Here is a 144,179-nt window from a genome sequence, read left to right as displayed (position 1 = left end):
CTCCCTAATCCCTCCCCACCCAAAATTAGCATTGCTAATAATGAATGATTTTGATCTTTCATCTTTTCCATCCCTGGAATGTTATGTTATTGTATCCAAAAATAACTTTTGGAAATGGAATACAGATTCTCCCATGGTTATATACAGCACATATTTAAAGGCAGGTGGCAACCTAATAATAAAGATGATAAAGATGTTAGATATTTTGCTGTGGGTAAGATAAAAAGATGATGCCAATCTGGTATTGTTGATTAGCCTGTAATTGGTGGGTTGATATTTTACCACTGAAAGTAGAGCTGCTTTAACTAAAGAATCTTATTATGGCTAACCTTTTTTTTTTTTAAACATAAAACAAACCATTTTAATCAAAATTATTTTTTTGTCCAATTTTTAAAACTTTGTATTCCAAATTCTCTTCCTTCCTCCCTATCCTCCCCTTAAGAACTAAAGCCATTCAATATAAGTTATACATGTGTAGTCATGCAAAACATAGCAGACAAAACAACTTTAGAAAAAGGAACTAGCAACAACAACAAAATATACTTCCATCTGTATTCAGATAACATCAGTTCTTTCTCTGTAGATGGATTGCATTTTTCATAAGTCCTACAGAGTTGTCTTGGATCATTGCATTGCTGAAAATAACTGTCATTCTCAGCAGATCATCTTACAATATTGCTATTATTTTATATACAGTACATTTCACTTTGCCTCAGCTCATGGAAGTCATTACAGGTTTTTCTGATAGCATCCTCCTCATCTTTTTTAAAAAATGGTAACCTACATTTATATAATACTTTAAAGGGAGATTTCCTTACAAAACACCCATGAAGTTGATTATTGCAACAACAATAATACCTACTGTAGGGGCCAAATTTAATATGGGAAGAGTTAATTGGGTGGCTTGCTGTAATATTGGGGTTCAGAAAATAACAAGGGACCTCTAGGTTCAAAGTTTCCTTCCCTCCAAACTGCCTTTTTTAGTTATTTCTCCCAGGCCAATAAGAAAGGAGATTAACAGCCTCTTTTCCACAAAGAAATCAGGTTTTATTAATGGGAATAAAATACAAAACAAAGATGAAGTTAATAAAGCCAGGGACAAGGAAATAGGGGAAGAGAAAAATGGATAAGCTCCCTGGCTCTAGCAAAGACTGACTCAATGCCCAAACTTTCTTCCAGCTCAGCTAATTCAAAGAGCTGGCCTTGTTTCTATAGACCACCTGGGGTCTGTAGTTTCTATGGAAGTCAGTTGTACAGCCCCTCTCCAGTCCGCTCTCAGAAGCTCACCAACAGGAAAAAAGGTCCTCTCAGCAAGCATTCCCTTTTTCTACTTTTTCTCTCCCTCCCCCAAAAGGGAGGTTCTTCAATTTGCTTGCCCTATAGTTGTCCCCCTGTTGATGTCAGCAGTATACGACACTCAGGGCAGGCCAGGTATGGCCTATGTCTAATCATCCTAAGTAGGTACTTAGTATCTCTAACAATACTAAATCAATCAGGTGGGTCCCCTGGGCATCTGACAAATTCCATTATTTTATCACACTATTTTATACCTGACAAAGAATTTTCTTCACAATAACCCAGCAAAGTAACCATCATCATTATCATAATTATCATCTTCATCTTACATTGCTCTTGCCTCTGCTTCAATTTTTCCCCAGTTACTATTGCCAACTGTGTTTCCCTCCATCCTATTCACTCTTCATGATATTTATTCTATTTTCTATCTTCTTTTACCCTTTCCCTCCTCAAGTGTTTTGTTTCTGACTTGCCCTCCCCAAATTTGCCCTCCCTTCCTTCACCCCTACCTTGGTATCCCCCTCCCCTCCCACTACCCTGCAGGGCAGATATATTACTATACCCACTTGAGTCTGTATGTTATTCCCTCTTTGAGCCAATTCTGATGAGAGTAAGACTCATTCACTCCCCTTATCCTCCCCCATCTTCTCCTCTCCTCTATTATCTTTTTCTTGCTTCTTTTATGTGAGATACTTTACCCCATTCCACTTCTCCCTTTCTCTTTCTCCCAGTGTAATCCTCTCACACCTTAATTTTATTTTAAAGATGACATCTTGGGGCATCTAGGTGACACAGTGGACAAAACACCTTCCCTGGACCCAGGAGGATCTGAGCTCAAATCCAGCTTCATGCACAAGACACTCACCAGCTGCTTGACCCAGGGCATGCCACACACACACACACACACACACACACACACACACACACACACACACACACACAATGATAAACAAAAAATAAATGCTTTACAGATATCATCCTTTCTTAATTCCCACCTGTACTCTCTGTCTAAATTTATTCTTTTCAGCTGCCCTAATACTGAGAAAGTTCTTATGAGTTAGAAGTATCATCTTCCCATGTAGGGATGTAAACAATTTAACCTTTTAACCTCCATCATGATTTCTTTTTCTTCTTTATCTTTTTATGCTTTTCTAGGGTCTTATATTTGAAAGTCAAATTTTAATTCAGTTTAGGTCTTTTCATTATAAATGCCTGAAAGTCCTCATTTTCATTGAAGCCCCATTCCCCCCCTCCCAAAGATTATACTCAGTTTTACCAAGCAGGTGATTTTTGGTTGTGATCCCAATTCCTTTGTCCTCTGGAATATCATATTCCATGGCCTCTGATCCTTTAATGAAGAAGCTGCTAGACCTTGTGTTATCCTGATTGTGGCTTCACAGTACTTGAATTGTTTCTTTCTGGTTGCTTGTTATATTTTCTCTTTGACCTGGGATCTCTTGGATTTGGCTATAATATTCCTGGAAGTTTTCCTTTTGAGATCTCTTTCAGGAGGTGAGCAGAGGATTCTTTCCATTTCTATTTTACCTTCTCCTTCTAGAATATCAGGGCAATTTTTCCCTGACAATATCTTGGAAGATGATGTCATATATATATATATATATATATATATATATATATATATATATATATATATATATATACACACACATAATAACATTAATCCTATTTCTGCATTAGTCATGTTAGAAGAATCAGAGCAATGATGAAAAACCTCAAAATAGAAAAAACAGCAGCACCCAAAACAAAAGAAATAGTATGGTTCATTCAGCATCTATCCTCCACAGTTCTTTTTTTTTTTTCCTTGGATTTGGAGATCCTCTTCTATCATGAGTTCCCTGGAACTCTTCTGGACCATTGAATTGGTGAGAAGACTATAGTCCATCACAGTAGATCAACACTCAATGTTGATGATACCGTGAACAATGTTCTTCTGGTTCTGCTCATCTCACTCATCATCAGCCCACGCAAGACCCTCCAGGTTTCTCTGAACTCCTCCTGCTCATCATTTCTTACAGCACAATAGTATTCCATTGCATTCATATACCACAACTTGTCCAGCCATTCCCCAATTGATGGGCATCCTCTCATCTTCCAATTCCTTGCCATCACATAAAGAGTAGCTATAAATATTTTTGTACATGTGGGTCCCTTTCCCCTTTCCATGATTTCTTTGGGAAAAGGCCCAAAAGTGGTATTGCTGGGTCAAAGGGTATGCACAGCTTTATCACCCTTTGGGCATAATTCCAAATTGCTCTCCAGAATGGTTGGATCAGTTCACAGCTCCACCAACAATGCATTAGTGTTCCAATTTTTCCACAGCTTCTCCAACATTTATTATTTTCCTTTTTTGTCATTTTAGCCAATCTGATAGGTGTCAGGTGGTACCTCAGAGTTGTTTTAATTTGCATTTCTCTAATCAATAGTGATTTAGAGCATTTTTTCATATGGGAATAGATAGCTTTGGTTTCTTCATCAGATAACTGCCTATTCATATCCTTTGACCATTTCTCAATTGGGGAATGACTTGGATTCTTATAAATTTGATTTAGTTCCCTATATATTTTAGAGATGCGGCCTTTATCAGAAGTACTGGCCATAAATATTGTTTCCCAGCTTTCTGCCTCCCTTCTAATTTTGGATGCATTGCCTCTGTTTGTACAAAATTTTTTTCAATTTAATGTAATCAAAATAATCCATTTTGCATTTTATAATATACTCTATCTCTTGTTTGGTCATAAACTATTTTTCTTTCCAAAGATCTGATAGGTAGATTATTCCTTTCTCTCCTAACTTACCTATGGTATCACCTCTTATGTCTAAATCATGTATCCATTTTGACCTTATTTTAGTATAAGGTGTAAGATGTTGGTCTATGCCTAATTTATGCCATACTATCTTCCAGTTTTCCCAGCAGTTTTTGTCTAATACTGAGTTCCTATCCCAGAAGCTGGAGTCTTTGGGTTTATCAAACACTACATCACTAGTGTCATTTACTACTGCATTTCCTTTGCCTAGCCTATTCCATTGATCTACCACTCTTATTTCTTAGCCAGTACCAGATAGTTTTGGTGATTGCTGATTTATAGTAAAGCTCCAGGTTTGGTACCGCTAACCCACCTTCCTGTGAATTTTTTTTCATTATTTCCCTGGATATTCTTGATTTTTTGTTTTTCCAGATGAATTTTGTTATTATTTTTTCTAGCTCTATAAAATAATTTTTAGGTAGTCTTATTGGTATGGCACTGAATAAGTAAATTAATTTAGGCAGTATTGTCATTTTTATTATATTAGCTCTGCCTATCCATGAGCAATTGATATCTTTCCAATTATTTAGATCTGATTTAATTTGTGTGAAGAGTGTTTGGTAGTTGTGTTCATAGAGTTTCTGGGTTTGTCTTGGCAAGTAGACTCGCAAGTATTTTATATTATTTACCATTACTTTAAATGGAATTTCTCTTTCTATCTCTTGCTGCTGGACTTTGTTGGTCATATATAGAAATGCTGATGATTTATGTGGATTTATTTTATATCCTGCTACTTTGTTAAAGTTGTTAATTGTTTCAATTGTTTTTGAGTTGATTCTGTAGGATTCTTTAAGTATACCATCATATCATCTGCAAAGAGTGATACTTTTGTTTCCTCCTTACCTATTCTAATTCCTTTAATACATTTTTCTACTCTGATTGCTAAAGCTAACATTTCTAGTACAATATTAAATAATAGGGGTGATAATGGACATCCCTGTTTCACCCCTGATCTTATTGGGAAGGCCTCTAATTTATCTCCATTGTGTATAATACTTGCTGATGGCTTTAGGTAGATACTGTTTATTATTTTAAGGAAAGATCCACCTATTCCTAAACTCTCTAGTGTTTTTATTAGGAATGGGTGTTGTATTTTGTCAAAAGCTTTCTCTGCATCTATTGAGATAATCATATGATTTTGGTTGGTTTTCTTATTGATGTGGTTGATTATATTAATAGTTTTCCTAATGTTGAACCAGCCCTGCATTCCTGGTATAAATCCTACCTGGTCATAGTATATTATCCTGGTGATCACTTGCTGTAATCTCCTTGCTAATATCTTATTTAAGATTTTAGCATCAATATTCATTAGGGAAATTGGTCTATAATTGTCTTTCTCTGTTTTTGCTTTGCCTGGTTTTGGTATCACCACCATATTTGTGTCATAAAATGAATTTGGTAGAACTCCGTCTTCACCTATTTTTCCAAATAATTTGTATAATATTGGAATTAATTGTTCTTTAAATGTTTGGTAAAATTCACCTGTAAACCCATCTGGCCCTGGGGATTTTTTCTTAGGGAGTTCATTAATGGCTTGTTCAATTTTTTTTTTAAATATGGGTTTATTTAAGGATTTTATTTCCTCTTCGGTTAACCTGGGCAGTTTGTATTTTTGTAAATATTCATCCATTTCATTTAGATTGTCAAATTTATTCGTATACAGTTGGGCAAAATAATTCCTAATTATTGATTTAATTTCCATTCATTGGTGGTAACATCACCCTTTTCATTTTTGATACTGGTAATTTGGTTTTCTTCTTTCTTTTTATCAAATTAACCAATATTTTATCTATTTTCTTGGTTTTTTTCATAAAACCAGCTCTTAGTTTTATTGATTAATTCTATAATTTTTTTGCTTTCAGTCTTATTAATTTCTCCTTTAATTTTCAGGATCTCTAGTTCAGTATCTAATTGGGGATTTCTAATTTGTTCTTTTTCTAGCTTTTTAAGCTTCATGCACAATTCATTAATCTCCTCTTTCTCTTTTTTATTCATGTAAGCATTTAGAGCTATAAATTTTCCCCTAAGCACTGCTTTGGCTGCATCCCATAGATTTTGGTATGTTGTCTCATTATTGTCATTCTCTTGGATATAGTTATTGATTGTTTCTATGATTTGTTGTTTGGCCCATTCATTCTTTAGAATGATATTATTTAGTTTCCCATTGATTTTCATTCTACTTATACCTGGCTCTTTTTTACATGTAATTTTTATTGTATCATGATCTGAGAAGTATGCATTTATTATTTCTGCTTTTCTACATTTGACTATGATGTTTTTATGCCCTAATACATGGTCAATTTTTGAAAATGTGCCATGTACTGCTGAGAAAAAGGTATATTCCTTTCTATCCCCATTCAATTTTCTCCAGACTTCTATCATGTCTAACTTTTCTAGTAATCTATTCACCTCTTTTATTTCCTTCTTATTTATTTTTTGGCTAGATTTATCTAATTCTGAGAGGGGGAGATTCAGGTCCCCCACTAGTATAGTATTACTGTCTAATTCCTCTTGTAACTCATTTAACTTCTCCTCTAAGAATTTGGATGCTATACCACTTGGCGCATACATATTTAATATTGATATTATTTCGTTATCTATAGTACCTTTAAGCAAGATGTAATTTCCTTCCCTATCTCTTTTAATGAGATCTATTTTTGCCTGCACTTTGTCTGAGATAAGGATTGCTACCCCTCCTTTTTTTACTTTAGCTGAAGCATAATTTATTCTGCTCCAGCCTTTTACCTTTACTCTGTGTGTATCTCTCTGCTTCAAATGTGTTTCTTGTAAACAGCATATTGTAGGATTCTGGTTTTTAATCCACTCTGCAATTCACTTCCATTTTATAGCAGATTTCATCCCATTCACAGTCACAGTTTTTATTACTGACTGTCTATTCCCCTCCATTCTATTTACCCCCTTTGTACTTTCCCCCCTTCTTTCACCCTATTCCTCCTCACTGATGTTTTACTTCTTACCCCTGCCTCCCCCAATCTTCCCTCCCTTTTTATCACCCCCCTCTCTTTTCTTTACCCTTTTCTCCCTTGCTTTTGTCCTCCCTTCTATCAGTTCCCCCCTTTCCCTTCCCCTTTTGCTTCCCTAAACAATGAGCTAAGTTTCTTTATCCCAATGAACGTCTATGTTACTCCCTAATGAGAGTAGGGTTGAAACAATGTTCACCCCTCCTTTCTTTCCCTCTATTGTAATAGGTTTTTTTTTCACCTCTTCATATGATATAATTCACCCCATTCTACCTCCCCTTTCCTCTCCTCCCCATAGATTCCCTTTTTAACCGCTTACTTTTTTTTGTATCATCATATCAAAGACAATTTATATTTATACTCTCTGTGTAAACTCCTTCTTTCTGCCCAAGTACATTTACAATTCTTAAGAGTTATGAGTATTATCTTCCTGTGTAGAGATATAAACAGTTTAACCTAATTGGGTAACCTTTTTTTCCCCCTCTGTTTACCTTTTTAAACTTCTCTTGAGTCTTGTATGTTAAGATCGAATTTTCTATTCAGTTCTGGTCTTTTCACTGGGAAAGATTGAAAGTCCCCAATGTCATTAAATGTCCATCTTTTCCCCTGAAAGAGAACTCACATTTTTGCTGGTAATAGATTCTTGGCTGTAATCCAAGCTCCTTTGCCTTCCGGAATATCATATTCCAAGCCTTTTGTTCCTTTAATGTTGAAGCTGCCAGGTCCAGAGCAATCCTGACTGTGGCTCCATTGATATTTAAATTGCTTCTTTCTGACTGCTTAGTGTATTTTCTCCTTCACCTCATAATTCTGGAATTTGGCTACAATATTCCTTGGAGTTTTCCTTTTGGGGTCTCTTTTAGGAGGTGATGGGTGGATTCTTTCAATGATGATTTTATCCTCTGATTCTTTGATATCAGGGCAGTTCTCCTTAATAATTTCCTGGAATATGGTGTCTAGATTCCTTTTCTGGTCATGGCTTTCAGGCAGTCCAATGATTCTCAGATTGTCTCTCCCCGATCTGTTTTCCAGATCAGTTGTCTTTCCAATGAGGTATTTCACATTTTCTTCTATTTTTTCATTCTTTTGATTCTGCTTGACTGATTCCCGGTGTCTCATGGATTCCTTATCTTCCAACTGTCCCATTTTAATTTTTAAGGCATTGTTTTCTTCAGTGAGATTATGCACCTTTTTTTCCATTTGGCCAAGTGAATTTTTTAAGGCAGTGTTTTCTTCAGTGAGATTATGCACCTTTTTTTTTTTTTCCATTTGGCCAGATGAATTTTTTAAGGCATTGTTTTCTTCAATGAGATTATGCACCTTTTTTCCATTTGGCCAAATGAATTTTTTAAGGCATTCTTTTCTTCAGTGAAATTATGTGCTTCCTTTTCCAAGCTGCTGATTCTTTTTTCATAGTTTTCTTGTTTTGCTTTTATTTCTCTCCCCATTTTTTCTTCTACCTCTCTCAATTGATTTTTAAAATCCTTTTTGAGCTTGTCCAGGAAGGCTTTTTGTTCTTGAGACAAATTCACCTTCCCTTGTGAGGCTTCACATGTAGGCAATTTGAGGGTATTTTCCTCATCTGAGTTTGTGTTGGCTTCTTCCCTATTGATACAGAAGCTCTCAATGGAGAGGGCTTTTTTTTTGCTTCTTACTCATTATTGCAGCTTGTTTGTTTATTTTTTAAGTTGAGGTCTGCTCTGGGGGAACCAGGGTCCCTGTTTTGGGCTTCTTGTGCAGGGGCATAGGTGCTGTGTGACTGGCTTTTTACTCTGAGGCCTTTATAGTGTGTGCAGTTCGACCCCCTGCACTTCCTGCCTGGGTGCGCTCGGCCAGGTGCCTGATCCCACCTGTTCTGTTCGTGGCCCTACCGCCTGCCCTCCTAGCCAGTGCAGGTAGGTTTTTCCACTGTCCTTCTTGGCCACCAGATTTTTGAGGCAGGTTCCAGGGGCCTCAGTTGTTTGGCTGTGGCCCGCAGCTCCTGCTGTCTTGCCCCTACCCCCTCGGCGCTGGGCTGCTGCCCTGCACTGGGCCTCCCTTTTGCCCGAGTCAGACTGACCTTTTCCTGAAGTCTTCTAAATTATCTCTGGTTGGAAGACTGTGTCTCTCTGTCTCTTTGCAGGTTCTGTAGTTTCAGTATCTTGTCCAGAGACAGCTCAAGCAGCTTTCTTCTTCCTCTTTGCCATCTTGACTCTGCCCCCCCTACTCAGCCCTCTTACCACACCATGAGTTTAGTTCCAGAAGAAGCTACCACTGCAGCTGATTCAGAAGCTTAGAAGGTATCTTTCTCTGGAGTGGCTAGATCTGTGTTGGCATAACCATGAGGCTGGGATCCACTCCCACTCCTATATGACATACCATTCCTGGTGACTTTCTAAGCTGTTTTTATTGACTTTTGTTTTTTTGAAGGGCAATGAGGGTTCAGTGACTTGCCCAGGACCACACAGCTAGTGTCAAATGCCTGAAGCCTGGATTTGAACTCAGGTCTTCCTGAATCCAGGGCTGGTGCTTTATCCACTGTGCCACCTAGCTTCCCTCTAAGCTGTCTTTGGCTGGAAAATAATCTCTCCCCATCCTTTTGTGGGTTCTGCTGCTCCAGAAATTGTCTTATGGCATTATTTGGAGGTTTTCTTAAGCATGATTGTGTGGGGAGCTTGGAGAGGTTACTGCCTTTCCTCTCCCATCTTGGCTCTGCTTCCTCCCACCTTTTTTTTTTTTTTTGGTGAGGCAATTGGGGTTAAGTGACTTGCCCAGGGTCACACAGCTAGTAAGTGTCAAATGTCTGAGGCTGGATTTGAACTCAGGTTCTCCTGAATCCAGGGCCAGTGCTTTATCCAGTGTGCCACCTAGTTGCCCCCCCCCAACTTTTAAAAAAGTTTTAATCTACTTTTTTTTTTTTTTTGCGGGGCAATGGGGTTAAGTGACTTGCCCAGGGTCACACAGCTAGTAAGTGTCAAGTGTCTGAGGCCGGATTTGAACTCAGGAACTCCTGAATCCAGGGCCAGTGCTTTATCCACTGCGCCACCTAGCTGCCCCTAATCTACTTTTATAACACAATACTGAAACAGTATTTTCCACATTTGTCCTTTGGCCATAGAAGCATTTTACTCAAATTGTATTTGTTATCCACTGATTTTTCTTGAGAAAAGATATATCTGAAATGTTAGAAACAAAGAGGAAGAACTTCTAATACTTCTGTGTTCTCCCTTTTTGGAATATATAGGGTGTGAATTTGCATTCTAAAGAGTTATGGAAAAGTTTCCTCCTTCTGCTTCATTATCAGCTTTTTAAAAATCGTTTTATTAAAGAAATGTCTGTCATGAAAAAATTGCATATTTTACTCTAGCATTTATCCCTTGACCTTCCAGAGAAATCATAAAAGACAAATAACATTTTTAAATATTAAAAAAATAAGTTATGGTATTTTTTCAGGACTTTTTAATAGTTCCCTATTTCATTAAAGATCCATTTATCCCTTTCTAAGATGACAGTTAGTTTTGCTGGTCTAGGTAAGTCTGTATCTTTTGGGATATGTGTCTGGTAGAATAGCTATGGAGTCAGAAAGATTGGAGCTTAAATCTAGCCTCAAATACTAGCTAGCTCTGTGACCCTGGAAAGTCACTTAACCTCTAACTGCATCAGTTTCCACAATTGTAAATTAAGGATCAAGGGAACCTACTTCACAAAATCATTATGAGGGCCAAATGAGATATTTGTGAATTGTTTAGTACAATTCTTGGCACATAGTAGGCACTGAGCTAATTCCTGCTCATTTCCCCATCCTAACTCTTTTGCAATACCATATCCCAATTTATCTGTTCTTTTAGAGTGATAGCTGCTAAATCTTGTGTGATTTTGACATTTATTCTCGAGTAGTTGAGTTACTGTTGTTGTTGGTTTTTTCTTTTTTTGTTTTGTTCTTTACCTGGAAGATCTAAATTTATACTATGATGTTTCTTTTTCAGTTTTTGCACTGCTGTTATTACTATTATTGCACCAGCACCCTTCAGAATAGTTGTCTAGGGGATATGCATAGGAGAATCCTTTTTCCTTCCTTTGATCTTTATTTTCAATATAGCCCTGGCAGTGGTTTAGCTAGATTAGAAACCATACACTTTAGTAATTTAGTTTAGCAATTGGCAAATTAGTAATTGTGTTTAATCTCAAATACCTTTCCAGAATGCTCATACCTATCTATAGGTCCATCAAGATTGCATTAATGTACCAATGTTTATTGTGTTCATTTATTTTTGTTTTGTGAGGGAGACTCCCTGAATTGCTTTAATTTGCATTTCTCTATTTAGTATCCCTTTGGAACATTATTTTTTTCTTATGGCTCTAAATAGCCTGGATTTCTTCTTTTGAGTACTAATTTTTTTCATATCCTTGGATCATTTATCAAATTAAGAAATGGCTTTTTTTCTTATGAATCTGAATCAGTACCTTATACAGTCTTTTATATAAAAAAATATTTATAGTAACCCTTTTTGTAGTGACCCAAACCTGGAAACTAAAGGAATATGCATTAATCCAGGAATGGTTGAATAAACTGTGGTTTATGAATGTGATGGAGTTCTATTTTACTGTAAGAAACTAGGAAATAGATCAATTCAAGAAGACATGGAAAAACTGATCCAGAGTGGAAAAAGTATAGCCAATATGAATAAATATTTAAGTGCCTACTAACTGATATATACTGCAATATAAATATTATTAAACTGAACATTTTTGGTGACTTCTTTAATCTGATAAAAATGAAACAAACAGAACTCAGAGGACCATTTATGCAATAATGATAACACCATACCAAACAAAAACAACAACACAATTTTCAAGAAGTAAGAACTCTGATCAATAAAATCCCTGATCATGATTCCAGTGGACTAATGATAAAACATTTCATTCATTTAATGGATTAATTTGGTTTTTTTTTTCTTTTTTTCCCCCAACTGAGTGGAAGAGGAAAGAAGAAAAGATAGATTTCTGTTAATTTTTTTAATAGAGAGGTGTGTATAGAAGTTTGAAATGTTGAATGCACTTTCAGATGAGGTCACTATTATTAGTTTTACTTATTGGTTCTACTTTGCTATCAGAGCACTTTCATGACATGAGATAACTGTAAATATTTGCAATGTAAAAATAAAGCACATCAGTGAAGCTGGGAGAGAAAGACAGGCAAAAAGAGACAGAGAGACAGATAGAGAGAGACAAGGAGAGAAGATAAGCAACTTAGCTCTAACTCCAGAAATTGCTTCTTCATCCTGGCTATGAAATGGCATTTGTTCATTCATACACATATTTTAGGGCTCTTAAACTATTTTAGAATGTATACATCCTTGGAATAGTTCACATGGAAGACAATGTGTAGCAATGTATATGCTTCTCAAAGCACAAACCCAAAGGGAAATTAATACTAACATGCAAGTTTTGCTTACACTCTCCTCCCTATCCTTTTCCCTCTCTCCCAGCATCATTAGCATTAGAATAATTTATTTTCATTTACATTTTCAAATAGATTGAATGGACCATCCATATTTCATATGGAAACATAACTGTTGAAAATAAAAAAAAAACACCAATAAAGAGTCCAAAAGAGCCGAGGAATTTGGTCTTTCTGGCAAATGGAAAGATAGGACTGCTAAGGGCAACAAAAGTAGATAGATAAATAGACAGAGGGGCAACTAAGTGGTGCAGTGAATAGAGTACCAGCTCTGGATTCAGGAGGACCTGAGTTCAAATCCGGCCTCAGACACTTAGCACTTACTAGCTGTGTGACCCTGGGCAAGTCACTTAACCCCAATTGCCTCACACCAAAAAAACCAAATAAATAAAAAATAGATATCTATCTATCTATCTATCTATCTATCTATCTATCTATCTATCTATCTATGATTTGCAATTTTCTAGAGAACTAGGTGGAAAGATTGTAGAAATAATTACCGCACAAAACATTAATAAGCAATGAAAGTAAAAATGAGTTAAAAGAAAATTTATCATGAGGACATCTCAAAAGCACTAAAGGAAGAAACTGGTTGGACAACAAATGTATGGTAAATGAAAAATATTGTGATTTTGAAATGACAATGGTGGGACATTGATGATTTTGAGATGACACTGGTATGATATTGAAGTGACAATGGTATGATACTGGCTTGATATTTGTGTGATATTGGCAGGACAATGGCAGAATGTTGGCATTATATTAGTGTGACACTGATGTGATATGGCATGACAATTTCATGATAATAGTACAGTATTAGTATGACAGGACATGGTGTTGATGTGATATTAGTGTGTTTCTGTGATGTTGGCATGATATTTCTGTGATATCAACACATAATTTTCATAATATCAGCATGATATTTGCAAGGTGTTGGCATGGCAATGGTGTGCCATTTATGTGATATTTTGACAATGTTTGATATTGACATGATGTTGCATGCTGTTGGTATGACACTACCATGATGTTACTGGGCTATTGTATGATGGTGAGATGCTACTGGTATGTTATTTCTGTGATACTGTCATGATTGTAGCATGACAATGGTGAGTTATTTTGTGACAATGGAACGATATTAACAAGACACTGTAGTGGTATTAGTGTGATAATAGTGTGATATTAGTAAGTTATTTCCATGATATTAGTATGATATTTGCATTACAATATCATGCTATCTCTTTAACAATTTTCTTTTTTTTCTTTTTTGTTACCTAATAGCATTTTATTTTTTTAATTATATGATTGTTTTTAACATTCATTTTTGTAAAATTTTGAGTTCCATAATTTTCTCCCTCCTTCCCTTCCCTTTCCCCTCCCCAAGAGAGCAAGCAATTGGATATATGTCATATACATACAATCATGTCAAACATATTTTCACATTAGTTATGTTGTGAAAGAAGAATCAGAACAAAAGGGGAAAATCACAAGAAAGAAAAAAACAACAAAAATCCCCAACAAAAATGAAAATAGTATGTTTTGATCTTCATTCAGACTTTATATTTCTTTTTCTGGATGGGGAGAACATTTTCTTATTTGGAAATGTCTTAGATCATTGTATGGCTGTGAAGAGCTAAGTTTTCAGGCCTCCTCTGAACCTTATTGTTGATGAGGAGTGTGAATATTCCAGTGATCAGGCACAGAGGTAAGATCTGTAGTGTTCTGAGTGAGGAACAGAAAGATGATCACTGTTATTGGTTCGTGGTATATATGGAGGGATTTAAAATAGAAGAAGACTGGAGAGGTAGGAGGAAGCTAGGTTAGGAAGGACTTTGAATGCCAAACAATATTTTCCATTTGATCCTGGAGATAATATGGAGACACTGAAAAGGGTGTAGGTGGTATGGTCAGATCTGCACTTTAGGAAGATCAGTTTGATAGCTGAGTGGAAGATGGATGGGAGATAGGAGAGCCTTGAGGCAGGGTAACCAACCAGAAAACTACCACAATAATCCAGACATTAGATGATGAAAGCCTATACCTGTGCTGTGGCAATGCCAGAGGAGAGGAGGGAAAGTATACAAAAGATATTAAGAAAGTAGAATTGAAAGGACTTGGCAAAAATGGCTATGGAAGGGCATGACAGAAGTCTGGAGTGACAACTTGGTTGTAAGTCTAAGAGACTTGGAGGATGATAGTGCCCTTGATAATAATAGGGTAGTTAGGAAGAAAATATGATTTTAGGGGAAAGATCAATTCATTTTTGGACCTGTTGGGTTTAACATGTCTATAAAACTTCCAGTTTTAGAGGTCCAATAAGCAGCCAAAGATACCGGACTATAGGTTAGAAGAGAGATTAGTGCTGGATAATTAGATATTCATATCATCACCATGGAGCCAATAATTGAGTTCTCCAGAGTTGATAAGATCACCAAGTACAATAGTATAAAGGGAGAAAAGAAAGTGGCCCAGGACAGAGCACTGTGAGATATCTGTGGTTAGTAGGCATGACTTGGATGTACATCTAGGAAAGGAGACTGAGAAGGAATGCAGTTTTAAAACAAATAAACCTAAAGAGAATAGGTTATCAAGGAAAAGAGAGTGATTGACAGTATCAAAGACTACAGAGAGGCCAAAGAGGATGAGGATTGAAGAAAGGTCATTACATTCGGTGATTAAGAGATCTTTGGTAACTTTGAAAAGAGTGGTCCTGGAGCATTATTGAATGATGAGGTCAGAAGCCACACTATGATGAGTCAAGAACAGTCAGAGAGAAGTAAGTAGAGGCACCTAATGAAGATGGCCTTCTCCAAGAGTTTCATCACAAAAGAAAGGAAGTATAGGATGATAGTGAAGATAAATGAATCAATGAGGGATTTTTGAGGATGCTTTTTATGAGGTATTTTTTCCTAAGAAGCAGAGAAGAAATAGGTCAGGAGAGATTGGAGATTAGTGAGAGAGTACATATGGTAGCAGGGACTGTATGTTGGAGAAGATGGTGTGGAATTGGATCATCTGTGCATGTAGCAGATCTGCCTGGGAAAGGAGAAGAGGGGATGAAGGAGGACATGGATGAAAGCATCTGAGTGATGTCCATATAGCACAATGGGGCCCATTCCTGGTGGCTTGGGCTAAGAAAAAATGTTTCCTTAAAAACAAGATACTTGTTTTCAGTAACATAGCCAGTTCCTAACTTGAAGTTCAATATTGTTAGAATATTGCTTGCAGGGAAAATTCATGTTGGAAACATCAGTCTTTTTGTTAAAATCAGTATTGTTGGGGCAGCTAGGTGGCACAGTGGATAAAACACTGGCCCTGGATTCAGGAGGACCTGTGTTCAAATTTGGCCTCAGACAATCCACACTTACTAGCTGTGTGACCCTGGGCAAGTCACCTAACCCTCATTGTCCTGACAAAAAAGTCATTATTGTCAGCTTTAAACAATTTTGGTGTCCTTCCTGTTTTGAAAATATTAGAGCACCAATGAAGTATGGTGGAAGGCTGATGTGTGGATAGCATGCTTTCTCCTGCAGATCCAGGAAAATTGCATTTTGTTGTTCAGTTTCTAGAAGTGTACATTTTGAACACCTTTTCACCCTGGCTACACAGGCTGGCTTAAATCTTTGCTCAAAAGAAATGATTCCACATTGGAATACTGCCTGTCATCAGGTTTATTCTTTACCATTTTACAGTTATTCACACAGTTTCAAATTGCTCCAATGTGTCCTTACAAAATCCCTCTCAATTGCAGCTGACAGATTGTAATTGACGAAGCAGAGACAATAGTTTCCTGGAAAGAGGCTTGAACCAAAGGAGCTAGAAAACTTAAATTCTAGTCTGATCTTTGCCACTTACTGTGTGATTGTGAACAAACCACTTAAAATCAATTTCTCCATTTTATAGAGTCCTATGCATACTCTGAATAGACACTGGGCAAAATGTCTCCATCTCTCCTCCCCTACCTCCCCAAACCAAGGAAAATGGCCTGTTAATTTTGTGATTGCCAGTGGCTCATGATTTCTTTTCTATGTCTTCTATATGAACAGATAAGGCTTAGTTCTTCAACATGGAACTCAAACATGGATTATTGTAAATAGTCTATATTTAATAATGCCATGGTGCTATGACTGATGGAGGGGAAAAAATTACACTTTGAGTCAGAAGAACTTGGGTTTCAGTCGGGAGTCCAAGATTTATTAATGTGGTAAGTCACTTAATCTCTCCGAAAAACTGTTTATCTCTAAGTTGTGAGATTTAAAATTGGATACAAGAGCATTAAACTCCCCTTTAACCTTTCCCTTATATATCTCCCAGACCAGTAAGTGAAAGACTCCTCTGAGCTTTAGTTACAGCTTTTATTGTTTGGGAATTAATTAGCCGACAAAACAAGGTGATGTTGATTAGAGGGATAGGAAAGTAGAAATACAAATAAATAGTCTTAGATCTAAGCTTAGTCTATATTCTGTATAGAACTCACCGAATTCCCAAGGCCACCTCTGAGGCTGAGAACCGCGTCAAGTACATGCTGTTACGGAGGACCAGGCCGATCACCAAGGACCACGCTGTCGAACCTGAGCCAGAGTTGGTGTGTGCAGAGTAAGCCAGCAGGCGAGCAGAGAAAAAGACATCACTTCCGTTCTCTCTTTGCCTTTAAGCTCACACCCCGGAAGTGGAGTGCTTAGCAGATGCACGGGCAGTTCATCACGGTCTCCTCCCCAAAAGGGTGGTCCTTCAAAAAACTGGTGTCCTTCAGTTATCCTAACCAACTGTTAAAAACTTTCATTTTTTACCACAAAGTGAAATTGATCAAGATACTTGCATTACTCACCTCACAAAATCATCATGAGGAAAGTACTTTCATCATTGAAAAGCCCTATATAAATGTGAGTCATGATTAATTCTAAAAATACTTTCATATAAGGATATATTTTGCTTTCAAAATTATATCTGGTAGATCATATCTTGTTTATAAGATTCAGTAAAAATCAAACCTATAGCCGTCATCCTCAAACACTTTTTTACCAAAAAATAGGGAGGTTGAAGGACAGTAAGAAAAATTAGATGTAGTTAGGGTATTATTTGTCAGGGGAATAGGAATTAGATTGGTGATTTCATTGGCATAGTTAAGAGCATGGTGTGGCTCAAATGACAATGCATATATAGCACTTTATAGAATGCTAAAAGCACTATATAAATACCAGCTATTATTATTATGCCTAGCCTCCACTCAATGGGCCTACAGACTAGTGATGACTTCACTCTCTGAGCCTTCTACTGCATTCCTGCCAAGCTTAAGCAATGTTCATAAAGCAAAATAAGAGTCTGCTGATAAATGATTAATAAATGGACTTTTGAGAAAACAACATTTTATTATCTAGAGAAAAAACAAAACAATAATTCAAGCCCTGATTTATAGTGATTTTAATTTCTGAGATATAAATGCTCACATTGAAAATTTAACAGTAGACTCTAACAAGCTGGTAAGAGCTGGTTCCAACACACTCCTGTATAGAAAATTCCAAGATGAGGAAACTGTCTCTACTAAAAAGGTCAAAGCCTTCTCTAGAGCTATTAGACTTAAAGAATCACCTATAGCACTGAGAGCTTAAGTAAATTGCCAAAGGTTACATACCACTATTTGTCAGAGGTAGGGCATAGACCCATCTTTTTCTTTTTGAGAATGGCTCTCCATCTACAACATCATGCTATCTTTATTCCTTGGGTCAAATAAGTTGAATTTAATATACGGAGTGAAATTTTTAGATTCTCTGTGAAACATTGAGTTATCCATGCTTCCTTCTACTGTCCATCAGCTTCAGAAATAATCAAGACAGGGGGCAGCTAGGTGGCACAGTGGATAAAGCACTGGCCCTGGATTCAGGAAGACCTGAATTCAAATCTGGCCTCAGACACTTGACACTTACTAGCTGTGTGACCCTGGGCAAGTCACTTAACCTTCATTGTCCTGCAAAAAACAAACAAACAAAAAAAGAAATAATCAAGACAACTTCAGATCTATTCTGTTTTCATTTTCTAGATGTTCAGATATCAGCAATCTGCCAGGCATGTATCAAAGCCTTGATATGTAATCAGCATTGTGTTAAGTGCTATCGAGGACACAAAAAATAAAGAAGGCCTGGTCTGTGTATGCATTTGGCATTGAATCATTAAAAAATGTGCACAGCTTGATCATAAAGAGACTCTGTTAATCAGTGAGAGCCTCTTCCCCTGGATTGTTTCAGTTTTCCTTGGCTTTCTGCTTGGCTTCTATTTCTAACTCAGACTAACTTAATAGAACTGGCCTGAATCAAGTTCCTACTCTCACTATCTCCACTGATCCAGTGACCCTTCAACTGATTTCTCTAATTATTAGCCTATGTCCTTCTTATGCTTAGCAATGCTTGCTCTTATCCCTTCATCTGATTCTTGTTTTAGCCTCATCTTCTGCAAATTAACAACTTTTCTTGGCCTTCAAAATTTATTTGGTTTCCCTTTTCCCAGACCAAAAGTTATCTAGACATTAGAATCTCTCTCTCTGTCTCTCTTTCTCTCTCTCTCTCTCTGTCTCTCTCTCTCTCTCTCTCTCTCTCTCTCTCTCTCTCTCACACACACACACACACACACACACACACACACAATTTCCCCCTTTCATTTTTTTGGTGAGGCAATTGGGGTTAAGTGACTTGCCCAGGTTCACACAGCTAGTAAGTGTCAAATGTCTGCGGCCGGATTTGAACTCAGGTACTCCTGACTCCAGGGCCGGTGCTCTATCTACTGCGCCATTTAGTTGCCCCCCCCCCACTTTCATTTTTCCCATCCCCTCTGTCTCTCAGTTTCTATGTGTCTTTTACCTTTTACTTTCTCTCTTTTTCTTTCTTTCTCACCCCACCCATACACTTGAAACAACATAGGAAGGAGGAAAAAGCACATTTATTAAGGACTTATTAAGTGCCAGACACTGGGCTAAGCACTAAAGAAATATTATCTCATTTGACCCTCACAATGACCCTGAAAGGTATGTAAGAAAATAATAGGATGTGTGTGCCCAAAGGCCCCAGATTGATTTGGACTGATTAGATTGACTGAGAGTGATTGACTTTTCTGATTAACCCACTTAAAGTTAATTCAATTAAAGCCACACCTTGCTGACTCCCAAGAGGGAGTGTTCTCTGAGGGTGTGGACTATGACATCAACATGAGACCACCCTTAAGTCCAGTGAACCAATGGATTTGGGTGATGCTAACCAATCACCTTGAAGCAGTGTGTAAGGACTGCCTCTTCCTGGGGACACAGGAAGTGCTGCTTTACTCTCTCAGTTTGTTGCTCAGACAACCTCGTGGAGGAGGAACACTTGGGAGAAGAAGGAGGCCAGGCTGTACTCTTTTAGGGTAGATAGGCTTCCCTATCTTTCTGAACTCCATGTATTCTCTCTTTACTCTTTAATAAATGCTTAATGCCCAAAGACTGGTGCTAAAGCTTCTAATTTATAAGTAAACCCTAGCTAGCTTTCCCTACACTTGGGAAAGAAATAGACTTCCCCACATTTAGATTTACTTGTCACAGGAGGTGCTATTATCATTTTGCAGTTGAGTAAACTAACGTAGACATGTATTAAGTGTATTTCCCAGCATAACAAAGCTAGTGAGAGTCTGAGGCTGATTTGAACTCAAGTGTTCCTGAATTCAGGCTCAGCGCTCTGCCCATTGGTCCCTTTAACAGAATAGGACTATAGCAAATTCTATAAATGCCACATTTTGTGTCACAAAAAATCTTTTTTCATTTGCTTTGGGAGAAAGAGCAGAAAATACTTATTTGAAGTGAGGAAAAGGCAGACTGGTACAATTTCCTATGTTTATTTTTTTCTTACAGAAAACAAAGATTACTCAGATGACTGCTTACTAGTGGGTGAATAGAATGGTCATATTGTCAATCTATTAAAAATAACTGTAGTCAAGAAAACCACATTTTTTTAATTCATTAGGGGAATGAAAGTCTATAATAATGGTCTGAAATGAGCAATTGGATTTTCTATGGAAAGAAGTTGAAGCACACAGGGAAGAAGCTGTCAGATTGTCTCCCTGGCAGTGTACCCAATGTGGCTTTGCAAATTCCAACAGCTCTTGAATTGGTGGCTGACCCTACTCAGGATGATCCAATTATAGTAGCTCCTGGTTGGGGGGTAGGGAGAGGGATGAGGAGAAGTCTAGTTATGTAAAGAATGCCATTACAACCAAAGACTCTCAATTGAAACAAAAGCACAAAACTATTCTACTGTGTGTGCTGTCCTCATGGGAGAATTTTCCCCTTATTATGGAGTCTTTGAAGTAGGAATATTCTACTATAGGAGTATGGGGCACTACTTGGTCAACTAAGTGGAATTGTCCTCATTTTCTCTGTCACTTTCTGAATATATAAAACATTTCTTGACCTTTATTTCTCTCTCTCTCTCTCTTACAGGGCAATGAGAGTTAAGTGACTTGTCCAGGGTCACACAGCTAGTAAGTATCAAGTGTCTGAGGCTGGATTTGAACTCAGGTCCTTCTGAATCCAGGGTTGGTGCTTTATCCACTAGCTGCCCCCTGGTTCTCTCTTTTTTTAAAATCCATATCACTATCCTAACACAATCCCCCCCCATAAAAGTCCTTCCTTTTTAGTAAATATAGTCAAGCAAAACAAATTAGTGCTTTATTTGTCATGCCTGAAAATGTACCTACCATCCATTGCTTCTCTTCTTTACAGTAGAGAAGAAGATATGCTTCATTATCAGTAATCTAGAGATTTAACTGGTTATTTTGCCGCTGAGTTCTTAAGTCCCTTCAGTGTTGTTTCCCTTTACAATGTTGTTATTTAATTTGAATGTTCAAGCAGGATGTTATTGCTATTGATTGAGCTAACATCAAGGATTATTTATAGGATTACATATTAAGGCTTAGAAGAATCTTAGCAAACCATAAATTCAACCAGTTAATTTTTAAAATGAAGAAATTGAAGCCAAGAGTTTAAAAGATGTGCCCAAAGTCAAAGATGTGAGTGGAAGTTTTAGGATTTGAACACAGGTCCTCTGATTCCAAATCCTGAATCTTGTCCACCTTACTATGCCACCACTCTATTGGGAAAGGTGTTTTAGAATGGCTGGATATGTGGATTCTTTGATTTAATTCTTTTATTACATATTGTACTTCAGGGCAGGGACTAATTTTTCATTTATATTTTATTTTTTTCCTTCCTTCCTTCCTCCTTCTCTCCCTCCCCTACACACTCTCCTTCCCTCCCTCCCTCCTTCCCTGATTTCCCCCTCTCCCTTTCTCTGTGTGTCTCTGTCTCTCTCTTTCTGTCTCTGTCTGTCTGTCTCTCTCCTCTCTTCTTTATATCCTCAGTATCTAGGGGAATGTCTTGTGTAAAATTGATACCTGTTCATTGTGGTTTTTTTGTTGTTGAAGTGAATTGGACACTGTCAGTCTTGACATGTCACTTTCATAATGAGTCATAAAACTGGCATTTAAAGTTAATTTTAATCAAGTGATAAGGATCATGAAACTGTTGAGAACTAAATATATTAGAGAACTTACTTGTTGAAAGAAAGATATGTCAATGTTTCATAAAATTCTTTTGGGAAATTAAAGGTTGTCTTTTTATTTGAGCAAATCAAGGCTATATTGGTTGAGAATTCAAAATATTTTGGCAATTAGAAAACTTTATAAAACTTCAATCAGAAATGAGTTAGTTTTTTTTCAAATTATAAAAATCAGTAATATTTCTATCTCACTTAAAAATTAAATACATTATTTAAGAAAAAGATAAATGTACCTCATGAGGGTAGAATGTCAAAAATGACTGTTTCTAAGTAACTGTAGTCATTCATGAGCTCATTCATTCATTCTGCAGATATTTATTGATAGTTTGATATTCAAGTAACTATATTTAGCACTGTTGGCCATTTTTCTGTTTAGTTCTTTTTGTAATAATGTATGTATTGAAGACATTGACGTGTGGCTGGTCAAAATAATATACTATTTTATTCTATCACATATGGCTAAATGTACAGTGGTTATATATTTTATCTGTATGACTATAGATTTATTACATACTGACAGAAATACATCAAATATTAGCCCAAAGATAGTAAGCTATTCAGTCTTTTCATGAGGATAGCTGGTAAGCCCCAGTTTAGGAAATACTTGGGTTTCCTTTCCTTCAAATTCTCTTGAGCATTACTTGTTCATGGTTCAAAACTCTGAAGTACTAAAGACAAAATTTCAGGGAACGTTAAGTGTAAATCATTACTAGATTGGGGTATATGATGGAAATTGATCCTCCCTAAAAGCAGAATTATTTCTGGAAAGGGGAGCCCAGAAAGATTAGGGTGGGAAATGGAGGAGACGTTAGGAGTATAGTGAAGCTATACTCCCTTGAAGCTGGGAAAATCATGATAAGAATCCTTGGCAAGTTGAGTTATTTATATGATAAGTATCCTGGGGGCAGCTAGATGGCACAGTGGATAGAGCACTGGCCCTGGATTCAGGAGTACCTGAGTTCAAATCTGGCCTCAGACACTTAACAGTTACTAGCTGTGTGACCTTGGGCAAGTCACTTAACCCCAATTGCCTCACAAAAAAATAAAATAAAATAAGTATCCTAAAACAAGGTGGAATCTTGTAATTGCTCTGTCAGGAATATTCATTGTTTTTATTATTATAAATAAAATTAGGGATTTTGTACTATAGGAATCTCCAAAATTGTTTTGGGGCATGCAAAAAAATGCAAGGAAATTCAATGGGATTTCTCAGTGAGTCATCATTTCTAAATGTCCTAACATGCTTATAGCCCTGTCCAAAATACATATTATATGTCATTGACATGTCTTTGGCAAGGTATCACTTGTCATTTGTTAAATATATCACATTGACTATTATAAATTAGAAAATAAATTTTAGCAAAACAATCATGTTATTGGCCAAAATAGCCATTGAGATATTTATAGTTATTGAAGTTTTTTCTGATAAAACTATCATATTTCAACTTTCACAGTCAGTGAAGTATAGTTCCAGGAATACATGAATGTTTATTGGATTAGATTTGTGGCACTTCTAGTAGTTCCTTACTCTTATTCCCAGTAATCTCCTAAAAGTATGCATTTAGAAAAATACCATGGGATACCATTAGCATAGGGTACTTTCTATCAGTCTCCTATGGTGATAGTTTCTTTTTTGGAATAGATATTTAGGGAGAATTGTTTTTTATTAATTGATGTCTGAGAACCATTTCCTAGGCCTTATAAATTTTTTAAAGTCTAGTAGGTTTTACCAATATAAACTTTGAAGTACCATAATTTTTTTCTTTTTCTTTAAGTTTAGAAGTCTTTTCTTAGCAACATTGGCCTTAAATTTATAAGGTAGCTTTGCATAGGTAAGATGATATATAGTGTTCAGAAAAGGAAGCTGTGTGTGCTCAGAACTCTGCAAATAAAATGTCTATAATGTTTATATACAAAAGATTATGAGAACAAAACTTAGAGGAAGAAAGCACCTTAGAGGCCATTGAGTAGAACCCCTCCCCTCAGTTTATAGATGAGGAAATTGAAGCACAGTGAGCTTACATACAACTAGTTAGTGTGTGAAGCTAGCTTTGAAGTCCATAGTTTTGCATCTAAGACCTGTGCTACTTTCCCTGTTGCAGGCTGATTTTCTAGCAGTAGAAGGATACATTGTATTGCATCATTGGTGTATCTTTTGCTTATTTTTTTCTATTTAGAATATAGGCCTCCTTTTATTTAAATATACGAATGATATGAGAAAATATATTTTAAACTACCATAAAGTTTATTTAAAGGTTTTGCATAATACTTAGTGTAAATGGTAACTACTAATGATTCAAACAGGTAAAAAAAGCAAACAGATTGGTCTTAAGATATATACCAATATGTTTTACTGGATTAAGCTTGAGTGTTCACAGAAAAACAACTCTTAGGCTAGAGCATCTTTTCCTTCCTGGCCCACCCATGGATGGAGGATGATCCCATCAGATCTAATAGGACTTAGAATAGAAAGGAAGGGTTTTCTGCCAAAAAGGCTGAGGGTGGCCAATAGAAGTTAAAAATAAGGCTGATGCCCTCAACTAGACCAAAGGTTGGGGGGAGGGACAGGGGCTTTGAGCCCTGCTACTCATGAGTTTTTCCAGGATTATTTTTCTTTTCCACAGGTATTTTGTCTCATAAAATAAAATTATAAATGTGAAATCATTGACAGTGCCATTGATGACTAGTGGCATTGATTTTTCTCCTTTACAATTTAATTTTGAATATATCAAATTCATATAAAAAGTCAGTCAATAAATATTAAGTACCTACTATGTGCCAATTACGCTGCTAAAAGCTAGAGATATAATGAAAGGTTAAAAAAAAGTCCCTAATCTCAAGGACTTCACAGTATAATGAGGGAGACAAATTGCAGACAACTATGGACATGTAAACTATATGCATGATCAATTGGAATTAATCAATAGAGGGAAGGCAAGAAATTAAGAGGGTTCATGAAAGGCTTCTTGTAGAAGGTGAGACTATAGCTAGGATTTGAAGGAAATTAGGAAAACCATGAGAAGAAGCTGAAAAGGGAAAACATTCTAGACACGGGAGATAACCAGTGAAAATGCCCAGAGACAGGAAGTACAGTGTCTTGTTTGAGAGTCACAGAGGACATGGTAAAGGGAGGGATATTAGGTGTATGAAGACTTGGAAGGTGGTAGAGTGGGTAGGTTGTACAGAGAGTTGAACACCAAAGAGAAGATTTTATGTTGATCCTGAAGGTGCTGGGGAGCCACTGGTGTGTGTGTGTGTGTGTGTGTGTGTGTGTGTGGTGATATGGTCAGACTTGCTGACTATGAGGGTAGCATGGTCAGACTTCTATTAGGAAGATCAGTTTGATAAACACCTGAAGTGGGGAGATACTTGAAGCAGGGAAATAAAAGGGAACCAGAAGGCAATTATAGTAGTGAAGGAATGGGCTTTTAAGGGCCTGAGACAGGGTGGTAGCAGTGTCACTGAAAAGAAGGTGGTATATACAAGAAATGTTATGAAGATGAAATTTACAGTCCTTGGCAACAGATGGTATTCAATGGGTGATGTGAGCCTGGGTGACTCCCTAAGAAGATGGTGATGCCCTTGACAGTAACAGGGAGATTTGGAAGGAGGAGAAAGGTTTTGGTGGAAAGATAATGAGTTTTGTTTCACATATGTTGAATTTAGGATGTTTATAGGACAACAAGTTTGAAATGTCCAATAGGAGGTAAGACTGGAGTTAATCAGAGATGTTAGGACAAGATTAAAAGATATGAGAATCAATAGCCCAGAGATGATGATTGAGCTAATGAGAGTAAAATAGTATAGAGGGAGAGAAAAGAAGACCTAGGACAGAGCATTATAGACATTCATAGTTAATGGGCATGATGTGGATTGACATCCACCAAAAGAGAATGAAAAGGAATGGCCAGGCAGTTAGAAGACAGGTTTCAAAAAAAAAAAAAAAAAAGGAAAAGGAAAACAAAACGAGAGAAGAGAATATCAAGGAAAAGGTGCAGAGAGACAAAAAGGATGATTACTGGGGAAAGGTTATTAAATTTGTTGATTAAGAGATCATTTGGAGGGACAGAGCCAAGATGGTGGAAGAAAGGCAGTAAGTTTTTGGAGCTCCCCACAATCTGTCCACATACCTCCAAATATTGCCATAAGACAATTCCTGGAGCATCGAACCCACAAAAGAATAGAGTGAGACAATTTTCTAGCAAAAGACAGCTTAAAAGGGAGGCAAGGAAGGTCTGTTATACCAGGATGATAGGGGAGCACAGCTATTCCTTGCAGATTCAGCCCCTGTCAGGCTGTGCCTCCAGAGCCTCTGAATCATCAGAGTCAGTGGCTACTTCTGGAACTCAGCTCACAGACCAGTGAGGGAATCCAGTAGTTGGCCAGGGGATGGGGGGAGATAGCAGGGGTCTCTGCTAGAACTGAGGCAGAGCACTGTTGTGTTACCTGTGTTGGGAACCAGGAAGCAGACTGGAGTAGCAGCTGTCCAGTGGGGGAAGGGCACAGGCATGAAAAGCTTGCAACCACAGTGAATCAGATTTCTGCTTCTGGGTTAAAGAGCAAGCAGGCCTGTGGTTACAGGCCAGGCAAGCTGAGAATAAACATCTCCTTAAATCATACCACCTGGGAACCCTTGAAGCTTGGGAAAGTGTGTCCTGGAACCAGTGGCCCACTGTAAGAAGGAGGTAAAAGCCAAGAAATAGGCGAGGATAATAAACAGACTGAAAAGGATGCAGAACTTAGAAAGTTTCTTTGGTGACAAGGTAGATCAAAATATACCCTGGTACTAAAATTCTAGCTATACTGTCTAAAATATCTAATGAGTGGTTGCCAATAAATTATAAGCTTTAGCAAGAGTTTAGACATTTAAGAATTTATTAAGGAGAATAAGAATTTGGTGAAGAGAGAGAAAGAGGCCTAGTTGCCTACATCTATCTATCTCAGGGAGTCTGCATTTTTGCTCCACTCTCCACGAGAGTCCTGATGAAAGAGAGAGAACCACCCCTTCTTCATCCCATAAGCCTCCTATGAAAACTGGAAATGTCCTATCCCCACACATACAGCTCCAAGCTAATTGGCTGATAGCTTTGATAGGATCCATGAGCAAACGTCACTTCTTGATGCCAAGGAAAAGCCACATGATTTGCCTTTAGACACCTTCTCCTCATGGCAGAGCTTTCCTAGAATAAATCCAGCAGGTGGCATCACTCCAATTGTTAAAACTCTCAGAAGAAAACAAAGTCAAAGGTCCTACATCCAAAGCTTCCAAGAAAAATATTAATTAGTCTCAGGCCATGGAAACACTCAAAAAGGACTTTGAATATAAAGTAAGAGAGGTAGAGGCAAAAATGGAAAGAGAAATGAGAGTGATACAGGAGGGTCATGAAAAAAGTCAACAGCTTGAAAAGCAAATTGGTAAAATGGAAAAAGGAGGTACAAAAGCTCTCTGAAGAAAATCATTGCTTAAAGATTAGGATTAAACAAATAGAAGTTAATGACTTTATGAGAAATCAAGGCACAATAAATCAAATCCAAATAAAAAAAATAGAGGGCAATATGAAATATCTCCTTGGAAAAATAACTGACCTGGAAAATAGATCCAGGGGAGATAATTTGAAAATTATTGGATTACCTGAAAACCATGATCAAAAAAAGAGTTTTGACATCATCTAACAAGAGATTGCCAGGGACAATTGCCCTGATATTCTAGAAGCAGAAGGTAAAATAGAAATTGAAAGAATCCACTGATCACCTCCTGAAAGAGATCCCAAGATGAAAACTTCCTCAAATATTATAACCAAATTCCAGAGGTCCCAGGTCAAGGAGAAAATATTGCAAGCAGCTAGAAAGAAACAATTCAAGTACTGGTGGAGCCACAGTCAGGATAACACAAGATCTGTCAGCTTCTACATTAAAGCATCAGAGGGCATGGAATATGATATTCCAGAGGGCAAAGGAAATGTGATTACAACCAAGAATCACCTACTCAGCAAAACTGAGTATAATATTTCAGGGAAAAATGGGACTTCAATGAAAAAGAGAACTTTCAGGTATTCATGATAAAAAGACCCAAACTAACTAGAAAATATGACTTTCAAATGCAAGACCCTAGAGAAGCATTAAAAGATAAAAAGGAAAAATAAATCATGAGAGATGTTAAAAGGTTAAATTGTTTCCATTCCTACATGGGAAGATGATACTCATAAGAATTTTCTCAGTATTAGTGCAGCTGAAAGGAATATACTCAGACATTGGGCACAGGTGTGAATTGAATATGAAGGGATGATATCTGTGAAACATTAATTTTTTGTTTATCATTTTTTTTTGTGGGTCAGTCACGGTTGGGTGGCTTATTTCTGGGGCTGGATTTGGGCTCAGGGCCTTCTAGGTCCAGGGCTGATGCTTTCTCCACTGTGTCACCTAGCTACCCCATGATGTCATCTTTAAAATAAAATTAAGGTGTGAGAGGATTGCACTGGGAGAAATGGAAATAGAGAGGTGGAATGGGGTAAAGTATCTTACATAAAAGAAGCAAGAAAAAGCTTATGGAGTGGAAGGAAGATGGGGAAGGAGTGGGGGAGTGAGTAAGCCTTACTATCATCAGAATTGGCTCAAAAAGGGAATAACATACACACTCAAGTAAGTACAGTAATATATATTTCCCTTAGGGAAAGTGGGAGGGGAAGGAGATAAGGAGAGGAGAGATGAAGGAAGAAAGGACAGATTGTGGGAAGACACAGTGAGAAGCAAAACACTTTTGAGGAGGGATAGGGTGAAAGAAGATAGAAAATAGAGTAAATATGCAGGGGAGGGAATAGGATGGAGGGTAATACAGTTATCAATAGTAACTATTAAAGAAATGATGAGTAGGATTCTATCAAAAAGACATAAAAAAGCAATCCATCTACAAAGAAAGAACTGATGGTATCTGAATACAGATTGAAGTAATTTTTTTTTGTTCCTATTTTTTAAAAAAAGAGATCATTGGAAACTTTGGAGAGAGAATTTTCTGTTGAATGATGAGGTCAGAGGGAAGGAAGTAAGATCATTGTTGAGGGTCTTATTAAAGAATTTAGTCACAAAAGGATAAAGAGTATTACATGATAGTGGGGAGAGATGGCTCAAGGGAGAGAATTTTCAGTTTTGGAGAGACATGATTGTTTTTCTAAGCAATAGGAAAACAACTAGGCCAAGTTGAAGATTAGTAAGAGAGTAGACATCATAAAGTATATAATCTGCTAGTTAAAATGGTATCAAATTAGATCATGCAAGGATGTAGAGAAGTTTGACTTGGTAATAGGGGTAGGGATGGCTCTTCATATGAGAGAAGGGTGAAGGAGATGATGACATTTTTTTCAACTTCATTCAGTGGAAGATGTATAGGAATGAAGGAACTAGATGATGGTGTGGTCCACAGTTTGGGCATGGCTAGGCAAGATCTGTGATATAATGATGGGGTAAAGTTCTCAAAAAAAAAAGTGACAATGTAGAGTTAAACTAGTTCACCAAAGGGTCAAGGTGGGGAAAGGAGAACATCATAGCTAGTACAGGGGTTTGATGGACTGGAAAAGAGCTGAGACTTCAAGTGACTGGAGGTCATTTTGTCTATAAAGAAAAGGATTTGGCATTGTAATTCAACACACATTTATTAATTGCCTACTATATGCCAGTTATTGGACTAAGCATTGGAGATACAAAGGAAGGCAAAAGATGATTTGTGCTCTCAACTATGTACAAACATGATATATTTGTAGGATAAATTGGGGTGAGGCTCAGAGGGAAGGAACTAAGGTTTATGAGTACTTCATGTAGAAGGTAAAATTTTAGCTAAGACTTGAAGGAAGCCAGAAAATCCAGAAAATGAAGATCAAAAAGGAGAGTAATTCAAGTATCGGGAACAGTCAGGGAAAAGACTATTAGAAATAGATTTGCCAAGAATATCAAGGAGGCCAGTGTCATTGGATCACAGAGTATGTAGAAGGTAATAAGGTGTAAGAAAAATGGAAAGGTGGAAAGAGACCAGATTATATAAGTGTTTATGTTTGATTCTGGATCAAATCCAGGCTCACAAGTTAGCAGATATAAAATACATGGAGGCCATTTTGATCTGAGGAGTAAATTCTGTGTATAAGGACAAGGACATTATAAGACTTAAAAAAATCTTTAGAAAAGAGTTGGAGAAACATAGAATGACAACAGCATAAGACCAGGAAACACTATTCAGTAACTATTTTGTGAATTTCCAGATTCTAGTAATCACTCAAAACTTCCTGGTGATAAAATCCAAGCCATTACTTGGATACACTATATAGAGGAAGTGGAGGAGGAGGAGGAGGAAAAGGGAAAAGTGATAGGAAGGTAGATTTTGTTAAACTAGAAGGTTTGCTAGTAGAAAAACTGAAAGATAGACCCAAGTTGGAGAAAGATGCTTCATATGTCGGTCATGTCCAGGATGGACTTTCTATACCACAAAAAATATACACCCATATAAGGAACATGACATTATCCCTATTTTCCATGGGAAGTATCAGCACAGGTACTAATTGGAAATACAATAGAAATACTAAAATACTAGAAGACCTCTTAGCTAATCAAATACACAATGTAATGGAAATTATCTGGATGCCCACTTTTGAATTTATAATATCTCTGAGAACATAAAAACTGAAATAATATATTGAAAATGCCTATAAAGGCTGTCATAGCTCTGTGGGGCTGGTCTGTATGCTGAGAGGGCATTGACTAAATTCAGCACAAAGAATCACCCGAAAAATTAATGATGCAAGTAGATAACAGAACACCAGTAGCTGTCAGTCATTCTCATATCATTTCTGTTTACTTACTCTCAGGACTTCTGTGGCTCCCCTATAGCTACCTTCCCATCTTAGAGAAACCTCCGACCTGATATCTATCCTCCTAGTTGTTGTCTTCTTATCCTGAATCACTATTTTTGGGGGGCCCCAGTCAATTTCATTTCATTATCTGTTCAGTTTACTTTCTATAGGTACTCTTCCCTTCCCCTCTTTCCAGCTTCCCTTTACCTGTTGTCTTCCTCCATTATAAGTTCTCTTGTGTTTTTATCTGAAATACTTAGTAATCAGCAGCTAGGTGGCACAGTGGATAGAGTGCTGGACCTGAAATCAGGAAGATAAGTAAATATTCAGCTTCAGATTGTGACCCTGGTCAAGTCACATAACCTTTCTGCCCCAGTTTCCTCATCTGTAAAATAGGAATAATATAGTGCATATCTCCATGGTTGTTTTGAGGACAAAATTAAATAATATTTGTAAGGTACCTTTCAAACCTTAAAACTCCATACAAATACCAGATTATCATTTTAATTTTTATTATCATAATGCCTGGACACATAATAGTCACTTAAAATGTTCTATTTATAATCTATCCAAAAATTACAATCTAGTATTATTACTATAATTCAGACAGTTACATAATGGATGAAGGTATCAGTTATGTATATAATAGCATTATTATGAAATATATATATATATATGTATGTGTGTGTCTTATACAGACATGAAATATTTCATGTCCTAATCCTCTATCATTAATGAGTAGACACTATTAACTATTATGTAAAGATGCATATTAACAGTTGTGAAGATGCATTAATGATATAGAAGACACCATTGATAATCTTTTTTTTTTGGCAGGGCAAAGAGGGTTAAGTGACTTGCCCAGGGTCACACAGCTAGTAAGTGTCAAGTGTCTGAGGCCAGATTTGAACCCAGGTCCTTCTGAACCCAGGTCTGGTGCTTTATCCACTGCACCACCTAGCTTCCCCGATAATCATTTTTAAAAGTTCTTGATTAGTTAGCTGAAACCATAGAGGAAAAGAAAACAATAATACTTGGGAGATGAAATATAACAAATACTATTTGAATAACCATGTGATTTTAAAGGAGGAAGGGAGTTGGAGAGATGTGTAGAATGTAGATGGTACATGGAATACCTCCCTAAATAGATATATCCAATGAATTTCTTCATTCTCCAAAGGTTTTGAGAAGTCAGGATGCAGAATAAGGAGATTGGGCCAAAGGTGGAAAAAAATTACATTATAAAGGGGTTCCCTTAACCAAATTTTACCAATTTGTCAGTTTAGCCTCAAGTTCATAATAAGTTTAGCTTTATTGCTAGAATCTCAATAGTACTATGTTTCATATTCTCTGTGTCAATGTTTTATGAGGATTTTTCCATCTATTAATGACTGATGGTCCTACTGTCTTTGAAGTTCCACTCAACACTGTGATTATTGTTCAGCAAAAGTATTGTTGACTGCGCGATGTGGAACACTATACAGATTTGTTATCTTTTCCCCTCTCTGGGGGGAAAAGATAACTTATGTGTCCCTTAGTAAAAACAGGTATCTAAGTTAATTCTTAGCAAAGTACATTTGGTCCTCATTCATAATGTTTGGTTTGGAGCATATAAATTTACCATGGGAAAAACAAAACATTGGCACAGTGACTGAGACAGCAGTCAGAATAAAAGATTGCAATCTATTGTTCTTTCTATTCCAGTTACATAATGGAATGGGATATCAGATATACAGTGAGTTTATTATGAAATACATTGACCTTTTTCTTTGTTAGTTTGATTTACTTAAGTGTCTCAATATGTAAACAAGCAGCATTCATTTCTATCCAACCACATGAATCTGAATAAGAAGGCATAGACAACTGAAAGTAAGTTCTGTCTTATTTAAAATGTGTCACTAAGTCAAATTTCATCAGAAGATTTTTCTACCTGAAACCACAAATAGATCATTACAATTAGTAAATAGAAGCTATGACATTGGTTCTCTAGAAGAACAATCATTTTCAGTGCCATTCATGGCAATTTTCTGCTTTTAGTATGAAGTGGAGAGTGTGCAAAGGAGATAATGTCCTTCACAATGGGCAGTGTTATGTATGTTGAATGGTGACATCTATCTATGCTTCTATGCCTCTATGATGGGTCATTGGCTAACTGATTGTATGATTCTTCTTTTCATTTAAAGCAGCAAAGACTAAATTATCAACAATATTTCTAATTTTCTAAAGGAAAATCTGAAGGTTTTTTAAAAAGTAGACTGTTTTAATGTTTTTTCCCCATTTTAGTTGTAGTAAATAATTTCATGATACTATTTTTCAATTAAACTACCAAAGATTTAGCTTCCAAATGGTCAATTAAATAATTTCATGGTGCATTCTATTAAATTTGATAGCCACATTTTACTGAGAACTGACTGATCCCTAACTATTTCCAATTCCCAGGCCAATGACTCCCCCGGGGCTAACCAATTGTTGTCAATTCCAGACTCTTGATTGTCTTATGGATCTCCCCCAAACAGAATATCCCTTCCCCAAAATTTCCCAACATACTCCCTGGACTTTAAATTATTATATAAAAGGGTCCATTTACATTAAGTAGTCTCTATTTAGAGTTAAGTAGCTTCTGTACTTAACTCAAGGGCAGTCTCATAGTTCCCTTTGCTCTGTGCCATATAAACCCCATATAAACCCTGCTTTGTGATACTGATGCCTGGAGTTATAGGTCCTTTGCCCCATTAATGACCTTATACTCCTATATGCATTGTTTCATTAATTTTCAGGTTGACAAACTGAAAGAGATTAAGCTTCCAACTCTCTGAAAGAAAATGCTAAAGAAAAATTGTTTTTTGTATTCTGTCTTTATTCTAAGAATTTGTCTGTTTTGTTTGTCCCCAATAATAATTGTTTGTTATTGCTGCTTCTGATACAGTTTGACTGCCACTGTAAAACTTAAAGTAAGATGGTCAATATATTTATGTTTTCTGGGTTTTTTTACATGGAAAAACATTAATCTTTTTATTTGAGTGCTTAAAAGTGTATATAAAACCCATAATATTTTGGGTTACGTCTTTTCAAATTAAGCAATCTCAACCATAATTGTAGGATCATGGATTTTGATCTGCAAGAGACCTTAGAGAGAATCAGGTCAACCCCACCCCTCATGTTTACAAATGAGAGAATTTAATTCTCTCAATTCAAGCCCAGAAAAGGAATGAATTGAACATATGACTTCTGACTCCAAATCTAACCTATTTCCCATAATGGATTATTTGTATGGAACTTATGTATATTTTTCATTTGTGTGATATCTGGATTGCTTGGGAGGTATTATTTCCCTTCCTATTAGAGATTTTAAAAAAAAATAAGTTTAATGAATACTTGTCAAATGCATTATAGTGGAGGGTTTTTTTTTGTTTCTTTTTTGCCTAACTCACACCAAAAAAAGTATTCTGTTATCCTTTGAAATAACTTGGGGAAGTGTTGATCTGAAAATTTTGGAAGACTTCAAGTATTTCAAGTTTGATAGATATGCAATACTGTGTGGCATAGAACAGAATGAAAAAGAATGAGAGCAACATGTTTATGGAGGTGATCCTTATTTTCACTGACAATAAGCAAATAAATATATAGAATCCAGTGGATAAATAGGAAATAATTAACAGAGGGAAGGTGCTAGAATTAAGAAGGTTTTAGAAAGGATTCTTGTAGACTATGGAATAGAGAGGGGCAGTTAGGTGGTGCAGTGGATAAAGCACCAGCCCTGGATTCAGGAGGATCTGAGTTCAAAGCTGGCTTCAGACACTTGACACTGTAGGGGTCAAATTCCAATTGGGGAGTGTTAGCTAGTCAGTTTGCCACAATATTGGGGCAAGGAAGGAGACCAACATCCTCCCTCAAAAAGAGAACATGGTTTATTAACAAGAACAAACTTAAAAACACAAGCAAGATTAGTAGAATTAAGGGAAAGGAAAAAAAAAGAATGGGGGAAGGGAAACAATACAATGTGAATCTCACCACCACACAGGGCTCAGCAGAACACATGGTTGTGTCCTGCCTTTTTCTAGCTCCATGCCAGAATGGCAAAACTCCTTCCCAGCAGATCCCAGGCTGTCCACACACAGCCCCAAGCTAATTGGCTGGCAGTCCTCACTAACAGTCACATGACTGACCTCACTGGGCTTCCTTCCAGTCATTATAATTTTGCTAGGCCTATGTTAGCATTAGCGAGTGGTAAAGACGTGAGCTGCCAGTGCCATGAGAGAGAGAGAGAGACAGAGAGAGAGAGACAGAAAGAGACAGAGAGACAGAGAGAGAGAATAGAGAACATTCTAGGTCTTGAGGACAGGAAGAGAAAATGCTCTCAGTTGAGAGATAGTGTATCCTGTTTGTAGAATAGCAAGGAGACCAGTATCATTGGATCAATAAATACAGGTTGGGGAGTAAAGTAAGAAGATAAAAAATGTAGTAAGGGATTAGGTTATGAAGGGTTCTGAATGATAAACAGAGGATTTTGTATTTCATCCTGAAGGTGATAAGCCACTGGAATTTATTGATGAATGGGGTGACATAGATGACATTGTACTTCAGAAAATCATGTTGGTGGCTGAATAGAGAATGGATTGGAGTGGAGAGAGACTTGAGGCAGGCAGATCCATCAATAGCCTATTGCAATAGTCCATGCATGAGGTGATAAGGGCCTACCCTGGAGGTAGTGTCAGAGGGGACATAGCGTTTTATTTGAGAGAAGTTGCAAAGGTGAAACCAACAGACCTTGGCAACAGATTGGATATGGGGGGTGAAATATAGTTGGGAGTTAGGAGTTATACCAAAGTTCCAAGCCTGGGGACTGGGAAGATGGTATTTTTCTCTAGAATAACAAGGAAGGGAGGAGCAGGGCAGAGTTTAGGGGTAAAGATAATGTGTTTAGTTTGGGATAACTTTAGTTTAAGATGTCTACTGGATATCCAGTTCAAGGTGATTGAAAAGCAGTTGGAGATGTGGAATTGAAATTCAGCAGAGAGGGGGCGGCTAGGTGGCACAGTGGATAAAGCACCGGCCCTGGATTCAGGAGTACCTGAGTTCAAATCTGGCCTCAGACACTTGATACTTACTAGCTGTGTGACCCTGGGCAAGTCACTTAACACCCATTGCCCCACAAAAAAAAAAAAAGAGAAAAAAAAAGAAATTCGGCAGAGAAGTTAGGGCAAAATAGGTAGATTTGAGAATCCTTAGCAATAGTAATTAAATCCACGCACACTAATAAGATCTGGATGAGGATACAGCTTAGGAGAATGAAAAGGAACAGTCAGGAAGGAAGAGAACTGGGAGAGTGGTGTTCCAAAACTACTTGAGAAAACAGATTAGCAAGGAGGAGAGTAATCAAGAATGCCAAAAGCTATGGAAAGATAAAAGATAATGAGGGCTGGGAAGAGGCCATTGGATTTGCCAATCAAGAAATCATTGGTAACTTTGTAGAGAGGAGTTTTGGTGGAATGATAAGATGGAAGCCAGACTGTAAGTGGGTAAGAAGAGAGCTATTGGTTGGGTTGTGAACAGATTCAAGGATTCTAGAGAGTAATTTGGAACTATGTCTTAGTGGCTATCAAACTGTGTATACCCTTTGATCTATCAATAACACTACTAAGTCTGTATCCCAAAGAGATACCAAAAAAGGGGAAAGAACTGACATATAAAAAATATTTATATAAATTCTTTTTGTGGTGGAAAAGAATTGGAAACTGAGGGGATACTCATCAATTGGGGAATGGCTGAATAAGTTGTAGTATATTAATGTAATGGAATAATATTTTACTATAAGAAATGACGAACAGGTGGATTTCAGAAAAACTTGGAAAGACTTACATGAACTGACGCAAAGTGAAATGAGCAGAAATCGGAGAACATTGTACACACTAACAACAATATTGTGATTTGATCAACTATGATTGACTTAGCTCTTCTCAGCAATACAATGATCTAAGACAGTTTGAAAAGACTCATGATGAAAACTGTTATCCACATACAGAGAAAGAATGGATGGAGTCTGAATGCAGATCACAGCAAACTATTTTCATTTTCTTTATTTTTTCAGTGTTTTCCCCTTTTGTTCTGTTCTTTCACAGCATGAATGATATGAAAATACTTCTACATGATTGCACATATATAAAATTGCTTACCATCTTAGGGAGGGGGGAAGGAAAGGGAGGAAAAAAACTTGAAACAAAATTCTATAAAAAATGAATGTTAAAAATTATCATTACATGTAATTGGAAGAAATAAAATACTATTTCAAAATCTCAAAAATGAAAAGAGTGAGAGGCAAGAAAGTGGGGACACCTAATGTAAATGGCCTTTACTAGGAGTTTAGTCACAAAGGGAAGAAGAGATATAAGAAGATAGTGGAGATAGAAAGATCAAATGTATGATTTTTTTGAGAAAAGGGGAGACATGGGTATGTTTGTAGGCAGCAGAAAATGAATCAGATTGCAAATAAATAATAGCATGGGAATGACAGAAGGGATAATCTGTTGGTGGACACAGGAAGAAATGGGACCACTTAAGCAGGTAGAGGTATGAGCTTTGGTTAGCCTTGGTAAGAGGTAAGGCTACCTTGTCACATGAGAAAGGGGTGAAGGAGATAGTAAGAGAAGACATATGAGTAATATATGTTAAGGAATAGAGAAGAGGGAAATCATGGGAAATGACGTTGGCCAGATTCTCAGATGAGAGAATGGGGGAGAAGGGGAGCCTTGGCAGATTTGAGGAGGGAAGAAAATGCATGGACAAGTGGAAAGTGAGATACTGAGTACATAAGAGAAATTTATCAGTATAGCCAGCAGCAATGAGGGCTCAGTTGAGGTTGTACAAAATAAATTTGTTTTCTTTTGTTTTGTTTTTTGTGGTCAGGCAATTGGGGTTGTGACTTGCCCAGGGTCACACAGCTGGTTTTAAGTGTCTGAGGCTGGATTTGAACTCAGGTCATCCTGAATCTAGGGCTGGTGCTCTATCCACTGCACCACCTAGCTGCCCCTCAAAATAAATTTGTAATGGACCAAATCAAATGGTTGTATGATTTTCTCTAACATCTTTCAGCCTTGTGTGTGTAGGTACAAAGATAGAGAATGCTGGGAATGATCCAAGGCTGAGTCTTAGCAGGGTCAATCAGTGAAATGATAAGAAGGCTAGGGATACAAGAAGAGTCCATTGTAGAGTTGAATTGGTTCATCAAGGGGTCAAGTTGGGGAAAATTGAAGAGAATAGTTAGTGAAGGGAATCTGCCTTGGGAGAAAATTGAGTGGTCAAAGGATTCTAGTTGTTAAAGGCTAAAATTCTAGCTATACTGTCTAAAATATCTAATGAATGGTCACCAATAAATTATAAGCTTTAGCAAGAGTTAGATTTTTAAGCATTTATTAAGGAGAATAAGAATTTGGTAAAGAGAGAAGAAAAGGCCTAGATTCCTATCTATTAAAGGGAGAGCACATTTCTAGCTCCTCTCTCCACCAGAGTCCCCAGGAAAAGAGAGCGAGACAGAGCGCCAGTCTCTTCCTTCTTCCTCCCACTAGCCAACGTTACTCCCTGACACCAAAGAAAAGACTCCTGGTCTTACCTTCAAAGACCTTCACTTCATGGGCAGAACTCTTCTACAGTAAGTCTCCAGCAGGTGGCGTCATTCCAATCATTACATAGCTCACAGTGTGGAGGAAAGTTAGAATTTGGTAAGGAAAGGAAATGGGAGAGATGGAAAGTCAATAGATTATGTCCAGATAAAGAGAATTCAGAATTCTTATACATGGAGGTGTATGAGATTGAGGTAGGCTGGAGGAGTATGTCATGGGAAATAAGTAGTTTGAGGAACTTGGGGTTAGGATGTTTCAGTACAGTCATCTTGGTTTAAAAGTGAAAATGAAGTCTAAGGGAGAAAAATGATCAGATACATGATACATACTACAAAAAATAGCAGATGCAATAAAGGAAGAATAGTTTTAGTATATAGGATCATATCTTTATCAATAGATAGGGTCAACAATTCATAGAAATCATGTCCAATAAGAATAACAGTAATAAAAGTCATACCCGGAGATAGATACCTACAGAAAAATGAGCACAGTATAGTTAATGACCAAACTGAGCTAGTAATCTTAATGCAGAGAGGTAATTGTGACTTAATAGTTGTCTCTGGGGTTTAATGGGATATGACTTATCATTCTACTATGTTTATGGAAAAGAAGAGATAAAAGGGAAATTGGAGAGAACTTCCAATCAAGACTTCTTTTATGTGAAGAAATACAGAAATTAGGGAAGAAATAGTAAAAAGCATTAGGATAGAAATTAATGGAGACCCCTTCACCCAACCTTTTTCAAATATCACTTTTGCAATGGGCAATAAAGTTAAATAAATTTGGGCATAGTATTAAAGAAAAGAAATATTAAAGTGCCTTAGCTATTAGGTTTCTGGAAATTCCAGTCACATTTTTGGCTCCCCTCCCCCCCCAATCTTTCTCAGTTGTTCCTTTTCTTCTTCTCCCTCCTATAAAAATAAGTCATGTCCTAGTCTTCTAGACTAGACTCTAGCTTTATTATGACAATACAGTGAATAGTATCAGCCACTTGAGATTAGAATAAACTGAGGCTGAGAATGAATATTGGGACCAATCAACAACAATAATCTGCCCCCTTTTTTGAAAGGGAACAAGAAAGGCACAGTTAGGCAAGTAATTACTTTCTCTAGAAGCAAGAGATAATGTTACTGTTTGACCAAGAGAAGGAAGGACTATTTAATATTTATTTTGTTTATGTTAAAATAATGGAATTTGGTAGACACCCAGGGGTCCAACTTGATTGGTTTAGTAGTGTTTGAATTGAGTGTGAATGAGGAACTACTAAGTACCTACTTAAAGGTGATTCGATCTTGAATTTAAATTTAGCTAGCCCTGAGAAGGAGTGTTCTCAATGGCTATGTACTGCAACATCAACAGGAGACTGCTCTCAGCCAATCAACTTGAAGAACCTTCCATTTCTAGGAGGAGGACAGGAAGTAGGAAGCTGAGGCTGGTGGATGGGATCTTTCTCTTTTGGTTTGAAATATCAGCTTGGTGGCAGGACTTCAAGTGGGCTCTTAGGAAGGATAGGATTTCTGTTCTCAATCTTTCTTTCTCTTCAGTATCTTATATCTTTCAATAAACCCTTAAAAGCCTAAACTCTTGGTGAATTTATCAGTGATTTTAGCCAGTTTCTCCCCAAAACTGGGGGGGGGGACCGATTAGAACCTGCATTCAGATTTTTAAACAAAATATATTTCTATTTTTATTGTTATGAAAACAATATTTAGACTGGAAAAAATTGGGGGATGAAATCCAGAATATGTGAAGAGAAAGATAAAAAAGACATGGTAAACTTCTGTAAGTCAAGTGATTAGAATACAAACCCACCCTATGAGTTTGGTATATTCCAAGGATTTCTTGTCTCATCCAAAGCCTGAGATTCCCTCTGTCCTGTTTCAGTCTCTTTTATAATGCACTGTGGTAATATGACAAGGACCAGAAGACATCCCAATAATTTACCTCATATTGTAAACTATTGTGCTCATTTTGTCATATTTAAAGTGTCACAGCTCAGTTTAGATACATTAGGAGCCTCTATTTTTTCCTAATCATCTTCTAAAACAGAACGTTTCCTCCCATTAAATAGTCTGCATTGTGTTACTCTGCTTCTCCCTCTTGCTTTCACATTGAGTTTTCTTATCTTTATCTCCATTTGTTTCCTTATGATACTGCAAAGCTCAGCTCTCCTGGTTCCTTGAAAAAAAATCAAAGCAGCTCCTTTCTACTTTTTCTTTCACATAAAGAATTTGGGGACACTGACACTTATCTTATTATTCTGTGAGTTCCTTTCCTGGAGTTTTAGTGATGTAATTTGTAACAACAATAGTGAGAATGTAATGCATTTGCTTTGTTCTATACTTTTACTAGACATTTCAGTAAATGCATGGTTTGCATTATACTGTAAGTATAAACTCCATAGGGAGCAATTACACTCTCCTCACCCCAAATAGCTTATAAGACTACAAAGGTTTAATTTAAATAATCAATAGAAACACTGAGGTAAGAATTATATAGTGTGAGTAGAATGGTAGAATACAAATGTATCAATGATATAGAAAAGAGACATATTTTCCTGTTCCATTGCCTTAAAAGTGGTCACCTTGGGAGGCAAGACATATATTTCACCAATGTCTCTATTTCTTTTTTTTTTCTTTTTTTTTTTTTAGCAGAGCAATGGGGGTTAAGTGACTTGCCTAGAGTCACACAGCTGGTAAGTTTCAAGTGTCTGAGGCCGGATTTGAACTCAGGTACTCCTGAATCCAGGGCCGGTGCTTTAACCACTGCGCCACCTAGCTGCCCCCAATGTCTCTATTTCTTAAAGCACTTTTGGAATTTCTTTTCTCAATTTGCTTTAAGGCCCATTCTTTTGACTAATCTTAATCTTTATCATTAGCAATGGTAAATCTATCTGTGTGACCTGGATAGTCCACTTATATCCTCTCTGGGCTTGTTTCTTCCTTAATAAAATGAGGAAGTTGGATTGACTTATCAGTTCCCTACCAGCTCTAAATCTATGTTTTATTTGTTCTTCAGTGAATATTTAGATTTGGAGTTAAAACCTAGCTGTCTTACTAGCTAGCCCTGTTACCCTATGCAAGTTACTAAACCTCTCAGTATTTTGTTCCCATTGGTCTGATAAGAACAACTACCTTGTAGGAGTTTTGTAAGACTCAGGTGAAATTTTATATACTAATACATATTTGCATACATATGTGTATATATATATATATGCATATATATATAATACTTTTAAAATCTTAAATTTATATATATATGTTATTATAATCATTTAAGTATATCATTAAAACTCTGATTCTAGTAATCCTATTCATTCTGAGGAAATCTATGTGTTATTTTTATTCTTAAAACTTCATATTTCTTTTGTCACATATTCAAAATCACCAACAATACAAATATAATACCTTTTCCTAGCAGCCACTCATGAGCACAATAAAGAATGCTTAAAATAGAAAATTACCTTAGGCAAAATTTTGTCTTCACTGAAAATAATCCATTTTAGAGGAGGAGAAGTGGTCCTTATTTTTGCAATCACACACAACCGAACATGTATCAACACTTCCACACTGTGCTGTTATCACACATCTTTTCATAAGCACAGCATAAAAGGAAAGGTCAAACTTGGAAAATCAGTAATCATTCATGTGAAGGGGCTTATTCTTAACAGACTTTTGAGGCTAGTTTATACCATTTCCCACAATTCAGAAATTGACTATAACTATCAAACTTTACACATTAAAACTCAGCAGTCTATTTAATTCTATGAATGACTATTTAGATTTGCCCACTGAATTTCAAAGCTTATAGAATATGAGTTTCCTTTGAATAAATACTCAACAGACTCATGGAACCTGTTGAATTTTAATAACTATGTCTGTAAACAGTGAAGCTGTGTTTATAATTATACACATTCTACATTAATCCTCCTCCATGTCACCTTTTCCTCAATCTCATCTTTGCAGTGGGCAATAAAATTGAATTAATTTGGGTATAGTATTAAAGACAAGAAATACTAATATGCCTTAGCTAATAAGTTTCTGAAAATTCCAACCACATTTTCTGCTCCCTCCCTATCTGTCTCCATTGTTCCTACTTTTCTTCTCTCTCCTATAAAACTAAAGCAGGGTTCTAGACTGGATTTCCTAGTCTTTCTATGTCCTCTCACCTTTGACAGTTGCATCCATTCTCATGGCTTCATCTATATTCTCTATTGAGATTTCTAAATCTATACTACTAACACTGATATATTTTCCTTGAAGTTCCAGATCTACATTTCTGATTATCAGCTAGTCATCTATATCTACATATTGCAATCACCTGAAATGTAGAAATGTCCTGCTTTGAACTCATTATTTTATTCCTAAACATGAGAAATAAGGAGGATGAACATGTTAACACAATGCTCTTGTTGCCTAGTCTTGAACTTTTGGTGTAAGTTTTTACTTCCCATTTCCTTCACCAATTATGGTAAATTGCTAGAGATTTATTTGGTTTAAACTGGGATTATAACATACCCAGTGAAAACCAAGTGGATGAATAATGCCTTTTGTCCAGATTATGACATGTAGTTGGATGGTCAGCCATTTAGTTGTTCTTGCAGTACATGTACCTTGGAGCAATGTTCCAGATGAATAAAATGGGCTCAGTTAATTAAGAGGAGGATATCAGGGCATTACATCTGAGATATTGCACAGTACCATCAATGAAGCTGCTCTATCATAAAACTTTTATCCAAAGGGGAAAAAGATAGAGAAAGAAAAAAATGGAACTCAGGATTATAATGTATATGAGTTTGGCTGTTTTCTATTTAGATGGGATTATTTGGTTGTGAATGGAAACTGAAAGTCAGATTTACAAAAATGAAGACTTTTTTTTATTTCATTTAAGAAAAACAATCATGCTACCCAAGGTTTGTTAAAAATTTTGATTTGTGTTTAAAAGGTTCCATAGACACATAAAATCCTTGAATCTTAGAGGTCCTACAATTTCATGCATGAATCTCTTTTACCAGTTCTCTCCCTATTGGTTACCGACCCTGTCCATACTTTCTAGTTATAGGGAACTCATTACCTCTATAGGAAGCTGTTCAATTTTTTGACAATTAGGAAGTTTTTCTTTAAGAGTTTCAATCATGCAGTAGAAAGAAACCTTGTCAAAGGACCCAATTCCTTAATCTCTCCCACCTCCTAACAAAAGAATGAAACTATAAACCCCAATAAGCAAATGAATAAGTAATATAGGTAAGGGGAGAGAAAGCACACAAAAACCCCCCAAACAAGTAAAACAATGTCCTAGATAAATAAAAATCATGAACAAAAGTGAAAAAAAATCTTCAAAATGAAAAAAATACTATGAATTTAAAATATCTTGAAGCATAATCAATAAAATAGGACATGATTTAATCAATATGAACAGAATGTTCCAAATTAAACCTGGCTAAAATAACACAGGAAATATCAAATTAAATAAAAAACACCTTGAAGACAACAAAGGAGTTTCAATGTTAATACAGAAAGTTCTGACTTTTTTTAAAAAAGATCTATCATTAAAACAGAACAGGAAAACCTAGTTATAAAAATCAACAATATAAAAATATGCTAAACTTGAATATAAACATGGGATTGGTGAGAAAGTTCTTATGATAGAAAGTAATAGTCTGAAGTGACAATATTCTGAAAATCAGTATATCTCAATTAGAAAAAAAAGGCTTGCCTATTTCACAAAAATGATAAAACTAGAAGATCGCACTCAGAGAAATTAATCAAGTTGTATTCATGCCTTTTATTTTTTACATCACTGATATTTGCTAATATGCACTTTTAATAAACCCTTCCTTATAACAAAGAGATAAGCAAAACCAAAGGGAAAAAATTCCTCTAACAGCCTATTCCTTAATTCTTTCTACCATAGGAGGGTTGTATGTTTTATTATGTTTCAAGGTGGTCATTGAAATTAACCTGAGTTTGGCTGCAATGCAATATGTTTTTATCCGCATTGTTATAGTTTTGCATCCATTTTTCTCCTGATTCTGAATACTTCATTTTGTTTTAGTTCATGCAAGCTTTCCATTATTTATTGCAATATTACATATTTGCCATTTTTCTGGAATGCAATTCTACATAACTTATATGTCATAATTTTTTCAGACATTTCTCAAATTGTTACATCCACCTTGTTTCTAGTTTGGGGTAATATAAGGGTGTTACTAGGAATATTTTATAATATATGGAACAAATTCTCTTCTAAAAAAGAGAATGTGAAGAAAGAAGAACTCTAACCAGCATTTTCTAAGAAATCATGCAATACTATTTTTCATAGTAAGACTAACTGAAAATATGGGTTGCTATTAAATTCTCAGTATTGATATAATTCACAGGATACCTTCACAAAGAAATGTCAAATTCAATTCGCCTGAAAGCAATAATGACAATGCTAAAGTTTCACTGACCAAGAAAGGATTTTGTAAGCAACTAAGAAAAAAACAAAGTTATTATATATCAAGAGACCCCGATTTGATTCACACAGGATGATTTATGCAACATGAGGAAAGAGTCTGATGGAAAATGATTTGTCCAAATTCAAGAAAAGTTGAAATTTAACCCCAATTCCTTTACCCATCTCATTTCAGTGTTTGAGATGGATCTATGATTTAAGAATTTGCAGATATTCCCTTCTAAGATTCAGATCAAAATCCTTCCATGCTTTCCCATCCTGTAAGACCATCTTTTTGACCAACACAGAGGGTACACACAACATACTAGAGACCTTTTGAGCTGTTCCAACCTAATCAATTCTGATCAAACAGTATTTTATTAAATATTTACCATATACAAGGCAGTGTATGCGTAATTTGCAGAATGTGTGATACATTAATAACACCAAAGGAGATCAAGAAAAGGTTCCCATAGGAGATAGAACAAAACCTAACCATAATGATGGTTAAATATTCAAAGAAGGAGAAGTGAATATAGAGAATATTCAAAGTATGAGGGACAGGAGGTGGAGTTTGTGCAAAGATATTAAATTAGGTGATTGAGTGCCAAGTTCAAGGGACAAGAATTAGGCTGATTTGGTTATAATGTAGAATGCACAGAGGGGAATATAGTGCAATTAACCTGCAAAGGTGGAGACTTCAATACCTAGCTAATGAGTTTGTACTTTACCCTACAGATATTTGAAAGCCAGTGAAGATTCTTGAGCCAAGGAATTACATGGTTAGACTTCGGCTTTAGGAAGAAGATTTAAGTAACTCTGTGGAGGAAAGGTTAAAGATGGGAAATTTTGGAGACATGAATACCAATTATGAAGCTATTTCAATAGTCCAGGCAAAGACAATGAGGACCTAAACTATGGTGGTGGCTATGTAGATTGATAAAAGTGTAGATAGAGAAATATTGAATGAAAACTAATTGGATATAAGGATTAAGGAAGAAAGAAGAATCACAGATGTATCCTAGCTTATAACTCTTGTTGGTTAGACTAGTGAAACCCTCATTAGAAATGATGAAGTTTGGAGTCAAGATATATTTACATAGAAAATTGGAGATTTTTGCTTCTGATATATTGAACTTGAGATACCTAAAGGGACATCTAACTGGGAGATGTCTCACAGATACTTGGAAATGCAAAACTGTAGGTCAGAAAAAGGACAAGGGCTCAATGTATAAATGTGGGAATCATACGTGTAGTGTAATGATTGGAAAGATGCCACCTACTGGAGACTTACTATAGGAAAGCTCCACCATGAGGAGAATGCCTCAGAGGGCAAGGCCATGTGCCTTTTCCTTGGTGTCAGGAAGTAACGTTTGCACATGGGTACTGTCCACCAAAGCTACCAGCCAATCAACTTGAGGAGCCTCCCATTTTCTGGGAGGGGACAGGAAGGAGGAAGGAAGGCCTGCACAGAGAGGTCTCTCTCTTTTTGATTCCTGACTTTATGGTGGTGGTGGTGGCGGCAGAGGACTTCACAGTAAAATTGAGGAAAGATAGGATTGCCATGCTGTTGGAATTTTGTTCTCTATCTTTCTCTTTCTATCTTTCAATAAACCCTTAAAAACCTAAACTCATTTTATCAGTGATTTTAGTCAGTTTCCCCCAAAACTGGGGGAACAGATTAGAACCCACATTTAGAATCTTAAATTATAGAGTAGGATGATAACTGTATCAGGAAGAGCTGATTAAATCAGTAAGAAAAAGAATACATTAGAGAAAGAAGAAAAAACCTGGGACAGAGGCTTGAGGAGAAAGTTACTCTTAGTGGGCAGAACATGGATGATACTTCAGAAAGAGATAGATAAAGAATATTCAGTCAGTTGCACAAAGAACTAGGAGAGAGCAGTGTCACAGAAATAAAGGAAGAAATATCCAGCATGAGATTGTATGGTGATCAAACGAATCAAAAGTGGCAGAAAAGTCAAAATGATGCAATTTTCCTTTACACTGTGGGTCACCACAACTTTAATTCTCTAGAGACTAAGACATAAAATGATCTAAAGCAATATAGTGAAACTAAAATAAATGGTACTAAAAACATGTACTTCTCTTTTATGCAGAGAATTGTATAATTTTCCAAATGTAATCCACCCACCTTTTTTTCTTGATTCAATTCTGGACCCATCACATTGTTAATCTTACTGTCTGTACAAAATATATGTAAAGCTAATTTAGGTCTCTGAGTTGTCTTTCAAAACACAGATTGTAGACTTTTCCATTCTTTATCCATTTACTTTTTCCTATGTGAATAGTTATGCCAAATTCTCAGGATGTCTTGAAATAATCTGGGGCTTCACAAAGTAGGCAATTAGGTGGCTCAATAGATAAAGTATTGAGCATTGAGTTAGCAATACATAAGTTTGAATCTGACTCAGAAACTTACTAGCTTTGTGACACTGGGAAAGTCACTTAACTTCTGTTTGCCTTAGTCCACTGGAGAAAGAAATGGCAAATAACTGCTATCATTTCCAAGAAAACCCTATGGATAGTATGGTTCCTGGGGTCGTGAAGAAGTGGACATGACTGAATAACTGACCAACAACTCACAAAATTACCAGATCATTTATAAACTCAATTATCTGAATAATTTTTCCATCTATAACAGATGTTTATAACTGGAAATCAATTGAAGCATTTCAGAAATTTCATGAAGTTGTATGGAAAAATGTTACATATTTCTTTTCATGAACCTTTTACAGAAATCTAGTATTGCATTCAATTATGATTTTTAAAAAAACAAATATTATTCTAAGAAAGGGTCCATAGGTTTCAACTGATTGCCAAAGGGCTCCATAACACCAAAAATGTCAAAAACTAACCTATAGTAAACTCTGCTTTCATTTATAATCTATGACACACCTCCTCTGTAGCTGAGCATATATCTTCCCCTTTTATACTTTATTTTATATTAATAGAAAATTGTCAATTACATTTGTTATCTCTTTCAAGGAATTTATAATAATTTAATATTGTCATTCAAACCCCTTGACTTTAAGATGGCATTTTACTCTACTGAATTGAAGGCTTTTTAGGAGTTAAACAATAATGACAGAAGGATTTCCTATTCTCTTCCATTCCTTTCTCTACATATTTTCTTTTTCTTTTTTCTTTTTTTTTTTTTTTGGTGAGGCACTTGGGGTTAAGTGACTTGCCTAGGGTCACACAGCTAGTAATTATTAAGTGTCTGAGGCCAGATTTGAACTCAGGTCCTCCTGAATCCAGGGCCGGTGCTCTGTCCACTGCGCCACCTAGCTGCCCCTCTACATATTTTCTATAGGATATCATTGCGAATGACTATTTTTTTAGCAAAGATACACTCCAAGTGCATGTATAACATCCTCATAAGGATTTGAGGGAGATGGGAAAATAGGTGTATGGGTCAGTGATATCTTGATAGTTTCTCAATTGCTTTTTGTTATTAAAACACTCATAATTTTTCTCAAAGTCTTTACTATTGTCTTTTCTCTTAGATATCTTGAAAATCCTTCCCTTAATATAAGCAAAATGATACTGCCTCTAGCACGGACTTCCTCTGTGCATACTTGATTTGATCCAGCTGCTTAATTTTCTATTTGCTTTCTCTAGTGCCATTTGTACTTACTCATATTATACACAAAAGACTATTATGCTGAAGCCCCAATTTGTTGGTTACATTTGTTAATAAAGAAAAGAGATCTAGAAGGAGGTATTCCATTTTTGATTATTTATTGTCTGCCTAGTTTCATCCTTAAATGTCCTTGGATTGATCTGACTAAATGTCATGGCAAGCTTCTGGTTAATAGCTTTTCTTTCTATGGTCTCTGGCTATTTTTATGAGGTGATACTTACTTCTTATATTGTTCAACCATCCACTTATGTAATATTTTATAGATGAACTTGGATTCTAAACTGGTATTGCCCATGATTTTCATAGCTCTCCATTTAGCAGGAGATTACTTATTTACTGGTTTTCTAAGCTGTCTTGACTTCTTTGTGGCTATAGACTTCCATCAGTTAAAATTACATAGGAAATGTGATAGTTTGCATCAATATCTACTTTTTATCATTTCAACTTTTTCTTGGATGGTAATAGTTTGGATTCTTATTTTTTAATGTTTGCTATTGATGTTTTTTGTTTTGTATCTCATCTATTCTTCCCTTTCTCTACTCCCAAATAGCAATCTCATAGAAAATATTGTATACTTTGGAGAGGGAAAAAAAGTTAGCACAACTGATCAATACACTAAAAAAGTCTAACAACATGAAATGTGAAACACCTGTGGACCTTTCATCTCCATGAAGGTATGGGTTGGGTGGTGTCTTCTCATTTCTTTTCATTGTATCCCACTTGATAGTTATGATTTTATTACATTTACTTTTGATATTTTTGCATGTGTATCATTGTTATTTCCATTTGCATTATTGTAGTTACTGTGTACATTATTTTCTAGGTTCTGCTTTCTTCACTCTGTATCAATTCATATAGCTCTTTTCATGTTTCTATATATTCTTTTTTTTTTTTTTGCAGGCAATAGGGGGTTAAGTGACTTGCCCAGGGTCACACAGCTAGTAAGTGTCAAGTGTCTGAGGCCGGATTTGAACTCAGGTACTCCTGAATCCAGGGCCCGTGCTTTAACCACTGCGCCATCTAGCTGCCCTCTATATATTCTTCATAAAGGTCATTTCTTTTTTTTTCTTTTCTTTTTTTTTTTTTTGCGGGGCAATGGGGGTTAAGTGACTTGCCCAGGGTCACACAGCTAGTTAGTGTCAAGTGTCTGAGGCTGGATTTGAACTCAGGTACTCCTGAATCCAGGGCCAGTGCTGCTTTATCCACTGAGCCACCTGGCTGCCCCTACAGTCATTTCTTATAGCAAAGTACTGTTCCCTTATATTCATGTGCTATGGCTTGTTTGGCCATTTTCCAATTAATAGGTATTTACTTTATTTTCAGTTCTCAGATATCAAGAAAAAATACTGCTATAGATATGTTGGCACATCTGGGGACTTTTTTCTTATTAATGGCTTCCTTGAGGAAAAAAACTTAGTAAAAGAATCTCTGGTTCAACAGGTATGGACATTGGGTTACTTAATTGCATAATTCCAAATTCCTATACCATTTCAAAGCTCTACCAAAAGTGTATTAGTATGCTCATCTTTCTACAACCCCTCCAACATTGATTAATGTCATTTTTGAAAATTTTTAGATTGTGAGATGAAGCCTAAGGGTTGTTTTGATTTCTTTTGTTTTCTATGGTTTGGAGTATTTTTCATGTGGTTATTAAAACTTTTCATTTATTTGGGAACTTTGTTCATATCCTTTGACCATTTATCTATTGCTTAATGGCTCTTATAGCTATCTATCTATAAATATGCACATATAGACACATATACACATTAATTTATTTATCTGTTCATTTATTCACTCATTTATTTTTATTTACATATCCTGTATATATAACTCTTATCAGATAAATTTGTTACAAATTGGGATGTTAAAGAAGTAAACTCTTAACTTTTCATTTCATTTCTAAAAATGTTTCAGACTCTTCCTTATTTTTGAATATCCACTTTTTTTCCTGTCTGGATTATTGTTGCTGTTGTTTGTCCTTCCTTCTCAAAGAAGACCATGACATCAGAAGGTGATGTCATAACTTTCAGTGAATTGGATTTAAGTGAGGGAGGGCCATGCTCCTCCAGAGCCAACTGGGTCCAGTGGCAAGATATACATCAGGATGACTGGAGATGGCCCCAGATGTTTGACGGCAATTGGCTTAAGTGGCTTGCCGAGGGTCACACAACTAGTAAACATAAAGTGTCTGAAGCCAGATTGGAACTCATGTCCTCCTGACTCCTGGGTCAGTGCTCTATCCACTGTACCATTTAGCTGCCTTTTCTGTCTGGCTAAAATAAGATTTGTAAAATAGGTCATCTTGAGCTATACTCTAAACTCCATTACTCTTCAGAATAATTACTCCATTCCCTCCTCCTTTTCTAATAGGTACAGAATTGTTTTGTGTTATTGAAATTTCTTATCCTTGGTATTTGAAGGTTTTTCTCTCGATGCCTTAAAGAACTTGTTTCAAAATTGAATTGTTAAATATAACTATTATATGTTTTGAAGGTAGAAGCCTTGGTTTTTTTTCTGAAGGTTATCAATGGATTCTTTCAATTCAAATTTAATTTTCTATATTTAGAAGCTCTGGGAAGTTTTTTTTTTTTATTTCCTTGATTACAGTGTTAAGGGTTTTTGTCCTGTTATTTTCTTTTGGGAAATCCATGATCCTTTGTTTGTCTCTTTGCATTCTATCTTTGATTTAAGTGTGTTTTGCTTTCATAGTGAGCATCAGTTTCTGGGATATTGTTTTACCTTCTTTTGCATTCTGGGTGTCCTTGACCATGGAGACAGGTGAAGTTTTGTATTTTAATCATTTGTGAATAATTCCTGTTTTGGGATGGTTTGAGAAGTCATAGGCATCAGAGGAAATTATTAGTCAATCATTTTGTTCACTAATAACTTGTTTGACTAGGTCAGGTTGGAAATATTTTAATTAAATGACAATTTTTACTGTTTTATTTCTTTTAATTTGTTATTGATTTTTAGTCACTGGCCTAAAAAAGTTATTGATCTGTCTATAGATAATTGGTCCAGAAATTACTCTCATATCTGTAATCATTTGTTTCCTAACTAAGACAACCAATTTAAGTTTTATACCATTATTTGTTGCTCTCAAATTTGTTTTGCTTGGAGAAAGTATTCATCTCATCTAGGCCTGAGTCTCTGGTGTAGTCTGTAAGTTTTGGGACTTTTGGTTTTTTTGCCTGATTAACATTTTCCAACATCTTTTTTTGCCATCATCCCTCCCACAATTTTGCATTTGTATTTGACAGACAATAAAGGATATGTTGATTCACTTTGATCCATTTCATTCAGTTTTTAATGACATAACCTTCTCTTCTTCTGCAAGAGGTGTTGTTTCAAAAACAGTTATTATATTGAGGGTAGTCTTTGTCAAAAAGTTTATCATGAAATCTGAGGTCATCACTGCTTTTCCTATGATGAACCCAAATCAATCAACTCTTGTGTTTGTCTCTTCAGAGGAAACCTTTCAATAATTTTTCTATTAAATTGGACTTAATTTTATCTTCTGATATCATTTATAGTTGGAATGGTAAGACTGATATGATTCCATTCCTCCTATACTTTGTCAACATATTCTTTGGTCACTGATCAAGGTAATCATAATTTGAACACTAACAGTTGTTGCTTATGCATAGTATTTAAACACAGTTTTGACACGTTATTCTTTGCACCCCCTACATTCTTTTATTCTATCCTCCCAGCATCATTAAAGAAGTAGTAGGGAACTACACAAAACTGAAAGCTGTTTTATATCCTTATTTTTTTTTTATGCTGAGTGCCTCCATATGTTCATGGAATTTTCTTGTGCTATAAGTAGTTTTCTATGGATTTTGAATCCTTTCTTTACACAGTGGCTAGTAAGCATTAATATCAATCTTCCTTTCAGTGCATGATCTGCACTGTTACTCAGAATGCAATCTCAGCAAAAGCCACCAGACAGTGCTCTGAGCTTGGCCTATCATACCCAAGCCTTGGTCACACATGGAAATTTAATCTATTAGCCTAGATTTCTGCACATGTGCTAGAAAGCATTTCCTACTTCACAGTTACTGCTGGTGTTCTTGTTGGATAACTCTAAGGTTTTAAAATATAAAATCATGACCACAAAATAGTTCATATATTTAATACAAGTCATTAATTTTTCCATATCCCATTAGAACCCACTTGTATTCTAATTCTTAACCAGTAGGATAATATGTTCACATTAGAGATTAATTTTTTGCATAAACTTAGAAATGAAAAAATACAAAATTAAAAATCTTGGCTCCTCCATTAGAAAATCATCTTTTCCTCCACTCCCTGAGAGATTACTCAGCTGAGTTCCATTCCCAGTGTGCTCTAGTGTACTCTTAGGCAAACCTCATTTTCAAACCATGCTTTCAAAGATCTTTTTGCATCTGATTATGTCACAGTTCAACACATTGATGAAAATGTTAAACAATACAGGGACAAAGAATCCCGAGACACTCCACTGAAGAACATCTAAGGTGATGTTGATACAGTATTGATAATTTTTGGTTCTAGCAAAGCCAGTGGTGCCAAGGAATAGTCTTACTTGTATACATTTCACCTCCTGGTACTTTAATTATATAGACAATCAGAAGGTTCACTGTCAGGAGCTATTTCAGTCTTTACCCAGGGATGGCTTCTTGCTGTCCCCTTGGAGTTTCTCCTTAGTACTTTGCTTCAACATTCCTATTTTCTCCTTTGGCTAGGCTCTTAGAGTTCTTTCTGGTATCTCTGGAGGGTTTTACCCTCCAAACCCAGACACCCAAGACAAAGTAGGTGAGCTCCTTATTGAATGGGGAAAGTGAGAACTGATTGGACCACCATATGCTCCATCTCTTCAATCTCTATCTGGGGTGTTTCTTGAGGTGTCCAGACATACTTATTAAAAACAAAAACAAAGAAACAAAAATAAAGAGTGCCATTCCTTGCTTTTTAATCTCTCACTATAAAAATTCTCTCTCAGAAATTTCCTTAGGTTAACATTATGAGGAAGATCAATACCAGCTCCCTGTATTTCCTCTTCTTATCTAGCAAAATTTAGATGGAAAACTCCAGTAGAATGTGAAGAGAAAGACAAGTCTGTCTCATTTTGTTTCACAGATTGCAATATCCATAGAATTCATTACCAAGAGGTCAGGAGCTTCTATATACTTAGCTAGACTGGTTCTCAGGAGGCATAGGCTGGTGCTAGGACCATTTTCTTAGCCTTTTCAGCATGGTGGAACCTGCCAGAGATTTTGCTCCACTGGAATGCCTTCAAGAATCCAGGGTCATTTCATGTCACAATGAGAAATCAGCTAGACTTTCACAGAGGTCTATCCAGCTATACTAGGAACAACATTTGAAGCTTAAAAAAATATACTTTTATTCTCCAACATTTTTTAGTGATGCCATCATAAAAACAGAAAATGAAGCTTTGATATACAAATATGCCCAGATACTGATCTCTAGGCACTTACCAGTAGGGATATTTGATTTCCAAATTTGATATTTCAAATTTAAAACTCAAAATCACTAAAAGGGTATTTAAGTATAAATATTACACAGAGTTAACAAAACAATAATTGAGGTTGGGATAATATGCAATTATCCCAAGAACTAGAAGTTCACACTAGAAAAGGTCAATCATATCTAAAAAGAATGGTTAGTGAATGTCTCAAAAATGAAGGGGTGATCACAGAAAGCAAACAAGAACATCAATTAGAACAAGACATGCCATTTTTAACTTCCCCCTCTCCCTTTTTTGGAAAGAGTTACTATACTATTAGATCAAGGGGTTGCGTTTGACTTTATTTCTATCCCCAGTATTGAGGACATTGCCTGGATTATAATAAATTCTTGTTGACTGAATTACTATGCATAATATTTTTCTGGATGTTATCAAAGGATTTGACCAAGTTTATCCTTCTAGTCTTGTAGTAAGATAGAGAAAGATGGATTGGATAACTATCATTTAAGGAGTATTTAAAACTGGTTGAATAGTTAAACCAAAAGAATAATGAATGATTCAGAGTCAAAATAGAAGGTGCTTGATGTAATGTTCCTGGTATCTATGCTTAGCTCAGTGATGTTTAATATTTTTTATCAAACACTTAAATAGACATTGTTGGCATAGTTGTAAGAGTTTTAGATGAGAAAAAGACAGGAGAGATAGTTAACATACTGGGTGAGAGAGAGAGGATCAAAGAAAAGATATTGACATGTTAAAATGGTAAATAAAATAAAATAATTTTTTTTATTTGTGTGTGTGTTTGTGTGTGTGTGTGTGTGTGTGTGTATGTGTGAGGCAATTGGGGTTAAGTGACTTGTCCAGTGTCACACAGCTAGTAAGTGTTAAGTGTCTGAGGCCTGATTTGAACTCAGGTCCTCCTGACTCTAGGGCCATTGCTCTATCCACTGTGCCACCTAGCTGCCCCAAAATAAGAAAATTTAATGGAAGAAATGCAAAGTCTAAAATTTGGATTAAAAAATTAACATAAAATATGGGAGTAATATAACTAGACATGTGTTCACCTAAAAACAAATGGATCTTGGGGTTTTAATTGACGTTAATCTCAATATGAATAAGCAATTGGGTATATCATCCAAGAAAGCGAATGTAATTTTGCATTGTATTGAGAGAGACATAGAATAGATACTATGTACTGTCTGTATCAGGCCACATCTGGAGTCCTGTGTTTAGTTATTGGCATCACATTTTAACAATGAAATCAGACCAGTGAAGGTAAACAGGGTAGTTAAGTGTCTTGACTTCATGCCATGTGATGGTTGGTCAAAGGAATTTGGAATATTTTTAATGGAGAGGAAAAAGTTACAACAACTATCATAAGTATTTGAACAGCTATCATGTGAAAGAGAGATTAGGCTTAGCCTTTTTTCTCTGTCAAGACAAATGGTCTTGAAATGGGGAGGATAGCAAAAATGGTTAAAAATGATTAAAACTCAAGATAAACAAGAATATAGTTTAAAAAGGGAGAGGCAGTGTACAGTAGCACATAGAGAACAGGATTCAGAGTCAAGAAGATCCAGGTTCAAATTTACTTTGAAACTTAATGGGGGGGGCAGCTAGGTGGTGCAGTGGATACAGCACCAGCCCTGGAGTCAGGAGGACCTGAGTTCAAATCCAGCCTCAGACACTTAACACTTACTAGTTGTGTGACCTTGGGCAAGTCACTTAACCCCAATTGCCTCACCAAAAAAAGAAAGAAAGAAAGAAAGAAAGAAAGAAAGAAAGAAAGAAAGAAAGAAAGAAAGAAAGAAAGAAACTTAATGGGTATGTGACCCTGAGCACATCACAAACTCTCACTACCTACCTTTTCTCCCTTCTTTTTTTTTAATATTCTTTAGAATTTTATTTTCCAAATTACATGTAAAAACAAATGTTGACATCAATTTTTAAAAACTTTGTGTACCAACTTCTCTTCCTCCCTCCCTTCCCATCCCCAACTCCAAGAACTCAAGTAATTCAATATAAGTTATACATGAGTAGTCATGGAAAGTATCTCCACATTAACCAGGTTGTGAGAGAAAACAGACAAAAACAAAACTTCAGATTAAGGAACTATCAAAAAATATGCTTCAATCTGTTTTCAGATACCATCAGTTCTTTCTCTGTAGATGGACTGTAATTTTCATAAATTCTTCAGAGTTACATTGGATCATTGCATTGCTGAAAATAATCACATCCTTGCCAGGAGATCACCTTACACTGTTGTTGTTCTTTTGTATACGGTACATTTCACTCTGCTTCAGTTCATGTAGGTCTTTCCAGGTTTTTCTGATAGCATCCTGTTCATCATAACCTTTATATTGTACCTTAAACTTGACAAAGAATTTTCTTTGCAACAGCCCAGCAAAATACGTACCATATATTTTGCCATTATAATCAATAATCATGACTATTTCCCTCCATCCTATTCCCTTCCCATGATATGTACTCTATTTTCTATATTCTTTTACCCTATTCCTCATCAGAAGTGTTTTGCTTCTGACTGACCCCTCCCTCACTCTGCCCTTCCTTCTTTCACCCTTCCCTTATTATTCTCTTCCCTTCCTATTTTCCTGCAGGGTTGGACAGATTACTCCTCCATATTGGGTGTGTATGTTATTCCCTCCCTGAGACAACTCTGATGAGATTAAAGTCTTTGAGCTAATTCTGTGTTCTAAATTTCCTTCCTCCTTCTCTTCTCAAACTTCCCTATGAAATCAAGAAATTCAATATAAGTCATATACATGCAGTTATGTAGAACATCTTCACCTTCCTTGAAAGTGTTTTGATTTTTACTGTTCCCTCTCCCAATCTGCCCTTCCTTCCATCTCCTCTTCCCAGCCCCTTATCTCCTTCCCCTCCCACTTTCCCTCAGGGCAAAATATATTATTATACCCACTTGAGTATGTATATATTGGCTCTTTGAGCCAATTCTGATGACAGTAAAGTTCACTTACTCCCCAACTCATTCCCCCTTTTCCCCTCCCCTCCATAAACTTTTTCTTGTTTCTTTTATGTGAGCTACTTTTACCCAGTCTACCTCTCCCTTTCCCTTTCTTCTAATGCATTCATCTTACTCCTTAACTTTATTTTAAAGATGTCATCATGGGTCAGCTAAGTGACACAGTGAACAAAGCTCCAGCCCTGGATTGAGGAGGCCCTGAGCCCAAATCCAGCCTCAGACGTAAGCCACCACACCCTGCCTGCCCCACAAAAATGAGGATAAACAGAAAATAATGTTTTACAGTTATCATCCCTTCATATTCAGTTCAGACCTGTGTTCTCTGTCTAAGTGTATTCCTTTCAGCTTCCCTAATACTGAGAAATTTCTTATGAGTTAGAAGTATTATCTTCCCATGTAAAAATGTAAGCAGTTTAATCTTTTAATATCCCTCATGATTTATTTTAGCTGTCTACCTTTTTATGCTTCTCTAGGGTCTTGTATTTGAAAGTCAAATTTTCTATTCAGTTCAGGTCTTTTCATCACAAATGCCTGAAAGTCCTCTTTTTCATTGAAGTCCCATTTTTTCCCCTGAAAGATTATACTCAGTTTTGCTGGGTAGGTGATTTTTGGCTGTAGTCCCAGTTCCTTAGCCTTCTGGAATATCATATTCCATGCCCTCTGATGCTTTAATGTAGAAGCTGACAGATCTTGTGTTATCCTGACTGTAGCTCCACAGCATTTGAATTCCTTTTTTCTAGCTGCTTGCAATATTTTCTCCTTGACTTGTGAGCTTTGGAATTTTGTTATAATATTCCTGGAGATTTTCCTTTTGGGATCTCTTTCAGGAGGTGATGAGTGGATTCCTTCAATTTCTATATTACCTTCTGCTTCTAGAATATCAGGGCAATTTTCCCTGACAATTTCTTGGAAGATGATATCTAAGGTCTTATTTTGATCATGGTTTTCAGGTAGTCCAGTGATTTTCAAATGATCTCTCCTGGATCTATTTTCCAGGTCAGCTATTTTTTCAAGGAGATATTTCATATTGCCCTCTATATTTTTTATTCATCATTTTGATTTGCTTTACTGTGTCTTGGTTTCTCATAAAGTCACTAGCTTCCATTTGTTTAATCCTAATTCTTAGGCAATTATTTTATTCTGACAGCTTTTGTATCTCCTTTTCATGGGGTTGGATTCTCCTAACAGCCCAGCACAGCCCCCTCTAAGCTGTCTTTGGCTGGAAAATAATCTCAGGCCATCTTTTTGTGGGTTTTGCTGTTCCAGGGTTTGTTTTATGGCTGTTTTGGGGGGTAATTTTGTCAGGAGATCTGTGCATTTAATGTCTTTCCTGTGACATCTTGGCTCCCTCTGCCCTCCCTTCTCTCCCTTCTACTCCCGTGGTTTATTAATGAATATAACAATTGTAGAATATTTCTAGATTTTCTTCAGTAGGGGAAATTTCCTTATGGGAAGCCAGTAATGAATGAAATCATATATCTGGACCCAAAACACAACTGAACCATATAGTGGAGCACTAAGCTACCTAAATGCTATCTACTAGTGCAAGTCACCAGGCCTAGAGAAACTACTTCATAAGGTATAAAGGAACTGAGAAATAACTCAAAGATGTTATTATTATATGATCATGTAAAACGACAGAAATATTATTGTAAATGATTAGAGAAAAGAAAATATTTTGATTTTCAAAAAAAGCAAAAAGAATAATATCTATAATCAACAGATGATGTTCATTTTTTCACTGAAAATTCTGAAACATATTGAAGGGAAAAATTCTATCATTAAAAAGGGAAGTAGCATTCAAAATGAGTCAATATGGATTTATTAAGAACACATTGTTCTTGATTAACTATATTTTCAGTTTTTATAAAGATATTAGGCTGATAGATGAGAAAAATGCTATGGACAGAATATGAATAGGTTTCAGCAAAGCTTTTGACAAAGTCTCTGGTATTAGCTGCCTAGAAAAATATAATAATGTAAATAGTTAAGTGGCTTTGGAAGATGTTGCATGAAGCCTCCTTAAGTATAATAACTGATTCATACTTAATAATTTGGAATTGTATATGTAGTGAAGTGCTCTAGGGCACTTTGTTTTTGGTCATTAAAATACATTTTTAAAATTAATGATTTGAATGAAAACTAATGGCATTTTTACCAGCTTTCGGATGGCACAAAGCTAGGAGGATGACCAGGTGAAAGATGAAATTAGAATTTAAAATAACAAAAAAGATGATAACAATTGACTTAATATGATGAGATAAAAATTAAAATGATAAATGTAAAGTCAAACATTAGGGTTCAAAAAATTAACTTTACCAGAACAACGTAGCAGAGAAATAGATGGATAACAAGTCCCTTCAAAAGATCCATGGCTTTTAGTTAAATTCAAGTTCAACGAGTCTACAGAATGCCTTGTACATAGTAGTTGTCAAACAAAAGTTTATTAAGTTGAAGTAAGCACTGATTTTTTATACCCAAAAAAGTCAATATGATTTTAGGCCTACTAGAAAATATCCAATTTTCAACTTAAAAAACCCCAAAATGGTATTTCTATGTATACAGGACAACATAAAAGAGGATTTAGTATAAAATCATGCATTTCCATTTCACACTGTTTACTTTTAAATAAAAGCTATGTAATAAATACTACACATTGTTTTCAAAGCTACTCTGCTTTTCAATACTTCTGTTTTCTTTTGTAGTTTGTTGCATGTTCATATTTTCCTTCCCTCCCCACCTTGCCCTAGAGAAGACTACCAGTAGTCAAAAATATGTAAATATTATATATTTATATGTAACATATGTATACACAAAACCATATTACGCATACTTCTATTTAGCAGTTGTTTTTGTTTTTTTGTTTGGGTTTTTTTTACTCTGGATGTGGATAGCATCTTTCTTCATCAGCCTTTTTTTCTGGTATAAATCCCACTTGGTCACAATGTATGTAATCTCTGTAGTATATTATTATAGTCTCCCAGCTAGTATTTTATTTAGGATTTATGCATGCATATTTATTAATGAAAGTGATTTATAATTTTCTTTGGTTTTGCTATCCCTGGTTTATGTATAAGTACCATAGTTGTTTCACAAGAAGAGTTTGGTAAAATTCTTTCTTTGCCTTTAATCCCAAATAATTTATTTAATATTGGAATTAGCTGATCTTTAAAGGTTTGGTAGAATTCACTTATAAATCAATTTGGTCCTGATGCTTTTTTTTCAGGAAGTTCATTTAATGACTATTGAATTTCTTTTTCTAAAATAGGTTTATTTAGATATCCTATTTCCTGTTATTTTTCTTTTCTTTCTTTCTTTTTTTTTGTGAGGCAGTTGGGGTTAAGTGACTTGTCCAGCGTCACACAGTTGGTAAGTGTCAAGTGTCTGAGGCCAGATATGAACACAGGTCCTTCTGACTCCAGGGCCAGTGCTCTATCCACTCCACCACCTAGCTGCCCCCTCTTGCTTTTTAATCCATTCTGCTGTTTTTATTTTAGAGGCAAGTTTATCCCATTAACATTAAAAGTTATAATTACTGATTGCATATTTCCCAGAATCTTATTTTTCTTTTTTTGTCTTTCTCACTCATTCTTTTTACCCTATTCCTTCTTACAGTGTAATTTACCTCTAAATAGCTACCTCCCTAATCTGCACCCTTTTGAAGAATCCCTCCCTTTTGTTCTACCCCCACCTTCCTACTTCTTGAATTACCCACCTTTTAAAAGTCTCTCCCTTATCTTATTCCCTAGACTTCTTATTTATTCATAAATTTAGAAGACTTTTATACTCTTCTAGATATGTTATTCCATCTTTTAAAAAATTAATCAATTTTTTTTTTAGTTTTCAACAATTTCTTAGGAAATATTTTCAATTTCAAATTTTTCTCCCTTCCTCCCTTCCCTTCCCCCTCCCCTAGACAGCAGGTAATCTGAAATAGGTTATATACATACATACATATATATATATATATATATATATACACACATATATACATACATATATAATAACATTAAACATATTTCTGCATTAGTCATGTTATAAGAGAAGAATCAGAGTGAAAAGGAAAAACCTCAAAAAAGAAAAACAACAGCACCCAAAACAAAAGAAATAGTATGGTCCATTTAGCATCCATATTCCACAATTCCCTTTTTTCTGGACTTGGAGAGCCTTTTCCATCATGAGTCCTTTGGAACTTTCTTGTACCATTGGATTGGTGAGAAGAATCTAGTCTATCTCAGTTGATCAACACATAATGTTGATGATACTGTGCACAATGTTCTCCTGGTTCTGCTCATCTCACTCATCATGAGTTCATGCAAGTCCTTCCAGGTTTCTCTCAACTCCTCCTACTCATTGTTTCTTGCAGCACAATAGAATTCCATTACATTCATATACTACAACTTGTTCAGCCATTCCCCAATTGATATACATTCCTTCAATTTCCAATTCTTTGCCACCACAAAAAGAGCAGCTATAAATATTTTTGTACATGTTGGTCCTTTTACCTTTTTTATGATCTCTTTGGGAAAAAGACCCAAAAATGGTATTGCTAGGTCGAAGGGTATGCACAGCTTTATAGCACTTTGGGCATAATTACGAATTGTTCTCCAGAATGGTTGGATCAGTTCAAAGCTCCACCAATAATGCATTAGTGTTCCAATTCTCCCACAGCTTCTCCAGCATTTATTATTTTCCTTTTTTGTCATTTTAGCCAATCTGATAGGTGTCAGGTGGTACCTCAGAGTTGTTTTAATTTGCATCTCTAATCAATAGAACATTTTTTCATATGGGAATAGATAGCTTTGATTTCTTCATCAGAAAACTGCCTGTTCATATCATTTGATCATTTCTCAATTGGGGAATGACTTGGATTCTTATAAATTTGATTTAGTTCCGGTATATTTTAGAAATGAGGCATTTATTAGAAGTAATGGCCATAAAAATTGTTTCCCGGCTTTCTGCATCCCTTCTAATTTTGGATGCATTGCTTCTGTTTGTACAAAACCTTTTTAATTTAGTATAATCAAAATAATCCATTTTGCATTTCATAATATTCTCTGTCTCTTGTTTGGTCATAAACTGTTCTCCTTTCCAAAGATCTTAAAGGTAGACTATTCCTTCTTCTCCTAATTTACCTATGGTATTACCTCTTATGTCTAAATCATGTACCCATTTTGAACTTATTTTAGTATAACGTATAAGATGTTGGTCTATGCCTAATTTCTGCCATACTATCTTGTTATTCCATCTTTAACCCAGATCTGATGAGAATAAGATTCCAACACTACCAACCCTGCTTCCACTGTAACAATTCTTCTATTCCCCTATTTTTAGATGGTATACTTTCTCCATTTTACCTCTATTTACTCAATTTTATTTTTTAGTCTTCCCATCATATTTAACTCAACCCCAGTCCTTCAATCTACATATGCTCTTTCAAACTAACCAATTACTAACATTTTTAAGTGTATAGATACTGTTTACCCATATAAGAAGTAAACAGTTTGATCTTGCTGAGTCCTTTTTAATTGGTTGTTAATGTTTACCTTATATTTCTCATGGATCTTGTGTGTGAAATTTTCCATTGAGTTCTAGTTTTTTTGTCACAAATACCTGAAAGTCTTTCAGTTCATTGAATGTCCCTTTTATTTTTTTCTCCATTCAGTATTATACTCAGCTTTGTTGAGTAAGTTTTTCTTAGTTGTACGTCGAGCTCCTTTGCTCTTTGAAAGATAATGGTTGGGGCAGCTAGGTAGCACAGTGGATAGAGCACCAGCACTGGAGTCAGGAGTACCTGAGTTCAAATCCAGATGCAGACACTTGACACTTACTAGCTGTGTGACCTTGGGTAAGTCACTTAACCCCAACTGCCTCACCAAAAAAAAAAAAAGATAATGGTCCAAGTCGTTTGGTCTTTTAATATACAAGCTGCTACATCTTGTGTTATCTTGACCATAGCTCTACATTTTTTATTCATTCATCCATTTATTTTTTCACTCATTTACTTATTTATTTAATAATTCATCTATCTATCATCTGTCTATCTATCTTTTTATTCATTCATTCATTTGATTGTCTATTTGTTTTTGGTTGTTGTGTTTTCCCTTAACCTGAAAGGTTCAAAACTTGGCCATGATGTTCTTGTGAGTTTTCATCTTGGGATCACTTCCAGGTAGTGATCAATGGCTTTTTTTTTTGTATTTCAATTTTACCCTCTCATTCTAGGGCTTCAGGGAAATTTTCTTTAATTATTTCTTATGATATCATGTCTAGACTATTTTTAAAAATCATAAATTTCTGTTAGTCCAACAATTTGTATATTGGCTCTCCTTGATCTGTTCTCTAAATCAGTTTTTTTCTAATGAGATTTTTCATATTCTTCTCTATTTTTTTCATTCTCTTAATTGTGTTTTATTATTTATCATTTCTTGGTGTCTTATAATATCATTAGATTACCCTTAACCAATTCTAGTTTTTAAGGAGTTATTTTCTTCCTCAAATTTTGGCATCTCTTTTTTTTAAGTAAGGCAATTGGGGTTAAGTAACTTGCCCAGGGTCACACAGCTAGTAAGTATTAAGTGTCTGAGGCTGCATTTGAACTCAGGTACTCCTGACTCCAGGGCTGGTGCTCTATCCACTGCACCACCTAGCTGCCCTGAGATCTCTTTTATCAATTAGTTTACTTTCCACAATTTTCTTGATTTTTTTGGATGTCTTATTTCTTTTCTAATTTTTCTGCAATCTCTCATTTAATTTTTAAAGTCCTTTTTAAAGCTCTTCCAATAATAAGTAGTGCTGGCTTTGTAAACATCACTATTTTCTTCTGAGTATGAACCTGGGTCTTCTCTATTCTCATGATTGTTATGTATGGTTGGATTCTTTCTCTTTTGATGATGATGATGATCATAATTGTGATGATTTCACCAGTTTATTATCATAGTCAGAATCAAGTCTGGTGTTGATGGTGATGGTGTATATGTGTATGTTTATGGGGGTTGATGACTCAGATTTAAAATTTTGGTGTACTGTTGTATTCTTAGCACTGTCTGTAGGCCTGATTTCAGGGACTCTTCCCCAACCCTGACTTTCTGTGGTCCCTACCAAACTGCAAACTTCAGCTCTCCTCTCTGCCCTGGAACTGAAACCAAGAACTCTGCTCTTTTATAAGTACCCAAACTCTGTAGTTTCCCTACTCCTCTGCTATTGCATTCATTGGATCTGTGCTCACTCCTCCTCCAGATAGCCACAGCCACAGCCTGAGACAATTTCTGGTCAGCACAAATAGGCCTGCCATGAGAATGATGCAAGAAAAATCAAGAAAAAAGGTCCTGTTTGGTAAAGGAGGCATAAAAGATAGAGAAAATAACACCTTAAAAAACAGAATAGGTTAAGTGGTAAAAGTGGCATCAAAATCCATTGGAGAGGGCAGCTAGATGGCACAGTGGATAGAGCACTGGCCCTGGATTCAGGAGGACCTGAGTTCAAATTCGACCTCAGACACTTGACACTTACTAGCTGTGTGACCCTGGGCAAGTAATTTAACCCTCTTAGCCCTGCCAAAAAAAAAAATTCATCTGAGAGAAGAGTTCCTTAAAAAGTAGAATTGGCAGAAAAGAAAAAGGTACAAAAGCTCACTAAATAAAACAATTCCTTAAAAATTATAATTAAATAAGTGGAAGGTAATTACCCCATGAGACAGCAAGATACAATACAACAAAATCTAAAGAATGAAAAAATAGAAGAAAATATAAAATACCTCCTTGGAAATATAAGTTACCTGGAAAATAGTTTGAAGAGAGATAATTTAAGAATTATTGAAGTAACTGAAAGCTATGATTTTTTTATAAAAGAGGGTAGACCCCATATTTCAAAAGAAAAATATCAAGGAAAACTACCTCAATATCTTAGATCCAGAGGGTAAAATAAAAATAGAAAAATCCATAGATCATCTCCTGAAAAAGATACTAAAATGAAAACTCCCAGGAATATTATAGCTACATCCTGCAAATCCCCAAGTCAAGGAGAAAATATTGCAAGCACCCAGAAAGAAACATTTCACATATCATAGAGCTAGTCAGGAAAAGACAAACTTTAGTAGCTTCCACATTAAAGGATGGGAGGGCTGAGAATATGATATTCCAGAGGGCAAAGGAAAAAGAATTACAACCAAGAATCACCTATGAAACAAAACTGAGTATAATCCTTCAGGGGAAAAATGATATTTAATGAAATACAGGACTTTCAAGTATTCCTAATGAAAAGACCAGAGCTGAATAGAAAATTTCACTTCCAAATACCAGACTCAAAAGAGGCATAAAAAGGTAAATAAGAAAGAGAAATCATAAAGGATTCAAAAGGGTTAAACTGTTACATACCTTCATAGGAAGATGATACTTATAACTTACAAGAATTTTATTATTATTAGAGCAGTTAGAAGAAGTGTACATAGAAAAAGAGTACAGTTGTGAGTGGACTATGATGGGATGATATCTAAGAAAAAACCTAAGGGTGGCAAAAAAGGGAACACAGGGAAAAGGAGAAAGGGAGAGGTAGAATGTGGTAAATTATCTCACATACAAGAGGCATAAAAGCTCTCAAACAGTGGAAGGGAAGATGGGGAGGTGGAAGACAACACTTGAAACTTACTTTCAAAAGAATTGGCTCGAAGAAGGAATAGCGTACACACTGAGTTTGGTATAGAAATTTGTCACTCTACGGAGAAGGAGGAAGGGAAGAGATAAGGAAAGGTGGGGGCTAGTAGAGGGGAGGGTGGATTGGGGGAGATGATGGTCAGAATCAAAACACTTTTGTGAAGGGACAGGGTGAAAGGAGAGAGAGAAAAGAATAAAAAGGGTTATAAAACTATGCATATTCTTTGACACAGCGTTATCACTATTTGGTCTGTATCTCAAAGTGATCAAACAAAAGAAAAAAGGAAATGGACCTATATTTACAAAAAATATTTATAGCAGTTCTTTTTGTGGTGGCAAAGAGTTGGAAATTGAGGGGGTGCCCATCAATTGGAGAATGGCTGAACAAGTTATGGTAAATGATTGTGACGGAATAGCAATTTGCTATAAGAAAAAAAAACCCAGAAATACTTATATGAACTAATGCAAAGTGAAGTGAATGGAACAAAGAGAACAATGTACACAGTAACAGCAATATTGTAGTTTAATCAACTGCGAATGACTTAGCTATTCTTAGCAATAAAATGATCCAATACAGTTCCAAAGAATTCATGATGAAAAATGCTATCTACCTTCAGAGAAAGAATTGATGGAGTTTGAATGCAAATTGAAGCACACTTGTTACTTTTTACATTTTTCTTGGTTTTTTTTGGTCCCTGTCTTCTTTTATCACATGACTGTTGTGGAAATATGTTTTGCATGAATGCACATATATAATCTCTATAAAATTTCTTACCTTCTCAATGATAGAGAGAGGAAGGATTAAGGGAGATAATTTTGAATTCAAAGCTTAAAAGAAATCAAGTGGTAAAAATGTTTTTACATGTAATTAAAAATATAATAAAGAAACTTATTTAAAGAGCAAGAAAGAGTGGGAAATAGCATTTCCTTTTTTTTTTCCAGCAAAGCTTTAGAAAGGTCTTTTCAGTTTAGAGGATGGTATGGAATACTGAAGGAAAAAATTTTGGGATGACCATCATTGTCAGTGGATAGAGGAAAAATTAAGGATGATTAGAAGAAATAACTCACTTTACAGAAGGTCCAATTGAAATTAGACCACAGAAATTTGTAATGGATCCAATCAGCACTGTAGTATGACTTATTCCACCTTAGTTTAGTAGCATGTGAGTCAGAACAAAGGAGACAGATGGCAGAAGTGATCCAGAGTTGGCATTTGGTAAAGTCAAGGTAAGCACAGAACTAATGACAGAATTATTCAAGTATATAGGACAATGTGGAATTGAACTGATTCACCAAGGGGGAAAGAATGTGTAGCAGGAGCCAAAGTAAAGTAATGGTGACCTAGGAAATTACCAAGGGATAGAGGGATTAAAAGTCCTCCTCCACCACACACACAAACACACACACACACACACACACATACACATACACACCAATTATTACATACATATATTTCCATTATTTGTGAAAGCACCATGAATAAGAGCTCTCTTATCCCCACCTCCCAAGTAATACAAAAGAGTAAAGTAGGAGAGAATTTGTTTAATGAAGTGCAATGGATAGGATCCCACCTGGGAGAATATTGTAAAGAAGAAAAATAAAATCCAACCTCGGCCTTTTTGTGAAATAGCCTAGGAAGGTGGGAAGGTAGGACAGTTTATAAGTAAAATAGTAATTAAAATTTAGGACTTAAAACTTGTAGACAAAGATTCATCATGTAAAGTTATTGCTGTTTTCATCTTCAGGCAACATATGTGTCCGTGTTTGTGTGCATGTGCATCTCAACAAGTAGACAACGGCATTTATGGTGTGTATGGTACTGAGTTAGATGCCATATGAAGAATATTAAAAAGAACTAGCTACTGCTTTCTAGGAGAATGTGATGTTCTGTGATTACATGGACAAAAAGATCAAATAACAATTTACAAATTTACAAGTGACCTAACATAAATCCCATCCTGAAAAGGAACCTTCATTACCCTGGAGCCTCTCTGTCTGTTTTCATAGAATAACGGACAGAATCTCAGAAACCTTTTGCAGATGGAAAAGTTGAAGGATAAGGAGATTAAATAACTTTTCCATTCTTACATGGTTACTTAATAGCAGAATCAGGATGATAACTAAGTTTTAATAACTGGAAGTCATTACATACCAGGGTAAGGAATGTATGTCTTCTATTAGAGGTAATAGGGGGTTACTGAAGCTTTCTGAACTGAATAGTTACATAGCCTTTGGAAGATTATTTTGCAGCTTTTAGAAGGATAAATAAGAGAAGAATGGATCTACTCCTCTGGGTGACTGACACCATGAGAACTAATAATGAAAAGAAGGTAGATGGATTTGCCTATTATTATTTTTCCTTTCCTTTTGTTTTGTTGTCCTGCCAACGCTAATTATCTTTGAGATGGAAAGGGCCATTTAGATCCTTTAAGTTAAGAGAGAGTAACCACACCTAGCTGCCCTTTATGAGTTCTCATTATCCAATCCAGATGTGTTATACCTAGGATACTGATAGAAATGACAGATGTTATTGCTTTATCACTATGATTGAAGGGGTGTGGATATAGATGCGGTACCAAGGGACTAGAGAAGGGCAAATGTTTCAGTGTTCCAAAAGGGAAGAGAATAATGTCGATGAACTATAATATCCAGTGAACTTAACATCAATTCTAAACATGAATCTAGAGCATTATTAAAAGAAAGTTTAGCGAATATCTAGAAAAGGAGCTGGTGATCCCAAAGAACCAGAATGGCTTCATCAGGAAAAGTTGATCACATGCTAACCTTATTTCCATTGTTACAGTCACTGGACTGCAACTAAAGAATAATATGGTGCCTAGATGTTAGATGAAAAAAATTGACAAAATCTCTCATGCCATATGTGTGATCAGGCTGAACATGTATGAACTAGGTCAATGATATTTCCTATGTTCTTTGTATTTTTATTTATTTCATTGAACAATTCCAATTACATTTTAATTTGCCTCAGGTCTTACTGTGAGTTTTATGGGCTACAGGCTCTGTGTTTGAAATGACTGGACTAGGTAACAGTGAAATCATATTGATTCAAAACAGGTTGAATTGAACAGAAAGACACAAAATCCAGGGTAATATATCTAGCCAGTATAGGTTGGCATCAATTCATGTCAAATTGGCAGATGTGTAAAACATGACCAATGTTTTTAGTAATTGTATACTTGGAAGTATGGTTATAAAATAGCTCATACTTATATTTCCAGTTATTTTGTTGACTTAAAAACCCCTTTTAATTTTCACTAAAATATTATTAATGGGGATATTTTAGTGGAAACAATGCAGTTTAATATGCTTCATTTAAAAAAAAAGGTCTTGGGCTAATAAGATCGCTTTGGGATACAGCAATTCTAAGGTGTGGTTCTAAGTCAGCTGATTTTGATATTTCATTTTACTTACCTGCAATGAAAAGAATTTATAGATTGTAATCACCGGAACCCACAAAACATCAGATTTAAAGGTGAGAGGTGAACTGTAGATTATAAAGTATTATTTTTTATCTCATTTTTTTTCTCATTACAGTCAAGTTTTCTTCCCTTATCTCTGAAATAACTTACAACTCAAAAAAAATATCCATACATTTCTGGAATTTCCACCTCCTGTTGGAAGCCCTGACTTTTTAGCACTTTGTCTTTAGTTTCAAATGTCAAGAACTTTTCAAACATTAAAGCAAAATATCAATGCTAATCTCTTAATAAACAGTGAGGTGGAACAGAGGATACATTGTTTAATTTGGAATCAGGAAGATATGAATGCAAATGCTGCCTCAAACTTACTTAGCTTTATGAACTTAGACAATTCACTTTATCTCTCAGTTTCAGTTTCCTCATTTGTAAAAACACAAACACTAACACTTACTTTCAGGATTATTGTGGAAGTTAAATGTAATGTTTGTAAATCAATTTGTAAACCTTAAATTCCTATCTAAAGTTATCTGGGTAGTACAAAAAGCTTCCTTTTTATAGCCTGAATGTTAGCTGAATTCTAAACATTGTCAGTTCTTTGTGAGTTACCAATGAATTCTATTGTATTTACATTTCACTTCACCCACTATTCACAGTTGCTAAAGAGTGTTAAGTAACATGCTTCAGTCTAGTATACTACCTAAGCGAGGTTCCAGTTTTAATTTATTAAACATTAGTAAAGTCCAGTTTTCTTATTTTCTTATAGAGAAAAGGAATATAGATAGTTCCTCCCTGACTTATATGTCCCTAGGCTTTAGTGTACCCCATTTTGGAGAATTCTGCACTAGATGACAGTCATGATTCAAAACCTACTTGACAGGATAGATTTACCAATGGGAAAAATCTACTAAAATGAATCAAATTATTATTATTCAGTCATGTCCAACACTTTGTGACTCCATTTGGGGTTTTCTTGGCAAAGATACTGGAGTGACTTGCCATTTCTCCCCTCCCCCCAGTTTACAGATATGGAAACTGAGGCAAACAAGGTTAAGTGTATGATCTGGGATCATACATCTGGTAAGTGTCTGCCACTGGATTTGAATTCATGAAGATGATTCTTCCTTACTCCAAGTTTGTCATTTTATCCACTGTACCACTAGCTACCCAATATGAATCAAATAAGGATAAGTAAATGCAGTTTTAAATCAACTTCCCAAGTAAATGAAAGGAAGAAGTGGCTAGATTTGTCAGGAAAGGATGTAGGGTTTAGTAGATTATAAGACTGAGATGAGTCAACAATTTGAAATGGTACCTCCCTCCCCTCCAAAACAGATAACTAGATAGATAGATAGATAGATAGATAGATAGATAAAGTTTATCTCATCTCTTTGAGGCAGCATCCAAGGAGAGCAAAACTCTTCCTAAACTACTTGAGGGTAGAAACTGTTCACTAGGGGCAGCTCGGTGGTGCAGTGGATAGAGTACTGGCCCTGGAGTCAGGAGGACCTGAGTTCAAATCCAGCCTCAGACCCTTGACACTTACTAGCTGTGTGACCCTGGGCAAGTTACTTAACCCCAATTGCCTCATCAAAAAAAAAATAAAAAGAAACTGTTTCACTTTTGTTTTTATACTTTCAGCACAGATTGCCTGGAACACAACAGATATTTGAAAGATGCTTTTTCATACATGTACATATGCACTAAGCTAGATACTAGAGAAGTTAGCTACAACATAGGAAGCCAGATGACAGAAGAGATACTCAAGACAAGTCATCAAATGCCTAAAAAATCCATATACAAATAGCAAAAGTATAGGAAAGAAGCAAGGTGTACTAGAGATGCTCACACAAAAAAGCACATTTGACTTCATAGGCATCATTGAGACTTGGGATGGGACCTTCAATTAGAAGGTTTATTCAAAAGTTATAGGGAAGAAAAAGACAGGTGGGTGGTGGAATAGCATTGTACACTGAGATTTTATATATTCATATGAGTAGTGTCTTAGAAGTCACTGGGGGTAGGGTGGTGAGGGTGGAGAAGGAGGAAAGAATATTTAGAAGAGGAAAATGGTCAGTAATTTAAAATGTGGCAGGAGGTCAAGATAAAGAAGGCCTAAAAAGTTCCAACACATTTGGTAAAAAAAAATATGACTTTGAAATGAAAATTTCAACAGAATGTTTTTTTAGGAACTCAGATTTCAAGGAGTTGAGACCTGAGTGGATGCTGAGCAAATAATATTCATAATACTATAGGTACATCACAAAGCATAAATATTCCATTTCTTTCACATCAAAGAACGTTTATTTGCCTACCATTTGTAAAGTACTGTTAAGTTTTTGTGGATATAAAAAAAAGATTCCATTATAATTCTTATTTCAAAGAACCTATAAGCTAATGGGGGCAGGGAGAAAATGTCCATAAATAATTATGATACAAGGGAGAAAGGAGGACCAGGCATGGTACAAGAGGATATCTGAAGAGGCAGAGATCACTTTCTTTTTTGTTTTAAAGTATTTTGTTATTTTCCAGTTGCATGTAAGGATAGTTTTCAAAATTTGTTTTTATAGGATTTTTAGTTCCAAATCTTTCTCCCACCTTCCCTTACCTCCCTTCTCCCCAAGACAGAAAACAGTCTGATATAGGTTATATATGTACAATCACATTTAACATATTTCTGCATTAGTCATCTTGTGAAAGGAGAGCACAAGGGAAAAACCTCAAAAAAGAAGGGAAAAAACAGTCCAAAAGTAGAAACAGTATGGTTCAATCTGCATTCATAATCCACAATTTTTTGTTCTCTATGTTGAGAACATTTTCTATCATGAGTTCTTTGAAACTGTTTTGGATCGTTGCACTGATGAGAAGAGCCAAGTTTGTCACCATTATTCATCACACAATGTTGCTGTTGCTGTGTACAATGTTCTCCTGGTTCTGTTCCTCTCAGTCAGCATCAGTTCATGTAAGTCCTTCCAGGTTTCTCTGAACTCCTGCTCATCATTTCTTACAGCACAATAGTATTCCATTAAATTCATATACCACACCTTGTTTAGCCATTCCCTAAATGATGGACATTCCCTCAACTTCCAATTCTTTGCCTCCACAAAGAGAGCTGCTATACATATTTTTGTACATGTGGGCCCTTTCCCCTCTTCTATAATCTCTTTAGGATACAGACTTAGCAGTGGAACCACTGAGTCAAAGGCTATGAACAGTCCCATAGCCCTTTGGGCATTGTAACAATTGGAATAACGCCACCTGCTGGAGACTTACTGTAGAAGAGTTCTGCCCATGAAGCGAAGGTCTTTGAGGGCAAGACCAGAGTTTTTTCTTTGGCGTCAGGAAGTGACGGGGGCTAGTGGGAGGAGGAAGGAAGAGACTGGCGCTCACTCAGTCTCAGGCTCTGGCCTTTGGACTCTGGTGGAGAGCAGAGCTAGAAATGTGCTCTCCCTTTAATAGATAGGAATCTAGGCCTTTCTCTCTTTACCAAATTCTTATTCTCCTTAATAAATGCTTAAAAGTCTAACTCTTGCTAAAGCTTATAATTTATTGGCGACCACTCATTGGATATTTTAGACAGACTAGCTAGAATTTTAGCCCTTAACAGCATAGTTCCAAATTGCTCTCGAGAATGGTTAGATTAGTTCATAGCTCCAACAACAATGCATTAGTGTTCCAATTTTTTCACAGCTTCTCCAACATTTATTATTTTCCTTTTTAGTTATATTAGCCAATCTGATAGGTGTGATGTGGTACCTCAGAGTTGTTTTAATTTGCATTTCTCTGATCAATAGTGATTTAGAGCATTTTTTTCATATGGCAATAGATAGATTTGATTTCTTCATCAGAAAACCACCTGTTTGGGGGCAGCTAAGTGGCACAGTGGATAAAGCAGTGGCCCTGGATTCAGGAGGACCTGAGTTCCAGCCTCAGACACTTGACACTTACTAGCTGTGTGACCCTGGGAAAGTCACTTAACCTTCATTACCCTGCCAAAAACAAAAAACAAAAAAACAAAAAAAACCAAACCCAAAACAAACAAACAAACAAAAAAAAAGAAAACTGCCTGTTCATATCCTTTGACCATTTCTCAATTGGGGAATGACTGGAAGAGATCATTTTAATCTGGAATGAGGTTCATGGAGGAGGTACATCTGAATTCAAATAAGAGAGGGAGCAGTACTTTCTATCATAATGTGGCTACTAAAACATTTTTAAAAGTTGATAAACCATCTCCATTCCTCATCTCTTTATGAGATTTTGCCAACCAAGTCTGTTCATTATTTCAAAGTTTTCCCCACAGTATTAGACTGTGCCCTGGTAGTTTTTCTCTTTTTCTAATATTGTTTTGTTTTTCAAGGTACTTCACCAAATGCCTCAGTTCTAGCCTATTTCCTTGCTGGAGGGCTCTGATGCTTCAAACATTCTTTTCATCATATCAATGACCATTGTTTACTGATGTGGTAGCCACAAGTGATTACCCTTTCCCACTAGTTCAAGAGAAAAGTATGGATAGATGATATTATCTTCAAACTAAAAACAAAATGGAAAACAAGAAATAAGAAACTTTGGCATAAGAAGAGACCATGTATAAATCATTCCATTGAGTGGGGGAGGTCCTTTCTCTCAATCTGTGGGACTTGGCATTAACCATGCTATTTTTTCCCTCAAATTGAAGAATGGTTATAAAAAAAGATGAAGAAAACCAAGTTTCATTTTTCTCTACCACTAAGACTATGTTTAGAGGAATTAAATTAATTGAACAAGCTATAGCTGATTTATTTCTTTTTATGATCTTCAAAAGATACAGATAACTGTGTAATTGACTTTGGCAATGAAAATCAATGCATAGTTATGATGAGTTATGAAAAGTATGGTTGAAGTAGGCTTCAGTATAGTTTACCTGATGTCAATCATTTCTTTCTCTGAATCTGTATTTTTCCTGTTATTAAATAGTTATGGGAGTATTTAGAATACTTTATCTTTATGGTTCCCTCTAACTCTAACATCCAATGATATGATGGCTCATCATTATAGTATTTATATAGCCATCAATAATATGTTCTTTCTAAATGGCATTTAAATGATTATGTCAACCTGGACAGCTGAATATAACAGAAACCAGAATTCTGGGCACTCTGCCCCATCTGATATAAATCAGAATTTTTAGTAGTCTGCTAATAGTGTACACTGCAACTTTTCAACTCTTAATTTACTTCTGTCTTGATCCAGAAGCTGTTATCTTCAGGCCAATAAAAATTATAATTTGCATAATAATGGCTGTGAACAGATGTGGGCACCTCAACTGGAATACATTTTCACTTGTATTTTGATCAGGTACCATTATAGTTTTAGAAGAGGAAAGGGGTCTAGAGATGATTGATCTTAGTGCTATAGGAGAAGGAAGATCAGTTGCATTTTGTGCTAAAATAAGGCCTTCTGGGTCATCAAAGCCACAGGTTTCAGTCCTGGACCCGCTTCCCTTTTCCTGCTAGAATCCAAAGGTGTCAAATACATATCACTCAGAGTGCATTTGGAACCAGATTAAAATATAATTGGGAAATATTTTAACAAAATAAATGAAATATGATAGAACATAGAAAATGGCATGATGTCTGTTTTTCTAAGTCAATATGTGGCTCACAGGGATTCTCATGTATTTTTTAGTTGTCCTCTTTTCTATTGAAGTTTGACACTTTTGCTAAATTTTGCCTTACTTGATGTCATCAGCTACCATGTATTCAATTAGCTCTGTGTTGATGATCCTCAAATCTACTTATCCATTCTTATCCTCTCTGCTGAATTCTAGTCTCAGATCTCCAACAGCCTACTGGACTGCTTTAAACTAGATGTTGTGTAGACATCTTAAACTCAACACATCCAAAACTGAACTCATATGTTCCCTGAAACTATCCCCTCTTCCTAATGTATACTGTCAAGATTAACACTATCCTTTTTGTAAATTAGGCTTACAACCATACTCTCTCTATCACACCCTATAGCCAACATGTTGTCAAAGCCTCTTGATTTTACCTTTACAATGTTTCTTACATATGCTCCTTTTCCTCCTCTGGCATTGCCACCACTATGCTGCAGTTTGATACAAGTTTCTCCTCACACTAGTTTGACCATGCTACCCTCTCTCCCACTCCCCATTTGTTAAATTCCAAAGGCTCCCAATAATCTCTGAGATCAAATATAAAACCCTCTGTCATTTGAATCCTTCTATAACCTGTCTCTCTCCTCCCCCCCACACGCATTTTTAGTCTTCTTAAACTTTATATCTCAGCCCTACTGGAATTCCATCAGCAGCTTCCTTACTGTTCTTCCAACAAGTAACTACATCTTCTGATTCTAATAATTTTAAAATTATTTATTTATTTTAAATATTCTTTTTAAATTTTGAGTTCAATTTTTTTCCTCCCTCTTGATCCTCCCACACCGACTGAGAAGACAAGCAAAATGATATCGATTATACATATGAAATCATACAAAATGTATTTCCATATTAACCATATCACAAAAAGCAAGATAAACTGAAAATTATACTTCAATTTGCATTCATTCAGAGTTCACCAGTTCTCTTTCTCTAGGTAGATAGTATTTTTTCATTGTGACTCCTTTGGAAGTGTCTTGAATCATTGTATCAATCAAAGTTACTACATCTTTCGCAGTCAGTCATTACAAGATTACTGTTACTGTGCACAATGATCTCCTGGTTCTTCTTACTTCACTTTGCATCAGTTCATATGGCATTGACATTTTTTTTCTTTTTCTGAAACCACTGCCCTTATCATTACTCATAGCACAGAAGTATTTTATCACAATAATATACTACTTTTTCAGCCATTCCTCAATTGATGAGTATCCTTTCAATCCAATCCTTTGCCAGGACACACATACACACACACACACACACACACACACAAGCTGCTATAAACATATTTGTACATATAGATCATTTTTAGTGATATTATTTGGTCAAAGGGTATTCAAAGTTTGATATACTTTGGGCATAGTTCCAAATTGTTCTGCAGAATGAATTGACCAGTTCACAACTCCACCAACAATTTATTATTCTACTTATTTTCCTTCTTACCTTCCAACATTTATCATTTTTGAGAAATCACATATTACTTCAGAGTCATTTTAAATTGCACTTCTCTAATCAATAGTGGTTTAGAACATTTTTATGTGACTATAGATAGCTTTGAATTCTAAAAACTGCCTGTTTATATTCTTTGAACATTTATCAATGGGGGGGGGGCTTTATTTTATAAATTTGACTCATTTCCCTGTATATTTTTGGTTTTATTTTGTTTGTTTTTTGTTTTTGCGGGGCAATGGGGGTTGAGTGACTTGCCCAGGGTCACACAGCTAGTAAGTGTTAAGTGTCTGAGGCCGGATTTGAACTCAGGTACTCCTGAATCCAAGGCCAGTGCTTTATCCACTGTGCCACCTAGCCGCCCCCCTATATATTTGAGAAATGAAGTCTTTATCAGAGAAATTTGCTCTTATTTTTAAAATATATATGACTTCACTGTGTGTGGTACCTTTTTTTTTTTTTTTTAGCAAAATATAGTTTCCTTGCTTATCTCTTTTAATTTAGTATATTTTTGCTTTGGCTTTTGCTTTCTTTGAGATCATCATTACTACTCCTGCCTTTTTTGACCTTACTGGAAACATAATAGATCTTGCTCCAACCCTTTAATTATAACTGTGTTGTGTTTGTGTTTCAAGTGTATTTCTTGTAAATAGTTTATTGTTGGATTCTGGATTCCAATCCATTTTGCTATCTGCTTCTATTTTGAGGGTGATCTCTTCCCATTTATATTCAGTTATGATTGTTAACTTTGTATTTCCCTCTAACCTAGTTTATTCTGTTTATTCTTCTCTCTTTCTTTTTATCCTGTTCATCCTCGAAATTCTATTTTACTTCTGAATATTGCTTCCTTTAATCTGCCCTCCCTTTTATCATTCCCTCTCCCCCCATATCTCTGATCCGCTTCCCCTTCTATTTCCCTACTATTTGAGATAGATTTCTGTACCCAACTAAATGCATGTATCTACATACATATACATACATTCATACATACAAACATACATACATACATTCCAATTTTAAACCACAAAAGAGACAATTCCAAGCATAGCCCCCTACACCCCCCATTTCTTGATTTACTATAAAACTTCTTCCTTTTGAGATTCTTTTATGTGAGAGAATTGTCTGCATTTTACCTTCCCCCTTTTTCAAGTGCATCCCTTTCTCACCCCTTCATTTTTTTTAGAGATCATCTCAACATAATTGACTCACATCCATAATTTCTGTCTATGTAAACTACTTCTAACTGCTTGATAAATGATAAAGGTCTTAGGAGTTACAAGTATCATCTTACTATATAGGAATATAAACTGTTTAACTTTATTGAGTGTCTGATGATTATGTTTTCATGGTTACATTTCTATGTTTCTCTTGAGTCTTGTGTTTAAATGTCAAATGTTCAACTTTGGTCTTTTTTATCAGGAATGCTTGAAAGTCCTCTATTTCATTAAATATGGTTTCTTTTTCTGATGAAGGATTATATTGTTTTGCTGCATGGGTTATTTTTGGTTGTAGTCCTAGATCCTTTGCCTTCCAGAATATTGTGTTTATAAGCCCTCTTATCCTTTAATGTAGAAGCTGCTAAATCTTCTGTGATCCCAACTATGGTGGCACAGTATTTGAATTATTTCTTTCTGGGTGCTTACAATATCATCTCCTTCTCCTGGAAGCTCTGGTATTTAGTTATATATTCCTGAAAGTTTTCATTTTGTTATTTTAGCAGGTGATCAGTGGATCCTTTAAATTTCTGTTTTATCCTCTGGATCTAAGGTTATTGAGGCAGTTTTTTTTAATACTTTCTTAAAGATGATGTCTAGGCTCTCCTTTTAATCATAGATTTTAGGCAGTCCAATAATTATCTCTCTCTGATCTTTTTTCCAGGTCATTTATATTTTTCTGATGAATTTTTTACATTTTCTTTAATTTTTTCATTCTTTTGACTTTATTATTTATTATTCCTTGATGACTTGAAGAGCCATTAGTTTCCACTTTCCCAATTCTAATTTTTAAGGAATTTTTTCTTTAGTTAATTTTTGTGTCTCTTTTACTGTTTGGCCTATTCTGGTTTTAAGGTATCATTTTCTTTAGTATTTTTGTGCCTCTTTTATCAAGCTTTTAATTCTCTTTTCATTATTTTCTTGCATAGTTCTCATTCCTTTTCCCAATTTTTCCTCTACCACTCTTATCTATTTCTTTAAGGCTTCTAGAAATTCTTGTTGGGCTTGGGTTTAATTAGCATTTTTTCTTTGACAATTTGCTTGTACCTGTTTGCACATTATTGTCTTCTGAGTTTTTCTTGATCTTCCCTGTCACCGTAGTACCTTTTTATGCTCAAATTATTTTTGTTGTCATTGTTGTTGGCTTAGTTTTTCAGCCTATTTCTTGACTTTGAATATTATATTGAAGTTGAGCTTGGCTCACCTGGGTATGGGGAGACATTGTCCTAAGCTTTAGGCTTTTCTGTGATGTTGTTTTCAGGACTAATTCTGGGGATTTCTAAATTTTTTGTGTTGTCACAGTGATATGATCTGGAAAGAGGGGTAGTCATTGCTTTCCTAGTCTACAATCTGATCTTTACCTTTCTCCCCAGTAGCAATCAATCTCAGTGCTCCTTTGGACTTTGGAACTGAGACCAGGTTCCGTGCTCTTCTGCAACCACAAGTCCTAGTGCTCCTCTTTGCCTTGTGACTGAGACAGCTTCTACTCCCTTGTGACTGACCATACACCTTTCTGTCTGGCCTGGAACTGTAACCCATAACTGCATATGAAGAGTTGAGTAGCCAGTCTGTGCCATCTGCACTAATGCCAGCAAAGAGTTCCCAGTAATATGTTTCTGACCAGTTGTCCCACGCCCTTACCATCTCTTGGATGAAAGCTCCTAAAACTGCTGCTGCTGTCCTGGTTACCTCCAAGGCCTGCCACTGGTGCTGCTGTGCTCTGGGTTGACTTCCACCCTGGTATTATAGACCTCTCCTGACAACTTCCTAAGTTGCCTTAGGCTTGAAAAATGTCTCACTTCTGCCCCTCCAAAATTGATTTTGGAATTATTTTGAAGTTCTTTGGATGGAAATGTTGGGAGATTTCATCTGGATGACTGCCTCCAGTGCATCATTTTAGCTCTGCCTGCCTCTAAGAATTTTCACTGGCTATTTCCCCATAATTAAAATTCTTTCCCTCTTTATTTTTATCTCCTGGCATTCTTGACTTTACTTAAGTCCTATCTAAAATCCCACCTTCTACAAGAAGTCTTTCCTGCTCTCCCTTAAATCTAATGCCTTCCCTCTATTGATTCTTTCCAATTTATGCAGCATATATCTTGTTCATGTATAAATAACTTTTTGCATACTGTCTCCTTCAATAGACTCTGAGTTTTTTGAGAGCCTTTCTTCGTTTCTCCAGAGGTTAACACAATACCTACTATATAGCAGGCTCTTAATAAATGTTTATTGACTGATTGACAGGTCTAGATAACAAGTGGCATAATTAGCGTACAAAGTTACAATCTATAATATGGCTTATGGTAAGTATTTTAATAATCATAGTTAATTTAAATAAAATTAATATCATATCCAAATTTATACCTGCAGGTTATGAATATCTAGTACATAGTGATAATACTACTACTACTAAAAGCTAGCATCTGTATATCATTTCTAGGTTTGTAAAATTATTTATAAATATTTATAAATTTATAAATTATTTTATGCTCACAGCAACTCTTAGAAGAAAGTGCTAATTTCCTGACTTTTCAGATGAGAAACCTGAAGCAGTCAGAAATTGTGACTTGCCCAACATTATATAGAAAGAAAATGTCTGAAATTTGAACTCAGATCTTCCTTACTCCAGGTCCAGAATTCTATTGCTTTCACTTTCATTTTGAAGAAAACATTTGCCCTCTAAAACAGTTACTATATGAAGTTAATGATAGTTCCCTTAATTTTTTTTTGAAGAAACAACAGTCTGTGCTATAATTTGAAGTAGATCATACAGTGAATTTGGCATCCTTGTTATAGGATAAATGATGTCATGTATTTACTAGACTGAAGGTCTACAATAATCAGTTCAGAAGAATCTAGTCTTGAAGACAGTGCCAACCCTCAGGGTCTCATTTTCCTGAAAGGAAGGGAGGGGAGAAGAGAAAGGAAGTCAATAAGCATTTATTTATAGAGAGTCTACTTGGTATCAGGCAGTGTGCTAATTGCTTTACAATAATCATTTCATTTAATCCTCACAACTATGGGGGGTAATTTCTATTATTGTACTCATTTTACAGTTGAAGAAAGTGAGGGAAACAGAGGTCAAGTGGCTTTCCTAGGGTCACATGGCTAGTAAATGTCTGAAGCTACATTTGTACTCAGGAAGATGAGTCTATCTTATTCCAGGTCTGGTACTCTATCCTCTGCATCACCTAGCTGCCACTGCTCTATCTAGTTGCCTCAATTGATCCTCACAATAATCCTGCATAGTAGGTGCTGTTATCATTAGGACTTTTTCCTCATAAACTGGAGGAAGCAATAAGAGAAACAGACAGATAGACATAGACTGTGCTTTTAGGAATGCAATAAATAGGATAAAAGAATTTTTATTTTTTTCAAATGTGTGCCTCCCAAATTAAATTCTAATAAATAACTTAGGAAATTGTATGTAATAAAAGCATTCTTGTTTGAGGGGCAATCATACAATGAAAGCTATTTGCATATGTATTTTATATTGTAATTTTAGGTTTGTGGATTTGCTAGAGTTTACTATTAAGGATAGGCATTGGGACTATGATTTCATTGGAATAGAGAACTCTCTTGAAGAAACTCTCTACCAATTCAGGATGGTACCTTGTCTGCAATTTAGAGTCTTAAATGAATATAACACTGAAGTTCAGCTGACATACTTAGGGACATAGCCAGTATATTTCAGAGGTTCCAAAACCAGCCCTAGAGTCACCATGGTGTATCACCTTGCATAAGAAATATGCTATGGCATGCCTTACCACAAATAAGAGGATGGGTAGGTGGTGAAGCATTGGGCTTGGAATCTGGAATACTCATCTTCCTGAGTTCAAATATGACCTTGAAGATTTACTACGTGTTTGACCCTGGGCAAATCACTTAATCTTCTTTGCTGCAGTTCCTCATCTGTAGAGTAAGTTGGAAAAGGAAATGACAAAGCACTCCATTACCTTTACTGTAAAAACTCCAAAATAGCATCATGGAGAGTCATGGAGAACTGAATAAAAAACCTACAAACAATGCTCTATGAACAAGAACAAAAACAGACATTTGTAATGAGGCTTGGAGTTTATAAAGACTTCTACATGTTATCTCATTTGGCCCTTGCAATAATCCCATTATGCAGGTGTGGTTATTGTCATCTCTCTTTTACAGATGAGGAAATTTAGACTGAGAGAAGTTAAATTACTTGCCCAGTATCACTCCACTACTTAATGTGTGAAGCAAGATTTAAACTCAGGTCTTCCTGACTTCAGTGACAGTACTTTGCCTACCATGGTATCTCTCATTGTTGCTTATTCTGAGGAATATGATATAGTATGCGCTAGCTGAGAGAACCTCCATAATTAACTAGACTTGAATAAAAATGTTACAACTCCTCAGCTTTAATATGATTCTCTTATAGGCCTATTGATGTGTTTAAACTAACCCCTACCTATTATTTATAAAACTACTAGGAATAATAATGATAGATATTTTTTGACTTTTAACTGTGCTTTGGAGAGACTCAGTTTGTTTTACCAGGAGAGGTAGGAAGGTATAGTGAATTTGGATTTAAAGTTACAGCACCTAGATTGGAACAGGGCACTACCATCCTTCTAGCTACTCTGGCTCACAACCTAGGTGTCATCTTCAACTACTCATTCTCCTCCTCCCCTGTCATATCCAATCAGTTATCAAGTCCTGTTGATTCTACCTTTGAAACATCCCTCATGTATTCTCCTCTGACACTGCCACTACCCTAGTCCAGGCCCTAATCACCTCACACTTGGATTGCTGAAGCAGCTTGCTGGATGGTCTCCCTGCCTCAAGTGTCTCTCCATGTCACTTAGCTTTCAAATGAATCTCCCTAAAGTGCAGACTTAACCATGTAATCCTCAATTCAATAAAATCTATGGCTCGCTATTGCCTCCAGGATCAATTACAAAGTCATCTGTTTGGCTTTTAAAACCCTTCACAACCTGTCCCTATCTAATTTTCATTTCTTACGCTTCCTTTTCTCTGGTTTCCTACAGGTTCTTCAAGAGGCCTTTCCAATTTTCTTTAATTTCAGCTACTTCCCTCTAAAATTATCTCATTTATCCTATAATTGTTTGTGTTTTGTTTCACCCATTAGAATTTGAGCTCCTTGAGGGAAAGGACTATTTATTATTATTTGTCTTTATATCCCCAGTGGTTACCATAGTGACTGATACATAGAAGGAGCTCAATAAATACTTGTTGAATGACCGACTGAGAAAATAAACAAGAAAACAAAGAAAAAATAAACCTGCTACAAACAACAAATAATATATAAATAATTTTAAATGATGAATGCCAGCTAAGTGGTACAGTGAATAGAGTTCTAGATAAGGAATCAGGAAGAGTTATCTTCCTAAATTCAAATCTAACCTCAAACACTTACTAGCCTTGTGACCTTGGGCATGTCACTTAAACCTGTTTTTCTCAGTTTCTCATCTGTAAAATGAGCTAGAGAAGAAAATGACAAATCACTCCAGTATCTTTTCCAAGAAACCCCCAAAAGTGAAACACAAAGAGTTAGACATGATTGAAAAATGACTGAACAACAAAAACAAATGATTAATAATTAATTATAATTATAACTAATTATAGCTGACAGGTCAGCTAACTTTTTTTGTTACTTGACATTGTGAAAAGTGAATTACATACTTTAAATTTAACACAGTATTACCAAAATTGTCCATTGTTTAATCTGAATTATATTTCTACTTTATCTTGTCTTCATTTATATATCCCACATAACCCTTCTCTTTTATTTTTCTTGGGGAGAGGCAGATGGAACAATATCCAATTCCCCAACACATTAAATATAGTCTCAGAGATGTATAGGGATAATCATTATCATCACCATCATACCAGACATTTATAGTGTTTTAAGCTTTGCAAACTGCTTCACAAACTTTATTTTATTTGATACTCACAATAAGTCTATTAGGTGGGCATTGTTATTATTCTTATTATCCCCATTTTGCAAATGAGCAAACTGAGGAGGAAAGTAAGTGACTTGGTTACACTCCTAGGAAATGTCTGAGGTTGTATTTGAACTTGAGTCTTCCTGATTTCAGGAAGAGTCTATCCATGCATACATTCTCAAGTCTGAATGAATTTCTTTTTCAGAAATCCAACAAATGTTTACATAGTTTACCATAGTCATAATAATCAATCAGATTATCCTTTACCCTATTTTGATAAAACTAACTAGGAAATGCTAGATATGTTCTTTTTAGATGAAACTGATAGAGTGTAGATAATTTTGGCCACCTCCAAACAGTTATAAAAATTCTTAAAGTTTTAAAGTCAAAATGTCCTAAAATTGGGGGAATTAATTTCATATTTATAAGAAAATGTATCCTTATATCAACATTGTCAGTGTGATGCAAATGATGAGGATGTTTATCACCAAAGATTTCCAGTCTACGAGAGAGATGTCTTTCAATTGCTCTGTTTGTCCCATATAAACGTGATTTTTAGTAGTTTTCAGTTGTATCTAATTTTAAAAAGTGATGGAATTAAAAAAATTAGATGGGAAAGATGCATAGTTTTACCTTGATTTCCCCCCCCTACATATGAATTGTGAGAAATTGGTATAAATATTTCCCATTGGAAACAGAATCAAAATCTTAGCAGGCTGGGCCTGCTAACATTGGGCCAAAGCTAATGAGAACATATAATTGAGGTAAATGGAAAATGGGTTAAAAAAATCAGCTCCAAAAATGAAGAACGGGGAAGCATGGTTAAATAATGGTTCTACAGAAAAAAAGATTGGAGGGGGTGGTTAGTGGAATACAAGTATAGTATGAGCCAATATTCATATGATGGTCTAGAGCCAATACACTTATTACTAAATACTTCATTAAGTGAAATAGTGTCCAGGAATAGGGACGTGGTAGTCCTTCTGTACTCTTTCCAGGAGTAGACCACATCTGGAATATACTGTTTTGTTCTGCACATGACAGTTTAGAAATGATGTTGATGAGTTAAAGAATATCATATGCAACCGAATAAGATGGTAAATGGGTAAAGAAATTGGTGATATTTAGTTTGGAGAAGAAAAAACTTGGTGGTGGAGCAGAGACTCTTTGGCTTCAAGTATGTGAAAGTCCTGGAAGACTCTTGCTCTATTTGACCTCAGATGGAAGAAATGACAATCAGGTCCTGATGCAAATTTAGATTTGAACAATCAGACAAACTTAAATATTAGGCTTAACCAAAAGTACAGAATGCTGAATCAGAAATTAGTAGGTTGTCCCTCACTGAATCTCTTTTAGTAATGTCTAGCTAGCCACTTGTCAGGTATGTTATTGGAGAATACTTGTTCTTATATGGTTATGACTACATGGCCATTGAGCACCCTTCTAACACTGAGACTTTTTAATCCTAGTATAGAGGAGTAAATTGTTATTTGTGCTTATTCATCTGGAGAATTTTGTGAGCAAGATGCTAATACATTTGTCTTTTGGTTCAAGAATATTTTTTTCTTAATTTATAACAGGCACATTTTCATTGCTTGTTAGTTATATATAGAGAAAGAGGTTGTTGTACAAATGCTTCCTTTTCTATTCATTGCCACAAGCAAATGATAAATATAAGTGTTGAGCACAAAGCGGTATTAGCCCCTCATAAACTGGAAGGTTCTCTGCCATTTCATTGCATTCCTTAATCAGATTGATTTTATTATGCCAAGGGATACTGGTATTTATTTAGTCAGAACCATGTTAACATTTTGTCTCGGGATGTTCATCTACATACTGTTTTTCTCCTTGTTAACATTTCCTTTTGAAATAAAGGGCCCTAGGCAGAGGGTACAATAATGAGCTTGTCTATGTGAATGCTTCACTTCTTAGATATTATTAGCTGGAATATCAATGAATCATTGCTTTCAAGTATTTATTTTATTCTGCCTGATGTTTGCCATATGCTGAACATTATAAAGGATTTGGGTAGATATAGTTAAGATGCATTGTCACACTGATACATTTCTATATTTCATCTTCCTCTGTGTTTTAAACTTTTCATGTGGAATCGGATAAACTCCACAAGGATGCCAATTTGAGGCTCTAGCTTATTTAGAATCCCCTCCATGTATGTAATTTAAAAGTCCAATTGTCTTTGAGAGATTAGAATAGATAAGAATTTGTTTTTGGAGTTTTTTGGAGGTAAACAATTAAAGGACATAAGACATTTGAAGAAAGCTTGTTGACTAAATGGCTATATAAAAATGGAAAGACAAACTTCAAAGGAGTCATTTTTGTTCTTAAGATCTTTTAGTTCTACCACTTTTATCTAGAGAAAATGTAGCATTAGTTCTCTATGAACTTACTCAAAGACATAAAGTCTCGAAGGAGAAAACTTATTAGGCCACAGTATTGTAATACTTTTAGTATTCTAGACCATTTTGAAGGGATCAATACACGCCTTGCCTTACCATTTCAATATCTTATTAAGAACCATCTCAAGTTTTTGCCCCAAGGTTTGATGCTCCAAATTTATTCCTTTAAGTCACTGCCATCAAGACTAGGTGAGAATAAAAGGGCAGGTAATATATAGCAAATGACATTGGTATAAAACCTGATATAGATTTGTGAATGCAAAGGAACATAACATGGCTTTAATAGTTCACTGTAGAGTAGAATTTAGTACGTGGTGAAATTTGAACCTATGCCAAGGAAAGCTAGCTATTAAAGAGCTCAGAGCATCTTTTTATAAGGCACTTTCACCAGTAAGGCATTTCCCCAGAACAGACACTGAGAGAATATTAGGCAAGGCTCCATTATACACAAGTGTTATATATTTAGTACTAGTTAAAATGAGCCTTTTAATCTCTTTTTACACTGTAAAGACTTACTTTCTCAAGGGAAAATGTAACTCTTTTTAGGGTATTGAAGGATTATAGAATGTTCATACCAGGACCAGTTAAATTGGTGGATTAGAGAGAAGCAGTATAGTTTTGTTCTCCTGTACACCTACTCAACAAAGACAGAAAACACAGATGACCAACCACTGATTGGGAAACCCAAGGAAAATTCAAAGTGAGTTATTTTTCCAGTCTGAATAAGCATGGAAAAATAGAAAGTTCCATAGTTCTCTCTCTTTTTTTTTCTGCCAGGAAATGCTCCTAGTTTTATCAATTAATCAAATGGGAATTTTTTTTTTGTTTGTTTGCTTTCTATTTGTTAATCTCTTTGATTTTCAGGATTTTGATTTCAATGTTTACTTGTTGAATTTTTACTTGTTGATTTTCTATTTCCTTTTATTTCTGTGACCAATTTTGTTGACCTACTCCTTCTCTTTTTTGTTGATGAAAATGTTGAGGGATGAAGAATTTCCCCTAAATATATTTTGGGCTGCCTCCCAAATTTTTGGAATTTTTATTCATTGTTGTCATTATGTTTACTGAAATTGTTGATTGTTCCTATGATTTGTTCCTTTAAATGCTCATTCTTTAATTTACCTAGTCTTCAATTAATAGTTAATCTTTACTTCCAAGGCTTTTAATTGAATATACTTATATTGTATCATGATCTATAAAAGTGGGTTTAATATTTTTTCTCTTCCACATTTGTTTGCAAGATTTTTATGGCCTAATATGTGTTCAGGTTTTGGAAATGTGTCATGCATAGCTACAAAATATTTATTCTTTTTTCAGTTCCCATTCAGTATTTCTCAGAGGTCTATTATATCAGACTTTCCTCAAGTTCTTTTTAAGTCCTTCAATTCTTGCTTGTTAATTTTTTTCATTAGATTCATCTAGGTCGGAGAGAGGTCATTTAGGGTTCCAGTTATTATTATTTTACTGTCTATTTATTTATCTTTCTATTTATTTATTTGTTTGTTTATTTATTTATTTTCGTCGGGTCAATGAGGGTTAAGTGACTTACCCAGGGTCACACAGCTAGTAAGTGTCAAGTGTCTCAGGCCGGATTTGAACTCAGGTCCTCCTGAATCCAGGGCCAATGTTTTATCCACTGCACCATCTAGCTGTCCCCTTTATTGTCCATTTAGATTGCAATTTGTTTGACTTTTCCTTTAGGAAAACTATGCTATTTGGTAGGTATATAATTAGTATTGCTATTATTTCACTCTCTTTGGTACCTTTTACCAAAATGTATTTCCTTTTTGGGTCTCTTTTAATTAATCCTTTTTTCCCCATATTTTTGCTGTTGCTTTACTTGAGATCATGATTACTAAGTCTTCCATTTTTACCTCAGCTGAATAGATTCCCCTTTAGCTTCTTACTTTGAATCTGTATTTATCTTTTTTGTTTTAAGTGCATTTCTTTTGAACAACATATTGTTGGATTTTAGTTTTGATTCCGTTCTACTCTACTGTTTTGGGATGAGCTAAAAACCATTCACATTCACATGAATGGTATATTTCCTGCCATCCCGTTCTTTTATCCCAGTCCTTCTCTTTGTTCTCTGCCTACTATGTGAAAGTTTGTTTTGCCTATTATTATTCCTTACCTTAATCTACCATCCTATTTGGAGAAATGTGTTTTTGTGCTCAACTCTTTGTGTGTATGTGTGTGTGTGTGTGTGTGAGAGAGAGAGAGAGTGAGTGAGTAAATGTGTCTTGTGCATTTTTCCCTTCTCTGACTATTTAAGATGAAAATTATTTTTTTCAAATCCAAGTGTAGCCTACTACCCACCCTCTTCTTCTCCTTGTTATATAGATTTCTACTTGTATACCCCTGTTATGTGAACTAATTTTTCACATCTTTCTTCTCACTTCCACTAACTCCTTTTCCCAGTTTTTTTTGGGGGGGGGAGGGGCTGGTCAATGAGGGTTAAGTGACTTGTCCAGGGTCACAATGATAGTGTCAAGTGTCTGAGGCCTGATTTGAACTCAGGTTCTCCTGAATCCAGGTCTGGTGCTTTATCCACTGTGCCACCTAGCTGCCCCTTTTCCAGTTTTCTTTAAGGAAAGGGAAAGGGATGGAGCCAACAGAAATGGAATGGGAAAAGAATGAGCATTGATATAGCACCTACTGACAGACACTGTGCTAAGTACATTGCAAATATTTCATTTGATCCTCACAAATTTACAAAGTAGATACTGTTATTATTTCCCATTTTATAGTTCAGGAAACTGAGGGAAACCCAGGTTAAGTAACTTGGTGAGGATCACACCGTTAGTAAATGCTACAGGCTGAGTTTGAACTCTATTTCGTGTACCACTTAGCTGCTTCCAGCCAGGATTTGGAATTGTTCAGAGAAAGTGAGATTGTGAACCAGGTACAAAATTTCTCTAAAAAGAAGAGAGAATGATATGAGGAACATTACATAACTGACACTAGTATTTGAATAGGTTGAACAAGTTGAAATATTTGGATGGAGTGAACCTGAAAATAAAAGATGTTGTTGAGTGATGGTGGGAATGAGCTTCGAAGTGAAAATTAGGAGAAAGAGGCATTCTACTCTTCCTCTCTAACCAGTGTGTCAGTGGTCATGAGTGAAGATACTTCTAGAACTTGAGAGCATGCCTAGGGATGATATCTTCTGAGGCTAGTCAAGTTTCCATAATTTATGGAGAAAAAACTTGAGAATAATTTCTCTAATATGAAGGACAATTTGTTAATAGTCCAGAGATTTCAGAAATCACAATAGACAGGCAGGTTCAAAAGAGGGTTAAGACACATAAGAGTGATGATTCTGACATGTATTGGTATAGGGGATCTTTGGTCTAAAAAACCAAACTATGGATTACAATTGTAAATCAGAGTGATTCTGAATTAGCCATGGAGGATTGTTGCTGGATGCCCTTCAAAGTACCATTGCCATTGTTTATTTGGTTGTTGAGCCCAAAGCAGATTGTAGAAGGGGATAGAATGGAGTGGAAGGCTGTTTAATGGAAGAGCATATGTTGAGTCCTTGGTCCTACATAATAGTCAATATAGAAGTAGATGGAAAACAAATGCGTATTAAAGAAAAATTACATATTTACCCACTAAAGCACAAAAACACATGCACACAGACTCACATATAGGAGAGATTCATGGAGTTACATAGTTGTCTGGCTGTTTCTTTCAATGACAGTTGTAACCAATTAAAATTATATTAAAATATACTCTTGTGGGAGAAACTATTGTACTCTTTAATCCAGTAAATAAAATCCTGGCTAGAATAAGGCAAACTGTTACTCATTCAGGGCTTCTGGTGTCCAGTTATTCTTGATCAGACTATGGATATATCTTTATCTGTCTCTGGTCATTGTACCATAAATTTCAAGAATGTCCTAATTTTTAAAACTTTTTTGGCAATGTGTTCCAAGGGCAGGGTGGGAATAGATGCTCTGAAAAGATGAAATCAAGATCTCATGCAATGTGTCAGCCCAAACTTCTCCAATTCATTCTTATCATCAGTGATTATTTCTGTGATTTCCTGGATTCTGTAATGAGAGTCTTTGATTTAAAATTCCATGCCCTCCTGGAATAGATGAGAAGAGTTAAAGCTGTACAGAGAAGAGTTAAAATTTTTATGTACTCAGTACAGCTGGGGATTGTTAGCAGTAATCATGGGTCAGATTAAAAGACAGTGGGATTCTCTGGGTGGGGCAAATTTCCATGTTTTCCAGATGGTAACTACAGCCTAGCCTGTCATATTTAAAGCCTAATGATGACCATGATTAAAAAAAAAGGAACACTCACCAAAAACCATTGATCTCTGAGTATGTGAAAACATTTTCCCTTAAGTCCCTAAAATCACTCATCATTCCCCTATTCCTCTTAGGGATAATTTTTACTATTAAGCCTGAAGGATGCTGGGAAGAATATTGGATTTGGAGTTAAAAGATCTGAGTTTGAATCAAAGCTCTGCCACTTACCATCTCTGTGATGTTAGGGAATTTACCTAACTTCTCTGAGATGGACTTTACCCATATTTTTAATATGAGGGAGTTATAGCTCTGAAATCTGGTTATTATGAGGTCTTAGTTTAAAGAGGGAAAGCACAAGATGATAGTTTTTCTTCTAGTATTATTGGCTTGTCCAGATAACCAGTCTTCCAGTCCACTCCTGAATGAATTTCTGGCCAAGAAATATAATTTTCTCTTCACACTCACACTGGAAATTTTACTGTTCTGCTATGATCTCCTGCCCCAAATAAAATCCTGGTAAAGGTGTTAGGAAGCTAAGGGAAAGTAGAGCAAGCAGAACTATTGAATGGTACCTCTGGGTCTAGGACAGCATACTGGGTTCAAGAACTCTGTCTTTACATGATAGTAATGAAAAGATTTGACAGAAAATTGAAATAATCTCTCCCTAGCTGGTCCCATGACCCTATGAGCTCAGGTTGTAGTTGATGCCAAAAGTGTAATATCAGGGCCAAAATAATGTCAGGTCTTTTGCCAGGTCTGTGAGAAACCAGGGGCCCCAAACAAGGCTTAAAGAGCTGTTATAAATTGTCAAAAAAATTTATTGGTTGATAATCAAAATATAACAGAGACCAGAAGAGGTCTTTATAAAAGTAATATGTACAGCAAATTAGGGAGTATATATAATGCAGCTTCATCCCAGTGGATATAGGGTTGGGCCAAGATTCTGGAAGAGCTGAGTTCAAATCTGCCCTCAGATATTTATTATTTGTGTGACCCTGTGAATGCCACTTTCCCTCTTTGAGCCTCAGTATCCTCAGAATGGTGATAATAATAACACCTATCTCATTAGGATGTTGTGAGGATCAAATGAGATAATATGTGTGAAGTGCTTAGCACAGTATCAGACCATAGTACATGCTATGTAAATGCTTATTCCCTTCCCCCCGATGAGGAGAAAATATGCCTACATTTATGACATGACAATCTCTAAAAAATAGATTTCTATAATAATAATAGTTCACTTTTATATGATACTTTAAAGTTTGAAACCTGTGAAACATGTGCTGTTATTATTCTCATTTACATATGGGGAACCTGAAGCCCAAGGAGGGAAAATGAGTTATGTAAGGGCATACAGTTATGTATTGAAAGTGTAAAGACCCCAATTGCTAATCAAGTGTTGTTCACTACAGAACACTCTGCTCTTTCTTTTTCCTTTGTTCCTTCAAAACTGCTAACTGCTGTCCTAGGTGTTTTAAAACAGTTTCATCATTGAGTACTACAATTGAAAAATATGATAAGGGATTAAAAGACAAAAAGTTACCTTACATAAATTTTTTTCAGCAACTGCTAGTTTGAATATTTAATATCTGCTCTTTGTAGTGCTTCTTTCAGACCCTTTGGATGAACCCCAACTTCTACATCTTATTCCCTGATTCAACCCCACTAGAGGATATCCCAAAGCTCAGCTGGAGCCAATATATTCAGTTAGCAGAATTGTAAGTGCTTCAGTTATTTAAAACCCACTGTTTCAGTCCTTCACTTTGGATTTGGAAACCCCCTACTGAAATAGTCAACTCTGTTTTTTTCAGCCTTATGGGTAAGAACTTCTCTATCCACTTGACCTATCCCAGGATAGGAAGCCATGTTTACCCAATTCCCTGGAATATGAAAAAACACTTTCTTTCTTGTCTGTACCCGGAATTCCCCAAACTGTAATTTAGGTTCACTGACATGCATCAAAGTAGAATAATAAGATTATAGAATCAGAGCTTGAATGGAACAGGGAGTCAGGAAAATTTGGATTTAAATCCTGCCACGGATAATTAATAGTTGAATGACATTGGGAAATCACTTAAACTTTCTAGACCTCATTTTCCTCACCTGTAAAATGAGATGGCTAAGCTTAATGACTTCTGATGTTCCTTTTAATGCTAAATCTATGATTCTTATCCAAACATGTTCTAAATTATTGCTCTGTTCTCCCACATTCATGACAAGATGTTGTCCAGTCTATGAGAACACCTCCAATTATAATGAACATATAATCATTTGAAGCAACCTTTTCCATTTTTGGATGTCTCTAACTTAAACTTGGCAATATAATTCCCAGACTTGACTATAGTACTCTAAATGCAGTCTGCTCAGACATAATTACATGGTTGGATCACTTTCTGGTTTTGGACATTAATAGATCATACTTTTGTCCCTGCAGCAGTATATTGCATTAGTTTTAAAGAACTGTAACTAGCTGAGATAAGAATCAAACCCATATCTTTTCCCCTCATTTCCAGTGCTGTTTCACAATACAATCTCAGTGCATTATTCTAATAATTTGATGAGAAAAAAAACCATTTGATTAGTGAGCTATAGTGGTTGAAGTTTAAACAGAGTTGTTTAGGTAGGAACTTAGGGGAAACTATAATAGAAAACAGACCAGCATAGTTAGCATCAATCAAGGAACAGAGAAACTCTTTAGAAGAAAACACTAGCAGCTACAGAATAATTCCTGGTTATCAGTAGAGTTGGAAAAGCATTTTCAATGTGAACAAAATGAAAATGCCTGTCCTTCAATAATCATCAAGCTTTTATTTTATCTATTATGTTCTATGAACTTTTAGTGATAGAACAGCAAGACAGGACTTGCTCACAAGGAGCTTACATTATGCTGAGGTGGTATAATATTTTCATGTAAAGGCAGATACAGTATATATACACAAAATTTACAAAGTAATTTTAAGAGGGTACTAAGAACTGAGATAATTGAGGAAGTATTCTTAAGAAGGTAGATCTTGAGACTTGAAGAAAACTTGGGATTCTAAGAGGCAGAAGGAACATTCCAGGCTTGGGGAATAGTCTTGTAAAGATTTGGAGGTAGAACATATAATCCTTGAGAACAGCAAATAGGCCAATTTTATTTCTGTGGTTCTCAGCCATATCCAGTTTAATGATGCTATCCAGTTTAACAATGACCACTGAAGTGACATTATTGAACCCAAAGAATAAAGAGTTGGTAAAATTTGATGAATGGTCCTTGACTATTCAAAGTACTACTATCTTAGGTGCAATTATCCTAGATGTAATAGAGGCATTCATAAAAATAAGTTAGCAAAGTTCTTGCCCATAATGAAAAATATATCAATACTTAAGAGTTTTCAGGAGATTAAATAGAAGTAGAAGACCACGTGGATGGATGGACAATCTGCATGACAAGTAGAGGTTTTCAATTGTATATCTGAATTTGGAAGTGGTTGTAATTAAAAACTCTTCACACGGGGAAGAGAGATTGGCAGAAGCAACATAGTATGGTCTGAAGGTCCTTGGTCTTTTGTCATGCATACATATATCCCACCTGATAACCATTTATCAATACATAAGATTTTATTAAATCTAAATTCTAATGGATCATGTTCACATCCTTGGAGGGAATTATCAAACTGGTGACATAGGAGATCCATTTGAATAGTAAATTCTGATGAAAGGCAACATGGCATATAAGGATACTGTGCTAGCTTTGGAGTTAGGAAGTTTTGAAGCTTAAATTCCTGACACTTGACTAGCTCTGTGACTCTGGGCAAGTGAAATAATTTCTACATGCCTCAGATACTCACTAGGATTTATCTAATAATTCATAAACTATTCAATAAGGGAGTTACCCTAAGAAATCCTAGATCTTTTCTCTAAGTAATGATTGAAACAAAATCTTATGGAAACTATTAGCCATTTCTACTTCCTGATAAGTTTAATTCTACTTTCTATAGCATGCAATGATAGTATCAGTTTACAGTCTTGTTTCCAGGGATTAATCTAAAGTTATCAAATTCCATAAAGAGGTTATAAGAGTACTATTGTATGATAGGAAGCTTTGTAATGACTCCCAGTAAGGTCCTTCAAGAATATTGAATGTTACAGGGGGTAGCTAGGTAGTGCAGTGGATAAAACACCGGCCCTGCATTCAGGAGGACCTGAGGTCAAATCCGGCCTCAGACACTTGACACTTACTAGCTGTGTGACCCTGGGCAAGTCACTTAACCCTCATTGATCTGCACAAAAAATAAAATAAAATATCAAAAGTTACAATCTCTTTTGAGAAGATAAATGTATCCCATCCCCATCTTCAAATTCAGGGTCCCATAATACTAGGGAAAATTCTAAGTCATACTACAAAACAAACGTGACAGAGAGTACCAAGGGCATGGAGCTGATGAGGTATTCTTTGCCTTGTACTGGACCACCCAGTGCCCCAGCCACCTTAGGGTAGTTCTTAGAACAGCTGAAGTCCTTAGAGATCATTAAAAACTCCAAGGAGGGGCAGCTAGATGGCGCAGTGGATAGAGCACCGGCCCTGGATTCAGGAGGACCTGAGTTCAAATCCGGCCTCAGACACTTAACACTTACTAGCTGTGTGACCCTGGGCAAGTCGCTTAACCCCAATTGCCTCACTAAAAAAAAAAAACAAAAAACAAAAACAAAACAAAACAAAACAAAACTCCAAGGAAAGAATTATTTGTGTAGTCAAGACAAAACCACACACACACACACACACACATATACATATATATAATAAAAATGATCCTTTTAAACATTTGTTTAAAAAAAACTGAGTTTTAAGTTCTCTCTATCCCTCAAACACTTCCCTAAACAATTAAGAAGGCAAAGAATACAATATCCATTTTACATGTGGAGTTATGCAAAACATATTTCCAGGATCAGCTAGGTGGCACATTGGATAGAGCACCAGCCCTAGAGTCAGGAGGATCTGAGTTCAAATCTGACCTCAGACACTTGACACTTACTAGCTGTGTGGCCTTGGGCAAGTCACAACACCAATTGCCTCACTAAAAAAAAACCCCACAAAACACAAACCCCACCAAATTTACATACTACAATGTTAAAAAATCAAGATTAAAGAAAATGAAAAATACATGCTTAAATCTTTACTCAGAATTCATCAGTTCTCTCCCTGGAGGTTAATGCATTTTTCATATTGAATCCTTTGGAAATTTTGAGGATCATTGTATTGATCAGAGAAGCAAAGCTTTTCACATTATTGCTGTTAATATTATAATATTTTCCTGGTTCTGCTCACTTCACTTTTCATCAGTTCATATATGTATTCTCAGATTTTTCTGAATCCATCTCCCTCATTATATCTTATAGCACAATAGTATTCTATCACAATCATAAACCACAACTCATTCAGCCATTCCCCAACTGAGAGGCATCCCTCCAGTTTCCAATTCTTTACTACCATAAAAAGAGCTGCTATAAATATTTTTGTACATATAAGTCCTTTTCTCTTTTTCTTTGATCTCTTTGGAATACAGATCTAGTAATTTTATTATTGGGTCAAAGGGTGTAAACAGTTTTATAGCCCTTTGGGTATAGTTCTACATTCTTCACCAGAATGGTTAGACCAGTTCTCAACTCCAGCAGCAGTAGATACTTTACTGTATTTTTCCACATGCTCCTGAATTTGTAATTTTCTTCTTTCATATTAGCCAATCTGACAGATATAAACTGGTACCTCATAGTTATTTTAATTTGCATTTCTCTGTTTTTTATTTGCATTTCTCTATATTATATGAATATGGATAGCTTTGATTTCTTCTTCTGAAATCTGTTTATTCATATTCTTTGACCAATTGTAATTTGGAGAATGGCTCTTGATAAATTTGGCTTGGTTCCTTATATGTTTGAGATATGAGGCCTTTATCAGGGAAACTTTCTGTAAAAAAAAAAATCCCTCCCAGTTTCTTGCTTTTCTTCTAATTTTAGTGGCATTGATTGGGTTTATACAAAAACATTTTAATTTTATGTAATCAAAATTATACATTTTACTGCCAATGATCCTCTCCCCTGCTTGCTTGGTTTATAAAATCTTCCCTTATTCACAGATCTGACAGGTAGTTTTCCCCATGCTCCCATGATTTGCTTATTAACTTTCAAGTCTAAATCATCTACAGACATACCTTGGTTTTTTGTTTCTTTGTTTTTTGGCTGGGCAATGAGGGTTAAGTGACTTGCCCAGGGTAACACAACTAGTAAGTGTCAAGTGTCTGAAGCCGGATTTGAAAGCAGGCCTGTGCCACCTAGCTGCCCTAGACATAGCTTGTTTTATTGTGCTTTGCCTTACTGCGCTTGACAGATATTTCATTTTTTTTTTTACAAGTTGAAGGTTTGTGGCAACTAAGCAAGTCAATTGACACCATTTTTTCCAATAGCATGTGCTTACCTCATGTCTCTGTGTCACATTTTAATAATTCTTGCAATGTTACAAACTTTTTCACAATTATTATATCTTTTCTGGTGTCCTATTATAAGTAATCTTTGATGTTCTTATTGAAATAGTTTTGAAGTGCCACAAACTGTGCCCATATAAAATGGCAAAATTAATAAATGTGTATGTTCTGACTACTCCACCAACCAGCCATTCCTCGTCTCTCCTTTTCCTCAGGCTTCCCTATTCCCTGAGACACAAGAATGTTGAAATTAGGACAATTAATAACCCTAAAATGGCCTCTAAGTGTTGAAATAAAAGGAAGAGTCAATCAATGTGGAAAACTGCATTGTCTAATTTTAAGAAATTGCCAACCTTTTGCAACCACCATCCTGATCAGTCAGTAGTCATCAGCATCAAGGTAAGACCCTCCACCAGCAAAAAACTTACAACTCATTGAAGTTTCAGGTGATGATTAGCATTTTTTGCAATAAAATATTTTAAAATTAAGGTACATACTTCTTTTAGATATAATACTATTGTACACTAAATAGACTACATATTAGTATAACTTTTATATGCACTGGGAAACCAAAATATTCATATGGCTCACTTTACTGTAATATTTACTTTATTGCAATGGTCTGCAACCAAACCCATACTGTCCCTGAAGTATTCTCTACTCATTTTTGAGCTTTCTTGATATATGGTATGAGATATTGGTCTCTGCCCAGTTTCTTAGTTCTTCTAGTTTTCTCAGCAGTTTTTCCAAAATAGTGAGTTCTTTGCCTCAAAGCTTGGATGTTTGGATTTATCAAATACTGAATTACTATGATTAGTTACCTCTATATATTGTGTACCTAATCTGGTCCACTGATTAACCACTCTTTCTTATCTGGTATCAGACTGTTTTGATGATAATTGGTTTGTTATTTAATTTGAAATCTGGTGGTACTGAGATGTCTTCCTTCATATTTATTTTTTCATTGATTCTCTTGATTAATTGGACTTTTTGTTCTTTCAAATGAACTTTGTTGTTATTTTTCCAAGTGCAATATAATTTTTTGGTAGTTTTATTGCTTTGTCATAGAATAAGCAGATCAATTCAGGTAGGATGATCATTTTTATTATGTTGGATCAGCCTACCCATGAGCAATAAATATTTCTCCATTTAAAAAATATCTTTATTTGCATGAAAACAATTATAATAATTTTTATTTAATTCCTGGGTGTGTCTTGGAGGTATGTTTTACTGTTTGTAGTTATTTTAAATGGGATTTCTCTCTCTAGGTCTTGGGTGTTTTGTTGGAATATATGAAATGTTGAAGATTTATATGGGTTATTTTATATCCTTCAACTTTGCTAAGATGAATATTGTTTCAAATAGTTTTTTTAGTTGATTCTCTAGGCTTTTCTAAGTATGCCATCATATCATCAGCAAAGAGTGATAGTTTTGTTTATTCACTGCCTATTCTAATTCCTTAGATTTCATTTTCTTGTTTTATGGTTTTACTTAACATTTCTAGTACAAAATTGAATAATAATGGTGATAATGGATATCCTTGCTTCACCTCAGATCTTATTGAAAAGGATTCTACTTTATCTCCATTACAGTTAATGCTTGTTCTTGATTTGAAATAAATACTTAACAGGGATGTGCACATAGATGATGAGACTGATGCACGAATTGCCAAAGCTAGCTCAGTGTCTGGGAGGCTCCAAAGGAAAGTGTGAGAGAGAATAGGTATTAGACTGCCTACCAAACTGAAGTAATTTTCCTTACCTCATTGCTATATGTCTATGAAACCTGGACATATGATATCTTCCAAATGAATTATCTTAGGAAGATTCTGCCCCAAACAGGAACAGGCCCCTTCACAAAACACACAAGTAATTACATATAATTATACACAGAACACAAAGTTACATGCTGAAAACACATAGTTACAATTGCTTTCCTGAATAGCTAGTCTAGTTCATAATTCCAAACACAGGTCATAAATACACACATTTTCCACAGCCCAACCAAGATTGGCCATTTTCATATGTCAACTTTACCAATTTGATATGTGTGAGGTAGAACATCAGAGTTGGTTTTATTTAAATTATTCTAATTATATGTCAAGCTTGGATTTTATTCTTTGAAAACTGCTTGCATGTCTTTTGCTCATTTATGAATTTGGAAATGACTCTTATTCTTATGAATTTGAAGCAATTTCCTTATCTACTTTAGAAATGGATCCCTTTTAGAGAAACAGGTTTTTTCCCCATTTAATTTTAAACACATTGGTTTGATTTATATAAAATCTTTTTAATTTGGAAAATATTAATTATTTATTGAAACAAAATTCTCCATGATATATTCTATTATTTTCTTGACCCTTTCTTCAGTCAATATCTCTTTCCCTATTCATAGATCTAAAAGGCAGACTCCCCCCTACCCCCATTTAATTTATATTTACCTTTATGTAAACCATATCCATTTGGAGCTTATCTTGGTATATTGTGTAAGCTTGTTACATAGTACATTTTGGTTGTTGATACATAGTGTCTGTTAGATTTCTCTGTAGCTTTTGCAGCATTTTTGTCAAAAAATTAGTTCTTACCTCTGTGACTGGAGTCTTGGATTAATTATACAGTAGCATACTATATTCAGTTGCTTCTACATGTTGTGTTACTAAAATGTTCCATTGATTGATCATTATATTTCTAAACCAGAACCAAACTGTTTTGTTGATACCTGTTTTGTAATGTATTTTGATGTCTTGTAGAACCTAGCCATCTTCTCCACTCCCTCCCCCCCATTGCTTTCTTTGAGATTCTTAACCTTTTATTCTTATAAATGGACTTCCTATTTATTTCTCCTAGCTTTAGAAAGTATCCATTACTAGTTAGATTGGAATTGCAGAGAATAAGTAAATTGATTTAGGTAGCATGGTTATTTGCATTATTCTGATTTGATCTACCTATGATCAATTATTATTTCTCTAATTATTTAGATATGTCTTTTTTTTGTTCAAAGCTTATTTTGTACTAGTATCTATATAGTTTCTATAGTTTCTGTGTGTTTGTTAGCAGGTAGATGCTCAAATATTTTATATATTTTGTAGTTATTTTAAATAAAATATATATTTTTATCTTTTACTGCTTGGTTTGGTAGGTATAAATGTATGCTAATGATTTCCATGGTCATATCTTATATTCTGAAAATTTGTTGAAATTCTTAATTGCTTCAGTTTAAACTGTAAAAAAAGCTAGAGAAAACACCAGTACCAACCTTAATGGCTTATTGTAAAGATAAAAAGACATAATATTTATAAGGAGCTTCGCATAGTACCTGGCACATAGTGGGTTCTTAAGAAATAATCTTTCCCTTTACTTTCCCTTGTTTCAGTTAATTTTTATTTTAAGTTCTAGAGATTTTAAGAAAGAAAACATTGTATCTTCTACAAGAAGCAATGATTTTCTTTCCTGTTTTTCCATGGTAATTCCCTCAATTTCTTTCTCTTGTAATTTTGATAGTATGTGAAGCAGTGTGGAAGAAAGATATTATCAGAATTTTCTTATTCTGTTTTCACATAAATACCCATATTCACATGTATACACACATGCATATTTATATAAAAATATATATGAACATTTGTATACAGATATGCATATGTATATATGCGAATGAATGCATACAAATATCTGTGAGTATGTGATTGTGCCGTCTGCTGGTTTCAGCAGGAAGATATAATACACCAATATCCTATACAACAAGTGTAGGCTGTGGTATAATTGCCTCAATTCTTTACAACATCTCTGACTATACATAAAAATGAATTTTCAATACTTTTTATTTCTGCATTTTAATCCTATTCCTTTCTCTTTTAGAAATTTTTTAAAAAGTCAACTAATCAACCAATTAACAATATATTGAAAGTACTATGTTACATACTGGGGATAAAAAGAAAGTACAACAACCCCCTCCCTTCCATTATAAAAGGAGAAATTATATGTACATAGATAAATGTTTTTGGAATATGTATCTGTATATGAATGGAAGGTAATTTTGGGTAAAGGGGCACTAGTATTTCAGGTTATCAGGGAAAACTGCATATAGAATGTACTACTTGAGCTAATCCCTGAAAGAATAAAAGGTTTCCAAAACTGAGATCCTGTAGAAATGTCATCCATTTGAGGTGTAGCAGAAATAAGATCATTGTTGATTATAAAATGTTGAAAAAATAGAGTAACATATGACAGGGGTGAAAATTTATGAATTCATACAATATACTACAGAGTAAAAATTATATGGGGATGAATAATATAAATATTCAAAAATACTTTGATACTTTCATGTAACTGTGACCTCACTGATGGAGATACTACCTCCAATGATGCAAATTGCGACCTATGAATGCCTTTTCATATTATACAATTCTTGTTCTCACATTAGTCCTTCATAGTAGATCTACTCATGCTCAGATCTTCCTTTAGCTTTTTTTTTTTCCTTTGAGGGGCAATGAGGGTTAAGTGACTTGCCCAGGGTCACACAGCTGGTAAGTGTCAAGTGTCTGAGGCGGGATTTGAACTTAGGTGCTCCTGAATCCAGGGCTGGTGCTTTATCCACTGTGCCATCTAGCTGTCCCCTTCCTTTAGCTTTTAACATAGTATTCATGCCAAAAGAGCATGCAGGCTGTCTTTGAGATATATTTACTTGTTGTTACCTGATCATCTCACTTACTTTTCCAATTATTTTTTCCCATTATATGTTTCTCTGATGATACTCCTTCTATTCAAGTCTTCAATAGTAATATGTTGTATGCAGCTTACTCGTACCCACCAAGCACCTCTCTATTTTGAACAATCTATGCTAGGGAAGTCACTTAACTCTGTTTGCCTCAGTTTTCTCATGTGTAAGATGAGCTGAAGAAAGACATGGCAACCCACTTAGTATCTTTGCCAAAAAACAAAACAAAACAAAACCCCCAAAACCCTAAATGGGGTCATGAAAAGTCAGGCACTATTGAAATGACTGAACAACAACAAAAGCTTTGACTTGAACTTTCACTACTTTGGTCAACCATGACTCCTTTTCATCAGTGTGGGAACATCACAGGGCAATATGGTATAATGTAAAGAAGAGTAGATTTAAACTTAAAGAATGTGGCTTCAATTCCAAAATGAGACACTTTCTACTTGCATGACTTTGGGCAAGTCAATTAAATTTTTTGACCTAGGTTTTGCATGTGTAGAATGAGAGTTTGACTAGATTTTTCTATGGCCCTTTCCTAAATTTAAATCACTGATCCTCTGATCACTAGGAATATATTCAGAACAAATAGCAGAAAATAAATGAAAATGAAATCATATAATGAACATGGTCTGCAAACACATAAACCTAGAAGCTGTCACCATCAACTGAATTCTGCTTTCATTTGGGCCTTACACAGGACATTTTCCATGACAAACATTGATGTGCACACTTTTCCTTCTGTTTGCTTCTCTTGGTCTTAAACATTAGAGGTTAATCTCTGAAGTTGCATCATTGAAGGAATTTTACATGATAATAATAATGATAGTGGCAAGCATGTATATAGCCCCTTAAGGTTTGCAAAGCACTTTACAGATATTATCTCATTCAATCCTGACTACAACCCTGGGAGGTAAGGTGCTATTACTATCCACATTTTACTGCTGTGGAAACTGAGTGAGAGGTTAAGTGATTTGCTGAGAGTCACACAGCTAATAAGTGTCTCAGGTTGGATGTGAACTCTTATTCCTGACTCTTGGTCCATTTCTCTATCAACTGCCTTTTGTGCAACTTAGCTACTTGTTAACATATTCATAAAAGTCCTTGTTGGAAAATAACTTTTTAGCATGGTTTTTTTTTCTTCAGAATTTAATATCTTTTTCTAATTCACAGTCAACAAACTGCTAAAATTGAGTTAATTTCATTTTACAAACTTTTTTTGATGCTCAGCTTGGTCCAGTTTGTCTAATTCTTTTCATGATCTATAGGCATGAGACATTCTGAATAGTGTTAGGTCTTTGAGACTCTTGCTTTTAGATCCCAGGCCATATATCCCAACATATTTCCATCATCCTCTTGAGTGCTTAGCTTTTTATTGGAATCGGCAAGTATCAATGTTTCTGGCAATTTGTTCTGGAGGATTTTGTTAAGTTCTTTTAAGAAACTCCCTCCCTCTTCATCTTCTGTAATAGATGTTGGTAAATGGTTGCTATTATCTTAATTATGATGTCTTGGCTTATGCTCATTATCAGCTCCACAAAATGAAATGAGCAGGCGCCCATGAAATTATGTGTCTTCTTGCTTTTGGACATATGATTAAAAACAACTCCTTTCATTGCCTTTCCAGGAAGAATCCAGGAGACAGCCTTTCATTTAGTAACAACTTCCTTTTCTCTCCTGGTTTTTTGTTTTGTTTTCTTTTGTTTTATCACAAGAATATCATTATTGATGGGATTTAGTGCTTTGAAAAGTATGTCATTTCACTGTCACCAGATAAAGATTCTATATTTATAATAGTTCTAATTTAATGTCTATAGATTGTGTTCCTGGAACCCCTTTCCCCCTATTTGCCATTTCTCTACCAGTACTTTGCCACTCTCACCTACTGGTAATGCAGTTGTGTCTTTGGCTTTTTTATTCCTTGGATAATCGGCTTCTTCTGTTGCTGTGATTCTGCTCAAAGTTCTAGCACAGTAAAGTTCCCATGCCTTATGCTCTTCTGGCATAGGCTTTGAGAATTCAGGGTCAGTTCTGTACCACAATGAATTATAGGAGGGCTTTCTGATGGGCTGGAAATACATCTAAAAATGTCATGATATATACAATCTAGAAGATACTGACACAAATTTTTAAGAATGAGATTCATTTTCAAGTGGTCAAAAGTTAAAAAATAAGAATGCGAGAAGTAGAATTTTTTTTTTTTGGCTGGGCAATGAGTGACTTGCCTAGAATCACACAGCTATTATGTGTCAAGTGTCTTGAGGCTGAATTTGAACTCAAGTCCTCCTGAATCTTGGGCTGGTGCTTTTTCCACTGTGCCACCTAGCTGCCCTCTTGAACTTTTTAATAAAAAAACTTTGATAACTTTAACAATCAAATTTATTTCCTTTGCAATCTTTATGCAATTTATAAACATCATCTTATAGAGAACTGTAGGTCTCATTAGATTGCCATGGGGATCCATAATATGAAAAAGGTTAAGAATCTTTGACTTAAAAGCATTTTTAAAACTCCCTAATAACAAATCTAAATGACAAGATAGCAGCTTATAGATATTGAATTGTCAAAAATAGGTTAAAACCTACATATTTGGTATTGGCATTGATGTAGAGAATTAGTCATGTGGTCATAATGTTGGTATATCTTTTTGGAAAGCCATCATGTCATCATGTCATCAATCAGCCCAGAGGCACCTACTCAGTGGCAGCCATGAAGGTCCTGACCCCAGCTCCACCCAGAGCCAGGGCCAGGGAGAGCAGTACAATATGTCCTCTAGTTGGTACTGAGGCGCAGAATTAAACTGTAGTAACCTTTGTCAACTCTGCACTGTGTTAAGATGTTTGGTCATCTGCTACTAAACTTCCCACCCACTTTTACTCCTCCCTTTTTGCAAGTTCATTGTAAATTGCCTTGCGATGCTTTATAGTAAATTCTCTTTAGAGTATCTAAAAGTGTAGTTATCCAGGTTGAAGGGGTGGGGGTGCAATCCAGGAAACACCTGTGTTCTCCCTTAAGGGAATCTCTTGCATAAGAAACTCCCAGGAACCTCAGGAAACTCAAAAGGGCTTCACAGAACTGAGTCTAGGGCTGTTAGGAAGCAGAGATGAGTCACAGAATTCAGGAAGCATGCTGCACTCTCCAGCTCCATAACTACAGTTTTCAAAGCATTTCTTGAATCTTATTAATAGTGTTTTAAATTATGTATACAGTGTCCAAAATTGACCAATGAGAATCCTTCAAACATGGGATTCAAACTTCATTAAAAAAAACCAAACAAACAAGTCTGCTGCTATCTTACAATGATTAAGTTACATAGTTATTCAAGCTTTAAATATAGAGAATCAGAAAGTCAAACAAATAATTAAATAACTAAGTGGTTGCCTAGCTTTTTTCAAGGGATGTTTATTGCCTTTCATTCAAGTGGAAGAAAACTTTGTGTATAGTTTTAAGTTAGAGCAGAAAAGTGCTAAACAAGTCAGAACCATAAATAAATTCTGAGTGGGCCACTTTCTTGCCTGGAGGTCCAGAGCTAAATTCATCAGTCAGCTCAGATGGAAAAAAAAAATCTCACTGAATAGAGATCTTGGCTCTGGAGGTATGCATGGGCACTAATGGGAGAATATGTACACCATTATCTGAGAAAAAATACAGTCAAATACTGTCAGCCAACAGCTAAAAGAAAAATGTTTCGGCCAGACTACAAGAGACGTGTCATAGCAGAATGAGCTTCTGTTGCAAGTGTTGTTCAAGAATGTAGTAGATGGATATCGTGGGAATTGGGGAGACTGTATCCTAAATGGCGTACCAATTTGACTGGATGACCCCCAAGGGCTTTTCTGTTCTTGTATGGGAATGTGCTTCTGTCTTCTTTCTTTAAGGAAGTTCTTCAGCATTTTGTCATAACAGAAAAGTGTTGTAGCCTCAACTCAAGCTTTAAGCAAAGACACAGAAAAATGCTTCTTTATAATAAGCACATAATTTCATACTCTTTCCTAAGTACTCTTTTTCAATTATGTATGACCTTCTATGATTTATTTTATCTTAAACCCAGCTACATGCTATGTGTCATAAATGTTGAATTGAGTTTACTTTTGTGTTTGTCTGTAGGAAAATGTCTATTCAGATGTTCTGAGTCAGTCATTCAGTGAGTCAACAAAGAAAAAGGAAACTGAAAGGGGAGTGGGGTGTGAAACAAAAGTGCCTGGATATGTTAGAGAAAGTTCAAAGTACATCCAGGGACCTCTTCTTAAATGGAAGTTCTGGGAGAAGCCATCCAATCAGAAGGAGAAGTGGGAGGAATAACTTCATAAACTAACAGAAGAGTTAATTCTCTTAATCCAAGTATATTAAAGACCCTTCTCCCAAAATTGAGTGTTATAATACAAATAGATTGCTTCTATAATCACCAAGTCTCCTGAGTAGAGCTAATAGACCAAATGCAGCATTATGGTTAATTGTCATGGTACCCATGAGTATGACAGTAGTATAATTATCATATATGAATGTTAAGGTTTACCTATTTCATTTTAGATAATTTGGCATAAAAAGGTATGAATTCAGTAGCAAGACTTATTTCCATTAAAAATACAAAAATTATGGTATTGTAATGGAATAGTACTATACTATAAGAAATTACAAGAAGGATGATTTTAGAAAAGCATGGAAAGATTTATATGTAGTGATGTATAGTGAAATGAGCAGAACCAGATCATTGTGCACAGTGACAGCAATAGTGTTTCATGAAAAACTGTGAATGACTTAACTATTCTCAATAATACAAATGATCCAAGATGATGCCAAAGGACTAATGATAAAGCATACTATCCACCTCCAAAGAAAGAACTAATAAAGATTGAACACAGACTGAAGTATTCTATTTTTCACTTTCCTTCTTTCATTTTTTTCCTTTGAGTTTTCTTATACAAAATGACTAATATGGAAATGTTTTACATAATTACACATGTAAAACCTGTATGTACCTCAGGGAAGGGGGAGGAAGGGATGGAATTTGGAATTCAAAAATTCAAATAAATATGTTTATTAAAAAATTGTAGACAGGTAATTATAACTTGCATTTAAATCCAGCTAAATGTACTGGTAAAACTGAGCCTGTTGATAAATCTATGAACATTAAATATTATACTAGCAGTTTTCCTTATGTTATATTCTAAGTGCATGTAAAGTGAAATCTCATTGAGCACTAACTTAGTGCATATTCTCCACCTTCCACAATTCCCTTTTTGGATTCTGAAGGTGAGCAGATTCTCCCATAGCTTTTCAACAGGAGCCCAGATTTGAATGCAGAAAAACTGGGTCTACGTACATGCTCTGACCTTTATTATATATGTGATCCTAGACAAGTCATTTGACCTCAGTGAACCTCAGGTTCTTCATTTGGGAAATTTGGATAACTATATTGATATTACATACTTTATGGGGCCTGGGATAGTGAAGATAATGATTCATAAAACTTAATTGACTGAGCTGGTCTTAGGTTTTGGAAGATGGTAACCTTGGGAAAGTATTTTGGCCTCACAGTGCCCTGAGTAATTCTCAAATAGACTATTAGTTTAAAAAAAAATCATATATTAAGCACCTACTGTGTGTCAAGCATTGTGACAAAAAGTTAAATTAAAAAGGCATAATGTTTTTGAGGAGCTCATAGTCTGATCTCCGGAGGAGACCAAATGTAAACAGCCTTTACAAATGAGCTATACCCTTGATTAATAAGAAATTATCTGTAAGTTACATAGAAAATGTCACTGATAGAAGTTCCTCTCCATGATGGACAGTTAAGCTGTCATAGTGGAGAGAGTACTGGGTCTGGAGTCAGGAAGACAAGTTTAAATCAAGCCCCAGAGACTTACCACTGTGGTAAAAATTATTTGTGGTAAAGATTAATATTGCAGTTTTTAGCTGACTCATTTGGGAGAGGCCACACCTGGACCACTCTGAGGTTATGTATGCTACTGGGGTCAGAAGGAGAACTCTCCATGGGCAGGTTTTGAAGGACCTCCCCTTTTGGCAGAGGAAAGATTGAACACTCCCTGAAGGGAGGCAGAGGGTTCTTTCAGGATGCTAGTGGTCTGGCAGTCTCTTCTTCTTTTCCCCTTATGGTAGTGGCACATGTAAGCTCTTTCTCGGGCAACTGCTTTTCCAGGTGGCATGAGCAACTGTAGACTTCCAGGTGTTGGTGAGTTAATTAAGGAAAACCCTAAATTCCTTTGAACTAGCTTAATTGGAAATGGTCTGGGGAGTGCATACGTTAAGTTTAGAGTTAAGAGTATTTCTCTTTATTTGTATTTTCCTATTTCCTTATCTTTGGTTTTTATTATTTTCATCTTTGTTGTTTAATTAATTCCCAAGTAATAAAATCTGATCCTTTTGGGAACTAAAGCTTAGAGGCTCCTTCCTTATTGGCCTGTGAGAAATATCTAAAAAGGGCAGTTCAGAGGGGAGGGTGAACCTAAAAGGTTCCTCATATTTCCAGGACCTCAATATTAAGGTGAGTCACCCAAATAATGCTCCATATATCAAATTTTGGCCCTTACACCACTTATGTGACCCTTAGGAAGTCATTACCACTATTTATTTCAGCTTCCTCATCTGTAAAATGGGGATAACAATACCCTTATATTCCAGGGTTGTTGTGAGAATCAAATAATATAATAGTTGCAAAACATTTAACACAGTGCCAACTCATTGTAGGTATTATATATTCCCTTTTCTCCCAACAGGAAAAGAGAAAAAGAAAGAAGAAAAGAGCACAGAAACATGTTATTCTAATTGACTTCCTTAGAGAGCTAAGTAGTACAGTAGATAGAGGCCTGAGTTCAAATGTGACCTCAAATATGTACTAGCTATGTAACTTTGGGTGTCACTTAACCTCTCTCTCATCTGTAAAAATGGGAAAAATAATAACATCTACCTACTAGGATTGTTGTGAAGATTAAATGAGATAACGTGTATAGTGCTTTGTAAACCTTGAAACACTACATAAATGCCAGCTATTATATAAATGCTCTCGATTATTCTTGGGAGTTAGGAAAGGGAAAGTAGATGGCTAATTATATAATGTGATTTGAAGTGTGTCCAAAAAGACCCTGTTTTTCCATCCCCCCTCACCTGAAATTTTTGTCAGAGTAACTTCTTTGCATCCAATAAATTGAAAATCACTTTTTAAAAATGGCCCAAATATCCTTAGCTCTCTTCCATCATTCCATTAGCACAGATTCAACTCCAGTTTAACTACTTTGGAAATCACAGAGAGTTTATACTAAGTGAGTGAGATACAGGATAAGCCAATGTCAATGGGGCAAGAGGAGATGGAGCATGGATGCTTTGGCAAGGATAGAATCTGGATGTTGAGGACGACGCCTGAAGGAAGCTCTCAAAAGTGCAGAAAGCACCAAAAGTAGTCCTAGAACACAAATGGTTTTGAGATAGCCAGGAATTCTCAATCCACTATGGGATAATACTAACTTTATTTTTATGCTTGGCTCCAAAACCAGTTGTAGCCTGCCTCACTTCCCTTGTTTCCTATTCCTCCACCCATCCCCTTTGCATTTCCCATCGATGCTATGAAACTTCACTGACTAGTTAGAAAATAATTACAAAAAACACTCTGACCTTTTAGAGTTCTTTAAGATTCATAATATTCCATTTGTTAATTTCCTATTTTTTTTTACTATACCATTTAATGGTATTCCCAACTACTTCCACAACATGGAGATATTTGCATGTTTTCATTATTCCCTCAGTATTTATGCATTTCTATGTCTCAATATCTGTGTCTAGATTACTACTGACTTAGATTTTTAAGTAATGTGTATGGAAATATCTGGCCTTGGTAAGGAAATAATAAATACATTTAGATAAGGAAGAGAAAAAGAGGGATTTTTCCTAAAGGAAAATTTACCTGAAGTCCTTTTCCCCAAAGAGGTGAGCCTACTTCCATTTTACCGGATCCAACATTTCCTGTGTCTTGTTCATTCTTCATCTGGAAGGATAAAACATCTGTCTAATGGACACCAGGAACAGTTAGTGCATCTGAACAGGCCATTATTATTTAGATGTTCCCCAGTCTAAGACATTTTAAAAACAATCATGTAACAAAAACAAACCTACTGTGTCCATTGTGAAATAATATAACTGCATTTTTTAACATCACCATATAATATTACAGATGAACACATCTTCCCAGAGGGGAGTTTTTCCTTTGAACTTTTGTGTTGTAACATACAGTCCTCTCCAGAGACTACTAAAAACTATAATCACTGTGGTCTTTTATTCTAAGATTGCTTTTAAATGATAAAAAATGTTTTCAATATTTTAAATTACTGAATGATACATAATATCTTTTGTTATAATCGGGATGAAGACATTTAAATTTATAATCAGTCAATGCTACAAAACAAAAATCTTCAAGTCTTTTTTTTTAAACAAAGACATAAAGGCAAATTGTTGGTCTCACAGTTCCTGAACATTAATAGTTTTTCCCCTCTTTTCTTTATATATTTCCTACACACTTTATAACTGGACATTGGGGAAATGTAACCATTTCTATTAAAACTTTTACAAAACAGAGCACTACTTTCTTTTTAAGTATTGTTGAGTGCAAATTTTTTTAGCTCTAGCATCTTTTCTAAAATAGACACACTTGAACTTAATTTTGAAAGAAAGGGATTGATCTGAAAAGAGAAAAAAATTAAATTTTCTTTCATCCCAACATTTTTCTGATGACAGAGGTTCCTGATAATATTACTTTAAAAATCTTTTTCAAGTAAGAAAAAATCCAAAATTTGCACAAGTCATGATAAAACTAGACACACGGAAGCCTGACCTATGCAATCAAGATTTTTTTTAGAGTTTTGATCTGGCATGATCTCAAAATGATTTCTAAAAAATCATTTAAAGTGTGCATCTAAACAAGAACATCACCTTTTAGAGCAAACATAAACACTGTCCCCATTGAAAAGTTCTTTCTTTTGTGTTCTTTTATGGGGCAAAAGTTCACAAACAGCATAATTCTTCCATCTGTTTGCAAGCTGCTGAGGACCATTTCAATTCACAGCAATTCCATTTTCCCTTGGAAAAGTGAAAAAATTCTAGTAAGACTCAAAAAGATTTTCTTATGGTGCACTGAAAGGAAATTGGGTATGTAACAGAGAATTATATTACCCTGATCCAACCCTTAAGCAGATATTTCCCTTGAAATATTATGGCCACCAAAATAGGTGGTAAATTATGTGTGTGTATGTGTATATATATATATATATGTATGTGTGTGTGTGTGTGTGTGTGTGTATATAATATATGTGTGTGTGTCTCTCTATGTGTGTGCATATATATACATACATATATAATATATGTGTGTGTATATACATTACCTAAGCAAGTAGTTTGTTGACACTTTTTCTTATAGCATAGAAAATTTGACTAAAAATAGTTTTTAAAAACCCTTCACAAAGTAACATAACAGTCCTATCATGATGCATCATAAAAATTCAATTGCCATGCTGATGTATTTTTAGACAGATACTGCTTATTCTATATATTTTTCTTTTTTTTTCCACAGTGGAAATACTCTATTTTTTTTCAGGACTGACTTTATTCCATTGTTTATGAATGCCAGGATATGAATCACTAAAAATAGCTTTTCTCCAGTATAAAGTGTCAGAACAAAAATAGTCTGTTGTTGTAACATTCAGGAAAGTCTAGAGACCTTGTATGAATTCTCAAAAAAAAAAAAAATTAATGACCTTACAAAGTTGCAAAGCCTTCTATTCTGTATGTAATTTTTCTTTTATTTTGTATAATTATCTATCACAATACCTTGAGGACATTATAACATTTATTAATGGACAGTAGTGACATTATAGTTATATAATTTAAAATAATGCCTTTAGTATTGATGATAAAGCACACATAGAGCATTTCCTCTTGCACTTTTTCATGTTAAAATGTTTTGATTTGCACAATGAGTATGTACTGATTATGTCTCCCCCCTGAAATTCTTACCACCCGGAGTTCCAAAAGGCAGTGCAGAAACACATTCCCTGCCCCCCAAACCACTGTATAAGCTGTAAAATTTTATGTCACAACATACAGTGAGTTTTCTATAAAATGGAGTGATAATTTGATAGGCAGAAAATAAAGTGATGGAAAACCAAAATGGAATCATGGAAAGATAAACAAAATAGAATATTTGTAATTGCTTTGCTTTTAACTGGACTGTGTATAATTTTACATTATAAACAGACACCTTTTAATATTTTCTTCTGATCCATGACTCTTTAGAGGGACTCTCTGTGAACTCACATAACCTTCCCTCCACCCCCACAGAGTTATTCACTGTAAATCTTGTGGGAGACTGAACATGAACACAGAGGGGTGCTGTGACAATTGCTTTTAAAAAATGACTTCTCACCTTTTCATCCTTTATTGAAATTTATGTGTGAGTCTCTCTTAAATAGACACCATAATTTCATTGAGTTGAAATTACCAGTAGTGAAAAGTATGTAACTACCAGTCATTAACAAGATAATAGATTGTCTCCTTCAAACTATTCTTGAAAGCTTTTTTTTCCTCTACAAAGTTTACTTTGGTTCACTTAAAAGCTCCTTAAAGCCATTTTGGTTAAGATGTTGCATTAATATTAATACAATAATTCATATTATTGAATACCAACATTTTGGCAGAATAGGAGGAAGTTCTGTGGAACCTCCTAGATTTGTTGGAGGTTAAACTTTATAAAACACTCCTTGAAGGCTCATCCATTCATCCCCCATTAGCTTCTCTTTCCATCCCCTTCTCAAGGGAGTTTCCTTTCATTAATTCCAATCAGTGTACTGTGACATGCAAAAACAAAGAGCTATCGTTAGGGGTGGGCCAAACACTGTTATATATAAAAAGAACTGAAGGTTTCTCCTGCTCCCTTTTCTTTGCCAAGGGTGATGAATATTCATTAAGCTAGGGAAACAGCCAGCTGCAAATCTTTGCAAGGTGCCCTAGTTCCAAAGCCAAAGTTAAAAAATAAAATAAAGTAAACCTCTTTTATGGGTACATATCATGGAGGATAAAGAATATGTGCTATTGAAAATCTTAGGAAGAAGCTGTCTAGATGTTCATCATGGAACCTATAAAGGACATCAGAGATCTCTGGCTTTTTCATTTTACTGATGAGGAAACTGGAGCTCAGAGAGGAGAAGTCACTTTTCTAAGGTCACACAGTAGCAAAGCCGGAATTCAAACCCCTACAACTAATAAACTATAGTTCTTTTGCTTTTGTTTTTCTTAACTCAATCATCACACTTTCCAAAACTATAATATTGGATAGCAAATGTGCCTGAAAGATCTAAGTATAAATATCATAAGTAGGTGCTTATTATCACCCAAGAGTATTTATCGTTCATAAAAATTTAGGAGTTTGCTGTAGATTCTTTGGGTTTAAATTATGAGAATGCAAAGTTTATAAAGTTTAAGTTTTAAAATTATTTCAGTCAGTATGTTTGGGTGGTAGTAGCAAACAAGGGTATCTTATCTGTAAAGGGTGTGTAAAGTTTTTGGAGTGTTACTTTATATTAATTAAAATTAAAATTACCAAGTATTGTTTTTGTGTCTACTATGTGCAAGTCATTGTGCTTTGTAAATTTTCTTGGATATTAGCACATATTATCAAGCAATGTTTGGGTGAATTAGGTTAAAATGATTCATAACTCTTAAGCTTGTTTCCTTTGAAATGACAAACATGTAACCCAAGTTCCAAAGCCCCAAACTCTGGGCTTACAAGGACTGGGTCTGGTTTGGGAAGATAACACTCAAATTCATTAAATCTTTGGCTTGTCATGCTTCCGTTTAGTTTATTTTATGCAATGTCTGAATACAGCTCACGTCTAGGTCTGTGCCTCAAGGGTGTGCTAGAGCCAGCTCAAACCTATCTGAGAACCAATTGTTAAGTTTTCAGTGTTTGCATTTAAACCTTGAAATTCAGCAAATGCTACAACACAGGGCTTGATTTAGTACTTTGTTGAATGTCTAGACTTAAGAAATTGATGGAGAAAATGTTAATAATGCAGATTGAATCTAAAAATGTATCAGGTGTTCATATTTTTTCACATCAGGTTGTTATATATTTACTAGGACACCCCTGACACATATGTAGGTAAAAGAGGTCTCCCAGACCTTGTGCAAGCATGCAAGGGAACGATTGTACATCAGGTACAAGGCAATCTAGTTCATGATACTAAACAGACAACCACTTTCCCATTGGATCTATACTATCTGAATCAGAGTAACAGAGTGAAAAATTCCTTTCCCTTGCTCCCCTAAATTGTGTCTTTCTTCCCATCACTCATTCTGCTTCAGGGACGAGATTGACTCTCCCCACTGCTCAGAAGATTACCCTTCTTTCTCAGTAGAAGGCTGATGTTCCTAAACTGTCATCCTTCAGATTCAGTGATTTCCCTTTTTCATAGGTGCCACATGGCTGAAAGTATGTGTGACTTTCCCAGTGTCTCTCTAGGAAGTATTCATACTCTATCATTGTGCTAACTGCTGCCATCTCCTAGGCAGAGAAGCTGTCATCTCTGGGAGAATTGGACACATGGCTTCTTCATGAAAGCCACATTGGCCTTATCCCTTTAATGGTGCCACTCCAGGACTCTGGTCACATCCTATCTTTGCTGATAGGCACCAAGTAATGTGTCCACACTTTCTAAAGGAAGATAAAAATTAAAAACCTAAACAAAAGCTATCTTGTAGGTTCATTGAGTCTGTTTGGTAACTCATTTAATTGACACTGAGAGTTTAAAATGAATTAACAAATTCAGCAGCTTTTTAAAAAGCACAAGGCTAGGTGATATGGAAATGAAGATGAAAAAGAACATAATTCCTTACTTCAAGAAGTTTACAATCTAACAATAAATACTGATAAAAATGACAAAATGTGAACACATATAACAATGGGACAGAGTACACCATATCTCCATTTCCTTAAGGCTAGCTAAGTTACATATCAGGTCTCTTCATCAGGGTTTTCCTATATCCTTGATAGGTATAGGGGCAGGGGTAGGCTCTCTGTAAATGGCTCTGGTCCCAGTTGAATTTCTTCAGCCACGTGGTTGCCTGAATCCTAGTTTTATTTATCCACTGGTGGCCACATTAGTTTTTATAAGTGCATATTTATTTCAGAAGATATAATTACATATATTAACACTTACTTCCCCAGACATATAGGAGGTGTAATCCTCCTTGCTCCCTTTACCATTGTAAGGGGCTAAAATTCTGGCTATGATGTCTAAAATCTAATGAGTGGTTGCCTTAAATTAGAAAATGTACAGCACCAATCTTTGGACATTAAGTATTTATTTATTCATTGATTCCTGGATTCATTTATTTACTTATTTATCCATCCATCTATTTATCTATCTATCTATCTGATAAAGCTAAAATTCTAACTAGTCTGTCTAAAATATCTAAAGAGTGGTTGCCAATAAATTATAAGCTTTAGCAAGAGTTAGGCTTTTAAGCATTTATTAAGGAGAATAAAGATTTGGTAAAGAGACAGAGAACGGCCTAAATTCATCTATCTATTAAAGGGAGAGCACATTTCTAGCTCTGCTCTCCACCAGACCCCAGGAAAAGACCCTAGTCAGAGCACCAGGCTCTTCCTTCTTCCCCCCGCCAGCAAATGTCACTTTCTGACGCCAAAGAAAAGACCCATGGTCTTGTGCTCAGAGATGTTCGCCTCATGGTGCAGATTTTCTACAGTAAGTCTCCAGCAGGTGGCATCACTCCAATTGTTACATATCTATCTATCTATCTATCTATCTATCTATCTATCTATCTATCTATCTATCTATCTATCTATCTATCTATCTATTTGGTGAGGCAATTGGGGTTAAGTGACTTGCCCAGAGTCACACAGCTAGTAAGTGTTAAGTGTCTGAGGCCGAATTTGAACTCAGGTCCTCTTGAATCCAGGGCCAGTCCTCTATCCACTGTGCCACATAAGTGCCCCGGCATTAAGTATTTATTAAAGTATATTAGGGGTAAGTAAAGAGAAACATGTGGATCAAGTATGAAATTTGCTTGTTCTCCCTATACTGCCTGTCTCTTGCTCCCCAGCTGAAGTCTCCAACTAAAAAGCCCACTTGCTCCTCAGCTTCTCCCAGAAGCCTGCGGAGAAATCAGAAACAGGGCCATCCATACACACACAGCTTCAAACTAATTGGCTGGCATCTCTGATTGACAGGTCCCACAGGTGGTTCTATATATGTAACTTCCAGACTCTGGGCAACTTCTGGACGTTGGTTAACTTCCGGACGCTAAAGTCACATGGTTTCTAAATCACATGCTTTCTCCTCATGGTAGAGCTTCCCTGCAATATCTTTCCCAGCAGGGGGTGTCCTTCCAATTCTCACACCCTTTACATCTCTGGGGAGGGGAAGGGGACTAGATTTATTGCTTACCTCAGTTTCCATAGAACATAGTCCCAGTTCAAAGTTTAAAATTCCTTTGGGGCTTGGTTCATAAGAACTTATGTTCTTGGGCTTCTGGGCTTATTGGCTATACCTTTCCTACCTGGAATGCTGGCTCTGTGTCTTGAACTTCTGGACCCAGTGAAGATGCAAAACAATGCAGACTAGAAACAAACAGTCTTAGGGCCATTTTTCTGAATGGAAAATAAAAGAAAGGAAGGCAAGTCCAGCCCTTCTCTAGTTGAATTCATGTTGCCCATGGTGTTGATAAACTACAGATTTTCTCCTTTGAACACAGCATAAGAGAGTAACCAGAAAGAGTTCAGCAGAAAGGCAAGAAAAAGACAGCCATAAAAGAGTGAGCAATGTAGTTTTGCCAGTTTTAAAGATTCAGGTAGTCAATCAAAGGAGATGCTCTCCACTCCCATGGGAGGATGAAGAGGCCTTCATGTTAGGTAATCTAGATATGCCTCAAAGGCTCCTGAAGGGGACCTCCATGTTAGTCAAACTGGGCATGCCCAGAAATGCCCAGGTCACATAAATAATACATACTAGAATGGTAAATGTTTTAAAGATGTTTAATTAAATTGGTTAAGAGATTCAAGGGAGTAGTATGACATATGACTGGAGGGATCAATCAAAAGTACTTGGAAGAGCTAGGTCTCTTAGATTGAACTTGACAGATGGGGTCAATCACAATTTGCAAGATTATTTTCAAAGGCTAAGCTGTTATTATTATTATTAGTAGTATTAATTTATGCATGACATGTGCCAAAGCATGGAGCCAAGAGATAGCTGACCTAAATTGGAAATAAAAAACAATGTAATTTAGCTGAAATATGGTTTATGCAAAGTGGAAGTACAGTAGTTTTAGAGCCATATTGTTAAGACCCTTAAATCCCAATGTAGGTATTGGATGAGAAATTCAAAGACGCAAACTAAGGATTAATGCAAATAAAAATTTACTAACAAAGTTATCCCAAAGGAGAATAAATTCTTTTAGTAGGTAACAGGTTATCCCTTTGCTAGAGGTTTTCTAGCAAAATCTAGGTGACCATCTCATTAATTAACCAGCTTTTATTTTATTAACTAGCATTATTTTATCTTCCTTCCACCCACTCCCATTGGGAAAAAAAGAAAGCAAAACAAAACCCTTGTAACAAATATGCATAGTCAAACAAAATAGATATTGGTAATGTTCAAAATTAAGTATGTCTTGTTATGCATTTTGTATCCATCACCTCTCTTTGAAGAGGTTGGAGCCTGCTTCATCCTTAGCATTGTGAAATTATAGGTAATTGATCAGTGATTTGAAGTGGGTGATCACTTGTCAAGTATATTGTAAAAAGGTCTTTTGTTCATATCTAAGTTGCTAAAGGTGGTCTTTTGGGTCCCTTCTGATTCTGAGACTCTGAATAACTGGATAACTTAATAACTGCAGGTTTTTGAACAGGGGGTGAATTTATGTCACCATGTCCATTAGGAAGATTATTTCATTAGTTGTCTTGGGGGTGGATAGAGGAGAGACTAAAGAAACAGGGAGATAATATTCTACAGGAGAGGTAATTTAGACATAAATATGGGTTGCGTCAATGTAAGGGAGGGGATGGATACCAGAAATAGTTCTGAGATTGAATAGAGGGGATTTAGGGCAAAGACTATTTCATTTTTATTTTTGTATCCCCATTACCAAGTGTGGCGCCTTATAGATATTCTGTCAGTCAATAAACATGTACTAAGCTCCAATTATATGCCAGACACTATGTTAAGTGCTAGGAGTACATAGAAAGGTACATGATGGACTTCTGGTGCCAAGATGGGAGATTGAGGAAGGAACCCTTTGTAGTCCTCCCCAATGTCCCTCTAAACAACGAGAAAACTGCCTTGGAATTCATCCAGGAGCAGGGAAGTAGCTTAACAACCTGGTAGGAAAGGTTTATCTTGCCTGGGTGGGAGAGGAGTAAAGTCCAATTGCTTCAGCAGAAGCAGCAGCTAGGCTTACAGCATGGGATTGGAAGCAGAACTCTCAGCCTGGAGCAATCCACCAGTGAGGCCTTTCCCTCCTATAAACCAGTTGCCCCCTAGACAAGTAAGCAATCTGGGCAGTGCAGGAGTGCTCCACCCCAGAGACCCCAGCCCCAGCATAAGCCACCAGGGAGGCCTTGACCCCACTGCTAACCAGTAGTGAAGCTCTACCCCAAGGTGGGCCAACAGCAAGATCCCACCCCTGGGACCTATCAGCAGAGAGACTCTGTTTCAATAGTAAAGCAGGAGCAGGGGGCTCCAACTCTTAGGGCGATCTGCAACAAAATTACTTCCCCAGGGCTCGCTACAGAGACTGTTAACAGTAACCCAGCCACAAGGCCCCAGCAGATTTACAAGATTCTTCCTCCAGGGCCAGCCACCAAAAAGACTCTGTTACTATAGCAACCCAGCAGCAAGGTCCTATCCCTGAAAAAGGCCAGCAGCTGAACCCCACACCCAGGGGAGGCCAGCAGGGAGGATCAATTCCCTAATACAAGCCAGAAGGGAAGCTTACCCTGTGGAGAAAGCAAGCAGCTAAACCCTGCAGTCCACTGAAAGCCACCAGTAAGACCCAGAGCCCCTGTACAAAAATTTGTGCCAGTATAGGACTAGAGCACAACCCTCACATTAAAACATTAAACCACAAAAAAGGTATAAAAACGAGCAACCCCCCCCCAAAAAAAACCCCAACAACAACAATAAAAAGCTTGACTATAGAAAGTTACTATGGTGATAGGAAAGCTTCAAGGTAAAATGTAATTTGGTGCTAAAAGAGCTTTAAAGGAACTTTAAAGAGAAAATTAGAGAAGGAGAAGAAAAATTGGGACAAAAAAATGAGAATAATGCAAGAGAATCATGAAAAAAAAAAGTCAATAGAATGGGAAGAAATAAAAATGTAGAATTAACCAAATAAAAAAGGAAGTACAAAAGCTCACTGAAAAAAATGATTCCCTAAAAATTAGAATTGAACAAATGGAAACTAATGACTCTGAAACATCAAGATATGATAAAATCAAAAGAGGAAAAACAAAATAGAAATTTCTTATTGGAAAAACAACTGACCTTGAAAATAAATCTAGTAGAGGTAATATAAGAAATTTTGGAGTACCAGAAAGGCATGATCAAAAAAGAAAAGAAAAGAAAAGAAAAGAAAAGAAAAGAAAAGAAAAGAAAAGAAAAGAAAAGAAAAGAAAAGAAAAGAAAAGAAAAGAAAAGAAAAGAAAAAGCTTGGACAATATCTTTCAAGAAATTATTTTTAAAAACCTACCTTGTTATATTAGAACCAGAGGGCAAAATAGAAACTTAAAGAATCCATTGATCACTGCCTGAATGAGATCCCAAGATGAAAACTCCCAGGAACATCATAGACAAATTCCAGAGCTGACATATTAAGGAAAAATATTTCAAGCATCCAAAAGGAAAAAAAATAAATTGTTATGGAGCTACAGTGAAGATTACACAGGATTTAGCAGCTTCCACATTAAAGAACTGCAAGGCTTGGAATATGATATACTAGGAGGAAAAGGAGTTAGTTTACATCCAAGTACCAATTATCCAGAAAAATTAAATATAATCTTTCAGGGAAAATGGATATTTAATGAAATGAAGGACTTTCAAGTATTTCTGATTAAAAGGCCAGAGCTGAATAAAAAAATTTGACATCCAAATACAAGACTCAAGGGAGACATAAAAAAGAAATAAGAAAGAAAAAATGTAAAAAAAATCAATAAGGTTAAATTGTTTGTATTTCTATATAACAAGATTATATGTAAAAGTCTTAACAACTTTATTACTTATAAGAACAATTGGAAGGAGTATATATGGACAGAAGGTGTGGTTATAAGGTAACCTTGATGGGATACCTCAAAAAAACATAGTAAATGGGTGAAAAAGAAATTGTACTGGAAAACAGAGTGGGGGGGGGATTGAATGAGATAAATTGTCCCACATAAAAGAGGCATAAAAGAATTATTATAATGGAGGAGAAGATAGGGGTGGTGGCAGACAAAGTTTAAACCTTTCATCAAAATTGGCTCAAAGAAAGAATAACGTACAGAGGGAAGAGCCCAGCGCTGAATCCCCCCCCCCCCAGGGGCATGGGCCATGTGGCATACAGAAGCCCCACATGAATGTGGTAGTTCATCAGTTAAATCAGCCTTTATTGAAAATCAGTGGCACAGACAAAACTGATGCTAGAGAACTCCACATTTTCTACCATAAAGAACATTATGACAACATTAGAAAGATCAATGACAATTCAGAAACCCCTGCCACTTTGGCATGCAGAGAATTGGGAAACCAGTTAAAACAATGTGGCATACCCCAAACTCTAGCAGCTTAAATACCTTAAAATTTAACAAGCATTTCCTTCTACAGGCAAAAGCACTGAAGCACATGGCCTAGTTTTCTGGCCCACCTCAATTTCTCCCACCCTTTCCCTACCCTATACCTATTTTTTTCTAATCCTTTTTGTTTTGGTTTTTGTTTTGTTTTGACTTTTGAAAGGCACTGAAAAGACCTGGAATTCACCACACCTTTAAGTTCTTTAAGAGCACAAAAAGGGTGCTTAGCAAATCTTTTGCTTTTTATTTTTGGTTTTTGGTTTTGCTTTGCTTTTTGACTTTTGTTTCTTTTGCTTTTCTTTAAAACTAAACTAAGTGACTTTTCAAAGACATTTTAAGTATATGCTGTGGGTGAGGCCATCAGGCCTCAGAAGCTACCAGAATTCTTTTTTTTTTACTCTTTCTTTTTGAGAGAGGGTTATTGAACCCTATTGCTTGATACCTCACTGAAAACATTGAATATTGAATCTTGCTAATTGAAGTCTTATTTCTTTTTGATGAATTAATCACCACTTTAAGTATCTGCTACTATTATACTAGAGAATTCATGTATAAGATGATGTGGTCTACTTGCTAAAAGAAGATTATGTAATGTCTAAAAGAAGATTATGTTAACAATGTCTAATATAATCAGCTATTTATATTCGTTTATTATTTATATGTCATTATACTCTGGGTATGGTTTGGAATTATTGTATATATCACTAATATGTTCTCAGTTATGTCGCCCCTCTGGACAAAACTTTCCTCTCTTCCTTTTCTATATTGTTGTTCACATATTATTAGTTAGCAATAGTTATTATATTCTTTTTACTGTTCCATCAAGGAAATATTTTGTTTCTTGAGGAACAAAAGGGGGGAATGTGGTAAAAAGTTTTAACAGTCGGTTAGATAATGGAGAGATGCCAGTTTTTTTTAGGACCACCCTTTTGGGGAGGAGACCAACAGCATGAGCTACGCACACCAGTCTGCCTGCGATGCATGCCAGATTGCCTGCTGAGCACTCGACTTCTGGGTGCGAGCTTAAAAGGCAAGGAGAGAACGGAAGTGGGCCTTTTTCCTGCTCTGCTGGTCTCCTGGCTGAGCTGCACAGACTGACGAGGACTGAAGTTTGACTCGGCCTGGCTCTCGGTTAACAGCACGCGCTTGACTCGGTCTCTTGCCCCAAAGGTGGCCTTCCGCTTTTGGTGAGTTTTATACGGAATATAGACTAAGCCTAGATTTAAGACGATTTGTATTGTATTTCTACTTTCCTATCCTTCTAATTAACATCACCTTGTGACTACCATACAATAAAAGCTCTATCTAGAAAACCAGAAGCTTCTTCCATTTACTAGTCTGGGAGATAAATTAAGGGAAAGGTTAAGTAGGGTAGATTTATGATCTAATATCCAATTTTAATCTCACAGTACACACTCAGTTGGATATGGAAATCTATCTTACCTTATAAGGAAGTAAAAAAGGGAAAAGGATAATAGAAGGAGGAGAGGGGATTACTAAAAAGGAGGAATATTGGGGAAGGTGGTGATCAGAAGTAAAACACTTCTGAAGAGGGAAAGGGTAGGGATTAGTGAGGGGGGATAAACAAGTGAAAAATAGCATGGAGGTAAATTAAGAGTTAATTATCATAACTATAAATATGAATGGGATGAACTTACCCATTAAAGGGAAGCAGATAGCAGAACAACTGATTAAAAACCAGGATCCTACAATATGTTGTTTACAAGAAATAGATTTGAAGCAGAGAGATACATAAAGGATAAAGGTGGGGCAGCTGGGTGGTTCAGTGGATAAAGCACCGGCCCTGGATTCAGGAGGACCTGAGTTCAAATTCAGCCTCAGACACTTGACACTTACTAGCTGTGTGACCCTGGGCAAGTCATTTAACCCCCATTGCCCCACAAAAATAAATAAAAATAACCAAAAAAAAAAAAGGATAAAGGTAAGCAGCTAGAACAGAATCTATTATGCTTCAGCTGAAACAAAAGAAGATTTCACACAAAACAAAAGCAAAAATAGATCTAATTAAAAGAGATAAAAAGAAATGATTTCTTGCTGAAAGGTACCAGAGACAATGAGGTCATATAAATACTTAACATATATGCACCAAATGGCATAGCATCTAAATGTTTGAAGGAGAAATTGAATGGGTTATAAGAGGAAAGAGATAATAAAACTATACTAATTGGGGACCTTAACCTTCCCCTCTCAGAACCTGATAAATCTAACAGCAACAACAGCAACAAAAAAATAAACAAGAAAGAAGTTAAGGAAGTGAATAAAATTCTGGAAAAGTTAGATTTTATAGATCTCTGAAAAAAAATTGAATGGGAATAGAAAGGAATATACCTTCTCAGGAGTACATGGCACCTACCAAAAAACTGACAATGTATTAGGATATAAAAACCTCACAAGCAAATGCAGAAAAGCAGAAATAGTAAACCTCCTTTTCAGATCATAATGCAATCAACATTACATTCAATAATGGATAGTTGAAAAATAAAGTAACAATTAAGTGGACACCCTTTTGTCTTGAATGCCCTATGTGAGGGTAGTCTGGATAAGAGATGTCCAAGATAGTGATCAAAATCATGTCCCCTATCCTCTGATTAGAATAAACCCACCTCTCATTATATATTATATCCATTCTTCTCATTAATTCTTTGTTTGTTTGAGGGACAATGAGGGTTAATTGACTTACCCAGGGTCTCACAGATAGTAAGTGTCAAGTAGTGTCTGAGGTTGGATTTGAACTCAGGTCCTCCTGAATCCAGGGCCTGAACTTTATCCACTGCACTACCTAGCTGCCCTGCTTCTCATTAATTCTTTTTTTTTTTGGTGGGGCAATGAGGGTTAAGTGACTTGCCCAGGGTCACACAGCTATTCATTAATTTTTAATCAATTAGAGTTGATTGCCACCCTAAGGAACACTCACTCTTCCAAAGGCATATAAGCATTGAGTGGGTTGCATGAGGGGTCTTTGGCATTCCAGAGTGCCACTGACCACTTTAATTATCTGCTAGCATGATTAATAAAATACTAATATTAATTATCTGCTAGCATGATTAATACAATGCTTAATTACCCAGAAATTATACCTCTCGAACTTTTTAATATGTCACAGTGGGAGTTCCTCTAGGGCATGACCTCTGCTATGTATTGAGAATCCTTTTGGCAATGTGTAGAGGAGATATTCAGAGAGGAAGAGGATTAACTTATTATAAGGCTTTTCTGTAAAGCAGGAGGCAAAGTACAGTTAGAAAAGAGGTTGAAGATTCCCTTAACCGTGTTTAAAAAATTCATGACTATATGATTCAAGCATTAACAAATTTTTAGTTTTTTCATATTTCTTTAATGAAATATATAATTAAATTCTAAGGTATTTTTCTGTTTGCACCTGGTACATGTTTTGGTATTTTTCTTCCAACTTGAGCTTCCACATTTTGCAATAAGAATTTTTTAAAAATAATTTTATAGTTTCACAGTTAAAATACCACTGCAGTGTTTTTATTTGTTGCTTACTTTCCTTACTAGGATATTTGTCTCAGTACAGCCATAGACATTTGAAAGAAAGAACCAAAATCAGAACCACCATCTTTTTGTTTAGACAAACATTGCATATCAATGCCCACATTTAATTTTTAAGAACTGTGTTTAGTTTTTATTGTTTGATTACACATTTTTTCATTTTATTCCATCCAAATCCTGTGATATAGATAATGTAATTGAATTCCACAAATATTAATTAGCTACCTGCCATGTGGAATGCACAATGTCAGTTAATGCAATGTAACAACAAAAAATGAAAATTAGTCTCACAGAGATTGTCATTCTTTCTATATACAACACATAAGATTTTAAATAAATATTCACTAATTTGTTTTTGTTTTTTGTTTTTTGTTTTGTTTTAGTGAGGCAATTGGGGTTAAGTGACTTGCCTAGGGTCACACAGCTAGTAAGTGTCAAGTGGCTGAGGCTGGATTTGAACTCAGGTCCTCCTGACTCCAGGGCCCATGCTCTATCCATTGTACCACCTAGCTGTCCCAATATTCACCAATTTGAGGAGGGAGAGGAAACTAATAAATCAGAAGATCAGGGTGAATTCACCATAATAAGTAGAAGGAAGCTAGGGATGAAGACTTGAGGAAGGAATGTTTTCCATAGATGGGGTATCATCTCCATCTTACAAATGAGGAAACTGAGATTCAAAGAGATTAAATGATTTTTGTCTAGTCATACAGCTATGCACTATGGGACCTGGGATTCTAACCCAAGACTTCTTCCAGGCAAATTTTTTTTCTACTATAGGACATGACTACTTTCAATCAAATTATGTATATTGCTGATTTGTATGGATAATAGTTGACCTATTCGAAGCAGCTAATCAACTTTCATAGAATTTTCTCCTTAGGGTGCTGGAAGGTTATTGCATTGACTGTGACATAGTGATGCTTTATCTTTCATTAAATGAACTTGAGCACACCAATATGAAATAACTTCATTCATGAAAATTTAGAAAAATATTCAAGAGGTTATGAGCCCACCTAGCAGATTTAGGCCAGCAATAGGAATGCAAAGCATAAGATAATATAGTCTCAGATATTATTATGTCATCTACCAGTATTTAAAGATTCTAATTAAATTTGGTCAATGAGGAAAATTTCTGCCAAAGATCTTTATTTAGTAATTTAAAAATGAAAAGATGACATTTAAAATCTAATGTTTGAGGTCACCTTTTTCTGCCCCCAGTGTGTGTGTGTGGGAAACTAGCTAGGATTTACTCATAAATTAGAAGCTTCAGCAACAGTTTAAGAATTAAGCATTTATTAAAGTATATTAGGGGTTAGTAAAGGGAGAACATGTGGAGTTCAGACAATTGAGAAAGAAAACCTTTCTACCCTGGAGTTCAGAATGGACTCCTTCTTCTCCTTCCCTCAGGAACCAACCCAAGGTTCCAGAATGAAAGGGGCTAGAGGCAGGGAGCCAGCCTCCCTTCCTACTTACTGTCCCCCTCCCCTGGAAGGGGAGGTCCTTCATGATGATTGGTTGAGGTGGTCGGTCTTGTGTTGATGTCATAGTCCACAGCCTCTGAGAACACTCCCTCTTGGGAGTCAGGCAGGTGTGGTTTTAATTTAATTAACTTTAAGTAGACTAATCAGTAAAGTCAATCACTCTCAGTCAGTCTCACTTAATTCAATCAGTCTAGATTAATCTCCTCTGGTTGGAGCCTTTGGGTATTGACAAAAAGCCCATTATATCTTACAGAAACCATGGACACAGCTTTTTTTTACCATAGGAATTCAATGTCAAAATTGTAGAAAAATAAATTTTAAAAAAAGATGTATTTTATTCAGAATAGAAGAGAATGTGCTGACCTGACCACTCAGAATTAAATTTTAGACATGATACCTGCAGGCTATCTGATTTACAAAATAATAGAAATGACCAGTATACTATGCACTATATGAAACTTATGTATTTTTACTTTGGTGCATTGGTGAAGATGAAATGAGGCTGCTTTTCCCTGGGTCTTGGTAGGTTGGGATCTTTAGGTTTCCTGGGGTCCCACTGCATTCCCACATTTTCCTCTCTATTTCTGGGGAGAAAGAGGTGAAGTTCCATCTTCTATAGATTCTTCAAGGCTGAAAAATGGAGTGTAGAGATGTCCCTGTTTTTAAGAGAGAAGGCGTGAAAAGTTTGGTGGGCACAGTCCAAGAGTCACAGGGGCATCGCTTGTGGCTTCAGTGAAAGCTTTAATCCTAGAAGAAACTAAAGAAGTGACAGTATTACAAATACAAGGTCCATACAGCAAAATTCATGCAATGATAAAATTATTGGTATGAAAATAACCATGAAGTCCAGGATGGAGAGCTGGAGAACAATTGGCTGTCAGTGTCTGCCTTGCAGCACTAAGTATTTTAAACCTTTCATTCCCACCTTTGGCAGCAAGTAAATAGTCTAAGTCTATCCTATTGTTCATTGCTAAAATGGCCAAAGAATCTAGGGACCCTTGGAGGTCCTCAAGGCCTAAAGGAGTTTTCTTAGAAATATTTTAAATTGCTAAGGTCAGATTACTCAGGATCACCTCATATTCTAGGTATCCCACCAATGGAATGGCAAGTGCTGCAGTTTTACTGATCCACCACATGAAGTTGTCCCAGGACCTGCTTTCCTCAGGAAGGAGAGGACTAAGAAGGTTCTGATATAGGGATACAGTAGGATCTATAAAACCCAAGATGCAATGACCATAATTGATGTAGAGGACCATGGACATAAAAGCTTTTTCAGGGGCCGAGTTCTCTTTATTCTGTGGATGTTTCTTGCATACCCAGCAGTCAAAAGGGCCTGCTGCCTTAGTTGCTGCTTCTCTTAGGTGGGATGGTTCAGTGTCTGAGACAGCATACTGGGTAGAATAGGCACAAGGAGCAAAAGCATCAAAAGTAAAAAATGAGGGTAAAAAGGAGAAGGAATACTCATTCCAGGGTATCTGTCAGCAGACGAGAAACTTGAGATCCTCTACTTGTTCACAGGAATATATGTCCTTCTTTTTCTTACTGTTTGATTCTGAAGGGACAAAGAGTTTAATTCAGGAAACATGAGTCCATGTAGTATGATGCTTAAACTGTGGGGGTGGGGAGGATGACTTGATGGGGACCCTCCCATTGAGGAGCTAATTGGTTCTGTACCTGTTTTCCAAATTTTCAGAAACACTAGGTCCCCTGGCTGAGCTGAGTATTCAAGTTCTGGCATGAGCCCTGAGGGAGCCATTCTAATTCAGATGAATGCAAGTACCCAATCAATCTTTGCTTTCTCACAGAGTTTGGTAAGGGTCAATCATTTATGTAATCTGAGAGATGAAGGCAGGTCCATTATCAATCTGGAGAGATTTGGGGAAGCCAAACCTAGGAGTTATTACTTGAGTAGGGCTTTTGTTATATCCTGCCCTTTTTCTGTTTTGCTGGAAAAGGCTTCTACTCATCCAGTAAAGATCTACAAAGATTAAAAATACTCTATACCATTTAAAATCAGTCTGCCAATCTTCCCCTGGTAGTTCCCCTTTCTTTGGATTGGTTTAAGGAGTGGGAGAATTAGAGGAGCCCAGTGGTATGTTTGGGTGCAGAGGGCACAGGAATTGCATACATCTTGGATGGTCTTTGAGATGCCCTTGCCCAGAAAGAGAGACTTTACTAAAATGGTTAGAGCTTCCCTGCCCAGATAAGTGGAATTGTGGAGGCCCATGGCAAATTTCCACATCATATTACTGGGGGAAAAAGCAGCAAACCAGAAGGAGAGTGCCACCATCCTGTATCCTCAGGAACAAAACCTTGAAAACCTGTTTCAGTATCCTCCTTGGGATGGGAAGGGGAGGTACTTTGGGGCATAATAGGGTGCAAAGGGGCCAGGGCTAGGGTGGATGGGTGAATGGACCTGGTGGCCAATGTAGCAGCAAGGTCTGCCCTGTGACTCCTTTGTGCTATGGAGTTGATGGCTTGGTGCCCTTAGCAGTGCACAACAGAGACCTGACTGGGCAGGTTTATGGCCTCAAGTAGGCCCCGAATCTCCTTTCCATGCTTCACAGGAAAATTCTTTGAGGTCAATAGGCCTCTTTCTTTCTAAATGGAAAACATGAAATGCATAACTATGTTTAGCCTACATAAATCCTCCTAGTTACCATCCTCCCTCTCATCAAAATGTGTTTGCAATGGGGAGGAATTCCACTTTCATCTAAACCAAAAAAGAATATACCCAGTTAATTTAGCCTTATCATAATACCATGTAAGCATTAGCAGGCAAATGGCAAACCCTGAGTATTAATGTACCTAGTTTGGCATATCCAGTGACCACACAGTTAGACTGAAAACAGTAAGATCTTACATATTTGCATTGGGCTCATTTCTTCTACTGACTACTTGCTCTGACTATAGAAATATATAAAAGAAAAAAAGCAGGGACATGAGAATAACATCCAGGATAAAATATCCTTAGCTCGGTTTGACTTCAGGTAAGATTCACAAGCAACCGCATACATGTAGTAATAGCTAGATAAATTCAGTAATAGCCAGGTGGGAAATGTTTCCAGTTCAGTAGGAACACAATGGAGAAGCTGAGCCAGAAGGATCCTACTTCATATGAGACCAAGATTGTTCTCTCCACTTTTTCCCAGATACCTCCACCTGTAAGCAACACATTCCCTCTTGTGGAATTGATATGTGGCATTCTCTCCAGTGTTTGACTAGTGACTTAATGATCCAGACAACTATACCTGAATTCAAAACTCAAAACAATATAAATTACACTCCCAAAATATTTTATCTTAAATAGCAAATTTCTACTCTCACGGAGTTTCAAAAGTTTACCAGGAGACACACATGTAAGAGGTTTCACCTCACCTATTTTGCTTGGTTTTTATTTCCTTCTTCTTGAGTTTAAACTTTTCCTGGTGTAAAGGTCAATCACTAGAAATTACTTCTATATAATAAGCAACCTTACAAATTCTCAATAAGAGTGTTCCTCGCCTAGGAATTTCACAACCTGTAACAAGCTCTTTTCTGGTAACTTTACAAATTAAAGGTGGAGTCTAGAAGTTCTTTTTTCTGTGTCTTTTCCCATACAATAATTTACCAACTTAATAATTTACCCCTAGTTCCAAAATCCTTCCAGTGCTTTCCTTTGTCATAGAGAAGAAACAAAACAATTAATATAATCTTAACAAAAGCAGGTAGGATTCCCATAATTTACAGTTATTCCTAATTTTAACACACACACATGCCAATTTAAAAATGGCTTTAAAATTGATCAGTATTTTAGTTTTCAAGACTAAATATCCAACTAGATTTTCCAACCAAACTCAATTACTTTTTGCTTTTTCCCAGATAATTGCAGGTAAGCACTTCAAGTGACAGTGTTGGAGGAGGCTAAAAGGCTAAAAAGGGTTAACAGATATTTGAGCTCTAAGATCTGAGCTCTAATTAATAACAGCTAAAAAGGATTATAGATAATTAGTATAAGCCCTCCCAAGTACCTACTGAAGGAGGCGATTAGGATAATGAAGAGGACCTGCTATCTTTCTTCCCCCTAGGGGAGAGATAGCTTTTCTTTCCTCCTTTGGTATTCTCCCTTTAGCCTCATAGTGTCTTAATAAAACATACAAAACTGAGTCACTGAGTCTTATAATTCCTTGGGATGACTCAAGACCTCATAATTAAATCCATAGCTGCTATAGCTACTACTTCAACAGTATACGCTTTATTTTCCCCCTCGAGTTTCCAAGCTGTTTTCACTGTCATTATAAATGGCGCAACTTTCTACTTGCTTTTACCAATCATATAAAATTCTCTGGACTTATTCTCTCTCCCCACCCCACCCCCCCTCACCTCCCATACTGCTGCAATCAGCATTAGGGAGGGAGGGAGAGAGGGAGAGAGGGAGAGAGGGAGAGAGGGAGAGAGGGAGAGACTCTTTCCCTTAAAAAACAAAACAAAACTATGTACTTCAAAATACACAGCTTCCTAACCCATTCATTCCATTTTTAACAGTAACCAAATTAAATACTATAAGAAAACTTAGAAACATAGTACCTTAAAACAATATTAGGAATTTTTTAAAACTTGAAACAAAACTAATTAATTACAAACCAGGTGTTCTTAGCTTAGTTTCATGCACTTTATACTTTTACAAAGAAAATCTATCATTATGCCTTATGAGACAAAAAAGACTATTACCCATAAATTCACATAGTACATTTGATATAACCAGTTGGAGTTAAAGTGTGTGGCCACTTATGGTGGGTTTTTTTCCCCCTTCATTTCTTTGGGTTTTTTCCCCCCAAGGTTTTTTGCAGCCACAAATCTTAAATGTAGACAGGGCATGGCCTGCTTCACCAGAGTTAACTAAAAGCTGTTCTTTGGCAGTGTGATTCAATGATTAGAGACTTAAAAACTTTTTTTTTCTTTGCAACTTTTACACATTACAAATAATTCCTGATTTTAAACTATTCTACTACAAAAGGATTCAAAAGTGGCATTATTTTTTTTTTTAAAACCAGCTTTTACAATGTTCATCTAAGGCTATGAAAGCCTAGCAGAGAATTTACCTTCCAATACCAAATTTGAACTCTCAGTGGCTCATAATGTATAAAGATAGATACCCTGAAATCAGAGACTGCCCTTTCCCCACCTTCAGAGTCTGGCTACAGCTCAGGAAGGCAACAGGGGTTTAGAATCAGCTTTTTATGAGCTACAACCAAAATTATCCGGTAGATTGTACCCACAATTACAACATTTGACAGATGCATAAATGCACATAAGACAACTCTAGGTGTGGTAGGGGCTAATCAGAAGTTCTGTTTACTTAATTCTCCTCTCTCCCGTAAATAACAGCCATTTGGTGTTACAATAGAAAATCATTCATTTCTTTTCGCCTATGTCCAATTTTTCCCCAATTTTTAAGGATACACCAGAGGAGTGGAGGCACATGCAATGCTCTCTCCTTGTCCCTTTGTGGTGGCTTGGGCTAGACCACAACACAAAAGACCACTCCCCTTGCATCCAAGTGGATGCTGACAAAAACCCTAGGAGTCAGGACGTCTCCTGACTAAGAAAAATGAGAATCCAGAAGTATCCTGGCTATTCTGAACTCAGACTTTGGGGGCCCACCCAAGGCAACTGAGGCTCCTGGTAGAAGAGAGAAACAATGCATACCCCACCCAGGGAATCAAAGAGCCAAATGAGCAGCCCCCTTTTTACCTGTCTAACAACTTTTCCTGGGTTTCGGCACCAGAAATGTTTGGAGGGGACTTGCGGCCTGGATCTGAGCCAGGGCTAACTCACCCAAAGAATTGGAGGCTCATCATGAATCTTGTAAAATAAAAGGAGATTTATTAGGAGAGGAATATATGGCTGGGGTACAGATCGCCTTGGTGATGGTCCTGCTGGAGTAAGAGAAGACTGGTCTTTTGTATCTTTACAGAACAGAGAAAGGGAGGGGAATTACAAGCAAAGGGGTAATGCAAAAACTGGGGCCAGATAACTAAGAGTGGATCTTTGATAACAGGGGACCAGTAGGATATGCAGCATCCAATCATACCCTGCATGTCCTCTTACAAACCTTAGTATTGCCTATCAGCATGCTGGGGTCATGTCTTGCTACACCCCATACCTGAGGTGGGAGAGAGAGCTGCTTTCCTCTGGGTCTTGGGGGGTTGGGAACTTTTGGTTTCTTGGTGTCCCACTGCATTCCCATAACACAATGCAAACCTGAACAAGGAAACACCCTCCACTCTCTAACCTGGTGAGTTGTCATACAGTCTTTGCTTGAAAACTGTATATATGTGGGTGGGTGATGGCTCCAGGGGGTGTGGTAACCCAATTGGCCAAGACAGTAAGTTACACTTTTGGATGGCTCTAGAAATAGTCTCACCAGGTCCAATTCAAAGTAACTAGTTTATAGTTAGCAGAGCAACTCTAACCTATTTCTGGACCTCGAGCCTCTCAATCAACTCTAAAAACAAATTTGTATTTTTTTCGTTGCCCTCTCACACTATTAACTCATATTGAACTTCCTGGTCACTAAAACAACCAGATGTTTTGTTCTAGTAAACTCCTGTTTAGTCACAACTCTTTCCATCTTATACTGAGGATGATTTTATATTTCACCCTATTAAAGTTCATCTTATTACTTTGAGCCAAACATTCTAGATGGTCAAGTATTTTTTGTATCTTAATTCTTTCACCCATCATGTTGATGATCCTTCCTCGATCTACCTGGACTGGAAATTAGATCATGTTCTAGAATATTGCCAGGGGTCCAATTCAAAGTCATTGGCTTATAGTTTCTGAAAGTCTTTTTAAGAAAATGAACATTTTCCATCTTCTAGAGCTGCGTGCCCTCCATTATCTTTCAGAGATCACATGGTAAGTGACTTGCAATCACACCTGCCAATTCTTTCAGTTCTAAGATTTAATTCATTTAAGATTAGTGAATTGAATTCATCAAGGATAGATAGATGATAGATGATAGAGAGATAGGTAGATAGATATAAACATTTTTTAAGCACTTACGTATGATACGTGTGAGGAATTGGGTGATGGGTTGACTTCTCTCAGTATGAATAAAGCTAATTAGAACCATCTGGGAATGTATCCATAGGTGAGGGTTAGCCTGGGAAAGTGTATTCAAATTACATATTTGGCTTGACAAAACTTCCCCTGGGAGAATAGAAGCAACCACTCAAATGCTAATATTCACAGATAGAGAAATTTCCCCTGGGAAAGTGGGAACACTGAGTCCTGATTAGCCAGTTCATGGGCATAGATTTGTAACCCCTGAAAAAGGGAGGGGCCATTTTGAGTTAGGGATGGGAGGAAATAAAAGCAGGCAAGAGCTTGCCTCTTTGGTCACTCCACCAGATGGACAAGGGGTGGCCCATTCTAGTGAGAATGACAATAAATGAACCCTTGACACATCACCAAGGCTGAGTTCCAGAAGTTTTTGGAGTGATATTTCTCACAATAAGCAAATTCAAATGCAAATAGTTCACAACTTCTTCCTTCAAGGACCATACATTCTAGTAAGGGAAGACAACACAAAATGAGGAACTGGAATGGGAGCATGATATCTCTCTATTTCACATGATGAGGAGATGACAAGGCAGAGGTGTAGAAGACTTGCTCCAAGCAAGGTAAAACAAAAGCTAACCTATCATATTCAGTGCACACAAGGGTGGTGTCCAAGGGTTCAGGTGAAGGAAAATGAAGATAATGCCCAGAAATAAAGTGCCAATATGAGGAGATGGCCATCTCACTATCTCCTCTAATTATTTGCTTTTCAGCTTTCTTTGACTATAGCTATTTCCTCTTCCTTTTCCAGTCCAAAGATCATTATATATTAGCAGAGAAAAGAGAAGCAAAGTAACAGGCATGCCTTCATGCCATTATAATTCTATTGATCCCAAACAACACACTGTTTGAAGTTTTTTCTTTCCCTGATATTTCTTTTAAGAAAAGGCCCTTTTGGGGGCAGCTAGGTGGCGCAGTGGATAAAGCACTGGCTCTGGATTCAGGAGGACCTGAGTTCAAATCCGGCCTCAGACACTTGACACTTACTAGCTGTGTGACCCTGGGCAAGTCACTTAACCCTCATTTACCCTGCAAAAAAAAAAAGTCCCTTTTGTGTGCCCCTTTGTTTCCTTCCCAGAGTCTTTAGGGACTTTAGCATTCCTGATATTCCTCTTAAGGAGCATGCTCCAGCTTTGTATTCATCTTCCATTTCCCATTCTAGTTTTCATCTTTTACACATGTCTGTATTTAATTCTTTAAAATCCACATTGGTTAGGGAGTTCCCTGTTCTTCATTTGTTTCTTGAGAAATGAACCTTTTTTTCTCCTCCCAGGAACTGTTTCTTATGTGTCTTAAGAATTTTATTCTGAGATAGAAAATTTTCTCCCTCCTGGGCTGAATAGCCCTGAAGAATTTTGAGCCATAGGATATTGTCCATCCTTTCTCTGAACTCTGAAATCTTCTCTCCCAAAATCTAGGATATTTATCAGAATAGGGCTAGCTTTTCTCTCTTTCTCTAACACAAATTCTAAGATACAATGATCACTTCCTTCTCAAATTCTCAGAATTTCCACAACAGCCACAGTTCCTCTTTGCAGGTGCAAATCAAGCCAAGTTCTCTTTTTGAAGAATGAAATTTTTGAGGAGAATCAAGAAGTTATTAGCTGCTGTACTTTTTTTTGTTTGTTTTGTTTTGTTTTGTTTTGTGGGGCAATGGGGGTTAAGTGACTTGCACAGGGTCACACAGCCAGTAAGTGTCAAGTGTCTGAGGTTGGCTTTGAACTCAGGTACTCCTGAATCCAGGGCTTGTACTTTATCCACTGCGCCACCTAGCCTCCCCTGCCCATTTTCTTAAAGGAGATAATACTGGTATTAAAATATGATTTGTTTTTGTGGCAGGAAGCAGATTGGAGTCATTATAGGGTTAATATTGATAATAAGAATAGGAGCATATATTTTGAGCCAGAAAGAATCTTGGAGGTTATCTAGTCTAACACCTTGAATTTTATAGATGAGGAAAATGACACTCAGAGAGATCAAGTGATTTGCCCCAAATCTCAAAGGTACTAAGCAGCAAAGCCAGAAATAGAACCTATTTCCTCTGATGCCAAAAACAACGTTCTTTCTATTATGTCCATTGTACCACATTTTCACATGACAGCGCTTCAAGTACTTCAAGGTAGCTCTCATCCTCTCGCTTCCCCTGCCACTCTTAAGTCTTCTTTAAGTTGAACAGCTCTTGTTCTTTCAAATAATCCTTACAAGAGATGTACTTGAGGTCCTTCTTGATATAAAATACTCTCTACTTCCAGACAGAGTACAGAATGAAGCATATTTTTCCTTTCTTTATTAATGATATGTGTGTTATTCCTTCCTTTCTTTTTCTTGCTTTTTTTTTTAAAGCATGGCTAATTCGGAAATATATTTTGCATGACTTCATATATATAAGGGTTATCATGTTTCTTATTTTTTCAGTGGGTGGGGGGGAGTGGAGGGAGGAAGAGAATTTCAAACTGAAAAGAAAAATAATTTTTAAAAGATTCTTAGGGTGTATATTTTCATGTATGTGCCAAGATCTAATATCATCTAACAGTTTGAATTTTCTATCATTTTTCTCTTTCTTTCTTTCTTTCTTTCTTTCTTTCTTTCTTTCTTTCTTTCTTTCTTTCTTTCTTTCTTTCTTTCTTTCTTTCTTTCTTTCTGGTGGGGCAATGAGGGTTAAGTGACTTGCCCAGGGTCACACAGCTAGTAAGTGTCAAGTGTCTGAAGCTGGATTTGAACTCAGGTCCTCCTGAATCCAGGGCTGGTGCTTTATCCACTGCACCACTTAGCTGCCCCCTAACAGCTTGAATTTTAATATAGATAAGTGTAAATTCTTATACTTGATCCCAAAGAATTGACTTCACAATTATAATATGTGGGAGGTGTGGTTAAATTTCAAGTTGAATGAAAAAAATCTGTTGTGGGCAGAAAGTTCACTGAGTCAGCAGCCAGGGAAGCTAATGTGACCTTATATATCAAGTCCTTTGTAGTTATGGTGGGTCATTGTATTAATCAAAATTACTGAGTCTTTCACAATCATTACTTTCACAGTTAATTCCCAAGTATTTAAAACTGTCAAGTTATTTTAAATGAAATTTCTCTTCTATCTTTTCTTACTCTCTTTTTCTGTTTAATAGATGGAAGTTCTGATGCTTTGTGTGGATCAACCACAGTTGGACACAGTATACTATTGGTCCTCTTTGATAATGAAGGACAACAATCAACCAATTACCCCCCTCCCCATACATGTGAAGTCATTAAAAAAAAAGGCAGAAAAATAAAGTGAAAAAAGTTTTAAACAGTACTCAGAGTTAATCATTTCTATATCTGGAAATAGATAGCATTTTCCACCATTAATACTTTGGAATTGTCATGGATCATTTTATTAATTTGAGTAGCCAAGTTTTTCACAGTTGATTTTGCCTTTTTTTTAGACAGTTTATATAATATAGAAATTAATGATTCTTTAGATGTTTGGTAGACTTCACTTGCAAACATTACTTGTCCTTTTTTTTTTCTTAGGAAGATCATTTATAGCTTATTAAATTTCTTTTTCTCAGATAGGATTATCAAAATATTCTTTAGCCTTATCTGATAATCTGGGTAATATGTATTTCTGTAAATAATCATCTATTTAATTAAGACTGCAGATTTTATTGGCAAATAATTGACAAAATCGTTTCTAAAATTGTTTTAATTTCATCTTAATTGTTTGGATATTCAACCTTAACATTTTTAATTCTGACATTTTGGTTTGCTTCTTTAAAAAAATTCAAACAATGGTTTTTGTACTTTCTCATTTTTTTTCAAAAACAATTTCCTAAAAAACAAAAAAAAACCCAAAACATTTTCCTACTTTTATTTATTAGTTCAATATATTTTAATTTATATTTTTACTTTAAATTTTATTAATTTCTCCTTTGATTTGAAAAATTTCTATTTTGTTGTTTAATTCTGTGTTTTATTTAGTTCTTTTTCTAGTTTTTATTTAGTTGCATGCTTTATTCATTGATCTACTCTTTCCATCTTTCACTGATGTAAGCATTTAGTGATATAAATTTTCCCAAAGTAACACTTTGGCCAAATCTCACATATGTTTGTATGTTGTGTCATTATTGTCATTCTCTTTAATGAAATTATTGACTCTTTCTATGTTTTGGATTTTAACTCACTCATTCTTTAGTATTAGATTATTTAGTTTACAATTAACTTTTAACCTATGCCTCAAAAACTCATTATAAAAACATAATTATTATTGCTTTTATAGTCCAAAAAGAGTACTTTTAATATTTTGTTCTTCTTTTTTCATAGAGATTTTATACCCCAAAACACAGTCAATTCTTATGAACATACCATATACAACTGAGAAAAAGCTATAGTCATTTCTATTATGATTCAATATTCTCCAGATGTCTATCATATCAAACGTTTCTAGATTTCAATTCATCTCCTTAATTTTTCCTTGGTTATTTTATGCTTAAGATGTGGAGCCAAGATGATTGAGAGAAGCCAGGAAGTCAACTGAGTTATCCCAAGTTTCCTTCAGAAACAACATTATATCAAGACTTTAAATGGATTCTGGGGCTACAGGACCTACAAAGAGACAGAGAGAAACAATATTCCACCTTGAGATAATTTACAAAACTTCAGGAAAGGGCTATCTCAGGAGAAAGGGGAGTGCTGCACAGCACAGCTCAGTATGAAGGGTGTCTGGCCAAGTCAGCAGGAGGCTCTTGGTCACATCACAGATCAGAAACTGAAACCTCTTAGTCCTGAGTCAGCAGGTTGGTGGTACAGCAAGCCAGTTGTAAGACCCCACCAATCCTGGATTAGAGAGAAAACTGCCAGCTAGAGAACCACCCATAGGACAGACATAACTAGGTGAAGCCATCCCAGCACAGAGATCAAGCATAACAAGCTTGCAACAGTGACCTCCATGCATCTGGAGAAGAGATCAACTTTTTTGTTTTTTTTTGGCAGGGCAATGAGGGTTAAGTGAAATGCCCAGGGTCACACAGCCAGTATGTGTCAAGTGTCTAAGGCTGGATTTGAACTCAGGTCCTCCTGAATCCAGAACTGGTGCTTTATCCACTGCGCCACCTAGCTGCCCCCAGAGCTCAACTTTAAAAGTCCCAAAATAGACTAAAATATGAATAGGAACCAGAAAAGAACCCTTACCATAGAAAGCTTCTATGGTGACAGGGAAGACCAAAACACAAACACAGATTAGGATAACACTGTCAAAATGCCTAAATGTGAAGCCTAAAAGCGGAAGATGCATTGGTCTTAAGACCGCAAAGCTTTCTTGGAAGAGCTGAAAATGCATTTTAATATAAAATAAGAGAGGTAGAAGAAAAAAATGGGAAAATAAATGAGAATTCTGGAATAAAATTATTAAAAAAGAGCCAACAGCTTGGAAAAGAAAGCACAAAAATTGACTGAAGAAAACAATTCCTTAAAAAACACAATTGGCTAAATGGAGGAAAATCAATTGAAGAAATCAACTCCTTAAAAAATAGAATTGGCCAAAGGAAAAGAATGTTCAAAAGCATACTGAAGAAAATAATGCCTTAAAAATTAGAATTGGGCAGGTGGAAGCTAATGACTCTATGAAACATCAGGAATAAGTAAAACAGAATAACAAGAATGAAAGAATAGAAGAAAATGTATTTTATACTTAGATTATCTAGGTCTGGAAAGGATAAATTTAGGTCCCCTCCAGTTTAGTTTTACTATCTATATTTTATTATAACTCATTTAACATTTTCTTCAAGAATTTGAGTGCTATGCCATTTGATACATATATCTTCAATACTTATGTTACTTCTTTGTTTCGTTTTAGCAAAATATAGTTTCCTGGATTATCCCTTTTACTTAGATCTATTTTTATTTTGCTTTGTCTGAGATAATGACTGCAAGCTCTACCTTTTAAAAAATTTATTTATTCACTCATTTATTTATATTCATTCATCTATTTATTTTTATTCATTCATTCATTCATTTGTTTATTTATTTGTTTGTTTAGAGTTTTCCCCACTTTACATGGAAAAACAAATGGTAACATAGATTTTTAAAACTTTGTGTTCCAAATTCTTTTCCTTCTTCCCTATCCCCCCTTAAGAACTCAAGCCATTCAATATAAGTTATGCATGTGCAGTCATGCAAAACATAGCAGAAAAAAAAAACTTTAGAAAAAGGAACTAGAAACAACAACAACAAAATATACTTCCATCTGTATTCAGATACGATCAGTTCTTTCTCTGTAGATGGATTGCATTTTTCATAAGTCCTTCAAAATTGTCTTGGATCATTGCATTGCTGAAAATAACAAAGTCATTCTCGGCAGATCATCTTACAGTATTGCTGTTCTTTATTATATAGTACATTTCACTTTGCATCAGCTCATGTAAATCTTTCCAAGGTTTTTTGATAGCATCCTGCTCATTTTTTTTTTATACTAAACTATAGTAAACTACATTTATATAGTACTTTAAAGGGAGATTTCCTTACAAAACACCCATGAGGTTGATTATTGCAACAACAATAATAGCTACCTTATACCTGACAAAGAATTTTCTTCACAATAGACATAGCAAAGTAGGCACCACCATCACCACTACCACCACCACCACCATCATTATCGTCATCTTACATTGCTCTTACCTCTGCTTAAAATTGTTTCCTCAATTATTATTGCTAAGTGTGTTTCCCTCTATCCTATTCACTCCCCATGATATTTATTTTATTTTCAATCTTCTTTTACTCTTTCCCTCCTCAAAAGTATTTTTATTATGACTGACCCTCCCCTAATCTGCCCTCTCTTCCTTCACCCCTCCCTGCTTATCCCCTTCTACTCCTATTTCCCCAAAGGGCAAGATATATTACTATACCCACTGGAGTGTGTATGTTATTCCCTCTTTGAGCCAATTCTGATAAGAGTAAGGCTCACTCACTCACCCCCTCCTCCCCTATCTTCCCCTCCATTCTATAAGCTTTTTCTTACATCCTTTATGTGAGATATTTTACCCCCTTCCAGCTCTCCATTTCCCTTCTCCCCACTTCTTAATTTTATTATAAAGATGTCATCATGGGTCAGCTAGGTGACACAGTGTACAAAGCACCCGCCCTGGACCCTGGAGAACCCAAGCCCAAATCTGGCCTCAGACACAAGACACTCACCAGCTGCTCAACTCTGGGCATGCCACCCCACACTGACTGCCTCACAAAAAAAAAAGATAAACAAAAAATAAATGCTTTATGGATATCATCCCTTCGTAATTAATTTCTACCTTTGCCCTCTGTCTAAATTTATTCGTTTCAGCTCCCCTAATACTGAGAAAGTTCTTATGAGTTAGAAGTATCATCTTCCCATGTAGGAATGTAAAAAGTTTAACCTTTTAACATCCCTCATGATTTATTTTTTCTGTTTATCTTTTTATGCTTCTCTAGGGTCTTGTATTTCAAAGTCAACTTTTCTCTTCAGTTCAGGTCTTTTCTTCACAAATGCCTGAAAGATTATACTCAGTTTTGCTGTGTAGGTGATTTTTGGTTGTAATTCCAATTCCTTTGCCCTCTGGAATATCCTATTTCATACCCTTTGATCCTTTAATGTAGAAGCTGCCAGATCTTCTGTTATCCTGACTATGGCTACACATTACTTGAATTGTTTCTTTCTAGCTGCTTACAATATTCTCTCCTTGACCTGGGAGCTTTGGAATTTGGGTATAATATTCTTGGAAGTTTTCCTTTTGGGATTTCTTTCAGGAGTTTATCAGTGGATTTTATCAATTTCTATTTTACCTTCTGCTTGTAGAATATCAGGGTAATTTGTCCTGACAATGTCTTGGAAAATGACAAGCTAAGCTCTTCTTTTGATCATGGTTTTCAGGTAGTCCAATAATTTTCAAATTATCTCACCTGGCTCTATTTTCAAGGTCAGCAGTTGTTCCAAGGAGATATTTCACATTGCCCTCAATTTTTTCATTCATTTGGATTTCCTTTATAGTGTCTTTTAATTTTTTAATAAAAGTATTTAATTATTTACCAGTTACATGTAAGGATAGTTTTCACCATTTTTTTAATACGATTTTTGTTTCCAATTTTTTCTCTCACCCTTGCTTACCTCCCTCCTCCCCAAGTCAGAAAGCAATCTGATATAGATCATATGTGTATAATCACATTAAATATATTTTTGCATTAGTCATATTTTGAAAGAAGAATCAGAGAACAAGGGAAAAACCTCAAAAAAGAAGGAAAAAGATGGTCCAAAAGTAGAAACAGTATGGTTCCATCTGCATTCATAATCCACAGTTGTTCTTTCTGGATGTTGAGAACATTTTTCTATCATGGGTTTTCTGAAATTGTTTTGGATCATTGCACTGCTGAGAAGAGCCAAGTCCATCACCATTGTTCACCACACAATGTTGCTGTTACTGTGTACAATGTTCTCCTTGTTCTGCTCCTCTCAGTCAGCATCAGTTCATGTAAGTCCTTCCAGGTTTCTCTGAGCTCCTCCTTCTCATCACTTATTACAGTACAATAGTATTCCATTACATTCATATACCACAATTTGTTCAGCCATTCACCAATTGATGGGCATTTCCTTGATTTCAAGTTCTTTGCCACCACAAAGAGAGCTGCGATAAATATTTTTTGTACATGTGGGTCCTTTCCCCTCCTCTATGATCTCTTTGGGACAGAGACCTAGCAGTGGTGCCACTATGTCAAAGGGGATGATCAGTCCCATAGGCCTTTGGGCATAGTTCCTTCTTTCAGGAGAAAAATGGGACTTCAATGAAAAAGAGGACTTTTTGGCATAGTTCCGAATTGCTCTCCAGAATGGTTGGATCTGTTCACAGCTCCACCAACAAAGCATTAGTGTTTCAATTTTTCCACAGCTTCTCCAACATTTATTATTTTCCTTTTTTGTCATATTAGCCAATCTCATAGGTGTGAGGTGGTACTGCAGAGTTGTTTTAATTTGCATTTCTCTAATCAATAATGATTTAGAGCATTTTTTCATGTGGCAATAGATAGTTTTGATTTTTTCATCAGAAAACTGTTCATATCCTTTGACCATTTATCAATTGGGGAATGACTTACATCCTTATAAATTGTATTTAGTTCCCTGGATACTTTAGAAATGAGGCCTTTATCAGAAATACTGGCTAAAATAATGTTTCCCAGCTTTCTGCTTCCTTTCTAATGTTGGCTGTATTGCTTCTCTTTGTACAAAACCTTTTAAATTTAATGTAATCAAAGTCTTCCATCTTGCATTTCATAATATTCTCTATGTCTTATTTGGACCTAAATTGTTTTTCTCTCCATAGATCTGAGAGGTAAAATACTCCTTCCTCTCCTGATTTATATATGGCATCATACTTTATGTCTAAATCTTGTACCCATTTTGACCTTTTTGTATACGGTGTAAGATGTTGGCCTCTGTCTAGTTTCTGCCATACTATCTTCCAATTTTTCCAGCAGTTTTTGTCAAATACTAAGTTCCTATCCTAGAAACTGGAGTCTTTGGGTTTATCAAACAGTCATGACTATAGTCATTTACTGCTGTGTCTCCTGTGCCTAACCTATTCCATTGATCCACCACTCTATTTCTTAACCATTACCAAATAGTTTTGATTACTACCACTTTATAGTATAGCTTCAAATTTGGTAGGGCTAGCCCACCTTCCTATGTGTTTTTTTTATTAGTTCCCTTGATATTCTTGCCTTTTTTCCAGAAGAAATTTGTCATTATTTTTTCTAACTCTATAAAATAATTTTAGGTAGCCTGATTGGTATGGCACTGAATAAATATATTAATCTAGGTAGAATTGTCATTTTTATTATATTAGCTCAGCCTATCTATGAGTAATTGATATTTTCCCAATTACATAGATCTGATTTTATTTGTGTGAAAAGTGTTTTGTAATTGTGTTCATGGAGTCCCTGGATTTTTCTTGACAGGTACACTCCCAAGTATTTTATATTATCTTTTGTTACTATAAATATAATTTCTTTTTCTATCTCTTGCTGCTGAGCTATGTTAAGGGTTAAAATTCTAGCTAAACTGTCTAAAATATCTAATGAGTGGTCGTCAATAAATTATAAGCTTTAGCAAGAGTTAGACTTTTAAGCATTTATTAAGGAGAATAAGAATTTGGTAAAGAGAGAGAGAAAGGCCCAGATTCCTATCTATTAAAGGGAGAGCACATTTCTAGCTCCCTTCTCCACCAGCGTCCTCAGGAAAGAGCCCCAGAGTCAGCGCCAGTCTCTTCCTTCCTCCTCCCACTAGTCCGCGTCACTTCCTCCCAAAGAAAAGACTCCTGGTCTTGCCCTCAAAGACCTTCGCTTCATGGGCAGAACTCTTCTGCAGTAAGTATCCAGCAGGTGCCGTCATTCCAATCGTTACAGTTATGCTGGTCATATATAGAAATGCTGATGATTTATGTGCATTTATTCTATATCCTCCAACTTTCCTAAAGTTATTAATTATTTCAAGTAGTTTTTTTAGTTGATCCTTTAGGATTCTCTAAGTATACCATCATTTCATCTGCAAAGAGTGAAAGTTTTGTTTCCTCTTTGCCTAGTCTAATTCCTTTTTTCTTCTCTTATTGCTAAAGCTAACATTTCTAGTACAATATTAAATGGTAGAGGTGATAATTGACTTCCCTTTTTCACCCCTTTTATTATTGGGAATGCCTCTAACATTCCCATTACATATAATGTTTGCTCATGGTTTCAGGTAGATACTGCTTATTATTTTAAGGAAAACTCCAGCTATTCCTGTGTTCTCTAGTGTTTTTAATAGGAATGATTGTTGTATTTTGTCAAATGCTTTCTATACATCTATTGAGATAATCATATGATTGTGGCTAGTTTTGTTATGGATGTGGTTGATTATTTGATAGTTTTCCTGATGTTGAACCAGCCTTGCATTCCTGGTAGAAATCCCACATGATCATAATGTATTATCCTGATGATCACTTGTTGTAGTCTCCTTGCTAATATTTTATTTAAGATTTTTGCATTGATATTCATTAGGAAAATTGTTCTATAATTTTCTTTCTCTGTTTTGGCTCTGCCTGGTTTAAGTATCAGCATCATATTTCTGTCATAAAAGGAATTTGGTAGAACTCCTTCTTCACCTATTGTTCTTCCCAAATAATTTATATAGTATTGGAATCAATTATTCTCTAAATGTTTGGTAGAATTTACTTGTAAACCTATCTGGCCCTGGAGATTTTTTCTTAGGGAGTTCATTGATTCAATTTCTTTTTCTAAAATGGGCCTATTTAAGGATTTTTTTTTCTATTCAGTTACCCTGGGCAATTTGTATTTTTGTAAATATTCATCCATTTCATTTAGATTGTCAAATTTATTGGCATACAGTTGGCCAAAATAGCTCATAATTATTGCTTTAATTTCCCCTTCATTGGTGGTGAATTCACCCCTTTCATTTTTGATACTGGTAATTTGGTTTTCTTCTTTCTTTTTTTAAATCAAATTAACCAAAGGTTTACTATTTTTTTTTCATAAAACCAACTCTTAGTTTTATTGATTAATTCTATAGTTTTCTTACTCTCAATTTTATTAATTTCCACTTTGATTTTCAGGATTTCTAATTTAGTGTTTAATTGGAAATTTTTAATTTGTTCTTTTTGCAGATTTTTTTATTTGCATACCCAATTCATTGATCTCCTCTTTCTCTTTTTTATTCATGTAAGCATTTAGAGATATAAAATTTCTCCTAAGCACTGCTTTGGCTGCATCCCATAGGTTTTGTTATGTTGTCTCATTATTGTCATTCTCTTGGATGAACTTACAGATTGTTTATATGATTTGTTGTTTGACCCACTCATTCTTTAGGATAAGATTATTTAGTTTCCAATTAAT

This window comes from Dromiciops gliroides, chromosome 3 (assembly GCF_019393635.1).
Source record: "Dromiciops gliroides isolate mDroGli1 chromosome 3, mDroGli1.pri, whole genome shotgun sequence".
Taxonomy (NCBI): domain Eukaryota; kingdom Metazoa; phylum Chordata; class Mammalia; order Microbiotheria; family Microbiotheriidae; genus Dromiciops; species Dromiciops gliroides.
This window is presented reverse-complemented; position numbering follows the sequence as displayed.